Source organism: Convolutriloba macropyga, chromosome 11 (genome assembly GCF_964194025.1).
Source record: "Convolutriloba macropyga chromosome 11, txConMacr16.3, whole genome shotgun sequence".
NCBI lineage: Eukaryota > Metazoa > Xenacoelomorpha > Acoela > Convolutidae > Convolutriloba > Convolutriloba macropyga.
This window is the reverse complement of record NC_134478.1, coordinates 25,726,628-25,870,806: the sequence shown is the minus strand read 5'-3', so window position 1 is coordinate 25,870,806 and position 144,179 is coordinate 25,726,628. Positions and strand designations below refer to the sequence as shown.

Below are 144,179 nucleotides of genomic sequence, written 5' to 3'. Positions count from 1 at the left end.
CGAAAAGTTACAGTTGTTTGAGGATGAACCAGAAAACGAAGAATCAGGAGTCTCGAGAACAGAAGAATCAAAAGCTTTTGGCGACGATGAAGGAAGCTTTGAAGATGCAAAAGACGAAATCCAACCGTCTAGCTCGTGGACAAATTACTTCCTCTCACGTTAAACAGTTGAACAAATTATACACAAAAGGTACTGCAGCTTTTGGTAGCATTGCTAACTTGAAGAAAGCCAGTGGTTTACCAAGATCTAAAGTGGTTCAATACCTTCAGTCAAAAGCCCCATACACAAAATACAGACAATTCAGAAAAACTTTTCCTAGACTAAAAGCTGTTGCATACAGAATAAACGAAATCTGGTCTGTCGATGTGGCGTATATGGATAAAATTGCCCAACACAACAATGGAGTCAAATATTTACTGGTGGCTGTTGATGTTTTATCGCGATACCTACGAGTGCAACCAATGAAGGCTTTATATGCAAAAGACGCTGTTGAAGCGTTCAAAAAAATGATAAAGCAGAAAAAACCAGAAAGGGTTTGGACAGACAAGGGATCCGAGTTTAAAGGTGAATTCAAAAAATTGTGTGAGAAGGAGATTCATTTATATACAACCGAAAACGAAACCAAGTCGGCATTTGCTGAGAGGAATATTCGATCGCTCAAAAACATTATTCACAAATACCTGGAGGAAAATTGGACTTGGACTTATATTAAGCAATTGCCCCAGTTTGTAAATATTATAAACAGTCGTGTTAATCGTGTTACCCAACTTGCACCTAATAAAACTTTCAAAAAACATGAACCCTTTCTAATATCCCTAGCAATTAGCACAAAAAAGTACAAGCCGAAATACGAAGAAGGAGACCTGGTTCGGATTGCAAAGCCAGACGAAATATTTAGGAAAGGTTATAAACAAAATTACACAGACGAAGTCTTCACAGTATTCAAGGTTGCCACCCTCAGTCCACCAACATACAACCTTATAGACGCAAACAACGTTATAATTGAAGGTAAATTTTATGAACCAGAATTAGTCCACGTGAACGTTCTTCCTGTCGAAGACTAAACATGAGTATTAAAAAAGAATTTACTATTGATTTGATATCGAATGCGTCAATGGGAATTTTTACGAATAATACTATGGCCAAGTTTCGAAATCAACTTGCCCAACCATTACAGTTAGATGGAGATTGGCAAGTTGCCCTTGCTTCAATATCCTTTCCATCAAACATTAACAATATAAACTCAGCTGAAATAGTTGCGTATGTCAGTTCTGGCGCTGAACTTGATGCTTCACATAACCGCACCGGACAACTTCGAAGAATTCGCAAAGGTATATACAACAGTTCAGAAGAGCTTCTGGAAGAAATTTTTCGAATCGCTCAATTGAAACAGTTTGACTATGATTTTGACACTGTAACGCAAAAGTTAGTTTTGAAATTTGGGCCTAACGAAGGTTTGTCATTCGAAGATGAAGAAGTACCCAGTATTCTTGGTTTTAAAGGAATAAGAGATATTTCGAATCATGGTTTTATTCATATTGGTTACAAGTCAGAAAATTCAGGCAACTCTTTGAACCGACGTGTTGGAGATTTTCCAGTTGATATTACTTGTGGATCACAGCTAATATTTGTATACATTGATATAATTGAACATCAGAACGTTGGTGATGTGAGAGCTCCGGTAATAAAAATCATTGAGTCTGAAAGACGTTTGAGAAACGGTAGCATAAACACAGTGACACCCATACACCACAAGTCGTACACAAATTTGGATTACAAGCCAATATTATCAAACAACATTCAGAACATCCAGGTAGAGTTGAGAAACGAAACTGGAAAACTAATTCCTTTTACTGGAACCGGAAAAGTTATAGTCAGTTTAAAATTTCAAAAAATTATTTAATATGGAGGCATACTACAGCAATCAAGCATCTCAATCAATGCCGCATTTTTCCGGACACTACAGACAAAGAGGCAGCGGTTTTGGAGCCCTTGCTGCAGGTATTGGAAGAGTTGCTCTGCCATTAGCACGCAAATTTCTCTGGCCCGCAGCGAAAAAAATTGGGCGTGACTTATTGGTTCAAGGAGCACCGGAGTTAGTAGAAGTTGCAACCAAAAGAAAGTCAGCAAAACAAGCACTGAAAAGTACAGTAGCCAAAACAGATCGCAAACAAATAGGTGGATCTCTTCAATCACGTATTGCATCAGGTCGTAAAATAATTAGACGAAAAAGACGACAATACACGAGACCTCGCTCAAACCAAAAACAAAAAATCTCAACCAGAAGAATCATTTCTCGAAAACCCCGTCCGAAAAGGAGTCGTCTGGATTTTTTCTCGCGAGTGAAAAATGCGAACTAATACTGTGATACCATCAGAAGCCACTCACAGTTCTTTAGACTTATTTGAAAAACCACCTTTACTGGTAACATTTGATCAATCATTCGAGCAAAAAACAGGACCGCTTTATTCGCCTTCAGGATCCTCATTGGAATTTGAAGTTGTTGGTGATCGCAACAACTTTATTGACTTGCAAAAAATTTACCTGGAGATCAAGTGTCGAATACTTCAAACAGATGGAACGGATTTGCGCTACACAGCTGGTGACGCAAATGCCAGTGATCTTCCATATTTTGCTAATAATATCCTTCATTCGCTTTTCGCCGACTGTACTGTTTCTGCAAATGGTATCAAAATTTCAACAGCTAATGGACACTATGCACACAAAAGTTTCATAGAAACTGAATTCTCTCACGGTACAGACGCAAAGAAAACCTGGCTGAAATGTCAGGGTTACGAGTATGAAGAAAACCCCGGCACTATTCCAGCAGCAATATCAGATACAAGAAAAAGAACAGTGCGACAATCCGCACGCATAACATTATATGGAAAGTTGGCGGTTGATTTCTTTTCATGTGAGAAACATTTGGTTAGTGGAGTTACGTTACGCATTTCAATGAGAAGATCTCAAGATGACTTTGCCGTCATCAGCGAAGACGCAGCGAAACACTACAAGGTTAAAATAGATGAGGCTAATTTATTTATCAGGAAGATGACGGTGTCAGATAATGTTGTAGGTGCAATTGAGAAGACATTATTGAAAACTCCAGCAATTTACCGATACAATGAAGTAATTACCAAAACATTCTTGGCTACAACAGGCCAACAAAGCTGGAAACATGAGGACATTTTCACTAAAGAGCCAATCAGAAGAGTCATTGTTGCATTATGCGTTGGTACAGCATTCATCGGTACCAACACCGCTAATCCATTCCATTATCAAAAATTTGGTTTAAGAGAGATAACCATTTATCGAAATGGTTTTGCAACGGCTGGAACTCCAATGTCAACAACTGACAACAAGAGGTTGTACTACAATTCAATGAGTGCATTAGCTTATGTAGAAAATGGCCATGGAATACCTCTGAGTGAGTTGGCAAACCATTATATAATGGTATTTGATCTGACCAGCACTCAAGAAGCAACTCATGACTTTATTCATCCAGAGCTCACAAATTCATCATTGTCTGTTGAGCTCAAGTTCGATGCAGCGTTAGCTCATAACGTTGAAATATTTTTTCTTGGGGAAAAAGCATCTACGATCTACATTGACTCTGCAAGAAACGCATCCAAAAACGCTCTTCCCATGATCACATACTAATGGACGAAGACCAAATTCATCTTCAAGTGCAAAAGTGTAAACACCTCAAATTCAAATTCAGAGGGGTTTATGCCGCTGATAATTTTCCGCTGAACTTGCAAACCAACACATTTATTATTGTTAATGCATCACGATCCAACTCTATTGGAACCCACTGGGTAGTGCTAGCTAAACGATTTGCATACCCAATAATATATTTTGCGGATCCATTGGCTCTACCCTTGACTACCTACAAGGATATTTTCAACCGTTTACAACAGTGTGAAGACTTGGAGATAATGATGGATATCATGGAACATAGAAGAGACATTCAGTCTCCATTGCAATCCTCAGACTCCCAGCTTTGTGGTTTATTTTGCATATATATTGTTCATTATTTTTATAGTGAGAAATTTCCATTCATACCTGATGTAAATGAATTAGAGTTGCTAGCTTTTGTAAAACATATGAAGTAAAAGTTAATTTAATTTTGAAACAACAACAACATTTTTTGAATATCAATTTTTACAAAATTGAAAGGTTATGAAAGAGTTTGAGGTTTCTCGCACAAAAGTCCCGTGGCCACTAAGCAGAATATCCATTATCTGATAAAGAGTTGATGAGTGTTCACCTAGCATAAGCTGGCAAAATCGTTTCATAGTTACATCAGGGACTGTAGAAGAACGTTTGTTTGCCGTAAAAGTAATAATAGATTTTGGTGCTGCCTCACTCAAGGGTGCAGGAAGTTGTTTCTGGTTGTTCTTGGTAACTGCCGAAGTTGATTTTGAAAGGTACTCAACAGCAACATGTAGTCGTGAAATAATTGTACCACGTTTAACAAAGTCTTTTTGCGTAGGCTGAATAAGTAATTTGAAACAGTTAACGAGACACGGTATCACCGCAGGTACATAAAGAGAATCGAATACATTATCATCTTGTGAACCAAATTCATACATAACATGATAATGATTGGAGCCAAATGTGCAACCTTCGATAACTGTTGCGGATGAATGATAACCATATGCATAATTTTTAATTGTTGTATTTTCAAGTTTTGGTTCCGTCTCACAAATATTGTACTTGAAACGTTTTTGAAATTTCTTGAAATATTCAGGACTGTTTTCATACATTGCCTCAACCATAACGAACAAAAAAGAAAAAGCTAATGAACTAACTATGAAAGCATAAACAATGACAGGAAGCAAAAGGTATAATATAAATTATTCCGAATCCTCATCGACTTTTACAGACGTTTTTGGTATTTTCTTTTGGCGCTGAGTCGGTGTTTTGCCGGCCCGTTTTGCTGGACGTTTCGAGTCATCAGTTGAATCTGGTTTTAGAAGTGAGTCGATCAAGCCAACTGGTTGATCAAGCATTTGTTCTAGTTTTTCAATGTTCTGACATATCAACCGAAACTCTCGCGCCGAAAGTGTAATTTTTTGATTGAAATCCCAGTCGACCTGTTCACTATCACGTTTGAACAATTTCAAGGATAAATAGGTGCCAGTGGTATGATAAGTCTTAACAGCAGCCCTAACAAGCCGTTTTTCATTGAGCGAGAGATCCAAATGAAAGTCGTTGTACTCAGCATCCTTAGACAAAACATTACCCATAATGTTGCATATATTGAGACAAACTGTATCAAAGTAATCTGAAATGTTAAATGACTAATACATTACTGTTTGTTGGAATGTAAACAATTTCAAACCCCACGCCAACATGTCTAGACAAGATAACAGCTGAACAAACAAATCCCCCCTCCCTACGCGTGTAAACAAATTTATACTCCTCTATATCAGCTCTGATGTTTATACGAAATATGAAATTCAAAAGATCGGAAAAAATATACCCTGCTGAATCAAGACCCATCCAATGTCACAATTGTCCAAGGCAATTTAAAAATTTCCATTCACTAATGCAACATCGCCGGGCCAAGCATTATAAAGGCCATAGCAGAAAACAGTTTTACAAGTCCCGACCTTTAAATCTAAAAACTGATAAATTTTCATTAGCAATGGATAAATTAGCTCGCCTCCTCGAGTCTATTTATATTTCCCGAGGGAACCCCAATTCAACTTAGTTCAATATGACATAATTCTATTTATAGACTTGACGGCATAATGATGAAATGGCTAAGTCAAATAAACAAATCGGTGTGCAACAATTTTTCAATCTTCCCGCCATTGTTCTTTCTTGTTGTTCAATATAAGTTTTATGAAAATTCTTTAGTTCTTTGGCTCTTTATTACATTACTGCAAGTCTTTTGTTACATAACCTTCTTCTAGAATTTGCGTTTATCTTTGAACCTGCTTTTCTTTTCAGTTCCATATCATACAAAAACAAGTTTTTATTTCTCTTGTTACTAGAATTGGCTCTAGACTCTGCAGATAAGTCTTTATAAAATTTTCCTTCCAAAGAAAACTGCTTGTTTTGTTACCGTTTAAATCCGCAAAATCAGTAGAACACATTTCAACTGTTTATCCATCATCTGCAATATGGCTGCTGAATATTTAGAAATTGCAAAGACAAGTGAGCGAGGCACTCGAACCCTTGTGCGAATGTGTCACAACTTCAAAAATGTTGTCCTTGTGCAGGAAAGCTTTGATGACAAGACAGAATTATGGCACATAAAAAACAGCTTTATTGTTCCAGTTAATTACATTGAACCAATACTTGAATACACAAAACAGAACGATTTATTTCAACTAACAAAAACGCCAGAAAAATCACCAAGACAAGAAGAGTCTCCGTATGCTCATCGATATTATGGATGTATTACTCCCATTCAAACAAAAAAGCAGGATGTGAAAAAATTGGCAAAGCGAACAAGAAAACTTTTTGCAGACTATGATCATGACTGCATTGAAATCTGGGAGAATCAATTGGGGCAGCTAGAAGAAGTTGAGCAAATATCTGGTTTTTGGAATTTTGATCAGTCGCCATGTGATGAAACAAAAACCTCGGAAAGCCTCCCGTTGCTTGCCAACAATTTTTCTGATGATGTCAGTATCGATGAAACACCTCCTTTGAGCCAATGTTATGCCCCCGTCAAGAAGGTCATCAAGTTATCTCGACTCTAAAAGACAGCAAAACTCTTTAAACTCGTTGTACATATTGTATTTGTTGCTTTTCACAATGTTTGAGCATGATAACTTAACACCTTGAATCCAGTTCTTAATTCAACTTTAATTAAAGATTTATCTTAACATTAGACAAATAATGTGAGACAGAATTAAACGCTGCTGAAAAACTCAGACATTGAACAAACAAGTGTGCGAAACAATGTTTTAAACAAATAAGCGAAAAGAGACTAGGTTGAAATGAACCCAGCTGAAGCTTGGATTGTAGTGAAATCACAGTTAACAATCAATAAACATTTTTTATCAGATAGTTGTACACCGTACCAAAATTAGGGTAAACAAATAAGAAGTAAAACTGTGAACTCAGTATCAGCTGTTTTAAACAAACAAAAGGTAGAAAAACCGTTGACGATATGAATCTATGTGTTGTTTACACAACAGTCTGCGCGGTGTGTTCCCCTCTACTACTGTTTGCGGAGCAGTAGCTTTCTGTTGCAGAAGTAAACAAAAAAGACGCGCACTCTGATTGGATGAAACAAGTTTAAATTACAGTTTGTCCGACAATAAAATTCTTACATTTGCTTTTTGCCTCAACCTGAAATTCACTTGATTGAAAAACTTCAACTCTTTTCATTTCCTTTTCATAACTTTATAGTTTTTTCTTGCGTTCCTATCGCTTCTCTCTTTCTCCTGTTCATAATGAACGCTGAAACGTGTACAATTTGTCAGAGAAAACTCGTAGATAAGCGCAGCCTCAGACGACATATGCAAACAGTTCATAAACAATACGTCCAAACCAACCGATTCGAGTGCGATGAATGTGCGTTTGCTCATGAAAAAGTCATAGAACTCGAAACGCATATGATACAGCAACACGACTCAAAACATCCCCGCTATTGTCTCTACTGTAACAAGTTCTATGTAGACAACCTCAAGTACATGGAGCATATGAACAAAAATCATGGACTTCCAGTATGGAACGCTGATCTGGAAAATAACCCAAGTTCTGGAATTCTTCCGTCCGAGCAAGCTTTTGGTGGTGTTTTGAAAACCTACGACATACCAGTGGGGGAACATGAAATAGATCTGCTAAGTTTTATGCGGAGCAAACAGGACAAGATTGAAAATGTTGTTCAACTTAACACGCAAAATAGCGCACAAAAACTTCAATTCAGTGCATTGGTGCAATTAACAAAAGAAAATGCAGCGAGTGGATTTCACTGGATTGAGCAAGTCATGTTTTGCCGGAATGGTTGAACAAATGCTTCTTTCACTAAACAACTTTGCTTCGCATGGTAGCGGATGGACCGTGGATAGCATTGACAATGTCGAACTAAGGTTTGTCAAGACAAAACCAATTGCTGCTTCATCCTATTTAGCTCTCCCAGCCAAGCTAGCAAGATGTCAGTACTTGCTGAATATTCGCAATCAACAGGATGAGAAATGTTTTCTCTACTGCTATACCGCTCAGTACCATAAAATATTTGGACCAAAGCTAATTCCGGACATTGCATCATGGAGACAGAAGACAAATCCAATAATGTATGGAGCAGAAAACACCAGGGCAAAACAACCCGTTGGAACATTCATGATGCCAATGGCTTTCCATCAAATGGAAAAATTTGAGCAGCTAAACCAGGTTCGTGTCAATGTTTTCCGCCATTCAAACAACAAGTTGATACCATTCCGCATTTCGAGAAATCCAAATTTCAAATTTGACCTTGATCTTCTCTTGCTAAGTGATGGTGCAATGCATCACTATGTGCTCATAACCAACATCAAAGGACTAATTCACAAGTACAAGGAAATCCACCAACGCGCGGACAATCATTTATGCCGCAATTGCTTCCACATTAACACATCAGCAGATCGACATGAGAAGCACGAACAAATTTGTCATCAGAACACTCAAGCAATAATCAGAATGCCAAAAATTGAGCAGCAGAACTTTGAATTCAAAAATGTTCAGGCACGATGGTTTGCACCAATTGTCGGTTTTTTTGACCTCGAGTCAATTATTGAACCACTGAACAGCAATATCCCACAGAAATCGGTGACTAGGCCGCTGGAGGAGCACAAACCATGTAGCTATGCCTTGCTTTTTGTTGCCTTGCATGAAACAAAACCGTTTTTTTCGAGCTGAAAAGCGGACCGAATGTCATGGTTGATTTTGTCAAGTCAATTGAAGCAATCGCTAAGGATATTTACGATGTGAAACAACAACACAAAAACTTTTCCGGTGAACCAAAAACACCAAAGGAAGCCGCTACCTTGTGTTGGATATGTGAAACTGAATTGAACAAAAAGGCTCAAGATCCAACAGTGCTAGACCACTGTCACTTCACTGGGAAATTTCTCGGGTGGGCACACGCGCAGTGCAACTTAAAACGTAGAACTCTTAACTTCACTCCCCTGTTCGCTCACAATTTAGCAAACTATGACCTTCATCATGTAGTATTGGCACTACAAAACATAAATGAAAAGAACACTATTTCGGTTGTACCAAGCACGAGAGAGAAATTCATCTCTTTGCAGATAGGCGTTCACATAAAGACAACTCAAAACAAAAAAGGCGTGTGGACTAGTCAGTATGATTATATCAGACTGTTGGACTCATTCAAATTCATGAATGCATCACTCGACAAGCTAGTGCAAAACCTGCCAGCTGATCAATTCACTTTGCTCGAACAACACTTCGAAATGTGGCCCGACTCATCAGTCAATATGTTGAAACAAAAAGGCTCGTTCCCGTATTGCTATATAGACAATTTCGAAAAACTAGAAGAGACTCAACTCCCTCCCCGTGAAATGTGGACAAATAGTTTACAGCAGTACGAGGTAACAGTCACCGAAGAAGAATATGAAAGAGCCATTGAAGTGTTCAATTTGTTTGCATGCCAGAATATTGGAGAGTACTACAATTTGTATTTGAAAACAGATGTCTTTCTCCTCGCTGCTGTAGTACTATGCTTCCGAAAAGTTTGCTACGAGACATATGGACTGGATTGTTGTCAATACTACACTGCATCAAACTTATCAGGTGACGCCATGCTTAAAATTTGCAACCCAGAACTCCATCTTCTTACAGAGAGGGAACACCTTGACATGGTGGAAAGTTTGATTAGAGGAGGAGTGAGCTCCGTATACAGCAAGCGTCTTTGTCGAGCAAACAACAAATTCTTGCCGGACTATAAACCAAAAAATATTTCATCATTTATCATAATGATCGATGCTAATAACCTTTACGGTGGAATCATGGAAAAATTCCCGCTCCCCCTGCGCGAGTTCGAGTTGTTCGACAAGAGTGAGTGGACAGATGAAAACGCCCAGGAAATTTTGAATCGAATCCTGAATACACCGGATGACGATGAAGTAGGATATATCGTCGAAGTCGATTTCAGTTATCCCGATAGCTTGCATGATCTTCACTCTGATTTTCCCTTGGCACCGACAAAAGAAGCGATAGGTGAATGCTGGCTTAGCGACTATCAGTCTGATTTGTTGGCTGACATGCAAGTCAAAAAACCTCCACAGGTTAAAAAGCTCATCCAGACGCTTTTCGATAAACAAAATTATACACTGCACTACCAAACGTTGAAACTCTATGTTGAATTAGGATTGGTAGTAACCAAGCTTCATCGAGTGCTATCATTCAGACAAGAAAAGTGGCTGGCCCCATATGTGAAGCTGAATACGGAAAAAAGAAAGCAGGCCCAGAATAAATTTGAGGAAGACTTTTTCAAACTGATGGTCAACTCATCGTTTGGAAAAACCTGCGAGGGAAAGCGCAACCGTATGAAAGTCAAATTGACCCGCACAGAGGAGGAAACGCTGAAGTGGACAGACAAGCCTGAGTACCAGTCGTCAAAAATCATTAGTGAAGATCTGGTCACAGTATGCCTTCATCAATCGGAAATACTTTGGGACAAGCCAACAATAGTAGGTGCCTGTATACTGGATTTGGCTAAGAAGTTCATGTTCGAGTTTCACTACAAAGTCATGAAGAAGAATTTTGATTGCAACTTGCTTTATTCAGACACGGACTCTTTCGTGTATGAAGTGCGCTCGAGAGACTTCTTTGCGGAATTACAACGGAAAAAGTTGGTCGCTGAGCAGTTCGATTTCTCAAACTTTCCACCAGAACACCCCTTGTACAGCAGGGAGAATGCACGTGTCACCTTAAAATTCAAAGATGAAATGGGAAGCAAGCCCATTGCAGAGTTTTGTGGTCTGAAGCCGAAGCTGTACTCAATCAAGCTCGCTGAAGGCAAGTATAAGTCTTTTTTCAGTACCACTGTATCTCCATCCAAACGCAATCATTCAGTAAAAAAAAAAGCACGCATTAGGCATTCAGATAGTTCAAGTTTTTTCTGCGGGCAGGAAAGCTCGGAAGAATTGCAAGTGATCAAGTTTTTTTTTCAGGTCCTGCTAAGCACTCAGCAAAAGGAGTGACAAAAGATGCCCGCCGCAGTATGACCCACGAGCTGTACAAACGAACTCTTTTGGGCGGCGAGGTGGTGCGTTTGCTGAACACTCGAATAGCTTCAAGCAATCACAGGCTGCACACAATTGCTGTAAACAAGAAATCTTTGTCAGGCTACGATGACAAGCGGTTTATTATGAGTGACCAAGTTTCCATGCTGCCCTATGGTCATCGTTCGATACGAGAGGATATGTTCTTCAAGTCAATAATGAATGAGCCGGATTGGGGAGCGGATGACTCGAGCGAAAGCGAGCAGGATCGCGGGCAGCAGGCGCAGGAAAGCGGGCAGCGGGCGCCGGAAAGCGGGCAGCATGCGCAGGAAAGCGGGCAGCGGGCGCAGGAAAGCGGGCAGCGGGCGCAGGAAAGCGGGCAGCATGCGCAGGAAAGCGGGCAGCATGCGCAGGAAAGCGGGCAGCGGGCGCAGGAAAGCGAGCAGCGGGCGCAGGAAAGCGGGCAGCGAGCGCAGGAAAGCGGGCAGCAGGTAAAAAGCAAAAACCAGCAAAAACACAAACGCCAAACGCAACAGTCAGCAAACATTCCACAAACTAATAGCATTCTAAACACAAGTATCAACTCAATTCCCGACCCAGGTTTTCACCAACGCGAATACAGCGAGGATGAATTAAACGAAAACGTGGTAGATTTTGACAATTTGTCAGAGTTTTCGGACAGTGGTTCCTCTACAGACGCAGCTTGCGACGGATTTATTCTAAGTCAAGCGATAGAAGATTCAGATAGCAGCCCCCAACCTCCAATCACAATTGATGAACAACCGCCAGCCAACCTCCCAGTAACGATTGATCGACAAAATCTGCAAGATCAACCACCTACCAAAAAGAGAAGACGAGCAAGAATCATAGAAAGTAATAGCGAAGAGGACTGAAGAACCAAAAAAAACTAAAAAGTCTTGTCTCATCCTGTATTTGTACCTATATTGTCCGAAAAACACTTGCAGCCGGGCTTATATTGCCCAAGTGGCTTTTTTAAAAAGTTAAATTTGTACCGTCCCCCCTTTTGGGCTAGAAATTTTTTGTGTGTAGTGAGAGTTTGTGATGGTGCACGCGTGAAGTGTGAGAAATAGTGAAAGGTGTGGTCCAACGTACCAGGAGGGGTTGAACTGCCACAGCGTGTGACAGAGCACAGTTCTTCCTGCACATATCAGACTGTATCAAAATTCGTTTTTGCAACAAAATTTGTGTCGCAGAGAACCTACTAAGTCAGCTTTTCCGCTGCCATACATGCAGGGTTTCTCTTATATTGTTTTACACCCAATAAAAGTCAGATAAAAGGACCGGATTTTTTGAAAAAATAGTTCCTACCCAAAAATCCGGTCCCGTAAAAAAACTCACCCCAATAAAGTGTCGGTAGATCATTCCTGCACTTCTTGAATCCAAGTTTCATAATCTGTAGGGCTTTAGATTTATCACAAGACAAAAGCAAAACAAGTCAATAACGGAGCAACCGTTAACAAAAAATCGTTAAGTTAAGGATTGATACGGGTTCTATATAATTTGCTGGCATTTATTTCAGTTAATAGCGAGAACTCAATCAATTAAATTTTTAATTAAAAATGTAAGTGATTTCCACTAACATTTTGATTTCTGATCAGTTAATGGATTACAGTAATAATGAGCAGGTTTTCTCATACCATCAAATTAATGGATCAAAAATGGACTTTCAAAAAATACCATCAAATTAATGTACCTACATATGCAAACTTTCTATTAGGGTTGGTGTCTAGGATATTGTATTAGAGCTAAAGTCTGGAAATTGTATTAGAGCCATTGTCCTTCTAGCTAATATAAGTTTTTAAAATTCAGGGTGATATAGAAAGAGATTGTAAGCTATGCAAATAATAACTTTTAAAAATGTTGTCTCCCCAAAAACAAATCACTCATTTGGTTTAACAGGAAAATTCGACACATATTTGTTAGAACCATAATTCTATCTATAAATTTACCTCGATTTTTTTCGAGAAGGGGAGACAACAATGGTTTTCATTAGAGTAACCTGTTAATCAGAACGTTATCTTTAAAAAAAGTTAACTTACAGTTGCCTTCCGGTGGAGCCCGACGATTATCAAATTGAATAAGTTCCTTCACTGAACCTCCAGTCTGATTGAATATACTGTCAAAATCAGCATTGAACATCCGTGTAGTTTTAAATATCAATTGCAATGAAATTGGCATTTTTTTTGTACAATTTTGCTTAACAGAGTCATTTTATCTCTTAAATCAATTCTGAATTTTCAGTACTGGAAAGCTCTAACTCAGTTTTCAGTAAAAACGACAGCAAATGCAGCATTATTAATTTTCACTCAACTGTTTCATATACAATTCAAGAAATTTTGCTTTTCGAATTTTAATACGAAAAATGCCAATTTCTATGATATTTTTTCAAACGACAACCAAATATTTAATCCGAGAGAAGATAAAAGTTGCATTAAAAAGAAAGCAAGATCAAATTGTCGACTTGATTCTGAATCAGATAATAAATTAATAAATATTTCCGACCAGAGAATGAACCAGAAAAAGGATCCGACGACTTTTTTTTTAACGTCAGGGGAATCTTGTTTTCAGCTAAAATTGCTATAAAAACAAGCTTCCCCGGCTCCCCTGAAACCCTTTGTATTGTTCCCAGAATATTGAATTTTTGATCTGTCGGCAAATTTTTCTCTGATCTCGCCGCAAAAATCTAGTGGGGGACAAAAAACCGAAAAATCGGAACATTTTTGCCTGAAAATCCGCTTAGGTTTTGTTAAAATCGGATGAATGCACGCTTAAAATTTGCAAAAGTTAGCAGAGGCGAACAATAGAGCGTTGAAATGGCGAGATATACGGTATAAAGGTGGGACATAGTAACGCGCGTTTGTCTAGCTCTGCACAATATGGCGGGAAATTAGCACAAGTGTGCAAAGAAATATGAACCGAATTCAAATAGCCGAGGTATAACTTAAACGAAAAATTTAAATATAGCACCATAAAATTACTATAAAGCTGACAAAAACCTAAAAAAATAGGGGGACATTTTTTGTAATCGGTCAAAAAAATTAAGTGTCCCACCCCGTTGTAGTCGGGCACAGAAAATCGCGTTGCAAAAATTGTCCGTCCCCCCCCCCCCCCCCGTTGAGGTTCCTGTCAGCTTTTTATTTTACTAATATATTTTCTAGCATTTTGTTTGTTCAATTTTTTTCCGTTCTTTTGATTTTATCACATTTTCCCAATATTTGTTTTGGGAAGACCCACGAAACAGGTTTGTTGGAACTTAATTCTTTTTGTGTTGATACCGTTGCAAAACTGTTGCTAGTAATAAGTTTTTTATGTATGAATAGTGATCAGTTTTTTGAATAGGGAATCTAGCATTATAAGCGTTGCATTTTAAGTGTAAGACTTCGTCAATGGAATGTGCAACAACTGGCAGAAGTGACTTAAATACCGATTTTGAATCTGCTTATATAAAATATGATGCTCATATTGGATTGGGATATTTCTACTGAAAGAAACATGGAAATAAATCAATTTTGGACAATATTTATAAATCCTGCTTACATATTTGGATATTCAAGTTTGCTAGACTACGTAATAAAGTTGGTCTAGCATTATGTGCACATCTTTTTATGGTGATCTGACGTCATTTTTCATGATGACTTGTGACTTTCAGACCACGTTTGCCTAGCTCGCCTTCATAATGCTAGCTGAGAAGAAATTCAAAAGAAAGTACTGCTCCACTAATGCGCAGAACAAGAACTGGTATAAGACGCCAGATCATTTTGGAGCCAAGATGCTATCAAAGATGGGCTGGAGCGAGGGCAAAGGATTGGGGGCTAATGAACAGGGAGATAGTGAATATATTAGAGTGAAACAGAGGACAGAGACCTATGCCGGGATGGGATTTGATCCCGCTTCCTTCAACAAAGTTTCCTATCACATGGTTCGTTTGTGCTTGTTTTCTACCAAAAATGAATAATAGTTTGATGTAATTGGGGAACTAGTAAGTGAATCCATGTTGCTAAAAGAGTCGAAATTTGCTGGAGTCCGAGCAGTTTTAATTTAGGACTATTGAATACCTTTGACTGTCAGCTTTTGTTTCAGGATAACTTCAACTCAATTCTATCCAATCTTTCCGTAATCAAAAGATCAGAAAGCAAATCTCCAAAAACATTGCACACAGCTACCTCTGAATCTTCGCAATCCTCAAAAGACGGAAAAGGCTTACAGAGTTTTGACAAAGTTCGAAGAGTCAAATCATGCAAACGCCGGTTAGAAAATAAAATTCTAGCTAACAAGAAGAAGAAAGATTTGGATATTATTTTGGGCCGAGCAAACGATGTTATGCATACGATCAAATCGTCGGAAAAGGGAGGTAGTAATTCACAATCCAATCAAATTGAAAATAGTTCAGAAGATGAATTAGAACTGGTTGCAAAGAGAGCAAGGTTTAAACAGAATCCTGATGTCGATTGTGAGAAATCTACGACCAAAAGTGCTGAATCTGTTGAACGAAAGCCTAATTGTTCCCAAGAATATATTTATCAGTCCGTTTCTGTCAATGATTATTTCAAAGACAAAATGAATCAAAGAAAGAAGAAATTAGCAGAAACTACGAAGATGAAGGTCGACAGCCCTGTACATGAAGTGATAAAAGAAGATTAAATCTTTCGCTTGAATTTATTTTACTTAATAGCCGCCCTGATCTCGGCTGGCTATAGCGGGCGTATTTTTTTTAGAATTTTAAAGATTTGAAGTGTATTGGGGAGCTGTCTTTTTTAGTACACGAAGAGGAGTATTTGCAGAGTGTCTTTCGTTTTTTGTTGAGTGTATTTAAAACAGGAACTGAAAGGCGTGAAAAAGTGTTTAAGCCAAATTGCCAAAGAAACGTGATGAGCGGAGAGTTGTTTTCTCTTTCTGTCGCACTTTGGAGCGAGCGAGAAACGTAGGCTTGTTAGCCACTGATTTTAAGAATGTTATTATAGGTAGGAAATAATTTTAGACACAATTGAGGCCATTAGCTCGTAGCTCTTTAGATGTTTGTGCGGTTTTCACCAGATTGTATTAACATTTGGTTTGTTTAGTGCGTTTTTTGTTGCGCGCTATCCACTTTATAGCTATTATTTTGCCCCGATGTTTTTATGTTTTAACTTTACTACTTTTCTTTACAATGAAAATTTCAAGGAAAAAGGTTTCAAGTTAGAGAAGTTTAATTATTTTCTATTCTTGATGGCTCTCTGGTGTTCTGCTGCTCAGTAGTTCCATAGATCTGTACCTCGAGCTATGTTAGTCCTTCGTAAATTTTTACTGATCTCTTAATCGGGTCCTCATCCAATTTGCACGTTTCTGGTGTTCTTTGAGTGCATATTAAAACGAATATTGACCTCTGCATTAGCAGTATATTTACTTCTACCTCTTTACAGTACTTATACTTGTATAAGTACTGTAAAGAGGTAGAAGTAAATATACTGCTAATGCAGAGGTCAATATTCGTTTTAATATGCACTCAAAGAACACCAGAAACGTGCAAATTGGATGAGGACCCGATTAAGAGATCTTCAAGAAACTTAGAAGGGAAGTCTTCAAACAATTTAGGTACACAAAACAAGTTCCAATGTGTACAATAATGGTGCTGTCATCCGGTAAACATGAACAAAATAGGCGATATGGTCCTAGGTGGAAATATTCCATGGAACAAAAAATCGCCTTGAAACTGATTAAGTAGTAACCAAAGGAAGAATTTAAGGAAAAATAAAGTGTTAAGGTAATAAGGATATATTATGCGGGAGACTAGCAAGCACGTGGGAAGGAGTGAAATTTTTTTCTCTGCGTTGACAATTGGATTTTTTTTTACAAGTTTGCCATTTTTAAGGCAGTTTAAACTCCCATTTTTTTCACTTTATTCTGTTTGTCCCAGTTTTCTAAATCAGTAAGACTGATTCTCGAAGCTTTTTTGACCATCTGAGTTTTTGCATTGGTGAGTTTTTTGCAAGTTCGGTATGATTTTTTTTCTCTTGTCTGTTTTTCCCATTTTTTCTGATTTTGTGCTTCTCGCTGTAGTTTTCCTTGTACAGTCTTGAATTTAGAGCTCTGTTTAGATTTGCCTTTTTATCATTGTTTAATTATTTATGCGTTGTTGCGTATGCAGATGATTGAGCCAACAATTGATAGTCCTTTGATGAATGGAAACTCACCATATCACAAGGTTTCCTGCTAATAGTTGTTTTGGGAGTCGCAGCTTAATATACTCAATATTTATCAGGTGCTTCGTCAGTTCATACAAGCTTCTACTTTGTTAATCGTTCTGTTGTTGTTTGGAGTGATTAATATAATTAAGTTTGTGGTTCATTATGTGAGTTATGGCTTTTATTTTGCGGCCTCGAGTATTTTCGGGAATTTTCGTCTTTGTCTTTAAATTCATTTTTATTGGAAATAATTCTGAAGAAGAAAATGAAACGCGTAGAGTTGTTTGAGTGTTGAACAAATTAGGAGGGTAGAGAGACAAGAGAAAGTTTCTGGTTTATACTGCGGTTTTCGAGAGAGTGGTAAGTTGATTTTTATGCGAGCGATTTTTTTGTTCACTCGCGGCCATGTTAATCAGTTTTTCTTGTTTTTAGAGTTTTCAGTAGGCTATAATTTTCATTTGTAATTTGTATTGATAATATTTCCAGTTATTTTGCTTATTAATTTGTATTTTACGCTACTTTGAATAAATTTCAACCATTTTGCAGTTTTTACTGTTACCTTTTGAGTAAATTTTGTGCCCATTTTGTTTAACTGCTTTTGATGGGGATCGAATAGACGCCTGTTGATCAACTGAGTTTTTAGGCTTCAAGTTATTGCAGTTTTGATGGTATGAAATAGTACAAAATAAAGAAATTTTAATTTTTTTAACCTTCTGTCCGATTTTTCAAATTTACTAGTTCGTGAGCCTACTATGGTTTTTCAATTTTTGTTTGAGAGACTTTTTTTAATAACCTGGAGTTGATTAACAAGTTTTTTTCTGCACTTCTTTTATGTATGGTATTAATTAAATTTTTCTTATCAAGTTCAGTCGGTTTTAGGGGTTAATTATTCCATCAGTTGATGTTTGAATTGATATTTTTTTCAGTTTTCGTTAGCTGTTCGAGTTTTTAATAGATTTTTAAGCAGTTTTTGTTTTGATAATGACGACTCGTCATGTTGTTTCTGGAAATCGTCTGAGAAACTTTTTGTTAAGGTCTTAGCACACTTTCGTAATTTTTGAAGTCAGTGACGTGATGATTTTTAATGGTCGGATTTTTTTCTGATTGGTTCCCAGTCCATTCATAATCCGTTGTAGGTCTAGTTTTTGGTTTAATCAATGAAAATTCTTTGACTTGTTGGTGAGGACTTGTCCTGCTGTTTTTTTACGTAGTCGAACAAAAATTTGTTTCCCTTTACCTTAGTTCAACATTTAGCAGTTAGTCTTTTTGACTTCTCGATGCTGGCTTTGCTCTTCTCTTATTACGCTCCGTGTGTTTCTAAACAGCAGTTGCTCAGCAAAACAACCTAGAATCAGCAGATTCAGTATCGTAGGATTCAGTAAAAATAGATTCGGGATTAATCCATAAAACTCGATTTCAGATGCCTGCTGCTTGAACCTTATTTTAAGTCTAAGTTGCCATCTCCAATGATTTTAGCCCCTGTATCCTCTCTTTAAGAAACAGGAGTATGTGTAACTACAAAGTGTTATCAAAATAGTATGGAGTTTAAAAAAATTGTTGTACAAACTTCACTTGTTTCATTTTTCCTTTGCTTTTAATCCCAATTGGGGTCATGGTAATCAGTGGCGGCTATTTTCCGGCAATCTGCCAGGTATGTCTTCATTTTGTTGAGATTTAAAACCATCTGAATAAATGTGTAAGCGAACTGTTTTAATACTGAAAATCTCCGAGCAATCAGTAGCTCGCACTGAGTGTTTTAATTTCTGTCTGCTCAAAGTATTCTTTTTGCTGAAGTTCTTGGAGAAAGAGTTTCTTTGCGTAAAAAAGACATTTCACAGACCAATTAAAATTGGTTAAATTCCAATTAAATTCCAATCAATTTCTTCGCAGACCGCTGGGATGTGACAATTAACTGAAACAGGAGTTGGAACAAATTTTTTGTGATGAACTAAACGATTGTTTGACACAATATCAAGTCCCATAGAGATGTGAAGCTTGTAAGTGGCACGTGATGCATGTCCAAGTAATGTGATTGCTCAAATGCTGTGTTAACTTCAGGTTAGTTGGTTGTTTAACAATAAATGCCTTTGTTCTTTAAATAAGTTGTAACTGCTCGATTGCTCTCGAATGAAGTTAACAATGCTCTCGAATGAAGTTAACAATGCTCTCGAATGAATGAATGCTCGATTGCTCTCGAAAGTAGTATATAATACCTACGTAAAGAAAGGGGGGGTTATCATTCGACTCTGAACCATAGGATAATAGGTAGTGGCGGTTAAGTGGGAATAGGCTAGGCGGGATAAAATCTTTCCGCCTGCTGTTTATTGCCGTTTGGATTGTTCTATTCCGCCGTTCTTGCTAGTTCTTTCTGGTCGTTTGAATTTAACGCTACATGTAAAAAGTAGTCTTATTACCCTAATAGTGGGGAGGGGCTTATTATGTGATATTTAGACGTGTGATTAAGTGGTTTTGGTCAGTTGTTAGCAAAAATTGATCATTATTGGGAGAATGTGTGCATAGATCAAATGGCAACTATAGCAACGCTTGATTTGAAAAGTATTCACGAAACTTACAAGGAAATCGAAAAAGAATATTCACAATACGGTAAACGATTTTTATACTTTTTAGCCACTTGTTTGCATTTGGATCCGGATCTTGATTTGGATATTGCGTTGAAGTTGCGGCCGTACGGAGGTTTGATTGGTATTGATAATTCTTCGTTAGACAAATATTTCAAAAATTTAAAAATTTTGAGATTACATGCCATACTCCACGACGCTTCCGGTTTTGTTTATGAATATAGTGAAAAGGGTCCAGGCTATTCTTACATATTACCTTGTTCAGTGACAAATGAGTACCTTGGTCATGTGACTGGAATTGCTTTTTGTTTATACGTAAAATCTTTCAAAAATAGTTTATTCAATTTGCTGGAATGTTGAAATCCGGAGCGGTTGTTCTTGATTTTGAAGGCTTTCGAAGTAAAAAATCTGGATTTATAATAAAGGAACTTGCGGTATCTACCGAAAATTACAACGATATAATTTCGTTTTTACCTCCAAAATCATTTAACATACTTTGTTCGAGTGAGCAAAGATCTTTCCTGTGGGTATCTAAATTCCTTCATGGTCTCTCGTGGGAGACAGGAGAGTACCCTTATCATTATTTGCAACAGATTTTTCAAAGTATAGTTCTTCGATTTCCCTTTTCTGATTTTTACGCAAAAGGATTAGAGAAAACGGAAACTTTACGACAGCTGTTACAGAGGAACGTTATCAACTTGGAAACTTTGTTCTGCCCAAAAATTGAACACTTGAAGTTCTATCGGGAGACACCGGTTTGTAAATTACATGCATTGAGTTGCCCAAAACGACAGAGGACCAAGCATTGTGCCAATAAGAAGGCAAAACTCTTTTACCAGTGGCTGACGAATGAATCGTCGGTTAGAGAAACCAGCTCCGTCTCTACTACAAGTGAATTTGTCTCCAAATTTGACAGTTTACAGTTGCATAACGCCTGAAAATCAGTTAACGGTTACTCTTATCAAGGAAGAAAAAATTGACACAAGAGGCCACACAGTTTTGAGAAAACAGTAGATTGTGTGTGCTGGTGCTGAAATAGAAGCTTTCAAGAAGTATCTTTCTCTACTGGAGTACTTTCAATTGTACCATGTCTTTACAAGAGAAAATGAAAAGGTTGAAACTAACCCCTTTACCTACGCCCAAGCGTGCAGTACCAGTTCTGATGTCTCTGGACGATGAGACTCTTCCCAATGACATCAAGCAGCTGATTAAAGAGAACAATGTAGAGTCAATTGTTTTTAGAGATAAACAAGATTCGATGAATGCAAACTATACAATCACTTACAAACAAGGAGACGAAGACTCTGGATATGTTTCTTATGAATTTTTTATAGTTAAATAATTATGTAAAAATTCCTGGAAAGCAATTCATTTTTTTGAACAATTTTATTTCACAATGAGTCAAACCGAAGATCAATTAGATTCGGGTGGAGGCATAACTGACTTGGTTTTTGACGCCGAGCACCAAGAAATACAATCTTGGAGGTTTTGCAATTCGAGATTGCCTCGATCAGAGGTATACTTTACACAAATCATTATAATAATTTTTCTTATAACTGTATCTCTCACCAAGTTGGTTTTTTTCAGTCTTGACTGTGAAGAATCCACATTTTGGTTTTCACTTCTTTCTTGTACAGTTGGATACGCTCTTCCAAATCCAAAGTTATGAATAAAGTTATTTCTACCAATGACCGGTTGTTCATGGCTGTTTGCGGGCCGTCTTGCTGCGGAAAAACTGAGCTCATTTTCAAAATGTTATTAGTTGGCACATTTTTCCCAGAGTTTCAAACAATTTATTATTTTTATCAGCATGATCAGCCAAAATTCCAATCGTTAGAGAAGAAACTGAACATACATTTTAAAAAATTCTCCAATTTGAGCTCATTTCAGAGTTAGAGAACTGCCTTCTTGTGTTCGATGATTCATGTGAAGAAATTTTTAATGACAAAGAATTTTCCAAATTAGCAACCGCAGGGCGACATAGAAACATCAGTGTAATTTATGTTAAACACAATTTGTTCCAGCAAAGCAGATGGTCCAGAACAATTGATCTAAACACAACACATATCATATTGTTCAAATCACCCCGTGACACACAACAGATTAGTTTTATTGGTCGACAGTTGAATAATGCACAATTTTTAAAAGAAAGCTATGAGCTCGCAACCAAAGAACCGTTTGGTCATTTATTAATTGATTTGGATCCAAAAACATCAGACGTCTTGCGCTACTGTTCAAATATTGTTCCTCCAGGACCATCAACTTTTTATCTGCCATCAGCTAAAGCCGTTATCACAAATTTGAGCGATGAGAGAGAAAGAAACTTGTATGCTGGGGCGGCTGCTAGACATATCGGATACAAAACTAAAAGAGAAGATCGAGAGAGCTCCAAATAAGTTCATTAAATTCCTTTGCGAATGTTTGCTCAACATTGACAATGGTAATGTTCCAATAAGAAAAAGTGTTGTAGAAGGTTATGAAAAATCATTCATAAAGCTATTGTCTAGACAAACAAGTTTGAAAGAAAAGAGGCAACTTTTTGCTAGAGAAACAGATTTGGTCAAAATTGTTGGTTTCGCTTGTTATCGATATTTGACAAAATCATAATGCGTACCGAAGAATTCATTTTAATTCCAAAACGAATGTTTGCTTCACATCAACCGGTAAAAAAAGTTTTGGACAATCCCCTTTATAAACAGAAAGCTGCACAGCTGTCTCTTTTGCAAAGAAACCAGTCCAACTCAATGGAAAAACCAGAGAAAGCATTTGAACCAGTTGAGACTGCAAACAAACTGATGATTGAAACAGCAGAAGAGGAGAAAACAGAACCCATGAGCGAAGACAGCGAGATTGAACCGGTAGTGAAAAAACAAAGAAAAAGCGACGATTTCACCTATAATGATTGAGCTAGAAGTTATGAATAAAAACCAAATCAAAAGATCAAAAATCATACTTGACTTGATTAACCAATCTGAAACAGTCACCATAGAGTCGAACGACGTTCTTCACGTTAATAAAGAAACACTGGGCATCAAAGCTTCAACATTTCTGTACAATCTACAGCAACCAACTAAAAAAATTGACATTGAAAAATACTCAAAAATTTTATTTGCTCTTAATATCTCACCTCATCTTGTTGCAAATACACATGCCAAGCAAATCTTGGAAGCCTCGTCTGAAAGTGAACAAGAATTTTTCCCAAGTAGAGAACAACCCAGTCAACAAGAGTTCTCCTCTACTGGAGAACGACTCAGTGGCTCAAAACCAACCCGAAAAAAATATAAAGAAGAAACGGACCAAACGCCAGACAAAGAAGAGACCAGTCAGAAGATGTGGTCTTTCTTTTCCTGAAGTAAAAAAATTGGATCAGTTGTATTTAAAAGGACCAGCTTCATATGGAAGCATAAAACGACTACAGACTCAAAGCAAGCTACCTATAGGCAAAGTCCTGTCCTATTTGGAGTCAAAGCCGTCTTTCACAAAGTACCGTTCAATTCGATTAAAATTTCCTAGGCTTAAAGTTTTTGTAAAAGACATTAACGAAATTTGGTCTCTAGATTTGGCACACGTTGATAAATTAGCAAAGTATAACTGCAACATCAAGTATCTCCTAGTAGCGGTTGATTGTTTGTCAAGATATTTACGAGTGGAACCATTAAAAACAAAGTACGCAACAGAAGCAGCTGAAGCATTCAAAAAGATGATCAAAAACAAACAGCCCGAAAAAGTATGGGTTGACGATGGCACAGAATTTCTGGGAGAATTCAAACAATTGTGCAACAAACGCGGAATTCAGTTATATAGTACTTTCAGTGAAAAAAAGTCAGCTTTTGCAGAGAGGAACATTAGATCTCTCAAAAAGATAATTCATCGGTATCTCGAAGAAAAGTGGACCTATAGCTACATTGACCAATTAGACCAATTTGTGAAAACAATCAATTCAAGAGTCAATCGAGTAACTAAAATTGCTCCCAACAAAGTTACAAAAAAAGATGTGCCACGACTAGTTTCATTGACAGTCCAAACAAGCTCAAATCAGAAGCCCAAGTTTTACATTGGAGACTTTGTGAGAATAGTTAAAAAAGATAAAGCATTCAGGAAAAGTTACAAGCAATCGTTCACAGACGAAGTCTTTGAAATAACGGGAATACCGACATTAAGCCCACCAACATACTCCTTAGTTGACACAGACAAAGAACCAATTCAAGGAAAATTTTATCAACCAGAATTACAACTTGTCAGGCTCCCTCTCGTTGAAAATGTCCAACAACCGGTTTGAAGACGAGTTTACAGTTCACGTTGTTTCATCCGCTTCAATGGAAATATTTGATTCAAACACACTTGCATCATTTCGAAATTTTTTTAATGACGAAATTCAACTTGCAGGTGATTGGAGAGTGGCGTTAAGTGAAATCATATTACCAACAAAATTAGAAAACATAGTAAACGGAAATCTAATTGTGTACAACTTAAAAGACTATGAAGATTTCCAAAAGATGTCTTCGGGAGCTAATGTTATTTCTAGACTTTATAATGGACAACAATTTAGTTTTATGCCAGGAACCTTTGATACAGTGGCACAACTTCTTGCTACAATTAAGCGAACAATTGGACTGCCCAATTTTTCTTTCAGAGAGTTGAAGAGCTCTGGAAAATATGAAATTTTATTTGGCAAATATGAGGGAATTACATTTCCCAGCGAGGAAATTCCGAGCATTATTGGATTTAAGGGTATTCCTGACGGTAATGGAATACATATTGGGTACAAAATGATTCCCAATGCAAACAGGTTTATGAAAAGTGATGATGCGAAAGCTTATTATGGGGAGTTCCCAGCTGATCTTTGTGCTGGAAAGCATCTAATTTTCATCTACACTAACATAATTGAATATCAATACGTTGGTGACACTAAGGCTCCTCTTTTGCGAGTCATTGATTCATAACAACGTCTGAAAAACGGTAGTGTTTGTGAGCTTGAGCCAACTCATCGGATAGTTTTTACAAATTTAGACTATAAGAAGCTCCTAACCAACACAATTCAATCGATTTCAATTGAACTGAGAACGGAAACAGGACAATTAGTTCCCTTTTCGGGAACTGGAAAAGTTATTCTAACACTACAATTCAAAAAATTTTCCTCCTAAAATGGATTCTTATTATGCGAATCAAGCAACGTCTTTGCCTCACTTCTCTGGACATTATCGTCAAAGAGGAAGTGGTTTTGGAGCCCTAGCTGCAGGCATTGGACGTGTTGCGCTGCCTTTAGCACGTCGTTTCATTTTGCCTACAGCGAAGCGTATCGGGAAAGAGCTTTTGAAACAAAGTGTTCCAGAGATTTTGGATGTAGTCGGAAGCAAAAAATCTCCTAAACAGGCGTTTAAAAATACAATCGGAAAAACTGTTAAAAAAACAGACTGGGGGATCTCGACGAAATACTTCACGTCGGAGGAAGTCAAGTCGAGTCAAGCCACAGAAAGCAATCAACAAACGCAAAAAAACCATTTCAATGCACAGAGCTCCAAAAAGAAGTCGGTCAGATTTTTTTGCCAGAGTGAACGATGATCGCTAATTTGTTACCATCAGAAGCAACTCACAGTTCTTTGGATTTATTCGAAAAACCTTCTCTTTTAGTAACTTTCGATGGTAGTTTTTGTCAAAAGTTGGGCCCAGTCTACAGTCCAAATGGACCCATGTTAGAATTTGAAGTCGCCGGTGACCGAAATAATTTTATTGACTTACAGAAAATTTTCTTGGAAGTAAAATGTAAAATTGTCCAGTCATCAGAAGCTGATTTGAGATATGACGCAGGAGCAGCAACAGATGTTACGAAGACAGATGCTCCCTATTTTTGCAATAATGTGTTACATTCACTCTTCTCTGACTGTACAGTGTCTGCTAATGGACTAAAAATTTCAAACGCTAACGGAAACTATGCTCAAAAGTTTTATTGAAACAGAATTTTCACATAACAAAGATGCAAAAAACACCTGGTTGGCATGTCAGGGTTACTCCTACGAAGAAAATCCAGGAGCGCTGTCAACTGCGGAAGTGAACAGAAGGAAAGCCTTAGTGAGGCAATCAGCTGAGTGCACATTCTACGGTAAAGTTGCAGTCGACTTTTTCACCTGTGACAGACATTTGCTAAGTGGTGCGACACTTCGCATTGCATTTAGACGGTCAATAGATGATTTTGTTATAATGTCTGACGATGCTGCCAAGCACTACAAAGTAAAAATTGTCGAAGCTAATTTGTATGTGCGCAAGATGACATTGAACGATGATGTTGTATCGGCTATTGAAAAAACTTTATTAACAAGTCCAGCTTCGTATCCCTACCTGGAGACTCTAACAAAAACGTTTCTGGCGTCAACGGGTCTCCACAGTTGGAAACAAGAAGATATTTTTGCCAGAGAACCGATTCGTAGACTAGCAATTTGTCTGAACACTAACGAAGCGTTTCTTGGTAACAACAGACAAAATCCATTTAATTTCCGCAAATTCGACCTTGAGCAGATTTATATTTATCGAAACGGTTTACCTGTGGCAGACAGTCCGATATCAACAAGTGATGACAAACGTCTTTACTTTAACACAATATCCGATTTAGCTTACATCGACAATGGTCATGGAATAAGTTTGACAGATTACCCAAACCATTTCATAATGGTTTTTGATTTGACCAGCACCCAACAAGCATCCCACGATTTTATTCATCCTGAGCTTACAAATTCGTCAATTTCTATTGAGTTGAAATTTTCTGCGGCCTTACCGAACAATATAGAAATATTCATTATTGGCGAAAAAGCTAGCACAATATTTGTTGATAGTGCAAGAAGAGTATCAAAGAATCACATTCTGACAAATTAATGATGGATGAAGATAATATTAATGGTTTAATCCAAGGTTGCAAAACTCTTAAGTATAAATTCCATGGTGTGTTTGCGGCCAACAACTTTCCGGAAAAAATGAACAGAAACAGCTTCCTTATTGTTAATGCAGCAACTGCTGAAAATATTGGCAGCCACTGGTTACTATTATGCAGAAAAAACAATCAACTTTTGTTTGCCGATCCCCTTGGTCAGCCCATTTCATCGTACAAACACCTATATCAAAGAATCGTTTCCGTTGGCAGCAATCACAACATCTATCAACTCTTGGAGAATCAACCAATTCAAAGAGCAAACTCTAAACTTTGTGGACTTTTTTGTATTTATATTGCTCATTTTGTTTTCAATGCTCAAAAACTTGTAAATATTAGCGATAATGAATTGATTCGTTTCGCTTTTCATATGATGTTCTAACCTTACTAACTTGAGAAATTTATTTTTTTTTCAAAACTTTACTTTTTCTTCATACACAAAGCGAACACTCAATAAATCAGAATCAATATTCAATTTTCCATATCCACTCATAAAAATATCCATAATTTGACAAAAAGCGCCAGAATGAGGACCATACAAAATTGTTTCAACTCTTCGTAAAGTTTCACTATTAACAAAATCAGTTTGAACTTGTTTCGATGGAGGCCGGGCATTGTAGATAGTTTTTTGAGCAACTACTGGCATCTTGGCACTCGGTTTGAGATTGACATTTGTTTGTTTTGCAGAGCTGCTTTCGATAAATTGTTGTGGTTAGCAAAAGCTGGCAGTCGTTTGCGCACTGACTGTGAATCGGTTTTTTCTCCCGAACCGTTGAATTCGATTGCCAATTTGAGCTTTGTAAAAACGTCTCCATTAGTCTCCAAGTTTGGTGCAGTCCAAAACAAGAATTTGAAAGCTGTATAAACACAAGGCACAGGAAAGCTCTGATATCGTTTCACTGTTTCGTTTTCAAAAGTAGTTGTATCAATCAGAACGTGATAATGACTGTTTACTAAATTGCAAAATTCGGAATCAAAATGTGCACACACTGCATAAAAATTTCCAATAGAAAAGCTAGGTTTTTCTTCAAGAATGAGAAATTTGAACTGTTTCTGAAATTGTTTAAAGTAATTTGGAGAACGCTCAAACATCGCCTCAACCATCGTTGTTGGCAACTTCTTTTTGAATTTTTGGTTTCTTCGCTAGTGGTGGTTTTGTTGTTGACAGCTGGTCAGCCACTGAGTTCTGTATTTTGCTAGCTGAGCTGACCAAATTTTCAAACTCTCCAAAAGTTAGAGAAATTCTCTGTTCAAACTCGTAATCGTCTGTTGCTTTTTTGAACAATTTCAGAAATACATATGTCCCTGTCCTTTCATAGGTTTTCAGCGTTGCTCTGATTAAGCGCTTATCAGTTTTGGAAATATCGAAATAACAATCTCCAAACTCTGTGTCTTTAGTGGACGTGAAGGGCATAGTGTGCAACTTGTTTTATTACTTTCGAGTGTTATAATGTGTAAAACTCAAACTCAATGGGGCGGCAAGTTGGGTTTAAACAAGTGTCGTCAAACTGCCTAATTAAATCCAAATGATTTGTGAATACAGGCTCAAGTACGCCTATGGCGTACTTGAGTCTGTCTGTTGTTCACATATTGCATAATTAATTTCAGCTGTGACCCTAGATAAGACAAAAAACATATGTGAACCTAGGTGTGTAGTTGGACCAGCAGTGCACTGTACACTTTTTATTGGAATTATATGCGTACCATATGTTTTGAGAACACAAATGTGACCCTCCCTGGGTGGGTATTTGAACAAGCAGTGCAGTGTACACTGTTTATTGATATTATATGCGGACCACATGTTTTGGTTCTATAGAGAAAACAGATGTGACCCTAGGTGTGTATTTGGACCAGCAGTGCAGTGTACACTGTTTATTGGAATTATATGCGGACCATATGTTTAACTTGGAACAGATGTGACCCTGGGTGTGTGATATAATTAGAAGCACAAGTGAACCTACAGCAGTAGGGAAATTCTGATAAGAATAAACATGCACCAGCGTACAATGAAATGCTAATAATAAAATACGCTCTGGATAAGAACTGAGTTAGTACACACTATAAATTGTATCGACCCATGTATAATAACAAAATTTAGAGCATATATCAGAGCACATACACTACCAAAATTAAAACCATATTTGACCTCAGATATAATTTGTTGAATTACACGTTGTGCAATATTACTTTAAAAATAGTTATTCATTTTCTTTAAACCTTGCGTTCAGTGCACTTTGCTTTCTTTCAACAGTTCGTTACCAGAGAAACACCTACCAACAGTCTTCTATCAAATTGGTTTTAGTTTCTTTCTCAAAAATTGTACAAAAATTATGTCCGTTCAAATACTTGCTGAATCTGTAATTTCCTTGGAGCGAACATTGGTTTATCAGACAGTGTTCGAAAACTTTGTTGTGCTTATTCAACAGAAGAGACAAGGCGATGTTTGGCAAACTTACCAGCACTGCTTGATACCCAAGCTTTTCATTAACGCAATTGCTTCTTTACCAGAGAAGACAGAACCAGCAGATTGCAGTCTTATTACATCAGGAGGACATTTACCTCCAAAAACTTTGCCAACATTTCAACATCTTGGCATGGAGTCATTACCTGACGACGTTAAACGAATTTTGTTTCGTTACGATTGCGACTGTGTGCCTCTGTTTGAAAACCAGCTAGGGGCTTATCAGGCTTGCGAAAACTTAGCTGACATGTGGGGCATAAAGTCATCACCTTGCTCCCCAGAAAATCAATCGCAATTGGATTCAGCCAGCTTGCCAGTAACACCAGCAGTTGATCCGAGTTCCAGTTTGACACCGGCATCTAGTCCATCTCTCTTTGCGGGAATTCAAAAGAACAATTCTACGGCTCTGTTCAGTGACAACCAGTTTGATACAACGTTACTGTCAGCTACACAATTTCAAACACCAGAACCAGCACGTGTTTTTCGTGTCACAGACACGCCAAAGATTTGCAATGCACCAAAGAAACGGCTACCTGAGAATACTTTAATGGACTTATTTGATTAACTTGAAAACTAAACTTAATGGATCATCACAAAACTCTTTTATATAGTGAGATGCTAACTTGATTTTGTTTCAAGAATGTGTGATTTCAACTTTTTAAAAGCTGAATTTAACTTTTTAAATCTGTTTTATAGCTTTAAATCTGCTGAGTCAAAGAAATTAAAACATTGCTACTGATCAAGTTCGAACATGTTCAGAAAAGATTTTCATTTTGACGTAAACATTTGTTTCCTAACAAACACTCAATTATTACAACTACTATGACGTGGTGAGATTTTTCAATATAATATCCAGAAATACTTTTCCCAATCTGCAAAATTTTTGTTATTATTATATATATTAAACATAAAGTTTAGAGATATAGCCATATGTGAGAGTATGCGGTATTGACGCTAATGACATGTTAACTCCATGCCACAGCTGTAGCATGGATTGAATTCCAAATTCAATTCATAAGTCGAAGAACTGTTCAAAAAATAAAAAATAATCAAAGAAAATATTTCGAAAATATGCATTTCAATCGTCAAATTTTGACACTTAATTCAGTAGATGCCCTCTTCAGCTTACACTAGAATCAACTCTCATTTGTTACTTGGGGATCAATTGAAGAAAAAAAGAGCTTGTTAGTTTAAAGAAAAAGGAAAAAAACTCAAAAAAAAAATTTTTTTAACACATGACCTCTGACCTTTGACCCCAAAAAAGAGGGTTCCAAAAAATACTTGGGATGAAACTGATTGTTCAGTAAGACTCAGCATACTCTAAAGTACAAAACATCTCATCACACTCATCAAATTTTACTCATCCGTTATGGAGATAATTAGCCTCTAATTAGCGACTAATTAAGGGTTAATTAACCTAATTACTAATTACTGAAAAAAAATTCAAATTTTTGCAACGGTTTTGTACTCACTGCTTGATGCCCGACATTATTGCTCATAAGCATCATCATCAAAAAACGGCTCCACCGATTTTCGAAACATCTGGCAATTAATGTCACATTAACATCTGGCATTAATTAGCATATGAAGTACCCTAAGGAAAGATGTTAGATTGGTTTTCTTTAAATTTTTGGACTTATTGGGCCCTCAGTGTAAATTTATCTCATAACAGCTGTCATCAAAAAAGGCCTCAGAAAAAAGACACATGTTTATGTCATGTAATTGTCATGTAATTGTTAATTAATGACTTGATTGACAGAAAAACAAACTTTTTTTCTGTTTATTTTTGAGCAATTTTTTTATATGGGTCCTATGTTTTTCGGCACGGGGAGCATTTTTGCTCATCACACTTAAGAACGTAGGACAACTCTAACCATCCGTAATTGAAAATGAATAAAATAGCGCTTTTTATTACAATTTTGAATATTAGCATGTTTTTCCAGGTTCTCAAAAAAAAAGTTTTTTGACACAAACGATGATCAGCAATACTCGGTAGGGTTCCCTGTGGTGGTATATTTTGGCATACGATTGCAATGGAGAGTTGAAAACACATCTTTTTTCTCTCAAAAGTAACAAAATTTCGAAATAAAGGTTTGCGCCAAAACCGACCAATCAGAAAACAGCATTTCAAAACTTCGAATTTGGCGCCTATGCAGTACTGTAGTCTCTAATACTGTAAACCCGAGAAGCCATTTCTTGTTCATTCGTTTCTACTGTTCGTACTCGAGTTTAACAATTCGTTCTTACTAAAGTTAGACAATTCAAAAATGGGTTTCCAGTGTCGTTATTGTGATTCTATTCTGAGTACAAAAAGAAATCGCTCCAGGCATGAGCATAAATTCCATCCTGATGAGATTGGTTTACCCGTATATCAATGCTCATTATGTGAGTTTACTTGTCGGAAGATTTCTTTGCTCGAAGAACACATGAAAACTGCACACCAACGATTCACCAATTGCTGTCAAAGCTGCCTACTCGGATTCAACGATTGCCATCTTTACGTACAGCATATGACTTCCGTTCATCACTTACCCGTCCTAGGTGAACAATTTCAGCCTCGAGACACTCCGTTGGAAAGTGCATTCCATGGAGTACTGAGATCGTTCGAGTCAACAGCGGCCGAAGAGTCCAATGATCTCGAAAACTTTATGCGGATACAAAAACCCAAAATAGACACTCTAATAAGTGAGCAGTTGACCCAGGGTCCTCAAAAAGTTCAACTGTGTGCAAAATTGCGGCTTGTCAAAGTTATGTATGATGAGCCAGATATGCCAGAAGATGACCGTATTGAAATATACGAAAACTCTCTGATGACTCCTGTCTATGCAAACGGACTGTCGGATGAAGCGTATTGGCAAATGGTGGAGAAGATGATGAGCGTATTGACAACATTCAAGTCTTTGGGGAGTGGTTGGACACTCGAAAAAGTTCTCAAAGTTGACGTCAAATTCGCGCGTTTCAGACCAATTCTTGGTTCATCATACATCGCGTTGCCGTCAAAAATTGCCAACTGCAGAGGATTGCTCAACGTTAGGAACCATGAAGATCGAGATTGCTTCAGGTATTGTTTTGTGGCCGCTTATCACATGTATCATCAGATAAGTTTAGATAGAATTGATCGAAACTATCAAACCGACAAAACTTCACCAACTACATACAATCAACCAGGACTGCATCAACCTGTGGGCGATTTTACTATGCCCATGGGCTTTGCAGACATTCCTCAATTTGAAACACTCAACAACGTTCAGGTAAACGTGTTTGGATACGATAACGGCCAGTTTTTCCCTCTAAAAATTTCGTCATACAGCTCAGATTTTGTAATGGATTTACTTTTGCTGTACAACTGTGACCGTCATCACTACGTCCTCATTACAAACCTGGTGAAGGTTGTTTGCTACGTGCGAGGACTTGATTACAGATTCTCCTACAAAATTTGTCGAAACTGTTTTTTGATTTGCCGAGAAGGACTTGAAAGTTACAACCTACATCTGAATAACTGTTGCAAAAATGCACCTGCTGTTATTCATATGCTTTCAAGTGAGAACAACTCATACAAATTCACGAACTTGGCTGCTACATGGTTTGTCCCTCTTGTTATCTATTTTGACTTCGAGTCTTTCTTACGACCCGTGTCTTCTTGCAAGGGACCAAGTGATAAAGCCTTTACACAGGTCAAGGAGATACATGAACCGTGTGGCTTTGCGCTAACAGTGATAGATCACCATTCATCAAAGCCAATCTTTCATTTCTGTTCTCCTGCTTGCATGACAAATTTTGTCAAAATGCTTCACAAACTAGCCAGAGATATTCATCAGCAGAAAAGGAAGCACCCTTTCTTCAAAGGCGATAGACGAAACTTGGGAAAGTCTAATGCTACGCACTGTTGGATTTGTGAAAAATCGTTTTCAGAAACGGAAGATCCAGAGAACACAATTGACCTGGACCATTGCCACTACAGTGGTAAATTCTTGGGATGGGCACATGAGAAATGCAATCGCTTGAGACGAAATATCAATTTCACCCCTGTTGTGGGTCATAATATTCAAAATTATGACTTACATCACATTTGCTTGGCACTGAACAACTGCGAGCCAACCACAACCATCAGCGTCATACCAGCCACCGACGAAAAATACATATCAATGACATTTGGTGTGCTTATTGACACTTTCGTAACGGAAAAGGGAAAAACAGTGAAAGCTTACGAATATCTTCGATTCATAGACTCCTTCAAGATGATGAACAGTTCTTTAGAGAAACTTGTTGAAATTTTACCCGATGACCGTTTCGAAATAATGAGGGCAATGTTTTCTACATTATCTGATGCTAACCTTCAGCTACTTAAACAGAAAGGCTACTACCCTTACTCTTATGTGACTAGTCGGTCCAAGTTCAGTGACACCAGTCTCCCGCCACTGAGCAAGTGGGGTAACACGGAGACTAATTTACAACATGCACGCAGGATGTGGGAAATTCTGGAATGTGGAACACTGCAGGATTATCATGACTCATACTTGAAGCTCGACTGTGCACTACTCGCATGTGTTTGCGAATTCCATCGACAGTTGAGTTTCGATACGTATAAACTGGACTGTATGCATTTCTTCACCCTACCCAATATGGCTAAGGAAGCATCACTTAGAATCTGCAAAGCCAATGTCGAGTTACTGACTGAGCGCGAACACTTGGACATGATTGAACCCGCAATTCGCGGTGGAGTCACATCTGTCTTTGAAAGTCGGCGCTTCACTGCAAATAACTCCTATATTCCCAACCACGATAGCACGGAGGAATCCTGTTTTGGTTTCTGTGTCGACGCTAATAACCTTTATGGTGGCGTAATGCAATTAGAGAAACTACCGCTCGCCGACTTTGCGTTCAACACAGATATTCAACTTCAAGAGATTTTGGACACCGCCGATGACGCTAGCATTGGATACTTTGTAGAGGTCGATATCTCTTACCCGCCGAGCCTTCATGATGAGCATCGCGATTTTCCGTTGGCGCCCACAAAAGACGTGGTTGAAGATGAGTGGTTGAGCGATTACCAGATCGAATTAAAAGAACAACACAATCTCCCATCTTCCAAAGTAAAGAAACTCCTGCAAACGTTCTTTGATAAAGAGAGATATGTGGTCCACTAAAAACTGCTGAAACTTTATGTCCAACTCGGCTTGGTAATCAGGAAAGTTCACAGAGTGCTTCAATTTCGACAAGAAAACTGGCTGTCGCCATACATTACACTAAATAGTGAAAAGCGGCAAGTTGCGTCAAACAAGTTTGAAGAGAACTTTTATAAACTGATGAATAATGCAGTTTATGGTAAAAACTGCGAATCGAAAAGACGCAGAAATAAAATAACAATCTCACGAGATGCCGAGCATGCGCTGAAGATAATATCCAGATTTGAGTTTGATCGCTATATGATCTTTGGGGAGAATTTAGCAGCTTTGACCACACGACCAAAGTCCATTTATTGGAACACTCCCACTATTGTGGGAGCGACTATATTAGATCTTGCAAAATTCCACATGTACTCATTCCATTACAATGTGATGCGCCCCCACTTTAATTGTCGCCTTCTTTACAGCGATACAGATAGTCTCCTTTATGCGATAAAAAGCGACGATTTTTATACCGAGTTATCGCAGAAGCCTCAGTCAGTATTAAGTCAGTTTGATTTCTCAAATTACCCACCCAATCACTTTCTTTACGATACCACTAACAAAAGAATCGTCCTCAAATACAAGGACGAATTCGCCGGCGACTATATTACTGACTTTATCTGTTTGAAGCCGAAGCTGTACTCCATCCTGTCAAAAAGTAAGTTTATTCTCTCATAAAACAAAATTGTTAGTCGTTGTATAAAAATTCGTAATGGGTTAATAGGCATCTGGAAGGTGTTAAATCGTATTATATTTACATAGGGGGTTAGTAATTATAATAGCACCTAATTTTTCTCATTTCTTTCTTTCTTTTAGGTTGTCGAAAACTTTCAGCAAAAGGGGTGACGAGGGCCGCACAACAACATCTTCGCCACGTCGACTTCCTAAACACTCTCAGCACTGGAAACCACCTGCGCTCAGAGAACACCAGGATTGTGTCCGACCACCACAGGCTGCAGACAGTTACTACAAACAAAATTTGTCTGTCAGCTTTTGACAACAAGCGCTATATACTACCCGATGGCATAAAAACCCTCCCGTTTGGCCATTATGGAATTGTCGAATATGCTATCGATGAAATTGATTGGAATAACGACGATGTGGAATGGGATTATGACGATTTTAGCGACTTACTTTTGAGCTCTAGCCCAGAGTGGGATAACAGTTTTGTTGTACCACATTCCTCTCCAGATACCACCCAAAGCTCCAACACATGGCAACCACCAGACCCCGGTTTTGTCGCTGCTCAGAATATAAATGATTCGGATATTGAAAGTAGCGATATCGTTGATTTCGATGCCAGTTTTGAAGAAAACTCTACGCCCGATAATCCGTTCATTAATTTTGAGGCAGAAGAAGCAAGTGAAAGCGAGTCAGAGGGCCCAGTGTGCAAAACTGCAAGGCGATATTAGTGTGCATAATTAAATTTAATTGCCCAGAGAGAGAGACGCAAAACTGAACCAGTATTGATTTTGCATGCAGTGTGAAATTTGGTTTTAATTTGTTTGAGTGTTTTGAAATCAAAAGCAAGCGGCGAGACAGAAAGCAAAGTTAAAGGGAAACAAAAGCGGCAAGACTCAAAAGGGAAAGATTGAATAGGAGAGGGATATAAACAGCGGCGGAAAGATTTTATCCCGCCTATCCTATTCCCACTTAACCGCCACTACCTATTATCCTATGGTTAAGAGTCGAATGATATCCCCCCTTTCTTTACGTAGGTATTATATACTACTCGTGATGCATGTCCAAGTAATGTGATTGCTCAAATGCTATGTTAACTTCAGGTTAGTTGGTTGTTTAACAATAAATGCCTTTGTTCTTTAAATAAGTTGTAACTGCTCGATTGCTCTCGAATGAAGTTTGAAGTATTCTAGTACTATGGGTCTTTTACGATCCGAAGCGAAGTATTGGATTTCATCGATTTTTATCCTAATAGAACTACTGGTATTCTGCAGGTTTTTATGAGCCGAAGACGATTGGTGGGTATCGATTTTTTACGACTCGAATGGGAGTATTGGTAATGACAGTTTTTTATTTCTCTGAAGAATAAATATTCATGAACTTTGACTTTATTCTTTTCAAGCAATTAAATCTGTTTTATTGCCTTTGAAGGATTTTTGAAGCGACTATTGTAAACGTGCGTGTATTTTGCTCGCAAAATTTTTGCTTATTTTTGCCTAACCGTTTTGCGATTTTGTTCTAGAACATTCATTGACTTCTCAAATGACTTTTTCATGATTGCCCTCTTCTTTCTCGAGTGATAACAATTGCTGTCATCCGATGTAAAAGTTATTGCTAAATTAAACGCGATTTTTGCATAGGAAATCAATAGGGCCGGATAGCCGAGTGGTGAATGGCTATGTTGAGGACTCCGGGTGTCGGTGGTTGGTATACCTCCCATGGAAGATGTTTTTCTACCCATAAAATTTTTTATCTTGGCTACAGCCCCTGAATTAAATTACCCCGCCTGTCGTTCGAGAGCAATTTGTCCAGTGTTTGTCGATTATGCTTGAAAGTTGAGTATTAATATTTAGAGTACTGCAGCTTGAAACCACCACCTCCCCTCGTAGCGAACACCACCCTATTCCATCCCTCACACTACCTTGTCGATCGCTCATGCACCGCACCCCTTTTAGGCTTACTTGACTGAAGACATGATATCTGATTTTGAAGCTCTGCGAAGTACTATAATGTCTGATTGATTGCTCTAGAACAAAGTTTTAGTAATTATATTAGTCCTGTGGTCTTTTTATGCCATTTTTCGCTTGACTGATTTTACGTCTGACCGATTTGACTTTTCGTCCTCAGAAACGGGATAAAGAGGTAGCGCCCAGTGGGCATTAAGTTCTCTTAGAACCTTTCGGCTCGCTATTCTCCAAGTATGCGACTCACAGAAACTGTTTAGGAGGCATACTTATGGTGTGAAGGGCGTTTCTTAGAAATTGATCCCCACCCCGCCGTTCCCCCCACTGTTACCCCCCGTCCCCGCTGCTCTCACCTCACGCCCCTTCAATTAAGCTGAAGCTGACCTCACTAAACTGTGGCTAGCTACTGACAAAGCCAACCGCTCGCTGGTCGTTTGAGAGCAAAACAGATCAGCTGGAGCCGACCAAAGGAGAAATTTTGAAATTGCTCTACAATCCAGAAAATTCCAACACACCAGTTAACATCCTCAGGAGTTCCCGACCGACTTATGACTATCATAACTCGCTGTGTTAGATGATTTAGATACGGGTCAAAGCCGCACTGATGAACGAGATCGTTTGATTAATGAACTGACTGTTCCAAAATAGTCTTAATTGAGGTAACTAATCGATAAGACTTAGCTTTATGGTTTCCCTCTCATTAGATCTTTCTTTTCATTCTTGCATTAGATAATTTCTTTTTTCTCGAGAAGTGTGCAACAGAAACTAGCATGCTAAGTGCAATTAAGCTCTCAAAAAACTATCAATCTCTTTAATCTCAGAATCGTCCGATGTCTTTTTATTTAAATTTGTGGAGTTTAACAACTCAAAAATGACAAATACTTTTTCATTTCGGTCCTACTTAAAATACGTTTTTTACACCTGCAAAGAGCATATTTTTCTATTACCCTATTCAATTTTTCCACTTAATTGAGAAAGAGTTACTAATCGAACACACTATTACTTTAAGTCCGCCTTATCTATATGCGAATAATTACTAAGATAAGATTGGTAACTTTCCATGAAATATGAGCACTATCCTTTATAAAGGCCTTCAAAAAATTACCTGTTTTGATTTTAATTGAGATCTCTGACAATTAGTCAGAATGGTAATTTTTATTGTATTTTAAGATCACAATGAAGACGAAAGCAAAAGCAACAATCATCGGTTATTTTATGGTAACTTAACCCTACCAGTTTTTTGGGCCACGGTGGAGACGTCGGTAAAATGGCGATCACTGCTAACTCCGCTGGTTACCTCATACTTCTTGTTGTGACCTCAGCTTTGTTAAGCGTTGAAGTGACCACCGGAGCTAAAAAAGAGGAGAAGGGTTTCCACGTGAACAAACCCATTTCATTAGCGGAAGATGATGAACTAATGAAGTACATTCAGATGGATCTTTACATGCCTGACCACAACTGCTATCAACTGTTTGGTGAGATATCTCTTCGTAATATTACGTTTTATTTAGACTCAATGAAGCATTTTGATCAAGTTCGGTTCATAATATGAGATATTGACGCTTATGAGGTCTTCGTCTAATTAGACAGTGACGGTAGCACGAAAAAAGATGTAATCTAAATCAGCATAACTATGTTCTCTTGAAACAGTTTTGCGTGAAATCAGAGCAACGGTAGCTATCAGGTCATCAACTACATATTTAACTATGCTCCAAGTTGTTAATCATTGTTGCATCCCCTTATTCAAGGAGGTTTCGCTATAGAGTTATTATCCTTCTAGTACGGTTTTTATTCAGTATTTTGCTAAGTTTTTCCAAGTGCGGGGTACGAGGTAGAAAACGTTCTGGTTTCAGCTGAGTTAATTTCTAAGTTAATAGGGGTGTACAATTTACTGCGTGTATTATTGTTCCATTTTCTATTTTTATCAACCAATCAACAGCTAAAGCGTGATACTACGGCTCTCTAAAAAAAGGCGGAAGCCGGGGAGCAAACCCGGGACCTCCTGATACAAAACAAAAAGGTTTAGTGTACTGCTCTACGGGTGCTCTATAGGTTAAGATTTTGGGTAAGAACATGCTGGGAGCAATTCATCATACAAATGCCATTTAAAGTTTTGTTTTGCATGGTTTCTGTTTTTTGTTTTCATCTGTTTTCTTAGAGTCCAATTTCTCTGTTCTGTCTCATTGGCTTCAGTGGAGGTTCTTTAGTTTGTACTATGCGTCTAGTTGGTGCCTTTCATCTCTTCTTCGGAGGGCTTTTGAAAATCATTTTTTTTCGCTTGAATGGAAAAATGACCTAGTTGAATTATCGTATTTTGGTGGATTGGTAAAATAAACAGAGGGAGGGATTGTGGAAAATGGTGCTGTGGTATTGGCGCGGTGCCGTTCTCTTTCTTATTGAAAATGATTGTTGTACTGCAGCTTAAATGAGCTTTGATGCAGCTTTGAAAAGGCTTTCTTTGTTTATAAAAGGTGATTATTAAATTTAAAGATTACTTCATTGGAACAATTATAGCAAACTTTTAAGCAACAACATATTGGAGGGGGGTTACTGAAACAAGTTAATTGGTATTAAAAGGAAAACGGAGGTTTTGGTAACAAAGTTAATATATAGATTATTAGAGGAGAGTTGATTTTGGTGCAAACAGATTTACGATCATTCATTGTTCATCGGCGCTAAGAAAACAAATTTTCATTATGGTTGCGTCATGCAATAAATAAAATGAATACAAAAACTGCATTTGAGTGGTGTTTATGAACTGCTCTACTTACAAAGTCTACAGCATTGGTTATTTTATTATGATAGAAGCATCTATTAAGAAAAATTTTGTTGAGGTGGAATGCAAGCGATACAAACTAAACGGAAGCAAACGTAGAAAAAGTAAGTTTTTTTGATACAAGTCAATGACAATAAATACAGGGGGATATGATTTTGGCATACGAACTTCCTACCTGTTGGCTTAAGAATTGATTAATTCGTAGGTTCCCTCCAAGGTGTCTTCTAGTGGGTTCATGACGTACGTCAACAGGTAGATATAGTTGATGAATTCGCTTTCAAACGTGACTGTTTTTGCTGGGAGGCTGCCTTCTTCCACCTATTCAACAGATATTGAGATTGCGACGTCTTCTCGGACTATGAGGTCGCTGTAGACGGCCAATTTGACATCGTTTCCAGTTGGGCTTCCATGGTACACATATAAGTACTTCGGTTTTTCCAAAATTGTTGGCATGTAGCCATCATCTGGGTTCGGATATCGCCAGCTGTGACTCATGAGCCGTTTATTTATTTTTCGTAAACGACGCAGTTTCCTTAGGTGTAACACTATTTTGTTCTTTCTGAGTTTTTTTTAGTGGTCGCGCAGGAGCGTGATTGTAAAAATTAAGATTTATTCGTTCAGTGAATTTTTCCAAGGTGGCGTAGGGAATCAACAAATTTCGATGGTAAGTTTTTTTCAGCCAATCAGCGTGAGGCTCTTGTTTTTCAAATTGAAGGAATAACGCTCCCGGAAAATGTAATTAATTCTGTGGAGCAATAGCTATATGCAAAATTTCAATTTTATTTTAGTTTAAGTAATGCCCCTTGTCCATTTTTGAAATTTTCGTTTTTTGTGTGGTTGTAATCGATAAATGCAACTATAAGCTGCAATAGTTTGTGGTTGTCTTAGTAGTGCTCAAACTATTAGTGGTTTATTTTAAGATTAATTTCGGTATAAAAGAAATGCGATTTCAAACTTTTGCTTGTTCTTCAAAATTTGCTCTTTCTAAGTAATATCCCTTGAAGAGTTTTTGGGTTTTCGTGATTTTGCTGGTTGTAGCTGATAAGGGACGGGATGGGCTACAATAGTTTGCCTTTTTCGTGTTGCTGGTGTGCTTGCAAGTAATTAAATATCAGAATCGATTGTTGACGAAGAAGTTTTTCTGTTCTTGTTTACAGAAATCAAGATTCATTTGTTGTAAGTAATGCCCCTTGTTGAAAAATGGTTTTTTGTGTGGTAACATGTGTCAAAACCTCAATTAGGTATGTGAAAACAATAGTTTGATGTAGATGCACTGTTAACATTCCTCATCCGAGCTGTTTTCTAATAAAAATTCACCATCGATAAACTCGGTTTCCCCATTTTTGATAAATCGTCGTATATGAGTATATTCAGGATGACCTGGTTTGAAGTAGGTCATTAGTGGAGTAGAATTATTAAAAAATGTTAAGCAGAACTTAGTTGAGTTGCAGGGTAATATTTGATATTCTCGGAAAACTCCCGAGTTTCACGTCGAAGGCCACATTGAAATACATGAAAAGGGGATATTTAGTTTGGGCAGGGGGATAATAGGGTTCGGTCTGATTAGAGGCTTCGTATGAGGTGTCCATCTTATGCACCTCGAACTACTTCTAGGTATTCGGGATCAAGTGGGTCGTAGTTGATATAATCCCAATGATCATGAGATAATAACGGGCCTGCAGTGGCTGTTGAAGTGTCGGATGTAATTGTAGTACCCCCATTATGGTTGCGTCATATGCAATGAAAAAAATGAATACAAAAACTGCTTTCGAGTGGTGTTTATGAACTGCTCTACTTACAAAGTTTACAGCATTGGTTATTTCATTATGATAGAAGCATCTATTAAGAAAAATTTTGAAGTGGAATGCAAGCGATACAAACTAAACGGAAGCAAACGTAGAAAAAGTAAGTTTTTTTGATACAAGTCAATGACAATAAATACAGGGGGATATGATTTTGGCATACGAACTTCCTACCTGTTGGCTTAAGAATTGATTAATTCGTAGGTTCCCTCCAACGTGTCTTCTAGTGGGTTCATGACGAACGTCAACAGGTAGATATAGTTGATGAATTCGCTTTCAAACGCGACTGTTTTTGCAGGGAGGCTGCCTTCTTCCGCGTATTCAACAAATATTGAGATTGTGACGTCTTCTCGGACTACAAAGTAGTCGAAGACGGCCAATTTGACATCGTTTCCAGTGGGGATTCCATGGTACACATATAAGTACTTCGGTTTTTCTAAAATTGTTGGCATGTAGCCATCATCTGGGTTCGGCAATCGCCAGCTGTGACTCACGTTTTTTTTGTGTAGGTGACTTTTGTAGGTAAAAGATAAAGGCTGATTGATTGGCAGTTTAACGAAAAAGAAAGATAAAGCAAGATGAAGTGAGTATGACAAAGGTAAAGTAAGATTTCTGGAGCGGAGTAAGACCCGTTATTTAATTTTCGTAAACGACGCAGTATCCTTAGGCGTAACACTATTTCGTTCTTCTTTCTGAGTTTTTTTATGGTCGCGCAGGAGCGTGATTGTAAAAATTAAGATTTATTCGTTTTGTGAATTTTTCCAAGGTGGCGTAGGGAATCAAAAAATTTTGATGGTAAATGTTTTTTTCAGCCAATCGGCGTGAGGCTCTTGTTTTTCAAATAGACGGAATAAAATTAGGTTGACGCTGCCGGAAAATGTAATTAATTCTGTGGAGCAATAACTATATGTAAAAGTTCAAATTTATTTTAGGTTAAGTAATGCCTCTTGTCCATTTTTCAAATTTTCGATTTTTGTGTGGTGATAATCGATAAGTGCAACTATAAGCTGCAATAGTTTGGGGTTGTCTCAGTGGTGCTCAAACTGGTCTAAGTGGTAAATTTTAAGGATATTTTCGGTATAAAAGAAACGCGATTTCAAACCTTTGCTTGTTCTTCAAAATTTACTCTTTCTAAGTAATTTTTGAAGAGTTTTTGGGTTTTCGTGATTTTGCTGGTTGTAGCTGATAAGGGACTGGATGGGCTACAATAGTTTGACTTTTTCGTGTTGCTGGTGTGCCTGCAAGTAATTAAATATCAGAATCGATTGTTGACGAAGAAGTTTTTCGGTTCTTGTTTACAGAAATCAAGATGAATTTGTACGTAATGCCCTCTTGTTGAAAAATGGTTTTTTTGTGGTGTAACATGTGTCAAAACCTCAAGCAGGTATGTGGTGACAATAGTTTGGTGTAGATGCACTCTTAACATTCCTCATCCGATCTGTTTTCTAATTAAAATTCACCATCGATAAACTCGGTTTCCCCATTTTTGATAAATCGTCGTATATGAGTATATTCGGGATGACCTGGTTTGAAGTAGGTCATTAGTGGAGTAGAATTATCAAAAAATGTTAAGCAGAACGTAGTTAAGTTGCAGGGTAATATTTGATATTCTCGGAAAACTCCGAGTTTCACGTCGGAGGCCACATTGAAATACATGAAAAGGGGATATCTAGTTTGGGTAGGGGGATAGTAGGGGTCGGTCTGATTAGAGGCTTCGGATGAGGTGTCCATCTTATTCACCTCGAACTACTTCTAGGTATTCGGGATCAAGTGGGTCTTCGTTGATATAATCCCAATGATCATGAGATAATAACGGGCCTGCAGAGGTTGTTGAAGTGTCGGATGTAATTGTAGTACTCGCATTATGGTTGCGTTATATGCAATGAAAAAAATGAATTCAAAAACTGTATTCGAGTGGTGTTTATGATTTGCTCTACTTACAAAGTTTACAGCATTGGTTTTTTAATGATAGAAGCATCTAATAAAAATTTTTTGTTGAATTGGAATGCAAGCGATACCGGGGAATAGCCCAGATAACAATTGTGGCATGGGTTAGGGTAACAAATCTTCTGAAAAAACAATTTATCCGTCCTTCCTACTCTTAGGCCAACTGCGATGTTAAATTGCGTAAATGGTGCTATTTGGTCGGCAGGATCAGCGGAATTACACACCCTTGTCCAAATGTTAGTTTCATCGGTCATTGTTACGTTTTCCCTTCCCAAATTGGAAAATATGATTGGATTCTTTTTTGTTTGTTGGGAGTTTGAATCAGCGGAGATTAGCTGTTGTCGTCTGGGGACGAAGGGGAAAGCTGTTTTCAGAAGCGCTTTGGACTTGAGAAATGTAACCAAGGGTACGGGGAGAAAAAACTTCGATATCACTTTCGTTTTGCGTAAGTTCAACAGCGGGATTGTTCTCTGGCAAAGATATTGAGAGTTTTTCAATGTTTTGTTGAAAGAACCTCACTGGTGTAAAGTCATCCTTAGCGATAATAGTTTGCTTCAAACTCATCCATGCTGGTGAGGATTCAGTCAAAGTGATTGGTATTATTGTGGTAGATGGAATATTATTTTGTAAGGTAGGGTGAGGTAATTGTAGTTGTATGAAAGTTTCTTGTTCAACATAGAAAGTTACTTGGTAGCTGTTGATATAAACCGGTATGTTATCAAAAGTTGTATGTATCTTTGGCTCTAAGTTAATGAAATGAGAACTGACGGGGTTCATATTTTCTCATAATTGCATTGTTGAAATTTAAAGACGAGTTATATAATTCGTCTGCAATAGTAATTATTTGCTTTTTTTTACAAAAGTTTGCTATTTGGACAAACCATTTTTATTGGCTCAGGTGTCACGTGATGAAAGTCGCGCAGAGCGGATAAAAATGGTCACGGGATAAATGTATTTGCTATAGCACGACATTATAAATGTTTATGCTGGCGTTTTGACCGAAAGGAATGATGGAGAATATAATCCGCTGGTATCTATGATTGTAACATTGAATAGTGATAAATCAATATTAGTCGGGATGGGATTCGTGAGTAGTTATAGCAAAAGAGGTAGAGATTGTGTTTTCGGTTTGGGAACAGTTTGAGAGGTTATTGGTGCTAATGTAATCACGTGGTTGTACAGGTCCCCGGCAGTTTCGTTTGGTTAGGTTTTGGTTTGTTCCTGTGCTGATGTCAATGGAAGGCCTTCGTAAAAGTGCAAGTAACGTGCTGTTACTGTTTTTTCGATTGTTAATCTTTAAGCTGGCTTTTATTATTTATTACATCAGCGTTGTTCATTATTCAGCAATTAAAATTTGTGATTCCGAGCAAAGAAGGTAGGGTGCAAGCCCCTGCCTAAGCTTGAGAGGTTCAAAGTGGGGTTGCTCATACGTTTCCGATCGCTTCATTACATGTAGCAGTAAGATTTTCTCGCAAAATCATTTCTCAGCTACGTAGCTTCGTACTTTTTGTTCTGTTGGCTGTATATGTGTTTTTTTGTTTTGTTCGTTGTTTGTAGGGACGTTCCACAAAGTCGTCCAGGCCTCATCTTTCTCTGTTTTCCTGTTTGTGTTGTGCTGATTGAAATGTTCTTTTTTATTTTGTTTTTCCTTTTGGTTAATTTTCTGATCTTTTTGGAGTTTTCATGGTAGTGTTCGCTGGGTGTGGAGGTACTCGAATTTTGGGAAAAGGCCCGGGGGGCATCTGGGCTTTATTCTTGGAGCTAAAATATGAAGGCCGTATCTCTTCTAGTTTTCGAGAAATCGACACTTAGAGTTAACCATTTTCAAACACTTTCTTCTTGCCGTTTTTTTGTCGTTTTTCGTTTTCTCGATGACTTTTCTTTTTTTGTTTTTCTTTTTTTGTTTTTCTTGTTTTTTTTATTATTTTGCTGATCAAGCACAGCCGAGTTTCATTGTTCGTAGAAGGTATGTTCCATAATGTGATGCCTTGTTGTTCTGGGATGTGAGTGTAAAGGGGTTGCGATGGAGTAGCTGGGGGTGCGGGTCGATTAATATGTTCGATTGTTACTTTTTTCTTCGTTTTGTTGCGGTCGTGGAATGTAGTTACAGAGGAAAGTGTACGGCGTCCACAGTTCTTTGTTTGAGTCTTGCTCGGTTTGGTTTTCAAAGTCCTTTTCAATCTCGAGGAAGCACTAATGAGCCTTTATGTAGCGGATGTTCTTGTAAGTATTTGTAATCGTTGATTGCGACTACCTGGACTGGTTTTGTCTTGATCTTACGTCCTTCGTGTGTTATTCTGAATGGGAATCTCCGATGTAGATTTGACCATTTGTGAAGTAGGAGAGTATGTTAGGTGGAGAAGAACGTTTGTTATGAACAACGTAAATCCAAAAAGAATCGATAATCGCCAGTGAATGTACTTCTCGAATCTGTTCTCCGAGTCGCGTTTGATTGCTTGTATTTGCTCTAGTATTGGTTTCGCAATTTCTTCGATAGATAGTGTGTCCGTTCTTCGGTTTTCAATTAATTTGAATTCTGGTTTGAATCAGAGACCGCCATACACTTGGCTTCCAAACGCCAAGCTAGTGCTTTTCCTGTGTCTCCATTTGGCATTGGGATTTGACATTGGTAGTAGTTGGTTCATAAGTGGAGTCAAATCATCGAGGATAATAATCCAAAGCGTATATAAGGCTGCCCGGTATGTTTTTGTTTGCCAAAATTGTTTGAAAAATTTTACTAATGACTAAGCTGTGTTGGTTGGCTTGCTCCCAAACATACAGATATTGTACAGTTGCGCATGTGATGTACATTCTGTCGCAGAGCCTTAAATTGGCTCTCTGCAAGTTCCCAATTACGGTTTTGTGTTCTATTCGTGTTGCGCTTCCTTAATCGCTTTTGGTTAACCTGACACATAAAATTTGTCAGTGTGTTATACAGTGATTTCCTGCACGTGGTCGGTCAAGTATTGAAGGTAGTTCATTGCTCGTTTTATATTTTCTTGATTACATGCAACTCTCATCACGTCCGCCAAAAACAGATTTTTTGAAGCAAAGCAGTTTATCACCAGCGCCAATTCGAATTCTTAGGAGTGGCTGCTGCTGCTGCGGCTCCTCGTGGTTGTTGTAAGTGTGAACTCGTTTGACTGTTTGCCCTTAGTAAGGTGTTCATTTCCAGACGGAGATTTTCAATGTCTTCTTCGGCTCGTTTGTTTTTCATCATTGTCTGCTGGGTTATCGAGTACAGTCCAGTTGTTGAATCAGTCATGTTGGTAAAGTTCAAGAGGCATCCATAATTTTCTGAGTTCTACATTTCAATTTGTTTTGTATTTGGGGCAAGGGACGAGAATTTCTGTTTTGACCAACTTTTCCGTTAGAATTTTTTGATGAAGGTTGAAGAGAACTCCATCTTTTGTAGCCACTGTGGGTTGATTTGGAGTAGCTTTGTGGTAACTGGAGTATTGCAAGAATTATGCAAAGCTCCATTTTTTTGTCTGGATAGCTGGTTTGAATTGTAGGCTGTCAAATAAATTGTGTGGGCAAATAAGAAGGGTTAAAATTATTCTGTTGATTTGCGGAAACTGATTTTGAATAGCATTAACTGTAAAAATGAATATGTTGGTTTAGATTTCCGTTGATCTCTCGACGGTGAAGAGTTAGTAGTACTACTTATCTTCGTTGATTTATAATTGGTCCGAAATCATGGAGTTCTCTTTCAGAAGCTTTTTGTGGAATGGGTGATGAGGTGATCAGGAAATGGATGTTTTCTGGTACAATGAATTCAAGCTCGTCGGTCGAAGAGCTGTTATTTGGGTTCTGTGTCTGATTTTGGTTAGAACAGTGACTGTAGCTTTGTTCGTCAAGTTTAAAATTTTCTGGTGGATTTGTTCGGCATTTGTGAAGTCTGATGTGTAATCTCCGTATTCGTAACGAGAGTAGTTTGTGTTGTTGACTAGAGGTGTGTAGTTGGGGTCAAATGAGACGTCCCAGTCCTGCCACAAATCATGGTTATTTATGTTGTTTTTATAATGGAGGCTGTCTGTGTCCGTGTTTGGTTGATTTTCTGTTTCATCCGAGTCGTCGTTATCCGCTTCAATTTGGAGCTCAGGTTCTATGTAATGGTCTAGTGGAAAATAGGTGATCACCGTAACCGCTGGCTCTTCCTGCTGTTTTGGTTGTAGTGTGTTATAGACTGAGTTCTCGGGTGCTAACGCTAGGTGGTCTCTGTGTAGGTTGTACGGACGGTTTGCTCCAAATCGTGCGTCCGTTTGAGGAAAATTGCTTTGTCCTGAGAAAATGTAGTTTTCGGTGTCAATTTGTTCTGGGCTCTCAGCTTGTGCGAGTGGAACGGACCCTTCAACGAAAATTGCTTCCTGGTTATAGATTGGTTCGTGGTTCTTATGTTCAAACGTTTTTTTGTGGAACAATGCCATTCTGATTTATTTGCATATGAACTTGGTTGTCAATTAGTTGCGGTTCTCGTTCTTTCTCGGGAATTGTGGGGTCGGCTCCAAACTCACTTGGCTCAATCTTTTTTAAGTCTTCAAATTCGTAGTGTGGCTCAATCGCTCTGAGTGCAATTTGATGCACGCATTGAGTGCAATTTGTGTTGACTTTTCGGACAATGTAATTGGCGGTTGTGAGAACTTTTTCTACTCTGCATACAGGTATCCATCTCGTCTGTTATTTGTTCATTATGGCAATTTGAGTTGTGCACTTGGGGTCTAGTATTAGACTGTGCTGATGAAATTTAAGTGAAGTCGCGTTTGCTTTTATGTCGTAGTACTTCTTATATTTGAGATATGAGGCTATGAGGTTCTCTTTAACGCTAGCAAAGAGTTCTGTAGTTTTGTCTTGTAAGTCTTTGACACTGTCGTGCTAGGGGTTGTTCTCCCATAGTTTAATGTTCTGGAATCTTAGATCACGGGGGTTCACTGGGGCTCTTCGGTGAAACACATCAGAAGGTATGCATCCTAGCGCCGGGGCAAACGTTGTGTTGTGTAAAAAAATTGCTATGTCGAGGTAGCGATGCCAGTCTGTTGACTTCTGGTTTTCGTTTATTCGTAGTATTTGTTTCAAAGACGCATGATTCCTTTCTTGTAGTCCTATTGTTTACTTGTTTGAGTGTACTGTGTTTTAGTTGTATTTCCAGTAGTGTTGCCAATTCACTCATTAATTCAGATGTGAATGCGATACCCAGGTCACAAATCATTGTTGAGTGTATATATGAGTGTCGTAGGAATATTGAAGACAGTGCTCTTGCTACCAAGTCGGCGTCGCCTTTTTTTTAGGGGAACAGCCAGCAAATAGATCTTTCGAGAACACGTCAATGCCAGATAAAATTGGGTTATGGGTGCATTTTGCCTTCAAGGTCTATCATCATTACGTCTGCTGGGAAGTTTTACTCTGACGACAATGGTTGGAGAGGTGGTCTGGGCGATGCTGTTGTCGATGGTTTGCTCTGCATACAGGTTAAGCAGTTTTGAATGTACTCTGTAAGTTTCTGTAAAATTTGGAAAGTAGAAGCGCTTCCGGAACTCGAAAATTCTAAGTGTTATTCCTTTGTGACCGCCCCATGGGCTGTTATGAATTCGGTATAGTACCTCTTTTCCTAGCTACTTGAGGACAAAGTATTGTTGGGTGAAGTTATTCCCCGTGGTCAAAAAAATTACTGTATATTAAGCCGTCAAACATGCTTAGTCTCGGGTATTGCTTTCGGTACTTTTTAAGGTCTGTTGAGAGATATTGGCTGGAAGTTGGTCGTCCGCGTTCAAACCAGTTCATTACCCCTTTTGATATCCTGGTCCTTCTGTTGCTCTGAGCGTAGATTCAGTGGGCCGTGGCCGTGCGTTGTGAAATGGTCTAGTGGGTTATGCATTTGCAATGATGCAATATGATTTGGAAGGAGTTGCATTTGTACATCAGCTTCAATGGTTTGCTTTTCTGCGTTGTTTGGTTGTGTTGTTAGTAAGTAGTCTTTTGTTATTTTAGGAAGCTTAATTTTTTCCTCAAGAATTGTATTTAGAGAATTATCTGGGGTGTGTGATGCAATGTCAACCTGAATCTCTTGCATTTGTATTTTTGATTTTATTCGTAGCTTAAGTTTCCGTTTGTGTTTATGTGTATTCGTGAGAGATAGTCGGCTGCAAGGTTTGATTTTCCGGGTATGTGTCCCAGAATTATGTCAAAACTGAGAACGTGGTCCAAGGCGTTACAGAGGGTGGGTGGTATTATTTTCGTTTGATAAAATCTGGTGACATCTGTTGTCGATTTGAATGAGAACAGGGTTTTTGCATCCCCAAATTATGTTTCCAAATGTGTCAAGGGCCAAATGAACGGCTAAGAATTCTTTTGCATAGATGGAAAGCTTAAATTGATTTGGTTGGAATATTTTGATCCAAACGTAACTGGAGCGTAAATTTTGGTTCCGTCATTCTTCTCATTCACTGTATAGTCTTCTATCATTTTGACATACCCAGCGGCGTAGAAGGATGCATCCGCCATAATAACATATTTTTTGTCCGTTTTTGGCAATCGAAGTGACATGTTACTTGCATTTTTAAGGTCATTTGTTAATTTGTGTAGCGTTAATTTGTGTTCTTCCTCGATTTCAAAATTGGCTTACTTCTTTAGCAACTTTTCAGATAGCTCGGGTATGAAGGCTTTGTAGAAGTGAAAGAACCCAATCATTCGTTTCACTTGATTAGTTGTTTTTGGCAACTTGAAGGTTTTCAGGGAAATTTTCGACTTTTTGTGATATGGGTGTTAAGCCTTCTGAAGTTATTGTGTTCCCTAGAAACTTATTTTGTGCATTGCGAACTGACATTTGTCGGTCGCGAGTTTCATTCCTGATTCACGAATGCATGAGAAAACGGCTATCACTTTTCTATCAATTGTCTGTGTCATATGCACCAATGCCAATATCATCTACATATTGGAAGCATTTGTCAGCGGTAAATACTTGGTCTAAATTTCGGCGCATGAAGGAGCTGAAGGCGCTTACACTTCTGCTTAGCCCCTGGGTGAGTTGTTGAAATGCGTATATTCTTGAGGCAAAGTTGAATGCGAGGAGTTGGACTGATTTTTCGTCTGCCATTGGGACCCAAAAGTATCCGTGGCTTCCGTCCATTTTACAGAAGAGTTTCTTTCCTGCGAGATAAGAGACAGCATCTGCTAGTGTTGCTTTTACGAAATTTGTTATTTTAGTCATTTCGTATCAAATGGTTTATTTTCCTGAGGTCGACAAGTGTCCGTAGCTTCCCGTTTGGCTTTCGCTTTGCAAAAATAGGCGATGAGTAGCGACTGAATGGTGAAGTGGTGATCACTCCGTAGTATTGTAGCAGTGCTAGTTCTACGATCAAGTCGTCTTTCAAGTGTATGGAAATTCTTTGTGTTTTCGAGTATACGAGTCTGTCAGTTTCACTAGAAAACTTGTGCGTATACCCAATGTGTAGTTGGTGTCAGGTGAAGATATCATTGAATTCCACGAGAAGTGGTTCGATACATTTCTTATCGGCTGCAGTGAGTACGCTGTCCTTCTAGTCGAACGAATTTGAGAAGGTTTTCTGGTCCTTTTGTTTTTCCGAGGGCCGTATTGCCTCGAGTTGTTATTAGTTCGTCGAAAAATTAATTATTAGTTCGCCTTGAATTTTATTAGTTCGTCGTAAATACGTTTCGACTCCCACTAGTTGTTGAGCTGCTGTGGGTTTTTGGAGTGGGAAACCACCTTTGATTCTCGTGCGTTATTGCTATGTGATTGATCGTTTCTCTGGCAGCTGCATTGATCAACTTGGCTATTTGTTTTGATCTCTTGTTCTCGTTTTCAGTTTGAAATAGTTTTGATTCTAGCAGTACTAGATATCGTGCCTGCTCCGGTGTAGTAATCTCAAATGTTGCAACAGTTGAACCGTCTCTGACTTTTTTGGAACTTCTGTTGTGTTTATAGCAAGCTGGGTGGCTAGTGAGAGCGATATCAAGTTTTTTGATTGGCTCAACGATTCCGATTTGTTCTGCTGTATTAATTTGCTCTTCTGGTTGCAATTGTAATTGCTGCTGTTGTCCTGGATGAAGGATGTATTCTTTTGTTGTCCTCAGGGCTAGTTTTTTCCTAGCATTCAGTCGTTTTTGTTTTCTTTTTCTCTTCATTTTCAAATTATTCAATTGAAATGTGAATTCCGGGAAATGCAGTAGTCGGTTGTGGGGGTCAAGGATAATTTTGTGTCTCTGGAAAAACGGTAGACCGAGTGGTGTGGAAGATAGATTTCCAAAAATCAAAAATTCTTCATCCAGTGTTATGTCAATTTTGAATTCGAGTTTAACAGTGAAGAGTATCGGCGATTGGAGTGAGACTGCTGTAATATCTAGTGGAGCTTTTTTGTTTATTTCCATGTTGGTTATACTTCTTATTTTGCTAAATTGTTTGTGACATCGCACTTCTGAACGCTCCTGTATCGGCGATGGCTTTGATAAACATGGATTCGAATTGTAAAGGTACAAGAAAAACGTTCTCTCTAAAAGTTGTTGAGATTATCTAGGTTTTGTAGAAAAGCATGCAGGTTATTTAGTTTTTTGGCTGTTGGTTGAAAGGCATGTTTTAATCTCGGTTTCCTCTTTGTCGCTAAGGACAATCTTGGGCAGTCTGCTGATTGCTGGCACATGTCCGAAAGAATGTTCGGAGTGGCGTTGGGGATCTTTCTCTGTTATTGTTAAACATTCTTTTTTGGTTCCTATTATAAAAGCTGTTTCTTGAGAAGCTTCCTCGGTTTTGTCCCCTATACGCTCCTCGTCCTCGGCCTCTTTGGTATGGGTACTGCTGACGTTCAGTGTTTTGTCAGTTTTAAAAGTTGAGTTATCGTGGCCTGTTTTGCGTACTGAAAGTTCTTTCTCTACCTTAGTTGTTGAAGTTTGGCTGGCTTGAGAATGCCGGAATTTTTTGGTTATGTGATTGTGATACTCGCATTGATGCGATTCCTGGGGCTATAATGTTTTCTAGAGCTTGGACAACTGCTGGTTTGCTTAATGCATTAAGTGCGTTGAATGGTGTGGTGTGCGACGGTTCTGGGTGCATTTGGTCGATTCGAACTCTTCTTTTGTTTATTGCGCACAGCTCGTTGACGGCAATATTGTCATTTTCTTTCAGAAGAACTTTTTTGTACTCGAATGCATTGCCTTGTTTAAACTGCACCCTGATTCATCGTTGTCTTTCGTCTGTGCGATCTCTGCCTGCGTCGTTGTCGTCTACTATTGCAAGATTTGCGAGCCCTTGTAGGTCGGTGAGAAAGTCGTCTGGCTGTTCTTTTATGGGGTCAAACTTTCGTGACTGTAGGTCAAGCTCGAAATTATTTCTTTGGTCTGTACCTGCATAGCGGTTGCGTAGTTCTTGTAGTGAGTTGTCCAGGTCGTTTCGCGTAGCTTCTGGCAGCCGGAGATAAAAAGCTAAGTGCATTTCCATCAAGATGTAGGTGAGGGTATCGTGCTCGTTGGTGATGGGCTTCAGGTATTCTTGATACGGCAATGCTGGCTCGAAGCAGGCCTTCAAATTGGTCCCAATTTTCTTTTGGTAATGCAGAGAAACGTCGCAGGTGGACATGCGGAGGGCTGGGTTCTGCCTTTGGTTTTGGTCTGATTTCTTGTTGTTTGTGTGTGAGAAAAGTTAAATCAAGAAAATGTAGTAAGAAATTGTTCTGTTTAGGCTGTTTTCAGAAAGCATTGGGTGGTTTGATTGGATACTTAAAGGAACTTACTGTTGTTTGGTTTAGGTTTTGAGGCATGATGTTGTAGAATCCAGTTGAATTCCATGTAAAGATTGCTAAGTTGTACAGTGGTTGTATTCCGGAGTAAATGAATTAAAGTTGTTCTGAGTTGTCGTCGAATGTGACGGTAACTTGCATGCCGGCGGGTGATGGCCATATAGTTTCAACTCTTGCAATGTGGCTATTTATAATTAGTAGCATTTTGATATGAGCGTCAGAATTTTAATTAAATCAAAGGGAGGGCCTTTGTTGTGTAGAAGTATGTTGAGAGTTTTTCTATGCATAAAAAACTTTCCAAATCTCTGTCGCCATGTGGCATCCCTTTATTCAAGGAGGTTTCGCTATAGAGTTATTATCCTTCTAGTACGGTTTTTATTCAGTATTTTTCTAAGTTTTTTCCAAGTGCGGGGTACGAGGTAAAAACGTTCTGTTTTCTGCTAAGTTAATGGGGGTGCTTAATACAAGCGACTGAACGGAGGTGTCGTAGTGGTAAGAACTGAAATTATACAATTTTACTGCGTGTAATATTTCCATTTCTATTTTTATCAACCAATCAAAAGCTAAATCGTGATAATCATCAATTCATTTACTCTTGGTAGCAATCTCTTGGTCTTAAGTATTTTGCACGTTCTCTTTTTATGTGTTTTCAAATATTGCTCTGACTGCTCAGACGCCAAGTTCATTACATCTACTATCGCAAAGGAAATGTCCTTACTCGATAATTATATCAAATGAAAGGCATAATTAATTTTTTTAGGTTTTGACGGTGAGATGTACTATGTACGCAGTGGTCTAGCCATGAGAGGAGCTTTGAAACGTGTCATCACAGTAGAGCCAGATGTCAATCAGATCCAACTGTGGTTCACATCTAGAATAAAGACCATTCTCTTTGAAGCAGATGTGTCAGTTTTAAATGACACTCTAGGCATGTTGTCCTATGAGCTGATTGGTCCAGATGGGTGTGATAAGTCGGCCTGTGCGAGTAAAAATCACATCTCATACAACTTGCCAGAGTCTAACTTAGGAAGTAAGTACTTCAAACTGATAGCAGAAAGTGAAAAATATTGATATTAATCTATCAGCACGGCAATAATCTCTCAAGTTTTCTCATTGACTCAAAGTTATCTGATTTTGTGCCTGAATTTACAGTTCGTCAGTTCATATCCGAGGTGGTCACTTCTTATTGGTTGAAAAATGCTACGAATACTGACGCGATGATAGATATGGCACTTTTCTTCCTACGCTGCTGTTGTTTCTACTCATGCTTCTTTCTCTGCCAATGGAAAATATCTGATTAATAGCCGCAAAGCGATATCTGGGGCTCTTATTGGCCTTTTCTTGGTGTTTACGGCTCGAAGAGGAGTATTCGTTTTTCGTATTGTTTAACGGAAGTACTGTTTGTTTATTTCTATAATCTATTATCAATGCCATTATAATATGTTGCTCACCGAAATTGATAGCACAAAGTTTTTGAGAGCCTATTAATGCGTTTTAAGTACAAAATAGGCACATTTTCTCTATTTTTAAATTCTATAATTTTCATTTTTTCGTTTTGTTCTTTGAAAGCACATTTTTCAAGAAACGTTTATTTGCCTACGTCCTCTCGATAATTCATACATTAGGCACTTCTCTTCAACTTAGTCATTTTTGTTTTGTAGAATTGTACATGTGCTGATCCGAGTATTGCCATTTTTTGTCTAATTTTTCTGTTTTTTGTTAGTCGTTTTTTTAAGTTTTAATTACAAGAAAGTCTTTCTGTGCTCTAGCACGGATTGCCATTTTGTGAAGTGAATAATCGCTTTAGTTTTTGGCTTCGTCTTTGAACTTCAGTAAAAATTAGTTCCCCTGTTTTAGCAATATTTTGACGACATTTTTTTGCAATTTATTTTAGTCTTTAAACTAACTTCAAAACTTACAAAGTAGTCTTTTTGTTTCTTTGTTCTTGTTTCCGCAATGATCTTGTTTTACCCTTAATCATTCCAGCATTCTCCTCAGACCTTGTATTCCATTGTCACTGATTTTGAAAGAAAATGTTAGTTGCATCCTTTTTTGATAGATTTTTTCAAAATTTGTTGCTTTGCAATTGATTTCATACAATATAGCGTTTAGACTTTGTCAGAATTAGCTTTAGAAATTTTGAACATTACTTAGTTTTTGTGAACTTTAAGTTAGGTTAGGTTCCTACCAAATGATTTTTTGTTTTTGAGTGTTATTTTTTTCCTTCTGTTTTCTTTCATGGTAACATAACTTGTGCAATATTTTTGAATTAACTTTGTCTGCTATTTCGAGCAATAGAAAAATACATTTGTAAGTGCAGTGACCCAAAAGAAACTGTTGTTTTCTAGAGTCCTAATTTCTCTTTTTTAATGCAATTTGGTTTCGGAGATTGTTACCGGCCTTATCCTTTCCGATTCTGTCTTTTGGGTCGGATAGTTAATTGCTGAGCTCTGAGTTTCTTAGAAGAATTATCATTAGTTATTTCTCGACAATTTTCAGCCTCTCAGTTTTTTTAGTCTGAATATTTTTCCATCCTCAGAATTTCGGCCGGATTTCAGTGTTACCAGATATGATCTTAGTAATCTGAAAGTTTGCGAGTATTTCTGTAAATATAAGTTATTGAATCCTTGATGAGGATCCCTAATTGATATACTTGTTTTTATGTTGGCTGGCTTCAATGATGTCAATACCTTGAATTTTTCTCCTTATGGGGTATAGGTTTTTTGCCAAATATTTTATTCCAATCTGGTGTTGTAAAGGAAAACTGTTTTAAGACTGAGACCAATGGTTCCGGCTGTAATTGTGGTTTTGCTGGTGAAGTTTTGGTAATTGGAGTTGCTTCTGGAATCCTTCCCGCCATGTTATTTTTCACAGGAAGGATGTTATTTTTGCTATTTTGTTCTTTAATTTGGCTCAATTTGTAATTTTGTTTTTTTTTGTAGAAATAATTTGCAATCGGTCCTGCATTAATATATCACTTTTGGAAATTGATACCGCAAAGATCTGCGGTTCTTATTAATTCCTTTTAAGTGTAAAAAGGGCTCATGTTTCTCAACTTTTAGTTAATTTTGAGATTTTTTTCTTTGATTTCATTGTTGGATCTGAGCTGATTTTCTCTAAAAATCAATACATATATATATATATATATATATAAATATATATATATATATATATATATATATATATATGTTGATTGCCAAACAACGTTTGTTTGGCAATTCGTGTATTGAACAACTTTTTAGGACGTGACGTCTTGTTTTACAAAATTGTACACATCCGTTTTTTGCGATATTTTTCCAATTTTTCTCTATTTTTTGTTGTTTTGTGGTTTAGTAGAAAGATTTTCTGTTAACAGCCGGTGGTTTAATTTTTGTTATTGGAAATTTATTTTTTTGTCGTTTAATCTTTGAAATTCAATGAAATTTTGTTTCTTAGTTACATTTTTATTATTAGAATATTATTTTGACAATTGTTTTGCAAAGTATTTTAATTTCGCGAATCTCTTTAAGCTGTTTTTATTTTTAATTGGGACAGAAGGATGATATGTAGCGTTTTTGTATCATTTTTGCTAAATTAACTTTTTTTGTTGGCTATATTTTTGGAGTGTATTTAAAACAAGATGTAAAAGTCCTTGCCGACTGTGCAAATTAAATATCTAGTTCAAACAGCTGAATGAATCGAAAAGTAGGGGAAAGAGAGATTGGTGTTTTGTTCTTATCATTTCTGAAATGGAGCGAGAAAATGGTATGAAAACTTTCTGCTACGACAGCAACTTTTTTGATCGTGTGCGGCCCTTTTTCTTAGTTTTGACTTCAGTTTTTATTCAAAAATTTCCACAGTTATCCAAACTAGTAGTTGAGTGTTTGGAAGTTTTTTTAACCATCTGAACCAGAAATTACACTCCGCTATGTTGCCATTTTTCCAGCTATTTTACCATTTTCTTTTTGTAAGCTTTGCTAGTATATTTTTGTTTTCTTTTTTATAGCATTTGCTTTGTTACGTGGTTGAGATTAGTTTTTCTAGCAGTATTGTTAATCTTTCTCTTTGGTTGATAATTATTCTCATTTGTTTTTTTAAGAATATTCGTGGCTAAATTCGAGAAAATTTTATCTAAATTTTGTATGTTTTTGCTCATTTACTCTAATTGTACGCTTCTACGTTTCTTTAATTTTTCGACTTGTTAATTTTTCTACGTGTTATGAAATGTAGATACAAAAAGAGACTTCGTCAGAGCCTGTCACAAGCCGCCGCCAGACTTATGTCACAACTTTTTCTCTATAAAGACAAATTCTAAAATGCTTCGAACTAACTCTCACGATCATATTGTAGTGGGCCCAACGAAAAAGCGGCTGACGGCTCAATCATTTTCTTGCGGGTACGATTTTATGTGAATGGTTTCAGCGACACTGGTAACTTCAACATCTTGAGGCCGCCAGCCAACTACAAAATTTTAATGCAGACTTTTTCTCCACACTACGTGACTCAAAGTTAAAGCCGGATGTGACCTGTAGTTGGTCCAATTAATGTCGTCGTGCGTGTTGCCGTTCTTAATTTTGTAATTATTTTCTTAGATGTAATAGCTATAGAATAGTTTTCTTTGTTTGTACCATATGCATAGATCCTTCTGATACTTTTGAATTGAAATCCATAGTTTGGTCAATTGAAGTCTTTCTATTACTATTACTACTACTATTACTACTTTTACTACCATTTACTACTATTACTACTACTTTTACTACTAATTTTACTACTACTAATTTAGGTGTGGCTATTATGAAGTTACACTTAAAATTTAGACATGCCACTTTTCACTGAAGTAACTTACATCACCTTTTTTCAGTTTTTTGTTGCTAACAGTTTCCAGTAGTTGTTTGATATTTTTCCTGCGTTTTGGATGAGTAACTGATCTTGAAGAAGAACTATGAAAAATTGAAAGCCTTTTCAGCCTTTTGTTCAAGTTTTTGGAACAAGTTCTTTTAATTTAAGGGGCATCAAAAGTTTTTTACAGCTTAAAACTATGGCAATGGATAGATATTAGCATTCCAGAGCTCTTTTAGAGAGTTTTCCAAGAGTTGTTGCACCTTTTTGTAATTTTTGTAGTTTTTTCGATTTGCACTTTTTTTGAGTTGCTGTCGATATTGAACACAAAATTGATTTTATTGTACGTATCATGTTTGGGTTTTTGTGGTTTTTTCAAGAAACTACAGTTATGGAAGAAATTTTTGTCTTTGAACTTAAGTGTTGATTAGTTTTAAAATTTAATGTTTTTTTCAACCTGTTTTTCAACGTGTTTTTAGTGAAAGCTGTGATTCAAACAGTAGCCTATCTTGCTGCTTGGTTCTCAAATCATTTTTAACAACACAAAAATGTTTCTGATGACGATAGAATATTGAGAGTTTTTTAAAAATCTTGTTTTTACAAAAAATCACTGGTTTTTTGCTTGTGCTTGTTGTTTATGTGCGGAAGGAATTCAATGAGGTGCCAATTTGTTTAGTTTTTTTCGGAATTTTTTTATTAGTTCTCCTTGCCTTAGCAACCGGCGTTTCTACAATTCAATTTTTTTGACATTTCCTAATTTATGTAAAAAAAATGTTTGGCTCGTGTAATCCAATAAAATTCTTATTTTAGTCAATTGAAGAGTTTCCCATTCATTTATTTAGATTGTAACTCAGGACCTGTTCTGCTATGTTTTTAAATTCGTTTTATCTTTTAATCACATTTTTCGTTTTACATAAGTCACAAATTTCACGTTTGACCTTGGACTCACGTAACTCACGGTTCAAACTAAATGGTAGCTTTTTTGCGGCAATTTGCCGGCTATATTTTGAATGGCCTATTTAAAATTTTTCTACGTGTTATGAAGTGTAAATTTAAAGAGGTCATTTATTCAATAGCCGCCGTCAGCCTGTCAACAAAAAAATCACTGTGGTTTTTTGCTTGTGCTTGTTGTTTATGTGCGGAAGGATGTCAATGAGGTATGAAATTACGTTTGGTTTTTTCGAAGTTTTATATATAAGTTCTCCTTGCCTTAGCAACCGGAGTATCTACAATTCAATTTTTTTTGACATTTCCCATTTTATGTAAAAAAATGTTTGGCTCGTGTATTCCAATAAAATTTTTATATTACTGAATTGAAGAGTTTCCCATTCAATTATATGGATTCTATTTCAGGACTTGTTCTGCTATGTTTTTAATTTCGTTTTATCTTTTGATCACATTTTTCGTTTTACATAAGTCACAACTTTCACGTTTGAGCTTGGACTCACGTAACTCACTGTTCAAACTAATTGGTGGCTTTTATTGGCATTTTGCTGGCTTTTTTTGAATGAGGCAAATAAATTTTTTCTAGGTGTTTTGAAGTGTAAATTCGAAGAGATAATGTATTTTAGGGCCGCCGTCAGCCTCTCAACGGCTGTTTTTTATGCGCTGTCCTTTTTTCAAACAAATTTTTCTTTTACATCAGTCACAAAGTTCACGTTTGATCTCGGACTCACGTCACTCATTGTTTCAAATAAATGGTAGCTTTTTCGGCAATCTGCCGGCTATATTTTGAATGGCCTTTTTGAAATTTTTGTACGTGTTATGAAGTGTGAATTTAAAAAGGTCATTTATTCAATAGCCGCCGTCAGTCTCTCAACAAAAAATCACTGTGGTTTTTTGCTTGTGCTTGTTGTTTATGTGCGGAAGGATGTCAATGAGGTGTCAATTTATGTTTGGTTTTTTCGAAGTTTTATATATTAGTTCTTGTCTTAGCAACCGGAGTATCTACAATTCAATTTTTTTGACATTTCCCATTTTATGTAAAAATGTTTGGCTCGTGTAATCCAATAAAATTTTTATATTAGTCAATTGAAGAGTTTCACATTCAGTTATATGGATTCTAATTCAGGACTTGTTCTGCTATCTTTTTAATTTCGTTTTATCTTTTGATCACATTTTTCGTTTTAAAAAGTCACAACTTTCACGTTTGAGCTTGGACTCACGTAACTCACTGTTCAAACTAAATGGTGGCTTTTTTTTGGCAATTTGCTGGCTTTATTTGAATGGGGCAAATAAATTTTTTCTAGGTGTTTTGAAGTGTAAATTCGAAGAGATAATGTATTTAATGGCCGCCGTCAGCCTCTCAACGGCTGTTTTTTATGCGCTGTCCTTTTTTAATTTGTTTGTAACTTTCAAACATAGTTTTCTTTTACATAAGTCACAACTTTCACGTTTTACTTTTGACTCGCCTAACTCACTGTTTCAATTAAATGGTGGCTTTTTTCCGGCAATTTGTCGACTATATTTTGAATGGCCTATTTATAATTTTTCTACGTGTTATGAAGTGTGAATTTTAAAAGGTCATTTATTCAATAGCCGCCGTCAGCGTCTCAACAAAAAGTCACTGTGGTTTTTTGCTTGTGCTTGTTGTTTATGTGCGGAAGGATTTCAACGAGGTGCCAATTTATGTTTGGTTTTTTTTCGAATTTTTATTATTATTTCTTGCCGTAGCGACCGGCGTTTCTAGCATTCAATTTTTTTTACATTTCACAATTTATGTAAAAAAGATGTTTGGCTCGTGTATTTCAATAAAATTCTTATATTAGTCAAGCGAAGAGTTTCCCATTCAATTATTTGGATTGTAATTCAGGACTTGTTCTGCTATGTTTTTATAATCGTTTCATCTTTTGATCACATTTTTCGTTTTCATAAGTCAACTTTCACGTTTGACCTTGGACTCACGTCACTCACTGTTCAAAATAAATGGTAGTTTTTTCCCGGCAATTTGCCGGCTATATTTTGAATGGGGAAATTAAATTTTTTCTAGGTGTTATGAATTGCAACTACGAAGAGATAATTTATTTAATAGCTGCCGTCAGCCTCCCCCTTTTTTTAGGCGCTGTCAAATTTTTAGTTCTTTTTAGCTTGCGATCACATTTTTCGTTTTACATAGGCCACAACTTTCACGTTTTACTTCCGACTCGCCTAACTCACTGTTTCAACTGAATGGTGGCTTTTTGCAGTCTATGTTCTGAATGGGGGCAAATAAAATTTGCTACGTGTTATGAAGGGTAAACACAAAGAGATCGTATATTTAATAGCCGCCGTCAGCCTCTCAACAAAAAATCACTGTGGTTTTTTGCTTGTGCTTGTTGTTTATATGCGGAAGGATGTCAACGAGGCGCCAATTTATGTTTGGCTTTTTTTGAAGTTTCACATATTATTAGTTCTCCTTGCCTTAGCAACCGGAGTATCTATAATTCAAATTTTTTTGACATTTCCCAATTTATGTAAAAAAATGTTTGGCTCGTGTAATCCAATAAAATTCTTATTTTGGTCAATTGAAGAGTTTCCCATTCATTTATTTGGATTGTAATTCAGGACTTGTTCTGCTATGTTTTTAAATTCGTTTTATCTTTTGATCACATTTTTCGTTTTAAAAAGTCACAACTTTCACGTTTGAGCTTGGACTCACCGTTTCAAATAAATGGTAGCTTTTTTCCGGCAATTTGTCTACTATATTTTGAATGGCGAATTTAAAATTTTTCTACGTGTTATGAAGTGTAAATTTTAAAGAGGTCATTTTTTTAATAGCCACCGTTAGCCTCTCAACGAAAAATCACTATGGTTTTTTGCTTGTGCTTGTTGTTTATGTGCGGAAGGAGGATTTCAACGAGGTGCCAATTTATGTTTGGTTTTCGAATTTTTATTTTTAGTTCTCCTTGCCGTAGCAACCGGCGTTTCTACAATTCAATTTTTTTTTACATCTAACAATTTATGTACAAAAATGTTTGGCTCGTGTATTCCAATAAAATTCTTATATTAGTCAATTGAAGAGTTTCCCATTCAATTATTTGGATTGTAATTCAGGACATTCAGGAAATTCTGCTATGTTTTTAAATTCGTTTCCTCTTTTGATCACATTTTTCGTTTTACATAAGTCAATTGTCACGTTTGACCTTGGACTCACGTCACTCACTTTTTCAAATAAATGGTAGTTTTTTTCCGGCAATTTGCCGGCTATATTTTGATTGGGGAAATTAAATTTTTTCTAGGTGTTATGAAGTGCAAATACGAAGAGATAATTTATTTAATAGCTGCCGTCAGCCTCCCTCATTTTTTGGCGCTGTCAGTTTTTTTGTTTTTTTTTTAGCTTTCGATCACATTTTTTGTTTTACATAGGCCAGAACTTTCACGTTTCACTTCTGACTCGCCTAACTCACTGTTTCAACTAAATGGTGGCTTTTTGCCGTCTATGTTTTCAATGGGGGCAATTGAAATTTTTCTACGTGTTATGAAGTGTAAATACGAAAAGATAATAGATTTAATATTCACCGTCAGCCTTAACGGCTAATATTTAGGCGCTGTCCTTTTTAATTCGGTTTAGCTTTTGATCACATTTTTCATTTTACATAAGTCACAGCTTTCACGTTTGACTTTTGACTCACGCCGCTCTGTTCCAACTAAATAGTGGCTTTTTTCGGCAATTTGCCGGCTAGGTATTGAATGCAGACAAGTAAATTTTTTCTAGGTGTTATGAAGTGTGAATACAAAGACATGATATATTTAATAGCAACCGTCAGCCTCTCAACGGCTACTGTTTAGGGGCTGTCCTTTTTTTAGGTTTTTTACTTTTCGATCACATTTTTCGTTTTACATAAGTCACATCTTTCACTTTTATCTTCGCTCTCACGTAACTCACTGTTTCAACTAAGTTTGGGGTATTTTCCGGCAATTTGCCGGCTATATTTTGAATGGGTGCAAGTAAAATTTTCTACGTGTTATGAAGTGTAAATACAAATACTCATCAAAAAATCACTGGTTTTTTGCTTGTGCTTGTTTTTATATGCGGAAGAATGTCAACGAGGTGCCAATTTATGTTTGGTTTTTTTTTTGAAGTTTTACATATTATTAGTTCTCCTTGCCTTAGCAACCGGAGTGTCTACAATTCAATTTTTTTTGACATTTCCCAATTTATGTAAAATGTGTTTGGCTCGTGTAATCCAATAAAATTCTTATATTAGTCAATTGAAGAGTTTCCCATTCATTTATTTTGATTGTAATTCAGGACTTGTTCTGCTATGTTTTTAAATTCGTTTTATCTTTTAATCACATTTTTCGTTTTACGTAAGTCACAGATTTCACGTTTGACCTTGGACTCACGTAACTCACTGTTCAAACTAAATGGTGGCTGTTTTTGGCAATTTGCCGGCTCTAATCGAATGGGGCAAATATACTTTTTCTAGGTGTTATGAATGCAAATACGATGAGAATGTATTTAATGGCCGCTGTCAGCCTCTCAACGGCTGTTTTTTATGCGCTGTCCTTTTTTTATTTTGTTTGTAACTTTCAAACATAGTTTTCTTTTACATAAATCACAACTTTCACGTTTTACTTTTGACTCGCCTAACTCACTGTTTCAACTAAATGGTGTCTTTTTGCCGTCTATGTTTTGAATGGGGGCAAGTAAAATTTTTCTACGTGTTATGAAGGGTAAATACAAAGAGATCATATATTTAATAGCCGCCGTCAGCCTCTCAACAAGAAATCACTGTGGTTTTTTGCTTGTGCTTGTTGTTTATATGCGGAAGGATGTCAACGAGGCGCCAATTTATGTTTGGCTTTTTTTGAAGTTTCACATATTATTAGTTCTCCTTGCCTTAGCAACCGGAGTATCTATAATTCAAATTTTTTTGACATTTCCCAATTTATGTAAAAAAATGTTTGGCTCGTGTAATCCAATAAAATTCTTATTTTGGTCAATTGAAGAGTTTCCCCATTCATTTATTTGGATTGTAATTCAGGACTTGTTCTGCTATGTTTTTAAATTCGCTTTATCTTTTAATCACATTTTTCGTTTTACATAAGTCACAAATTTCACCTTTGACCTTGGACTCAGGTAACTCACTGTTCAAACTAAATGGTGGCTATTTTGGCAATTTGCCGGCTCTATTTGAATGGCGCAAATAAATTTTTTCTAGGTGTTATGACAGACAAACACGAAAACATAATGTATTTAATAGCCACCGTCAGCCTATCAAGGGCTACTATTTAGGGGATGTCCTTTTTTTGGTTTTTACTTTTCGATCACATTTTTCGTTTTACATAAGTCACATCTTTCACGTTTGACTTCGGTCTCACGTAACTCACTGTTTCAACGAAATTTTGGGTATTTTCCGGCATTTTGCCGGCTATATTTTGAATGGGTGCAAGTAAAATTTTTCTACGTGTTATGAAGGGTAAATACAAAGAGATATATTTAATAGCCGCCGTCAGCCTCTACAAAAAATCACTGTGGTTTTTTGCTTGTGCTTGTTGTTTATGTGCGGAAGGATTTCAACGAGGTGCCAATTTGTTTAGTTTTTTTCGGAATTTTTTTATTAGTTCTCCTTGCCTTAGCAACCGGCGTTTCTACAATTCAATTTTTTTGACATTTCCCAATTTATGTAAAAAAAATGTTTGGCTCGTGTAATCCACTAAAATTCTTATTTTAGTCAATTGAAGAGTTTCCCATTCATTTGTTTGGATTGTAATTCAGGACTTGTTCTGCTATGTTTTTAAATTCGTTTTATCTTTTAATCACATTTTTCGTTTTACATAAGTCACAAATTTCACGTTTGACCTTGGACTCACGTAACTCACTGGTCGAACTAAATGGTGGCTGTTTTTGGCAATTTACCGGCTATATTTGAATGGGGCAAATATACTTTTTCTAGGTGTTAGGAATGCAAATACGAAGAGATAATGTTTTTAATGGCCGCTGTCAGCCTCTCAACGGCTGGTTTTTATGCGCTGTCCTTTTTTAATTTGTTTGTAACTTTCAAACATAGTTTTCTTTTACATAAGTCACAACTTTCACGTTTTACTTTTGACTCGCCTAACTCACTGTTTCAACTAAATGGTGGCTTTTTGCCGTCTATGTTTTGAATGGGGGCAAGTAAAATTTTTCTGCTTGTTATGAAGGGTAAATACAGAGATCATATATTTAATAGCCGCCGTGAGCCTCTCAACAAAAAATCACTGTGGTTTTTTTCTTGTGCTTGTTCTTTATATGCGGAAGGATGTCAACGAGACGCCAATTTATGTTTGGTTTTTTTTTTGAAGTTTTACATATTATTAGTTCTCCTTGCCTTAGCAACCGGCGTTTCTACAATTCAATTTTTTTGACATTTCCCAATTTATGTAAAAAAATGTTTGGCTCGTGTAATCCAATAAAATTCTGATTTTGGTCAATTGAAGAGTTTCCCATTCATTTATTTGGATTGTAATTCTGGACTTGTTCTGCTATGTTTTTAAATTCGTTTTATCTTTTAATCACATTTTTCGTTTTACATAAGTCACAAATTTCACGTTTGACCTTGGACTCACGTAACTCACTGTTCGAACTAAATGGTGGCTGTTTTTGGCAATTTGCCGGCTATATTTGAATGGGGCAAATATTCTTTTTCTAGGTGTTATGAATGCAAATACGAAGATATTATGTATTTAATGGCCGCTGTCAGCCTCTCAACGGCTGTTTTTTATGCGCTGTCCTTTTTTTAATTTGTTTGTAACTTTCAAACATAGTTTTCTTTTACATAAATCACAACTTTCACGTTTTACTTTTGACTCGCCTAACTCACTGTTTCAACTAAATGGTGTCTTTTTGCCGTCTATGTTTTGAATGGGGGCAAGTAAAATTTTTCTACGTGTTATGAAGGGTAAATACAAAGAGATCATATATTTAATAGCCGCCGTCAGCCTCTCAACAAAAAATCACTGTGGTTTTTTGCTTGTGCTTGTTGTTTATATGCGGAAGGATGTCAACGAGGCGCCAATTTATGTTTGGCTTTTTTTGAAGTTTCACATATTATTAGTTCTCCTTGCCTTAGCAACCGGAGTATCTATAATTCAAATTTTTTTGACATTTCCCAATTTATGTAAAAAAATGTTTGGCTCGTGTAATCCAATAAAATTCTTATTTTGGTCAATTGAAGAGTTTCCCCATTCATTTATTTGGATTGTAATTCAGGACTTGTTCTGCTATGTTTTTAAATTCGCTTTATCTTTTAATCACATTTTTCGTTTTACATAAGTCACAAAATTCACCTTTGACCTTGGACTCAGGTAACTCACTGTTCAAACTAAGTGGTGGCTATTTTGGCAATTTGCCGGCTCTATTTGAATGGCGCAAATAAATTTTTTCTAGGTGTTATGACAGGCAAACACGAAAACATAATGTATTTAATAGCCACCGTCAGCCTATCAAGGGCTACTATTTAGGGGATGTCCTTTTTTTGGTTTTTACTTTTCGATCATATTTTTCGTTTTACATAAGTCACATCTTTCACGTTTGACTTCGGTCTCACGTAACTCACTGTTTCAACGAAATTTTGGGTATTTTCCGGCATTTTGCCGGCTATATTTTGAATGGGTGCAAGTAAAATTTTTCTACGTGTTATGAAGGGTAAATACAAAGAGGTGATATATTTAATAGCCGCCGTCAGCCTCTACAAAAAATCACTGTGGTTTTTTGCTTGTGCTTGTTGTTTATGTGCGGAAGGATTTCAACGAGGTGCCAATTTGTTTAGTTTTTTTCGGAATTTTTTTATTAGTTCTCCTTGCCTTAGCAACCGGCGTTTCTACAATTCAATTTTTTTGACATTTCCCAATTTATGTAAAAAAAATGTTTGGCTCGTGTAATCCACTAAAATTCTTATTTTAGTCAATTGAAGAGTTTCCCATTCATTTGTTTGGATTGTAATTCAGGACTTGTTCTGCTATGTTTTTAAATTCGTTTTATCTTTTAATCACATTTTTCGTTTTACATAAGTCACAAATTTCACGTTTGACCTTGGACTCACGTAACTCACTGGTCGAACTAAATGGTGGCTGTTTTTGGCAATTTACCGGCTATATTTGAATGGGGCAAATATACTTTTTCTAGGTGTTAGGAATGCAAATACGAAGAGATAATGTTTTTAATGGCCGCTGTCAGCCTCTCAACGGCTGGTTTTTATGCGCTGTCCTTTTTTAATTTGTTTGTAACTTTCAAACATAGTTTTCTTTTACATAAGTCACAACTTTCACGTTTTACTTTTGACTCGCCTAACTCACTGTTTCAACTAAATGGTGGCTTTTTGCCGTCTATGTTTTGAATGGGGGCAAGTAAAATTTTTCTGTTTGTTATGAAGGGTAAATACAGAGATCATATATTTAATCGCCGCCGTCAGCCTCTCAACAAAAAATCACTGTGGTTTTTTTCTTGTGCTTGTTCTTTATATGCGGAAGGATGTCAACGAGACGCCAATTTATGTTTGGTTTTTTTTTGAAGTTTTACATATTATTAGTTCTCCTTGCCTTAGCAACCGGCGTTTCTACAATTCAATTTTTTTGACATTTCCCAATTTTTGTAAAAAAATGTTTGGCTCGTGTAATCCAATAAAATTCTGATTTTGGTCAATTGAAGAGTTTCCCATTCATTTATTTGGATTGTAATTCTGGACTTGTTCTGCTATGTTTTTAAATTCGTTTTATCTTTTAATCACATTTTTCGTTTTACATAAGTCACAAATTTCACGTTTGACCTTGGACTCACGTAACTCACTGTTCGAACTAAAGGGTGGCTGTTTTTGGCAATTTGCCGGCTATATTTGAATGGGGCAAATATTCTTTTTCTAGGTGTTATGAATGCAAATACGAAGATATTATGTATTTAATCGCCGCTGTCAGCCTCTCAACGGCTGTTTTTCATGCGCTGTCCTTTTTTAATTTGTTTGTAACTTTCAAACATAGTTTTCTTTTACATAAGTCACAACTTTCACGTTTTACTTTTGACTCGCCTAACTCACTGTTTCAACTAAATGGTGGCTTTTTGCCGTCTATGTTTTGAATGGGGGCAAGTAAAATTTTTCTACATGTTATGAAGGGTAAATACAGAGAGATCATATATTTAATAGCCGCCGTCAGCCTCTCTACAAAAAATCACTGTGGTTTTTTGCTTGTGCTTGTTGTTTATGTGCGGAAGGATTTCAACGAGGTGCCAATTTGTTTAGTTTTTTTTCGGAATTTTTTTATTAGTTCTCCTTGCCTTAGCAACCGGCGTTTCTACAATTCAATTTTTTGACATTTCCCAATTTATGTAAAAAAATGTTTGGCTTGTCTAATCCAATAAAATTCTTATTTTGGTCAACTGAAGAGTTTCCCCATTCATTTTTTTGGATTGTAATTCAGGACTTGTTCTGCTATGTTTTTAAATTCGCTTTATCTTTTAATCACATTTTTTGTTTTACATAAGTCACAAATTTCACTTTTGAGCTTGGACTCAGGTAACTCACTGTTCAAACTAAATGGTGGCTATTTTTGGCAATTTGCCGGCTATATTTGAATGGCGAAAATAAATTTTTTCTAGGTGTTATGACAGGCAAACACGAAGACATAATGTATTTAATAGCCACCGTCAGCCTCTCAAGGGCTAATATTTAGGGGATGTCCTTTTTTTAGTTTTTACTTTTCGATCACATTTTTCGTTTTACATAAGTCATCTTTCACGTTTGACATCGGTCTCAAGTAACTCACTGTTTAAACTAAATTTTGGGTATTTTCCGGCATTTTGCCGGCTATATTTTGAATGGGTGCAAGTAAAATTTTTCTACGTGTTATGAAGGGTAAATACAAAGAGATGATATATTTAATAGCCGCCGTCAGCCTCTCTACAAAAAATCACTGTGGTTTTTTGCTTGTGCTTGTTGTTTATGTGCGGAAGGATTTCAACGAGGTGCCAATTTGTTTAGTTTTTTTTCGGAATTTTTTTATTAGTTCTCCTTGCCTTAGCAACCGGCGTTTCTACAATTCAATTTTTTGACATTTCCCAATTTATGTAAAAAAATGTTTGGCTCGTGTAATCCGATAAAATTCTTGTTTTAGTCAATTGAAGAGTTTCATATTCATTTATTTGGATTGTAATTCAGGACTTGTTCTGCTATGTTTTTAAATTCGTTTTATCTTTTAATCACATTTTTCGTTTTACATAAGTCACAAATTTCACGTTTGACCTTGGACTCACGTAACTCACTGTTCGAACTAAATGGTGGCTGTTTTTGGCACTTTGCCGGCTATATTTGAATGGGGCAAATATACTTTTTCTAGGGGTTATGAACGCAAATACGAAGAGATAATGTATTTAATGGCCGCTGTCAACCTCTCGACGGCTGTTTTTTATGCGCTGTCCTTTTTTAATTTGTTTAACTTTCAAACATAGTTTTCTTTTACATAAGTCACAACTTTCACGTTTTACTTTTGACTCGCCTAACTCACTGTTTCAACTAAATGGTGGCTTTTTGCCGTCTATGTTTTGAATGGGGGCAAGTAAAATTGTTCTACTTGTTATGAAGGGTAAATACAAAGAGATCATATTTTTAATAGCCGCCGTCAGCCTCTCAACAAAAAATCACTGGTTTTTTGCTTGTGCTTGTTCTTTATATGCGGAAGGATGTCAACGAGGCGCCAATTTATGTTTGGTTTTTTTTGAAGTTTTACATATTATTAGTTCTCCTTGCCTTAGAAACCGGCGTTTCTACAATTCAATTTTTTTGACATTTCCCAATTTATGTAAAAAAAATGTTTGGCTCGTGTAATCCAATAAAATTCTTATTTTAGTCAATTGAAGAGTTTCCCATTCATTTATTTGGATTGTAATTCAGGACTTGTTCTGCTATGTTTTTAAATTCGTTTTATCTTTTAATCACATTTTTCGTTTTACATAAGTCACAAATTTCACGTTTGACCTTGGACTCACGTAACTCACTGTTCGAACTAAATGGGGGCTGTTTTTGGCAATTTGCCGGCTATATTTGAATGGGGCAAATATACTTTTTCTAGGTGTTATGAATGCAAATACGAAGAGATAATGTATTTAATGGCCGCTGTCAGCCTCTCAACGGCTGTTTTTTATGCGCTGTCCTTTTTTAATTTGTTTGTAACTTTCAGACATAGTTTTTTTTACATAAGTCACAACTTTCACGTTGTACTTTTGACTCGCCTAACTCACTGTTTCAACTAAATGGTGGCTTTTTGCCGTCTATGTTTTGAATGGGGGCAAGTAAATTTTTTCTACATGTTTTGAAGGGTAAATACAAAGAGATCATATATTTAATAGCCGCCGTCAGCCTCTCAACAAAAAATCACTGTGGTTTTTTGCTTGTGCTTGTTGTTTATATGCGGAAGGATGTCAACGAGGCGCCAATTTTTGTTTGGTTTTTTTTGAAGTTTTACATATTATTAGTTCTCCTTGCCTTAGCAACCGGAGTGTCTACAATTCAAATTTTTTTGACATTTCCCAATTTATGTAAAAAAATGTTTGGCTCGTGTAATCCAATAAAATTCTTACTTTAGTCAATTGAAGAGTTTCCCATTCATTTATTTGGATTGTAATTGAGGACTTGTTCTGCTATGTTTTTAAATTGGTTTTATCTTTTAATCACATTTTTCGTTTTACATAAGTCACAAATTTCACGTTTGACCTTGGACTAACGGAACTCACTGTTCAAACTAAATGGTGGCTGTTTTTGGCAATTTGCCAGCTATATTTGAATGGGGCAAATATACTTTTTCTAGGTGTTATGAATGCAACTACGAAGAGATAATGTATTTAATGGCCGCTGTCAGCCTCTCAACGGCTGTTTTTTATGCGCTGTCTTTTTTTTAATTTGTTTGTAACTTTCAGACATAGTTTTCTTTTACATAAGTCACAACTTTCACGTTTTACTTTTGACTCGCCTAACTCACTGTTTCAACTAAATGGTGGCTTTTTGCCGTCTATGTTTTGAATGGGGGCAAGTAAAATTTTTCTACATGTTATGAAGGGTAAATACAAAGAGATCATATATTTAATAGCCGCCGTCAGCCTCTCAACAAAAAATCACTGTGGTTTTTTGCTTGTGCTTGTTGTTTATATGCGGAAGGATGTCAACGAGGCGGCAATTTATGTTTGGTTTTTTTTGAAGTTCTACATATTATTAGTTCTCCTTGCCCTAGCAACCGGAGTGCCTACAATTCAAATTTTTTTTGACATTTCCCAATTTATGTAAAAAAATGTTTGGCTCGTGTAATCCAATAAAATTCTTACTTTAGTCAATTGAAGAGTTTCCCAGTCATTTATTTGGATTGTAATTCAGGACTTGTTCTGCTTTGTTTTTAAATTCGTTTTATCTTTTAATCACATTTTTCGTTTTACATAAGTCACAAATTTCACGTTTGACATTGGACTCACGTAACTCACTGTTCAAACTAAATGGTGGCTATTTTTGGCAATTTGCCAGCTATATTTGAATGGGGCAAAAAAACTTTTTCTAGGTGTTATGAAGTGAAAATACGAAGAGATAATGTATTTAATGGTTGCCGTCAGCCTCTCAACGGCTGTTTTTTATGCGCTGTCCTTTTTTTAATTTGTTTGTAACTTTCAAACATAGTTTTCTTGTACATAAGTCACAACTTTCACGTTTTACTTTTGACTCGCCTAACTCACTGTTTCAACTAAATGGTGTCTTTTTGCCGTCTATGTTTTGAATGGGGGCAAGTAAAATTTTTCTACGTGTTATGAAGGGTAAATACAAAGAGATCATATATTTAATAGCCGCCGTCAGCCTTTCAACAAAAAATCACTGTGGTTTTTTGCTTGTGCTTGTTGTTTATATGCGGAAGGATGTCAACGAGGCGGCAATTTATGTTTGGTTTTTTTTGAAGTTCTACATATTATTAGTTCTCCTTGCCTTAGAAACCGGAGTGTCTACAATTCAAATTTTTTTGACATTTCCCAATTTATGTAAAACAATGTTTGGCTTGTGTAATCCAATAAAATTCTTACTTTAGTCAATTGAAGAGTTTCCCATTCAATTATTTGGATTGTAATTCAGGACTTGTTCTGCTATGTTTTTAAAATTCGTTTTATCTTTTAATCACATTTTTCGTTTTACATAAGTAACAAATTTCACGTTTGACCTTGGACTCACGTAACTCACTGTTCAAACTAAATGGTGGCTATTTTTGGCAATTTGCCAGCTATATTTGAATGGGGCAAAAAAACTTTTTCTAGGTGTTATGAAGTGCAAATACAAAGAGATAATGTAATTAATGGTTGCCGTCAGCCTCTCAACGGCTGTTTTTTATGCGCTGTCCTTTTTTTAATTTGTTTGTAACTTTCAAACATAGTTTTCTTTTACATAAGTCACAACTTTCACGTTTTACTTTTGACTCACGTCGCTCTGTTCCAACTAAATAGTGGCTATTTTCGGCAATTTGCTTGCTAGGTTTTGAACGGGGACAAGTAAAATTTTTCTAGGTGTAATGAAGTGTAAATACAAAGAGATGATATATTTAATTCCCACCGTCAGCCTCTCAACGGCTACTATTTAGGGCTGTCCTTTTTTCAGTTTCTTTACCTTTTGATCTAATTTTTGATTTTACATGAGTCATAACTTTCACGTTTGACTTTTGACTCACGTCGCTCTGTTCCAATTAAATAGTAGCTATTTTCGGCAATTTGCCGGCTATGTTTTGAATGGGGCAAAAAAATTTTTCTAGGTGCTATGAAGTGCAAATACGCAAATACGAAGAGATAATGTATTTAATGGTTGCCGTCAGCCTCTCAACGGCTGTTTTTTATGCGCTGTCCTTTTTTAATTTGTTTGTAACTTTCAAACATAGTTTTCTTTTACATAAGTCACAACTTTCACGTTTTACTTTTGACTCGCCTAACTCACTGTTTCAACTAAATGGTGGCTTTTTGCCGTCTATGTTTTGAATGGGGGCAAGTAAATTTTTTCTACATGTAATGAAGGGTAAATACAAAGAGATCATATATTTAATAGCCGCCGTCAGCCTCTCAACAAAAAATCACTGTGGTTTTTTGCTTGTTCTTGTTGTTTATATGCGGAAGGATGTCAACGAGGCGCCAATTTATGTTTGGTTTTTTTTGAAGTTTTACATATTATTAGTTCTCCTTGCCTTAGCAACCGGAGTGTCTACAATTCAAATTTTTTTGACATTTCCCAATTTATGTAAAAAAATGTTTGGCTCGTGTAATCCAATAAAATTCTTACTTTAGTCAATTGAAGAGTTTCCCATTCATTTATTTGGATTGTAATTCAGGACTTGTTCTGCTATGTTTTTAAATTGGTTTTATCTTTTAATCACATTTTTCGTTTTACATAAGTCACAAATTTCACGTTTGACCTTGGACTAACGTAACTCACTGTTCAAACTAAATGTTGGCTGTTTTTGGCAATTTGCCAGCTATATTTGAATGGGGCAAATATACTTTTTCTAGGTGTTATAAATGCAAATACGAAGAGATAATGTATTTAATGGCCGCTGTCAGCCTCTCAACGGCTGTTTTTTATGCGCAGTCCTTTTTTAATTTGTTTGTAACTTTCAAACATAGTTTTCTTTTACATAAGTCACAACTTTCACGTTTTACTTTTGACTCGCCTAACTCACTGTTTCAACTAAATGGTGGCTTTTTGCCGTCTATGTTTTGAATGGGGGCAAGTAAATTTTTTCTAGATGTTATGAAGGGTAAATACAAAGAGATCATATATTTAATAGCCGCCGTCAGCCTCTCAACAAAAAGTCACTGTGGTTTTTTGCTTGTGCTTGTTGTTTATATGCGGAAGGATGTCAACGAGGCGCCAATTTATGTTTGTTTTTTTTGAAGTTTTACATATTATTAGTTCTCCTTGCCTTAGCTTAGCAACCGAAGTGTCTACAATTCAAATTTTTTTGACATTTCCCAATTTATGTAAAAAAATGTTTGGCTCGTGTAATCCAAAAAAATTCTTACTTTAGTCAATTGAAGAGTTTCCCATTCATTTATTTGGATTGTAATTCAGGACTTGTTCTGCTATGTTTTTAAATTCGTTTTATCTTTTAATCACATTTTTCGTTTTACATAAGTCACAAATTTCACGTTTGACATTGGACTCACGTAACTCACTGTTCAAACTAAATGGTGGCTGTTTTTGGCAATTTGCCAGCTATATTTGAATGGGGCAAAAAAACTTTTTCTAGGTGTTATGAAGTGCAAATACGAAGAGATAATGTATTTAATGGTTGCCGTCAGCCTCTCAACGGCTGTTTTTTATGCGCTGTCCTTTTTTTAATTTATTTGTAACTTTCAAACATAGTTTTCTTTTACATAGGTCACAACTTTCACGTTTTACTTTTGACTCGCCTAACTCACTGTTTCAACTAAATGGTGGCTTTTTGCCGTCTATGTTTTGAATGGGGGCAAGTAAATTTTTTCTACATGTTATGAAGGGTAAAAACAAAGAGATCATATATTTAATAGCCGCCGTCAGCCTCTCAACAAAAAGTCACTGTGGTTTTTTGCTTGTGCTTGTTGTTTATATGCGGAAGGATGTCAACGAGGCGCCAATTTATGTTTGTTTTTTTTTTTGAAGTTTTACATATTATTAGTTCTCCTTGCCTTAGCAACCGGCGTTTCGACAATTCAATTTTTTTTGACATTTCCCAATTTATGTAAAAATGTTTGGCTCGTGTAATCCAATAAAATTCTTATTTTAGTCAATTGAAGAGTTTCCCATTCATTTATTTGGATTGTAATTCAGGACTTGTTCTGCTATGTTTTTAAATTGGTTTTATCTGTTAATCACATTTTTCGTTTTACATAAGTCACAAATTTCACGTTTGACCTTGGACTAACGTAACTCACTGCTCAAACTAAATGGTGGCTGTTTTTGACAATTTGCCAGCTATATTTGAATGGGGCAAGTATACTTTTTCTAGGTGTTATGAATGCAAATACGAAGAGATAATGTATTTAATGGCCGCTGTCAGCCTCTCAACGGCTGTTTTTTATGCGCAGTCCTTTTTTAATTTGTTTGTAACTTTCAAACATAATTTTCTTTTACATAAGTCACAACTTTCACGTTTTTTCACGTTTTACTTTTGACTCGCCTAACTCACTGTTTCAACTAAATGGTGGCTTTTTGCCGTCTATGTTTTGAATGGGGCAAGTAAATTTTTTCTACATGTTATGAAGGGTAAATACAAAGAGATCATATATTTAATAGCCGCCGTCAGCCTCTCAACAAAAAATCACTGTGGTTTTTTGCTTGTGCTTGTTGTTTATATGCGGAAGGATGTCAACGAGGCGCCAATTTATGTTTGTTTTTTTTTGAAGTTTTACATATTATTAGTTCTCCTTGCCTTAGCAACCGGCGTTTCTACAATTCAATTTTTTTGACATTTCCCAATTTATGTAAAAATGTTTGGCTCGTGTAATCCAATAAAATTCTTATTTTAGTCAATTGAAGAGTTTCCCATTCATTTATTTGGATTGTAATTCAGGACTTGTTCTGCTATGTTTTTAAATTTGTTTGTAACTTTCAAACATAGTTTGCTTTTACATAAGTCACAGCTTTCACGTTTTACTTTTGACTCGCCTAACTCACTGTTTCAACTAAATGGTGGCTTTTTGCCGTCTATGTTTTGAATGGGGGCAAGTAAAATTTTTCTACATGTTATGAAGGGTAAATACAAAGAGATCATATATTTAATAGCCGCCGTCAGCCTCGCAACAAAAAATCACTGTGGTTTTTTGCTTGTGCTTGTTGTTTATATGCGGAAGGATGTCAACGAGGCGCCAATTTATGTTTGGATTTTTTTTTGAAGTTTTACATATTATTAGTTCTCCTTGCCTTAGCAACCGGAGTGTCTACAATTCAAATAATTTTTTTGACATTTCCCAATTTATGTAAAAAAATGTTTGGCTCGTGTAATCCAATAAAATTCTTACTTTAGTCAATTGAAGAGTTTCCCATTCCTTTATTTGGATTGTAATTCAGGACTTGTTCTGCTATGTTTTTAAATTCGTTTTATCTTTTAATCACATTTTTTGTTTTACATAAGTCACAAATTTCACGTTTGACCTTGGACTCACGTAACTCACTGTTCGAACTAAATGGTGGCTGTTTTTGGCAATTTGCCGGCTATATTTGAATGGGGCAAATATACTTTTTCTAGGTGTTATGAATGCAAATACGAAGAGATAATGTATTTAATGGCCGCTGTCAGCCTCTCAACGGCTGTTTTTTATGCGCTGTCCTTTTTTAATTTGTTTGTAACTTTCAAACATAGTTTTCTTTTACATAAGTCACAACTTTCACGTTTTACTTTTGACTCGCCTAACTCACTGTTTCAACTAAATGGTGGCTTTTTGCCGTCTATGTTTTGAATGGGGGCAAGTAAAATATTTCTACATGTTATGAAGGGTAAATACAAAGAGATCATATATTTAAAAGCCGCCGTCAGCCTCTCAACAAAAAATCACTGTGGTTTTTTGCTTGTGCTTGTTGTTTATATGCGGAAGGATGTCAACGAGGCGCCAATTTATGTTTGGTTTTTTTGAAGTTTTACATATTATTGGTTCTCCTTGCCTTAGCAACCGGAGTGTCTACAATTCAAATTTTTTTGACATTTCACAATTTATGTAAAAAAAATGTTTGGCTCGTGTAATCCAATAAAATTCTTACTTTAGTCAATTGAAGAGTTTCCCATTCATTTATTTGGATTGTAATTCAGGACTTGTTCTGCTATGTTTTTAAATTCGTTTTATCTTTTAATCACATTTTTCGTTTTACATAAGTCACAAATTTCACGTTTGACCTTGGACTCACGTAACTCACTGTTCAAACTAAATGGTGGCTGTTTTTGGCAATTTGCCAGCTATATTTGAATGGGGCAAAAAAACTTTTTCTAGGTGTTATGAAGTGCAAATACGAAGAGATAATGTATTTAATGGTTGCCGTCAGCCTCTCAACGGCTGTTTTTTATGCGCTGTCCTTTTTTTAATTTATTTGTAACTTTCAAACATAGTTTTCTTTTACATAAGTCACAACTTTCACGTTTTACTTTTGACCCGCCTAACTAACTGTTTCAACTAAATGGTGGCTTTTTGCCGTCTATGTTCTGAATGGGGGCAAGTAAAATTTTTCTACGTGTTATGAAGGGTAAATAGGGAAAGATAATGTTTTTACTATCCACCGTCAGCCTTAACGGCTGTTATTTAGGCGGGCGCTGTCCTTTTTTTTAATTCGCTTTAGCTTTTGATCACATTTTTCATTTTACATAAGTCACAACTTTCACGTTTGACTTTTGACTCACGTCAGTCTGTTCCAACTAAATAGTGGCTATTTTCGGCAATTTGCTTGTTAGGTTTTGAATGGGGACAAGTAAAATTTTTCTAGGTGTTATGAAGTGTAATTACAAAGACATGATATTTTTAATAGCCACCGTCAGCCTCTCAACGGCTACTATTTAGGGCTGTTCTTTTTTTAGTTTCTTTACCTTTGATCTGATTTTTGATTTTACATGAGTCATAACTTTCACGTTTGACTTTTGACTCACGTCGCTCTGTTCCAATTAAATAGTGGCTGTTTTCGGCAATTTGCCGGCTATGTTTCGAATGGGGCAAAAAAACTTTTTCTAGGTGTTATGAAGTGCAAATACGAAGAGATAATGTATTTAATGGTTGCCGTCAGCCTCTCAACGGCTGTTTTTTATGCGCTGTCCTTTTTTAAATTTGTTTGTAACTTTCAAACATAGTTTTCTTTTACATAAGTCACAACTTTCACGTTTTACTTTTGACTCGCCTAACTCACTGTTTCAACTAAATGGTGGCTTTTTGCCGTCTATGTTTTGAATGGGGGCAAGTAAAATTTTTCTACATGTTATGAAGGGTAGATACAAAGAGATTATGTATTTAATTGCCGCCGTCAGCCTCTCAACAAAAAATCACTGTGGTTTTTTCCTTGTGCTTGTTGTTTATATGCGGAAGGATGTCTACGAGGCGCCAGTTTATGTTTGGTTTTTTTTTTGAAGTTTTACATATTATTAGTTCTCCTTGCCTTAGCAACCGGCGTTTGTACAATTCAATTTTTTTGACATTTCCCAATTTATGTAAAAAAATGTTTGGCTCGTGTAATCCAATAAAATTCTTATTTTAGTCAATTGAAGAGTTTCCCATTCATTTATTTGGATTGTAATTCAGGACTTGTTCTGCTATGTTTTTAAATTCGTTTTATCTTTTAATCACATTTTTCGTTTTACATAAGTCACAAATTTCACGTTTGACCTTGGACTCACGTAATTCACTGTTCGAACTAAATGGTGGCTGTTTTTAGCAATTTGCCGGCTATTTTTGAATGGGGCAAATATACTTTTTCTAGGTGTTATGAATGCAAATACGAAGAGATAATGTATTTAATGGCCGCTGTCAGCCTCTCAACGGCTGTTTTTTATGCGCAGTCCTTTTTTAATTTGTTTGTAACTTTCAAACATAGTTTTCTTTTACATAGGTCACAACTTTCACGTTTTACTTTTGACTCGCCTAACTCACTGTTTCAACTAAATGGTGGCTTTTTGCCGTCTATGTTCTGAATGGGGGCAAGTAAAATTTTTCTACGTGTTATGAAGGGTAAATAGGGAAAGATAATGTATTTAATATCCACCGTCAGCCTTAACGACTGTTATTTAGGCGGGCGGTGTCCTTTTTTTTAATTCGCTTTAGCTTTTGATCACATTTTTCATTTTACATAAGGCGCAACTTTCACGTTTGACTTTTGACTCACGTCGCTCTGTTCCAACTAAATAGTGGCTATTTTCGGCAATTTGCCGGCTAGGTTTTGAACGGGGACAAGTAAAATTTTTCTAGGTGTAATGAAGTGTAAATACAAAGAGATGATATATTTAATAGCCACCGTCAGCCTCTCAACGGCTACTATTTAGAGGCTGTCCTTTTTTAGATTTTTTACCTTTTGATCACATTTTTTATTTTACATGAGTCACAACTTTCACGTTTTACTTTTGACTCGCCTAACTCACTGTTTCAACTGTATGGTGGCTTTTTGCCGTCTATGTTCTGAATGGGGGCAAGTAAAATTTTTCTACGTGTCATGAAGGGTAAATAGGGAAAGATAATGTATTTAATATCCACCGTCAGCCTTAACGACTGTTATTTAGGCAGGCGGTGTCCTTTTTTTTTAATTCGCTTTAGCTTTTGATCACATTTGTTTTTACATAAGTCACAACTTTCACGTTTGACTTTTGACTCACGTCGCTCTGTTCCAATTAAATAGTGGCTATTTTCGGCAATTTGCCGGCTATGTTTTGAATGGGGACAAGTAAAGTTTTTCTAGGTAATATGAAGTGTAAATACGAAGAGATAATGTTTCTAATGGCCGCCGTCAGCCTCTCAACGGCTGTTTTTTATGTGCTGTCCTTTTTTTTAATTTGTTTGTAACTTTTTTAGGCGCTGTCAATTTTTTAGTTCTTTTTGGCTTTCGATCACATTTTTCGTTCTACATAAGTCACAACTTTCATGTTTTACTTTTGACTCGCCTAACTCACCGTTTCAACTAAATGGTGGCTTTTTGCCGTCTATGTTTTGAATGGGGGCAAATAAAATTTTCTACGTGTTATGAAGTGTAAATACAAAGAAATCATATTTAATAGCCGCCGTCAGCCTCTAAACGGCTCTTATTTAGGCGCTGTCCTTTTTCTCGCTTTACCTTTTGATCATATTTTTCGTTTTATACAAGTCACCTATTTCACGTTTGACTTCTGACTTACCTCACACACCGTTTCAACTGAATGGATTTTAGTTTCACATTGAATTACGTGTGTAGTGAATACGGTCAAAGTCAAAAGTGCAAAATCAAAAGATCAAAAGAAAGAGGATAACCATATAAAGCGCGGTCATTAAGTCATAGTGCATTAGATTATTAAAGTTCATAAAAGCGATTAAATTTGCTTAAATTATCATTAAATTTTGCTTTATAGCGCTCAGTTTTGAAGCTGAAGTATGTTTTATTTTAGAATCGAACCGAATCTGCAGAATTTGCACACCAAATAAAAACCATTGACACTGAGAAAAATTCTGTCTATGTATCTCTTATTTTTTCTTTTTCTGTTTCCATCCCAATGCGGGTCAACGGCGGCTCTTTTAGGCAATTTGCCGACTATGTTTGAAATATTGAATCTATTGTTTCAGAGATCACTCTTAATATTTCGTGTAATGACTCGCCGGGTGGGACTGTGTACCTTGCCGATAACACTTATCAGGGCTCAACCGAATCTTTGTCCTCCACTGGAAGTGGCCAGCCCTCTCCAGCCCCATCTTACCCCTCCTCCTCTTCACATTCTGCCTCGTCATCAGTGTCAGAGTCCTCCACTACTTACTCAGTTGTGGTCAAGCTCAATTTCACTTTCGGAGCATTCTCTCCTGCTAACTCTGTCAAATTTGAGTCCAGAACAATCATGTTCACTGCTCTGAAGCTCTGCCAACTGAAACCAGGTTGGACTCAAAAGTAACCCCCCCCCCAAAAAAAAACCCCGCGTTGCCCCGCGCTGACACCACAGTTGCTGATTTACGTCACGTGACTATGTTTAAATAAAAGTTATATGCCCACTAAGAGAGAGAAACAAAATTGATACCATTGGGGATTTGATTGGTACCCGGTATATGGGTAGTCAGAAGGTTGCTGTTTCAGTTACTGTTCTAGCTGTATATATTCGTTACGCAACAGTCAGAAGAAAGGTAAGTTGCCAATGATCATTATTGGCTTGGTTGTACAGTTTTCTGTTGGTTTGACATAGAAACCATCGGTGCGTAGTAGTTAGTCCCCGCCAACATATTTACAACTGTTGCCCCATATTTTTGGCTTTAAAAGTTTTTCCGACCGCGAGAGATATTCGATAAAATGAGATTCTGAAGATTGTGAACGTGTTATCAGGGCTCAAGTGAATCTTATCAGCCGGCTATTACTGTGGCCCTATTTTCTTACGACTTGAAAAGTAGTATTGGTCTTCTTGAGTTTTTTTTACTGGAAGTACTATTTCTTCATACGGGATTAGTATACAAATGCACGTATTATTACGTGGGGGGGGGGGGGGGTGACTCCCCACCTCCGTGACGAATCGCGCATAACGTTTTGTCACGGTTGGTGGCGTCCTCGCCCATTCCGAATCGTTCGGTACATTTCGGTGGTAAGGAAAAAACCTTTCAATTTTGGTGGTGCCGAAGACTTGTAAAATTTTTGTCAATTTTATGCTGCGGCAAAAAAATTGTTGCCAAATTGGTGCGGTGGGAAAAACTTATAATATTTTGGCCTAATTTGTACGGGGGACAAAAACTTGTTAAATTTTCACGGTTTTGTGAAGGTGGAGAAAACTTTTCCAATTTTTAGGGTCGATAAAATTGCGTTTTAAAATTGAAAAGACCTTTTTCAGTCGCAATACTAATCTCGGGTATTTAGTTCAAAATTTAAAAACAAGCCTGTGCATGTGATAGGGAGATTGGCAAGACAATGGTGAATTTTGACAGTAAGAACCGTTTCACTCAATTTTTGGTGGGTTTTTGTGCACATAAATTTCATAGTTTTATTGACCATATGTTACGCAGATTAATGTCTGTGCGCAGATTGGAAATCTAATGAAATGTAAGTACCAGGGCTGCACATTAAGATTTGTTTTTTGTTTGCTAGTCAAAGGAATTCTATTGACGTCAAAATCAGCCTCAAAGGAAAAAAGAACAGCATGTTGGCACAAAATTGGCAAAAGTAATGCGTAAAATTATAAGGAATTTTGCGCCAATTACTTAAAAAGGATTTTGAAGTGCGGTAATGCAATTCATTTTCATGTAAGATTGGACAGATAATCTTGAGAAACAAATGAGGTCGCTTTGGGATCAAATACGGTCAATTTTTGATAATTTTGCAGAAAAACTTCAAAAGGCTTGGCTACTCAAAAACTGTTATGCAATGTTAATAAAAAACAAAGAAGGAAGGCTTTCAATCTGTGAAAGCAAAGGTTTTGGCGTAATTATACAAGTTTAAACATTCCTTTCAGAGTAAAATTTGTGCAAGATTTTAAAATATTGAAAGTTTTAACGATAATTGGTGTGAGACTGAACTCTACTCCGTATTTTGATCAAAATGAAAAATTCAACACAGTCTCTGATTGTTCGTCAAAATATTGGAAGGATTAGTATGTGTTATTACGTGTATGGTTTTTGTTTGCGTTACCTGAGGCGGCCTTTCCACAATTGTTTGTCAAATTTTGGAAAAGTTTTGTCTGTCTTCATGTTCCAACATGTGTTTTTAGACTAGACAAAGGTTTGGGAAAATTACCTGAGTCAGCTCTTCCTTTGTTTTATTAGGTAATATCCAGATTAGGCTTTTTGGAGAAAAGCAAAGGCCGTGTCAAGACTGCTGCTTTCAAGTAGTCTAAACTGTGAATGTTCAGGGGTTGGCGGAGTGAGTTGTATCTGGTAACGAAAAATTTGGTTGTTGTGATATCAGGACTTGCCGGAATCCGCCAGAAGCTCTCGACAATTTCCTTATCGCTACAGTAGCCCTCCTGTTTTTTATAGAGGAATTGTTCTTGTAGCTTAGTCGCAAAGATTTTTCCTCACTCTTCAATTTTATCTCGAGATCAAATACAAATTCATTTACAGGTCCTGTAACTTGATCAAGGGTGTACTGCGCTCCTTACCTCAGCGCCTTTTCAAATCTGATGGATTTAATATAATCAAAGATAACGATTGCTAGCGCCATGCGATTGGTGGTTATCCACAAATTGTCTTATAACTCTTGTTTAGCAATGACGACATTCTGTTTTTTGTAGGTTGCGTATGCTATTGCTCTTAAATCAGGACTAGTCTCTTCTTTCAAGATAATTGCCTCCGGAGATTTGTCCAAAGGAAGAGCAGAAATAAGAGGTGGTTGTTGTGAGAAACAAAAGAACTCTTAAGGTATCGCTAATTCCTCAAATTAAAAAGACAATTTTTCTCAAGTAGAATTGTACAAATTGGGTATCGAATTGTTCTAGAATGATAATTTCTGTTTTTTCTTTACTTTGCGGCTGCGTTTTGAAGGCACAAAAACTCTTCTAAAAAGTTGCCACGAGAAAATTAACTTGACGAATAAAACGTTAAGAAATGGAGTATAAGACTGGTTGAAGAATTCTATAGTGCCAAGATTTTTCAATTTTAGTTGCGGAAAAGTATAAAGTGGGATTTAACAAACATTTTGCGAGAATTGAAATCAGGAGTATTATTGGATTGTTGTCCATACATCTTTGGGTGTGTTCATTCTGAAAATAGTTCAAACTAAACCCGTTAACCTTATGCCGGTAAAATTGGAAACTATTTGGCCTACAGACTTTGTAAGAAATTGGAATTCTGTGTTCATAGCCAATCGGAGAAGTATTGGACAGATAAAACAGAATGCAATTTACAAAATAAGTTCATTTTGTTCCTGGTTGATGAGAATTTCTGTTTTATGAGCTAGTGTGTCAGCTTTTTAGAATGCCAAAATCTTACTTCTTTTATTGATTGAAGGTTCCTAATAAGAGCGAGTTCAATTGTTTCCAGAATTAAATCCATTAGTTAGTTTGTTTGATTACAGCTAATTTAGCTGGTTAAAATTTGCTATGCGTTTTGGTCAACCACTTGTTTTTAGGAATTGTTTGAAAAATATTCACAAAAATTTGTAGCCATTTCCGAAACTTACTAGAGAGATTAATTTTTTTCCTCTCCGCAAGTTAATATTTTCGCGAGTTGGAAAATTTTGATAATGACTTTGCTCTCAGACTGCGTCCCGATGGGGGTCTGATTGGGATTGATAATTCGTCTCCAGACAAGTATCTGAAGGTATCAAAAATTTTCTGTCTTCATTCAATATTTCACGATGCTGGCGGCGTCATCCAAGAACCATATAACATAGGACCTGGTTTTGCTTACATGCTCACATTTGTTGCTTTCTTAAATCAATGACAGATCCGCTGTCTCGGGTATTTTGAAAGCAATTTTGTCTAGGCTAATGAAAAACACATGTTGGAACATATTCTGGACAGACTAAGCTTTTCCAAACTTTGGCAGCCAGTCAGTTAAGAGCTGACTAAGGTAAAAAAAAACAAAAACATTTGTTTACAAGCGTAGTAACGGACAGACTAATCCTGTCAATATTTCGACAACGATTCACATGTGAAAAGTACACACGCAAATAGCTATTGCTTACAAACGATTTTATTAATCTAGTTTGTTAGTCGCGGTGAGCAAGTGTGTAGCAAGCACGAGCATGTTCAGATTATTACGTACTGAATTATCAACGGTATTAAACTGGTTTTTTCTTCTAAGCGACGAACAAAGTGGAACATTTGATTGGATGATGTGCAGTGAAATACCACTTAGTAGTTTCTACCGAATATTTTAAGACGATGATGTGTTCTATAACAGCGTTCTCAGTATAAACATTCTCAGTATTCTATAATCATACCGCAACTTTACTCCGAAAGGCACGTTTTTAGCTCTATAAATACGCAGAAATTTTTCTTTTCACAGTCTAACAGCCTTTCTTTGTTTTTAATAACAATGAATAAGTTTTTTAATTTTTAGTGAAATAGCTATTGGTTAGTTTTTTTGCATAAAATTGTCGAAAACTAACCATTTTTGATAGCAAAGATACCCATTTTTCCCCAAGTTGAACTGTCCTATCTTATAACATATGAATATGGGTTCAGTTACCGCAATATTTCAAAACACTTAACGATGCATTTCTAATCTGCGCGCACACATTAATCTGGGTCAATAAAACTATCAAATTTAAATTAAGTGGACAAAAACTACCAAAAATTACCGTGAAAGGCTTCTTACTGTCAAAATTTAGCAATGTCTTGCTAATCTCCCTATCGCTTGCGCAGGTTATGTTTTAAATGTCGAATTACAAACCCGAGATTAGTCTATTCTGACTTAAAACGGGTTAAAGATTTTTCAATTTTGAAACGCAGTTTCTTCGACCCCAAAAACTGTCAAGCTTTTCTCCACCTTCACAAAATCGTGAAAATTGAACAAGTTTTCGTCCGCTGTACGAATTAGGCCAAATTATAAGTTTTTCCCCATGCACCAATTTGTCGAAAATTTTATCACCTCCAATATTGAGAAAGTTTTACCCTTCTACAAGTTTTTTCGTTACCATCGAATTGTACCGCACGATTCGTAACGGGTGAGGATGATGCACCCGTGACAAAACGTTACGCACGATTCGTCATTGGGGGCACGTTTCCCCACGTGATAATAAATGCATTTTGTATACTACTGACGGAGTTTCCACCTAAAAGCGAAAGATAGTAAAATTGACATGCGCTGCACAAGAGAAGATTATTTTATTTGATGCGCTGCCTGAATGTTGCTTTGACTGTGAAAATGATTTTTGAGATAATAGCAGGTATAGACAACCGTTTTTAAACGTTATTCGTCGATTTGGCCATATTTTCTTTGGTTTTTGCATAATTTTTTTTGTGGATGCTGTATCAAAATAACTCTGAAATTAAAATTTCGGTGTTTATGAGACACTAATAATGCGTTGCAAACGCAAGTTTGCCTCATGTCTTCTCAACTTTGTAGTGAATTTTTGCCTTTTTTCAATAGTTGCTTTGCTTTTGGCCCTTCAACCAAACTTTTTTGTAATAACTTTTTATGGAAACGTCCCTTTGATAATTCATGCCTTGAATGCCTCTTTGTTACGTGAGGTGTTTTTTTTGTTTGTCAATGTACACATACAGTTCCAGTACTGGCGGTATTTTCTCCAATTTTTGTAACTTTTTTGTATTTTGCTTAAGTTTTTAGAGTACGGCTGTTTGTGCTTTTCCTGGGATTTTAGTGCGGCCATATTGATAACTAATTGCCCTTAAACGCAGTTTTCACTGATTATATTAGTGTTGTGAACTTTTTTAACGCAATTTTTTGCTTGACCGATTTTTCATCTGAGTATTTTAACTTTTCGTCCTCAAATGGGATAAACAAGTCAAGCCCGGAGGTCATCAAGTGGCTGAACAGATCTCTTGGAGCCTTAAGCCTAACTGGTCTCTAAGTTTACGATTGCTTTTCAAAGACAATTTCATGATGTGAAGGGCGGTTTTAAATCCTAAAAGTTTGACCCTCTCCTCCCCCAGTCAGACCTTCTTCACTCACCCCGCCCAACATTCCACATTGTACCCTCCTCCAACTGGCGATTTTGGGGTCCTGTGGTCTTTTTGTTTGCAATTTTCTTCTGGACTAATTTTTCCTCCGACCTTCTTATTTTTCGTGAAAAATCTTTTTGTCCCCAAAACTGGGATAAACAGGTAAAGCACGGAGGGCCTTAAGTGGCTGGAATCTCACGCTTTACTGGTCTCTAAGCATGCGATTCATCACAGGGTTTGAAAAGACAATCCCCCCACTCACCCCGCCCCAACACATCCACCGTATACCCTCTCCAACTGGCGATTTGGACCCCCTCTGGTGCAGCCCTCCCATCCTCTCCACCCCTTGAGTTCTGGTTTTGATGTTTTGTTTTGACATGAATAAAATCTTGTGATTTAACTGACATTCAGTTCTAAGCAGTTAATTAAACTTTTTCCTCTTCTATCGATTTTGATTTTAACTTCCAAAATTATGAAGATGCCATTTTTGTTAACATTTTTTACAATGCGTCCCTAACGTTCACGTTCTAGAATTGGACACCCATATGTTTGTTGCAATTTTCTTTTTTCTTTTGCCATAACCTTAATTTTTTTGCTCTGCCTTTATGAGTTGTTTGAAAAGTTTTAAAGATTTTAAAAATTTTTCCTCGTTTTTCTGGTTAACATAATGCAGCTCGGAGAATTTTTTGGATATACTGTCACTTCCATCGATTTTTATGACTCAAGTAGCTGTGAATCCTTTGTGATTTTTGGTGGGGCTAGATTTGGATTATAGATGATTTTTGCCTTTTGAGTTCTAATCCTTTTACTTTTTCGAATTTAATTTTAAGAATATCCAGCAAGAGGCTGTTATCTGTCAAGTTTTCTGCACTTTTCTGACTTCACCACAACAAATGTCTGGTATTCTTCAGACTTAACTTTATCTATCTTAACTTAATGCTATCTGACTTATGCTTCACAGCGTATCTCTTGAGTTGAAGTTAATTGAACATTTCTGATCTTTTGTGACCAGCTATTTGTTTAAAGCCCTTGGCCCAGTCAGTGTTTTGAGCCGATTAGTTTTTCTCCATATTAAAGATTTTGGTTATCTTTCAACGTTATTAATTGTATTTAAGAATTCGCTTTCAACATTTTAATGTTTTCTATCAAAATTTTTTCTGTGCAAGATTTAAATCCCTGACGATTTTTATATGGTTTCTGAATGAGGATTAAATTGTGTTTGTTTACCTACTTCGAGGATGTCGATGCTGAATTAAATTATAAAAATTTGTTATGAATTTTGTTTTTCACCAGATTTTACTACCCTTGCGTGGCAAAAAATAAATGCTTTCGGAAAAAAGCTAATGGATTCGTTGAAATTGCGCTTTTCCGGGAAAGTACGAAGGCTCGAGTCGCCTTAAGATTTCTTCCGGCTATGTTTTTACTTCGTTGAAAAATTTGTTTTACTGTGCCTTGGTTCACAGCTTGTTCAACATGTTCTGTAAAATCTTTTTGACTTCTCTAGGCTAGTTGCTTTCTTCCTTCTTTCTGTTTGAAGTGCTTTTAAACAGCACCTGCTTAGTAATCTAAAATGAGCAGCATCAGTATCGAAAAACTGAAGCAAAAGAGGAAGCTGGAAAACCCATAAAACCCAATTTTAGATGCTTTTTTAAAGTTTTAGTTACCATCTCTGATGCTTATTGATATTGATACTAGCCCGTATCCTGATTTCGTTTTTTCATTCTATCCGTTCTTTCAACCCCAATCGGGGTTTTGGGAATCAATGGCGGTTGTTTTCCCGCAGTATACCGGGTATGTTATTTTAAGTTCCACAACTTCCAAAGTAAAGCGATAAAATTCATCTTCAATTATTTTTTTGAAGAAATCTATGAATTAAAGGTTGACTTGCTTGCATGAATATGTTGTTTGCAGGTCGTGCAGTTGTGTCTGGGTGGTCAAACAGTAACGTGAAATTGAAAACAACATCTGTGCAAGTGTTGTTGGGCACTATTGCAATCACACTTGTCCTTGTTCTCATCACATCTGTCGCAGTCTCATTCTACCACCTTAGAGCCAGCAAGCCATCCATCCAGTTAGTGTGCTACTAGTCAAAGCTCATTCATGTCAAAGTTTGTCCATTGACGACAGCCTGTTTTGTGCGTTTTAGAGTTTGAAAAATAGCGTCTGACGGCTATGTTTTTCAAACTGTGAAACTGAAATAATGGCATAGCAGAATACTGGAGATGTATTGGTCATAAGTTTTATAACTAATGAATGGATGCAGCTGTTGAAGGAACGATAAGCATTGTCTCATTTTATCCAAGTTTAGAAAGTAGTCTTTTCCTGATCCAATATCAGGGTTATATTTTCAAATGTTTTCAAATAGCTTGGAATGTATAAGTAGTCGTTCTATTGAAGGTCCTTTAAAATGAACAAGAACGGAGGAGGAGGTGGTGGGTTGCGGTCGCATCAGCAGCAAAGAGCAGCACTGCTCATGAGTGGACAGTTCAGCGAGTCAGTTCTGGCTAACAACAGCCAACAACTCAACTACAGATCCAATTCATCCTCCACTGCTGGAGGAGGGGGAGGAGATCGAAGTGGTAACAGCCACACGGGGTCAGTTAAATTAACTAAGTCACTTAGACTCATCTATAGGATGATAGCTGAGACAATATAATCGCAATTTTAAACTTCTTTTTCCTCATTTCGCTTGGGGGTATCTCGCATGGGGGTTCTTTGGTCCAAGTTTTTTTTCCGATCAAGAGAAGATTATTAATGTGGCGATTCAGTTTTGTCAGATACAGTAGAGTTATGCAAACTCAATTGCCATGACCCAATGATCTATCTTGGAAAAGTAATCACTTCCAATAGGAAATCGATTTTTGAACTGGATCGTAAGCAAATGCTACTTTAAGTTTCTTCTACCTTCCTTTTTCTTCTTCACTCAACACTTTCTCTTTTATTTTTTTTATTTTCTCTTTCCTTAATATATAAAAAGGACCGTGTACACCATCCGGCAACGATGGATGTAGGTCGGAACATAAGGGATGATGCTACTTTAAGACGCTAAAATGCTGTTGTTTGTTTATGTCACTTGATTTTTAATAGCCGCACAGCGATAGCTGAGGCTATTATTGGCCTTCTCTTGGTTTTTTTACGACTCGAAGAGGAGTATTGGTTTTCTTAAGGTTTTTTTTTTTTACCGGAAGTACTATTCGTTCAGACGCTGCTTTGACCTAAAAGCGAAAAAAAAGTAAAATTGCCGTGTGAACTAATTTTTTCTGAGCGAGAGAAGTTTTTTGATCATGTGCTGCGTTTAGTGAATGACTTTTTGACTTTGAAAAGTACATTTTGACTGAATGGTACAAAGATAACCGTTTTCAGCCGTTTTTTCGTCTAAGTGGCCCAATTTTTTTTGCTTGTAATTTGGTTTTTTGTAGAAATTTTTTTTATTTGGATGCTATATTGAAATGTGATCTTCGGCAATTGATACCACAGTGTTTTGCGAAGCCTGAAAATGCGTTTCCACTTCAAAATTGGCACATATTTCTTGATTTTTTAAGTAATTTTTGGCTTTTTTCTTATTATTTTTTTCATTTTTGGATATTTTAACCGTCTTTGTGTCAAAAATCAGTTAATATGACAGATTTTTTTTACTATTCATATACTCAACGCCTCTTTCTACCTCGGTGTAATTTTGTTTTATAAAATTGTACATATGCTAACCCGATTTTGGTAGTTTTTTTACCGATTTTTGTCAGTTTTTTTGTTCGTATTTTGGTTTTAATTACTAGAAACTCTTTTTGTGCAACATCGGGGTCTTTAATTTAGTTTCAATATAAATTTGATAATTTTTGGCGTTAAGTTTTTGAAAAACCGTTAAAACTGTTTCATGAATGCAGTTTTTTTGACCTTTTTTTTTGCAAAATATTTCAATGTTTCGTATGTTTGAATTCTGCTTTTTCCTATTTTTTGTTCTCTTCAGGAGGATAGATCTTTTTATCGGATGACTAGGTAGCTTTTCTATGTCTCGAATGCTGAACAATGAAATGGATTCGTTTTTCTTGATTTTTGTAATTTGATTTTTAACTTTCAAAAATCAAGAATGTATTTTTGTTACGGTGTTCCTCACATTGTGTCCATATTCTTCACATTCTAGTTAGTATCATTCTAGCTTTGTCCTGGCACCTATTTATGGCAATTTTATTTTTGGTTGATTGGTTTTTTCAGTTGTTAAAAAATTGAATGATTTTAGCTTTTTCTTAGATTTTCGTTATTTTGGTTTGCAATTGATTTCATTCAACATGAGGCAGTACTGAGAGTTTGCTAGCCAGCATTTTCAACTCAATACTATCTACTGCAACTTTTTTACGGTCTTGGTGTTAATAAACAATTTTTTGCCTTTGAATATTCTTCTGCTGCTTATGTCTTTTCTATTATCAATTTAATTTTTGATTTAGTTTGAAATCATGCTGTCTAGCATATGTAGAATAAGGGAGAAGTGTGTGCTGTTTTGTGTCTTTATTGCAGTGATTTAAAATGTATTTATAGTGGTTTTCTGATTCTTAAATTTGAGCATTCTTTTTTTAAAGATTTAACTTAGTTTCTAAGATTTATCTGCCGTTTGCTTTCCCGATGTTATTGAGATTAGAATCATGAATTATTGGAGGGCAATTGATAGCCCTGTGAGCTGTTTCAGTCCATCAGTATTTTCAACTTCTTATCTATTTCGGATTTTTTAACGTTACCAAACATTTTCAATAAAATAAGATTTTGCTGCATTTTGTTTCTCTTGATGACAGTGGTTTAAGTTTCTACTATTTTTAGATCAGACATGGGAAGGTAATGAGTTAATGGTTTAATACAAAAGGAAATGAATGCCTTCCGCTGCAATTACGGTTTTGTTTGTGAAGTTTTGACGCTTCGAGTCGCTTCCGGAATTCTTCCGGCTATGTTTTTTTATTTCGTCGTCATGATTTTTGTTACGACCATATGACGTCACAGCCACGTTTTGTTCATTCGTTCATGCAATTTCAACTGAATTGCATGTGTGACGTCATTTTTCGCTCTTAGTGGAGCGAGTTTTTTTGTTCATGCGCGTTATTAAATTTTTGGTCACACTTGACTTACCTCACTCTCAAAAATGACTTCCTCAATTTGAAATTGACTTTTATTTACTTTAATTCAAAGAGATAAGGTCAGATGGGTGTGTGTCACTCTAAATGAAGGTTATTCGAGATCAGCTAATAGAGGCAGCAGTAACTTATACAGATTTTTAATCAAAATATAACAGATCAGCCTTCAATGAAAAGACGAAATTTTTTGGTCTATCTTTTTTACTGTTTTTTTTTGGACTGCCGATCTACGAATCAATTGCGGCTGTTTTCTGGCAATCTGCCAGCTATGTTTTATTTTGGTATTCTTCTGAGACTGAATTTGTGCATAAGACAAACTTTTTTACCGAGAGTAGGGGGCCATTTGGGTAATAAGTTTTTTAAAAAAAATCATACATGTCTTACTCGGCAACAAAATTTAATGTTCTAGTAGTACCTTTAGCTTAAGTTGAAAGCCTATTTTTGCAAAGGGGCAGTGAATTGTTCAGTTGCTGTCTGTACTGAGAGTATTTCGGGAACTTGCTTGTGATCTATTTTCTACAGGCACAGCAGTCAAATGCTGAACCGAGTTGGTCCGGGAGTCTGCGGAGGAGATCTAAATGGAAACAATGTTGTTGCTCCCAATGTCAACTGTCATTTGCAGCAGCAGCAACAACAACTCAACCTCCACCACCAGTCACAGCCACAGCTTCCGGCTGAGTACTCGAACGTGGCTCTCGGTCCAGTCACTTCTGGACATCATAGCAACATGCACCTCAAATTGGCTGGGAGGTGAGCACTTCCCAAAGTGTCGCGAATACAAAGATGAAGAAATCACTTACTTATCCTCTAAGGTCTTATTTTCATCAGTGAACGCTGAACCGACCGGAAACCTACTATCCTTCGACTAATTTTCCTAGAGCTATTTTCATTTGTTAATAACTGCTTCAGCCATTTCCTCAGCTACTGTGTTGCTTCACAATCTTCTGCAATCAATTGCGTGAAATTTTTGGTAAAATGTTTTGAGCATGCGTGAAGTTTTAGCATCTTGATTTTGGTTTAATTCTTTTAAGTTGACAGATAGGCAGGGTAATGTGAGTTTGCGCATATTATTCTGACCCTTCTCGTCCACGAAGATCCGCTCCACTTTTCAGCTCAAGTAGGGAAGAGATGAGATAATAATCGGTAGCAGAACAACAAATGATTCAGCTGTGCATTTAATTCTCCTGATTCTTTCACAAAACCGGGGAGATTAACAGTAAAAACTCCTTCATTTTTGGTGCATGAGAGTAGAATGAAAATCGTCATAGAACGATACTCAAATTGTTAATGTGACATTGAGAATATTTGACTGGTCAATTTCCAGTCAGAAACAGTCCTTGACAAGCAAACTCCGCTTTTGTTAAATTACTATGTATTTAAAGTAAATTTCAACGTCATTTTGCCGTGTAACCGGTACAACAAGCACATTGTGAATATTCAATAACTTTCCTCTATCTGGAAAATGAATTAGCAAAAAGGATGCCAAAGATTTAGCCTCAATTGTAAAAACCGGTAAGATTTCAACCTATGTCTAAATTTTTGCGAAAAAAAGATAAGATCAACAAAAATTTTTGCTACCTAAATCATTTTAATTGTTGATACTTTGGTATCCGGGTCATACTATATATTGAACGCGTGAGCTGTAAATTGGGACAATATTTTTGCATGTTTAAGGGGCCTCTCAAAGCGCATGTTTAAGAGCCGCATTGAGCACCATGGTTAAGCGAACATATCGAGAGAGGTTAATGACCTAAAAGGCTCAAACTAGTTGGGTGAGAACCGAAGCGGGACAAAAAACTGCAGTAACCACGAGTCTAAGAGGGCTTGAAAGTATGCTGGCCCAGAGGGAGCATTTACTGTCCTGCGTAGTATGTGTTTTTTTATCGCTCTCTAGCGAAGTTTGAAGCATGTATTGTAAAAGTGTTTTTTGCAAAATTTAAGCCTTACAGATTTTGCGCTTTTCTAGAACAATCCTCGCTTCCAATTTGGTTTTTCAAGCTGTACTTTTTGATGTTTGCGTGATCTCAATTGCTCTCAATCTGAAAAATGTTTATTAATGGCGATTGTGAGAAACGGTGGTTCGTAGCGGTTATAGTGCAGTTGACAAGATGGTGGGCTGCTAATCTGAGGGTGATGGGTTCAAACCCATGTCGGTTACCTTCCCACGAGAATTTTTAATCTTCACCATGTCGCCTGGAGTTCGAGAGCAATTCTTGCGAAGTTAGTTTGTGTATGCCCCTCTGTGTGTGTGTTTGGGGGATTATAAAATGGCGATTATTTTCTCATTGTAGCAATCCTTCTTTCCTGTCTCGTGGTCTTTTCTTTATTTTTAATTTCAATTCGTTGAGCGGGATTTTTTCGTAAAAACCGATGAATTTTTTTCTCTCTTCTATCCTTTTCTCTATTTTTTCTTCCCCCTATCTCTCTTCTCTCTTTTTAATTGTTTTTGAACGAAGCTCATAGCGATTATTGTAAACGTGATGGATTTTCATGCAAATTTTTTGCTTGACCATTTTTGCGCTTTTCTACAACATTCTTTGACTTCTTTAAGTAACTTTTTCACGCTTTCGTTCTTCAATTTTGAGTGATCTTTTTTCTGCTCTCACTCCGAAGTAAGGCTTGTTTCTAAACTCTAATCATAGCCAAGATAAGGTCCCGATGGCCAAGTTTTCAGTGCTTCTGGGCAGGGAGCGGGAGGTCAATGTTTCGAATCCCGGCGTGGTAAACTATTTTTGCACTCTTAAAGAAAAATTTATCTAGCCTGAAGCCCCTGAATTAAATACCCTCGTCTGTCGTTCATGAGCAATTCTTCCGTCATTAGTAGGTTTGTTTTTCGTTTGTCTTTCTTTCGCTGTCGTTCTTTCTTTGTTTTTTTTCTCTTTCTGTCTATCTTTCTTTCTCGCTCACTCTTTCTCTCTCTCTCTCTCTCTCTCTCTCTCTCTCTCTCTGTGTGTGTGTGTGTGTGTGTGTGTGTGTGTGTGTGTGTGTGCGTATGTGTGTGTTTCTTTCACTCTCCCTCACTTCCCTTTCCTTCTTTCCGTTTCTCTCCTCTTTCCTTCTTTCCGACTCTCTCTCTCTTCTCTTTCCTTCTCCCTGACTCTCTCTCTCTCTCTCTCTCTCTCTCTCTGTGTGTGTGTGTGTGTGTGTGTGTGTGGGTTTGGGGGATTATGAAATGGCGATTGTTTTCTCATTGTAGCAATTCTTCTTTCCTGTCTCGTGGTCTTTTCTTTATTTTTTTTGCTTTCAATTCGTTCAGCGGGGTTTTTCACGTAAAAACCGATTATTTTTTCCTCTCTTCTATCCTTTTCTCTATTTTTTCTTTCCCGCTCTCTCTCTCTCTCTCTATCTCTCCTTTTAATTGTTTTTGAACAAAGGTCATAGCGATTATTGTAAACGTGATGGATTTTCATGCAAATTTTTTGCTTGACCATTTTTGCGCTTTTCTACAACATTCTCTGACTTCTTCAAGTAACTTTTTCACGCTTTCGTTCTTCATTTTTGAGTGATCTTTTTTCTGCTCTCACTCCGAAGTACGTACGGCTTGTTGCTAAACTATAATCGATTGTAGCATAGCCAAGATAAGGTCCCGATAGCCAAGTTGGCAGTGCTTCTGGGTAGGGAATGAGAGGTCAATGTTTTGAATCGCGGCGTGGTAAAGTTTTTTGCACTCTTGAAGAAAAATTTATCTAGCCTGCAGCCCCTGAATTAAATACCCTCGTCTGTCGTTCATGAGCAATTCCTCCGACAATAGTAGGTTTGTTTTTTCGTTTGTCTTTCTTTCGCTGTCGTTCTTTCTTTTTTTGTTTTCTCTTTCTGTCACTCTTTCTTTCTCTCTCGCTCACTCTTTCTCTCGCTCTCTCTCTCTCTGTGTGCGTGCGTGCGTGTGTGTGTGTGTTTCTTTCACTCTCCCTAACTTCCCTTTCCTTCTTTCCGTTTCTCTCCTCGTTCCTTCTTTTCGACTCTCTCTTCTCTTTCCTTCTCCCTGACTCTCTCTCTCTCTCTCTCTCTCTCTCTCTCTGTGTGTGTGTGTGTGTGTGTGTGTGTGTGTGTGTGTGTGTGGGTTTGGGGGATTATGAAATGGCGATTGTTTTCTCATTGTAGCAATTCTTCTTTCCTGTCTCGTGGTCTTTTCTTTATTTTTTTTGCTTTCAATTCGTTCAGCGGGGTTTTTCACGTAAAAACCGATTATTTTTTCCTCTCTTCTATCCTTTTCTCTATTTTTTCTTTCCCGCTCTCTCTCTCTATCTCTCCTTTTAATTGTTTTTGAACAAAGGTCATAGCGATTATTGTAAACGTGATGGATTTTCATGCAAATTTTTTGCTTGACCATTTTTGCGCTTTTCTACAACATTCTTTGACTTCTTTAAGTAACTTTTTCACGCTTTCGTTCTTCAATTTTGAGTGATCTTTTTTCTGCTCTCACTCCGAAGTAAGGCTTGTTTCTAAACTCTAATCATAGCCAAGATAAGGTCCCGATGGCCAAGTTTTCAGTGCTTCTGGGCAGGGAGCGGGAGGTCAATGTTTCGAATCCCGGCGTGGTAAACTATTTTTGCACTCTTAAAGAAAAATTTATCTAGCCTGAAGCCCCTGAATTAAATACCCTCGTCTGTCGTTCATGAGCAATTCTTCCGTCATTAGTAGGTTTGTTTTTCGTTTGTCTTTCTTTCGCTGTCGTTCTTTCTTTGTTTCTTTTCTCTTTCTGTCTATCTTTCTTTCTCGCTCACTCTTTCTCTCTCTCTCTCTCTCTCTCTCTCTGTGTGTGTGTGTGTGTGTGTGTGTGTGTGTGTGTGTGTGCGTATGTGTGTGTTTCTTTCACTCTCCCTCACTTCCCTTTCCTTCTTTCCGTTTCTCTCCTCTTTCCGACTATCTCTCTCTCTCTCTCTCTCTCTCTCTCTCTCTCTTCTCTTTCCTTTTCCCTGACTCTCTCTCTCTCTCTTTCTGTGTGTGTATGTGTTTTGGGGATTATGAAATGGCGATTATTTTCTCATTGTAGCAATTCTTCTTTCCTGTCTCGTGGTCTTTTCTTTATTTTTTTTTGCTTTCAATTCGTTCAGCGGGGTTTTTCACGTAAAAACCGATGATTTTTTCCTCTTCTATCGTTTTCTCTATTTTTTCTTCCCCCCTCTCTCTATCTCTCTTCTCTCCTTTTAATTGTTTTTGAACGAAGCTCATATCGATTATTGTAAACGTGTTGGATTTTCATGCAAATTTTTTGCTTGACCATTTTTGCGCTTTTCTTCAACATTCTTTGACTTCTCAAGTAACTTTGTCACGCTTTCGTTCTTCATTTTTGAGTGATCTCTTTTTGCTCTCACTCCGAAGTAAAGCTTGTTGCTAAACTACAATCGAGTGTAGCATAGCCAAGATAAGGTCCCGATAGCCAAGTTGGCAGTGCTTCTGGGTAGGGAGCGAGAGGTCAATGTTTTGAATCGCGGCGTGGTAAACTTTTTTTGCACTCTTGAAGAAAAATTTATCTAGCCTGCAGCCCCTGAATTAAATACCCTCGTCTGTCGTTCATGAGCAATTCCTCCGACAATAGTAGGTTTGTTTTTTCGTTTGTCTTTCTTTCGCTGTCGTTCTTTCTTTTTTTGTTTCCTCTTTCTGTCACTCTTTCTTTCTCTCTCGCTCACTCTTTCTCTCGCTCTCTCTCTCTCTCTGTGCGTGCGTGCGTGTGTGTGTGTGTGTTTCTTTCACTCTCTCTAACTTCCCTTTCCTTCTTTCCGTTTCTCTCCTCTTTCCTTCTTTCCGACTCTCTCTCTCTTCTCTTTCCTTCTCCCTGACTCTCTCTCTCTCTCTCTCTCTCTCTGTGTGTGTGTGTGTGTGTGTGTGTGTGTGTGTGTGTGTGTGTGTGTGTGGGTTTGGGGGATTATGAAATGGCGATTATTTTCTCATTGTAGCAATTCTTCTTTCCTGTCTCGTGGTCTTTTCTTTATTTTTTTTGCTTTCAATTCGTTCAGCGGGGTTTTTCACGTAAAAACCGATTATTTTTTCCTCTCTTCTATCCTTTTCTCTATTTTTTCTTTCCCGCTCTCTCTCTCTATCTCTCTTTTCTCCTTTTAATTGTTTTTGAACAAAGGTCATAGCGATTATTGTAAACGTGATGGATTTTCATGCAAATTTTTTGCTTGACCATTTTTGCGCTTTTCTACAACATTCTTTGACTTCTTTAAGTAACTTTTTCACGCTTTCGTTCTTCAATTTTGAGTGATCTTTTTTCTGCTCTCACTCCGAAGTAAGGCTTGTTTCTAAACTCTAATCACAGCCAAGATAAGGTCCCGATGGCCAAGTTGTCAGTGCTTCTGGGCAGGGAGCGGGAGGTCAATGTTTCGAATCCCGGCGTGGTAAACTATTTTTGCACTCTTGAAGAAAAATTTATCTAGCCTGAAGCCCCTGAATTAAATACCCTCGTCTGTCGTTCATGAGCAATTCTTCCGTCATTAGTAGGTTTGTTTTTCGTTTGTCTTTCTTTCGCTTTCGTTCTTTCTTTGTTTTTTTTCTCTTTCTGTCTATCTTTCTTTCTCTCTCGCTCACTCTTTCTCTCTCTCTGTGTGTGTGTGTGTGTGTGTGTGTGTGTGTGTTTGTATGTGTGTGTTTCTTTCACTCTCCCTCACTTCCCTTTCCTTCTTTCCGTTTCTCTCCTCTTTCCTTCTTTCCGACTATCTCTCTCTCTCTCTCTCTCTTCTCTTTCCTTTTCCCTGACTCTCTCTCTCTCTCTCTCTCTCTCTGTGTGTGTGTGTGTATGTGTTTTGGGGATTACGAAATGGCAATTATTTTCTCATTGTAGCAATTCTTCTTTCCTGTCTCGTGGTCTTTTCTTTATTTTTTTTGCTTTCAATTCGTTCAGCGGGGTTTTTCACGTAAAAACCGATTATTTTTTCCTCTCTTCTATCCTTTTCTCTATTTTTTCTTTCCCGCTCTCTCTCTCTCTCTCTATCTCTTTTCTCCTTTTAATTGTTTTTGAACAAAGGTCATAGCGATTATTGTAAACGTGATGGATTTTCATGCAAATTTTTTGGTTGACCATTTTTGCGCTTTTCTACAACATTCTTTGACTTCTTTAAGTAACTTTTTCACGCTTTCGTTCTTCAATTTTGAGTGATCTTTTTTCTGCTCTCACTCCGAAGTAAGGCTTGTTTCTAAACTCTAATCATAGCCAAGATAAGGTCCCGATGGCCAAGTTGTCAGTGCTTCTGGGCAGGGAGCGGGAGGTCAATGTTTCGAATCCCGGCGTGGTAAACTATTTTTGCACTCTTAAAGAAAAATTTATCTAGCCTGAAGCCCCTGAATTAATTACCCTCGTCTGTCGTTCATGAGCAATTCTTCCGTCATTAGTAGGTTTGTTTTTCGTTTGTCTTTCTTTCGCTTTCGTTCTTTCTTTGTTTTTTTCTCTTTCTGTCTATCTTTCTTTCTCTCTCGCTCACTCTTTCTCTCTCTCTCTCTCTCTCTGTGTGTGTGTGTGTTCGTATGTGTGTGTTTCTTTCACTCTCCCTCACTTCCCTTTCCTTCTTTCCGTTTCTCTCCTCTTTCCTTCTTTCCGACTATCTCTCTCTCTCTCTCTCTTCTCTTTCCTTTTCCCTGACTCTCTCTCTCTCTCTCTCTCTCTGTGTGTGTGTGTATGTGTTTTGGGGATTATGAAATGGCGATTATTTTCTCATTGTAGCAATTCTTCTTTCCTGTCTCGTGGTCTTTTCTTTATTTTTAATTTCAATTCGTTGAGCGGGATTTTTTCGTAAAAACCGATGAATTTTTTTCCTCTCTTCTATCGTTTTCTCTATTTTTTCTTCCCCCCCCTCTCTCTATCTCTCTTTTCTCCTTTTAATTGTTTTTGAACGAAGCTCATATCGATTATTGTAAACGTGTTGGATTTTCATGCAAATTTTTTGGTTGACCATTTTTGCGCTTTTCTTCAACATTCTTTGACTTCTCAAGTAACTTTTTCACGCTTTCGTTCTTCATTTTTGAGTGATCTCTTTTTGCTCTCACTCCGAAGTAAAGCTTGTTGCTAAACTACAATCGAGTGTAGCATAGCCAAGATAAGGTCCCGATAGCCAAGTTGGCAGTGCTTCTGGGTAGGGAGCGAGAGGTCAATGTTTTGAATCGCGGCGTGGTAAACTTTTTTTGCACTCTTGAAGAAAAATTTATCTAGCCTGCAGCCCCTGAATTGAATTGCCTCGTCTGTCGTTCATGAGAAATTTTTCCGACATTAGTAGGTTTATGTTTTTTTCGTTTGTCTTTCGCTGTCGTTCTTTCTTTGTTTTTTTCTCTCTTTCTGTCTATCTTTCTTTCTCTCTCGCTCACTCTCTTTCTCTCTCTCTCTCTCTGTGTGTGTGTGTGTGTGTGTGTGTGTGTGCGTGCGTGTGTGTGTGCGTGTGTTTCTTTCACTCTCCCTCACTTCCCTTTCCTTCTTTCGGATTCTCTCCTGTTTCCTTTCCGACTCTCTCTATCTCTTCTCTTTCCTTCTCCCTGACTCTCTCTCTCTCTCTCTCTCTCTCTCTCTCTCTGTATGGGTGTGTGTTTGTGTGTGTATGTACGTGTTTCTTTTGCTCTCTCTATATATCTTCTTCAAGACTTTTCAAGACTCGTCTTAAATGCACTGGTATTAAGGCATTTGCACTACTCAGCAGTTGTTATTCAGGCAATTGAGTAGAATCTAATAGTATCTTTGGAAAAACAGCTAAACTGGGCATTATGGGCTACATATTTTAGAAAAAAATTAATCTGTTCAGATATTAAGCGCAGTCGGAATATATTCCCTGTTAATCTCTTTTTGCGAACAAAAGGATAACAAATTTTTTTTGCAAGTGGAAAAAACAGTTACGACATGCTTTTACTCCACCAACTGAACACGTCCATTAGTCACTTGGAGTCTTCATGAGTCTAACAAGACAAAAAATGTTCTGAAACCTAAAACTTGTTTCTGCAAAATGCAGAACTGATTTGTGAGATTGGCCATACTAGATTGGATTGAACTATACAGTGAAATTTAAATTAGACTTTAAATGTGGAAATATGAACTAGACTACTTTTGTTGGGTTAACGTATAAACTTAACCCGTTTTTTGGTTTCTTTTGCGACGAAAATTGAATTCACTTAACTTGTGTAAATATTCACACAGCCGGACTAACATCAGCTGTATACTCCTTGATATGGTTCGGAATTCAGTGTTCTTTTTTTAGTTCTCAGTAACTACAACACAGTCACTCAACCTATGCCTTATATTATCATCATAGCTTTGTATGTTTCTTTTTACTATTATAGTTTTTCCGCTGATTTTCCTACTTCGCGATATCATGTATTGATAGTTAATGAATTCTGGTATTTGACCTGGCCTGAGTGGTGAGCAGTTGATGTATGACGAAACCTTTGCAATATGAAATTTAATCTCGTTAACTTTCGGTTGTCAATGTTCTCTACACAACTGGACTTAAAGATAGTTTCTGCTAAGCAACAAGTGAGAAAAACTCGGTGAATGAGTATATTAACAATTCAGATAAGCAAAGATTACCTTTAAAGACTTTTTCGCATAAATAATATGGGAGCCATTTTTCTGTGCTCCTGAAAGCTGTTATAGCTAAGTTTAAAGCTTGTTCTCCAAAATCCATTTTTCTTCCTTTAGTAGTTAGATTTTTTTGTTGCTTTTTCAGCAACAGGAGTATTCTGATGCCAAATCAGGGTCTTGCTGGTAGTCCAGTTGGGGGACCAGGAGCTGGCACCCTCCCGGCTCACTTAATAATGGGTGGGGGCATGATGAACTCCTCTCCCGCTACTTCAGGCTTCCTTGCCCCAATGCACACTGCCGCTAATTCTATTGGAGGAGGATCAGGTTTGTTCATTTTGAGTCAACACATTTATTGTTTTTTGTTAGTTTTCTGTCGGCCTTTTCAATTGCTCTCGAAGGAAATTTGCCTATTATTTGGGTCCTCATGGTCCTTTTATGCAATTGTTCAATGAAGTTGGGTCCCGATTGTCCTGTTATTGAATTTGTCACTGAAACTGGATAGGTTATGGAGAATTAAGGTCATTAAGTCAAGATGCAGTGCTGTGAGATCTTCTTTATTATCCGAAATGCACGGTTCATTGAAACTGCTATCTAATCTGCTAAAAGTGCATTTATTCATGCATTTATCAAACTAATTCCATTCTTTTTGATATCAGCCAGTCAGACATAACCTGGAGACTCAATCTTTGCAATTGGATTATTTTTAAATGATTCTGTACAGTCTTTCAGGAAATCGTTTTTGTCAGACGTGTATTACTAATGGATTACTTGGGTGGGATATTAGGTGAAAGCTCGATTATGTGAAGACAATTTTCGTAGCCATTAGGTGAAAATTTCCATCCAACTTTGTAGAAATTAGCTGAAAACAAATTAAATTAAGTGCCCCTTACAATTGTATTTGCATGATAATGGCTTACAAAAAAACTCGCATGTTTTAGTAATACTGAGCATATTTAATTGCTCTTGAACGAAGTTCATAGCAATTATTGTAAACGTGTGTGTCTTTTTACGACTCGAAGAGGAGTATTGAGATTCTACAGGTTTTTACGACTCGAAGAGGAGTATTGAGATTCTATAGGTTTTTACGACTCGAAGAGGAGTATTGAGATTCTACAGGTTTTAACGACTCGAGGAGGAGTATTGAGATTCTACAGGTTTTTTTTTAGCAGAAAGCAAGTTTGTTCATGACTTCAATTTTGACTTCTTTCTGTTCGAGCATTTACCTCCGATTTTGATTGTTGACTTCTGTTTTCGAACATTGGGCTTTAACAGTAGTTTCGTTTGTAATGTATAGTAATTAGGGACTGCTGGCAATGTTCAAGGTGAAGAGGTCATTTTGAGATTTTTGTTCCTATATAAGTCACCCCTAATTATCTAAACCAAACCGCACAACCCCCCCCACCCACCCACCACCTATCTACCCCCCTCACTTATCCTTACCTACCCCTACCCCCTCCCTTCACAGAGATTATAATGCACGAGGATTCGAATCATTTCCGGTATTCTACCGGCTAGGTTTTTTTTTAGCAGAAAACAAGTTTGTTCTTCTTTCTGTTCGAACATTTACCTCCGTTTTTGATCGTTGACTTGTTTTCGAACATTGGACTTTAACAGTAGCTTCGTTTGTAATGTATAGTAATTAGAAACTGCTGGTAATGTTCAAGGTGAAGAGGTCATTTTGAGATTTTTCTATGTAACTCACCTCTAATTATTAATTATCTAAACTACACCGCGCAAACCCCCCACCACCACCTATCTACCCCCCCCCAAAACCTACCTACTTACCCCCCCCCCCCCACCTACCCCTAACCCTCCCTTCACCTAGCTACCCCCACCTATCCCTAACCTTCCCTTCACCTAGCTACCCCCACCTACCCCCCCCCCCCCAACTACCCCAGCACTACCCACCTCCCCAACCTATCTACCTACCCCCCTCCCCACCTAACCCTACCCCCCAAACTACCCCTCCCTTAACCTAACTACGCTCCACCTACCCCCCAACTAACCCAGCACTACCCACCTCCCCAAACTCTACCCACCCACCCCACCTAGCTCCCCCGCACCTAAAAATTTTCGGCATTTTAAACACTTTATTGTGGTTTTTTGGACTTTTTTTGTTTTTTCTCTTGTCTATTTTGATGTTCTGACTTTAGTAAGGTTAGATAAGAGGTTATAATGCACGACGATACACGATTCGAGACTAGCAAAAAGCAAGTTTGTTCATGTCTTGAATTTTGACTTCTTTCTGCTCGAGCATTTACCTCCGTTTTTGATTGTTGAATTCTGTTTTCGAACATTGGACTTTAACAGTAGCTTCGTTTGTATTGTATAGTGATTAGGAAGGGCTGGTAATGTTGAAGGTGAAGAGGTCATTTTGAGATTTTTTCCTATATAACTCACCTCTAATTATTAATTATCTACACCGCGCAAACGCCCCCCCCCCCCGCCACGCATCTACCCCCCCCAAACGACCAGCCAAATTAAATGAGGTTCGTAAAATTTAAAATTAAAAAATACCGAAAATTGCGCTCGAAATCGAACAGATGTTCGAGAATTACTCCCGATTCTTGTCTGATCACACATTAAGAAATTGTTAAGTGACTCTGCTTGAAGTCACTGAGAACTTCTGGCGTTTATCTGGAACCGCGAATCGGTTCGAGATATTAAGTCGGAATTTCGAAGTGACTTCTGCAGAGTGACTTAGCCATGCTTGAAACGCGAACGCTTTAAAATGACGAAAGTCAACGAAATTCAACTTCTGGCTAAGTAGCAACTTCTGCATTTTTAACTTCTGGCACTGCAGACTGTCGGCATTTTAAAATGTGCACGTGAGTGTTTTAATTGGTCTGAAAGAAAGGTAAACAAATGCGTCCTTATTGGATACATACAACTATGCTGAAAAGCAAATGAAGAAATGATAAACCGAACAAATTATAATAGATTTCTAAAACAGTGTAAACAAACAAATTATCAGAACTTTTAATTGCTCTCAAACGAAGGCCGTATCAATTGTTTGGGTCACGTTGGTGTGATTGTTCGCTTGATTAATTGCTCTTGAACGAAGTTCATAGCAATTATTGTAAACATGTGTCTTTTTTATGCAAAATTTTCGCTTGACCGTTTTGACTTTTCGAGTGACTTTTACGCCTTTGACTTTTTGCGTTTCGCGTGATCTAAAACTCTCTCTCAATCACAAGTTCAAGCAGCTGAACATTTGGTTATATTAATACCTTTTATCCTGAGCTCAGTGCAGTCTTCATGGTCAAGAGTAAAATGTACAAATATATTATTCGCTAACCCTGATGCAAGCTTGATTTTAATTGAGCAAACATTAAGGGTTTCTCTACACGGTGTTTAAGTTTGCACAGATAGCATGAAACAAATCCACCAATATTGCACGCATGGTAAAAATATATATTGCGAAAAACTGACCAGATATTTCGTTAGCTCTGAGTCTGCTCTGCTGAGGAGCGCTTGATGAGTCAGACATTGTTTGAGGGCGATTTTGGGAAACCTTCACCCCTTTTTACCACCTCGCCCAATTTTAATCATTCCCCGAGCTTATTAATTGCTCTTGAATGAAGTTCTTAGCAATTTTTGTAAACGTGTGTCTTTTTTATGCAAAATTTGTGCTTGACAATTTTGACTTTTCGAGTGACTTTTACGTCCTTGACTTTTTGCGTTTCGCATGAGCTAAAATTCTCTCTCAATCACAATTTCAAGCAGCTGAACTCAATTGGCGGCAATTTAATACTAAAAGTCAAATGAAAAGTGCAACGAAACTGGTGCCATTTTTTACTCTAAATCTTAATAGTGGTATATGTTAACCTCTAATGTAATTATTTGAAGCCCACTAGATTTTAGTCCAATTTCTTAGTCCCATTTAGGCTCTCCCCCCCCCCCACCCCCGACTGAAGCAGGCTGCAATTGGTTAGAGCTCCCACTAGTCGTTCGAGAGCACTTCTTGCGACGTTGAGTCGGTTATGTTCAATTTAACCATGCGGTGTTGAATTAACGGTATGCTTTTATTAACTGCTCTCAAACGGAGTTTGTAGCAATTATATTAGTCCTGTCGGTCTTTTTTAATGCGATTTTTCGCTTGACAGATTTTTCGTCTGATGCATTTGACTTTTCGTCCTCAAAAGCGGGATAAAGAGGTAGTGCCCAGCGGGCATTAAGTGCTCTTAGAGCCTTTCAGCTCACTAGTCTTCAAGAATGCGATTCACAGAATCTGTTTTGGAGACTTACACTTATTGTGCGAAGGGCGGTTCTTAGAGATTGACTCCCCGGTCCCACTGTTGCCCCCCCCCCTCACTGTTGCCACCCCATCATCCCCCCGGTACACCACCCCCCCCCCCCCCCCAGCTCTGCGCTTACTTACGCTCAAGTAAGCTAAAACTAGCCTCACTAAACCGTGCCTAGCTACTAACGAAGCCAACTGCTCGCCGGTCGTTAGTCCGACGTTAGTCGGTTATGTTTAAACCTTTCTTTCGTCTGTTGTAGTATATTGAAAAACCTATGCAACAATTCCTTGTTAGTGGCAGATCTCCAGGAAGGATTTATGTTTCAAGACGAAAATCCCTGACAGTATCGTATTTGTGGAAACAAACTTTCTGTCCCTGTTTTTGTGTTTGTCAATTATAGTCAAACTAAAAGGGCCAAGAGTCAAAATAAGAGGTTGAATTTTGGGGAAAAAAGATGAGACTGACATCTGAATGGGACGGGAGCAGACAAGTGATGCGTTATATTTAGTCTTGTTTTTAGAGGTATTTGATAACGAACAAGTATGGGGGTCTGATGACTGATGCCCCACTGCTACATTCATTCGGCTTGTTTACGGTTAACATGTTTCATCTACAAACGAATCGTTTTTTTACGAGACTTTGTTTTCTGTCTCAAGACTTTGTCTACAACGAGACTTTGTTTTCTGTATTAATGACAAGTGTTTAATAAAATTGTTGGCGTCTCCTTTAAACAATGATGTTTTATTTTGTACATAAAAATATCCAAATGATTTGAAGTAAACGTTTTTGCAAAGTCTAAGAAAGGTATAAGAACTTTCATTTTCGTCAACGCAATGGTTTATTTTTCAAGCTGAATAAATGATTACAAGGTGACAACACTTTGGCTTTTGTTTCCAAAACAATTTGATTTTGTTCAGGGTGCTATTATCATCTAAGTAATGTGTTTATTGCTCTAGTAGCAGTTGTTCAAAACTTCTTGATAAAGTTGGATTGTTGAGGTTTTTTTGGTTCTTATATGCCTCCTTCCAGATAAGCGGGTGTATGTTTTTTCAAATGTTTAGGAAGCATTTTTAATAGCCCCATTCTAAACGGCTATTATTTAGGCGCTCTCCTTTTTTACAATTCAAAGTTTTTGAATTGTATTGGGGTGCTGTCTTTTTTCAAGATCAATCAGTTCACACATTTCTGAAGTGTATATGATTTTGGAGTAAAATTGAAGTGATGATTTTGGTCACGCCGAAACAGGAAGTGGAGCGAAAAGGCGAGCCGTTTTGCGGTGTAATTTTTTGCTCTAAGTTCCAACTAGAGGGAAACTTTGACTTTCTGGTATCCATGACAAGTCAACTCTTCGTCAACTTAGAGCCCAGATTTGAGTTACGCTGAAGTTGGAAAGGGAGCAAAAAGCGGGTAGGTTTGAAGCGTGATTTATTTCCAAGTACCTTAAAAGTGGTGTGAGAAGTTGGCATTTTTTGAACAATTATAGGTTTTAGAAAGCAATTTTTTCACATGAGGAAATTTGACGGCTGTTCTTAGTTTTTCTGCTGTTGAGTGCGATTAATATGATACATGTTTCCTAATAACGCCTATGAATTGATTGAGCTCATCGACGGGCAGCTAATACTTCTTATGTTTAGGAAGCATTTTTAACAGCCCCATTCTAAACGGCTATTATTTAGGCGCTCTCCTTTTTTACAATTCAAAAATTTTGAATTGTATTTGGGTGCTGTCTTTTTTCAAGATCAATCAGTTCACACATTTCTGAAGTGTAAATGATTTTGAAGTAAAATTGAAGTGATGATTTTGGTCACGCCGAAACAGGAAGTGGAGCGAAAAGGCGAGCCGTTTTGCGGTGTAATTTTTTGCTCTAAGTTCCAAGTAGAGGGAAACTTTGACTTTCTGGTATCCATGACAAGTCAACTCTTCGTCAACTTAGAGCCGAGATTTGAGTTACGCTGAAGTTGGAAAGGGAGCAAAAAGCGGGTAGGTTTGAAGCGTGATTTATTTCCAAGTACCTTAAAAGTGGTGTGAGAAGTTGGTATTTTTTGAACAATTATAGGTTTTAGAAAGCAATTTTTTCCCATGAGGAAATTTGACGGCTGTTCTTAGTTTTTCTTCTGTTGAGTGCGATTAATATGATACATGTTTCCTAATAACGCCTATGAATTGAATGAGCTCATCGACGGGCAGCTAATGCTTCTTCTCACACTGACACGTCATAAAATCTTATTTTATTTTTGCCCTTTTTATCATTATTTATCTTGTATCACCTATTATCATTAGTGACTGTATCACTGTTTGTTAGTGAGGCATTAATGATCCTAATGAGGTGTTTGAATGTATGGCTAGTGGTTTTTTGATACTTTGACTCTGTTTCTTCTCAATATTTTAATGTTTGCCTTTTTGTTGTCTTTTCATTTAATCTCATTGAAGACAGGTCTCATAGGTTGCTAATTTGAATTATCTCAAGCCATTTAATTTCATTTTAAAGATAATTCTCTTTGACTTTTACTTTCATTCTTTTCAAGAAATTTCGAATTTTTGAGGTTGACTTTTTGTTGCCCAATTTGTTGTCTTATCTCTGTCTCCTTAATGACAAGTCTCATTGGTTGCTATGGCTGTCTCAATAGTCGAATTTATTGTTTCAGCTTTTAGTTAATTTTTATTGACTTAGAAGCTTTTCCTTTTTCTAAAAATTTACTTGGGTTTTGTTAGTCTTTGCTGCACTTATTGCTCTTTAACAATTTAATCTCATTGATTGCAGGTTTCATCGGTTGTTATAGAGTCATAGGTGAATTTATTTGGTCGCTTGAATTAGTAGCAATAGTTTTTAAGATTCTTATACCTGCTTTTGAAAAAAAAGTTTATTCGTCCTAATTGTTTTTTGTTTTTCTCGTGGTCTTATCGCTCAGTCTCAAAACAACATTAATTTTTGTTGGCCTTTCTGTATGGCGTAATTTTAGCCAACTTATTGCCCCATTCTTTTTGCTAACATTTTCAATGATATACCATTTATTTTTAAAGGTTTACTTGATTTTGTGAATCTTGCCTTCATCTGTAGTTCGATTATCCGTTTTTCAGCCATTACAACCCTAATAAATTTTAGTCTTTTAAAGTCTTATGACATACTGTGATTAAAAGATTTGGCCTGTAGTTGTGGGGTTTTCTATGTTTGGTCCACGCGTTCTTAGAGTTTCTGATTTTTGCCTATTTTCTTTTCCCCTATTTTTTGCTTTATCTGTCATTGCTACCTACAAGGCTGTTGTATTATGTACGCAATCTAGGGACGCATAGTGTCAATATTGTCACAAATTGCCTTTTTGAGATTTTTAAAACACTGAATTTTGGAAAAAAAATTCTAATTGTTTTTAGATTTTTTAATTCTTTGCGGTTATAGTGTCTGATCTTTTCTAACTTTGACGCCACTGTTTTAGTTTGTCTTTTATCAATTCGCACAAGGTTGCTGTTTTACGTGCTAATTCTAAGGATGGGTATTGTTAATATGGCGTAGTGTTGCCGTTATTGGCGATTCTTAAAATATTGGAAGAAGAGAAATTTTAGCTGATCTGAATTTTTTTAATTCATTTTTGTGCAAACTTTGTTGACTGTCTTAGTTTGATGTTGCTGTAAAAATTTTAAATGTTGGTTCATATTTTAATTTAATTATTTCTGTAAAGTGATTGGGTCATTAGTTAATTCAGTTTTTTGGACTGCATTTCTGGACTTGTCCTGCTATGTTTGTTAATTCGCTTTAGGTTTTGTTCACGTTTATTGGTTTACATAAGTCACGATTTTCACGTTTGACTCGTGACCCATTTTTTAAATTCTTTCACGCATTGGTTTACGCAATGTAGTGAATACGGTCAATGTAAAAAGAGGGAAATCAAAAGAAACGGGAAAGTATTAAGCGTTGTAGCTTTCAGTTTAGAGACGCTAAATTAATTATAGTTTTAGAATCTAACTGAAACTGCACACCGAATTAGAATAATTTTTGAAACCTAGGAAAATTTCCAGCTTTTTCTGTTTCAATCCCGATTTGCGTAAACGGCGGCTATTTTCCGGCAATTTGCCGGCGATGTTTGTCTTTTTACAGTGGTGGATGGTAAATTGCAAATAAAATCCAATAGGCAGTTAATTATTTTCTGGTTTCAGTTTGGATGTCGATCTCTGTTTCTTCAACGTTAAAAGAATTTGAATTAGGAGTAACTTCTTCCTTTATACAAACGAAATCTGGCATTGCTTTCCCTTAACTTTTTTTTCTCGTTGACTGTTGGAGTTATTTGATAAATTGGAGTAAGTTGATAAATTTCGATTGTTCCTTTGATGTTGGGAGATGCATTTATTGGGCAGCGTAATCTTTTTGTCTACTATTTTTTGTTGTTCTTTTTCGTTGCTTCAAATGTGCATGCAAAATTTGTTCGAGTATTTCGATGAACGTAAAAAACATTTCGTTTGGCTCATTTTCTGATACAAGGGTAGTAAATATAATATTCCTTTTTTAATTGCTCTCAAATGAAGTTTGTAGCAATTATATTAGTCCTGTCGGTCTTTTTTATGCGATTTTTCGCTTGACCGATTTTTTGTCTGACGCTTTTGATTTTTCGTCCTCAAAAACGGGATAAACAGGTAGCGCCCAGCGGGCATTAAGTGCTCATAGAGCCTTTCATTTCTCTTTCAGCTCAAACTGTTTCGGAGACTTATACTTATACTTATGGTGTGAAGGGCGGTTTTTAGAGGTTGAAGACACCCCCACTGTTGACCCCCCTCCTATTGCCCCACCCACCCCCCCCCCACCGCGCTAATGCCCCCCCCCAAAAAAATCAACCCCCAGTGGCCCTAGGTGTCAAAGAACCTCCTCTAGGGTTCGATAATAGGTTACTGCATAGTTTTTTGTTGTAATGGAATGATTTCAACTTTTTGATATCACGAATTTTCGCAATTTTTTGACAAAACGTGCAATTTTTCAAATTTTTTGACATTTTTTTCCTTTTTCAGGTCTTTCCAGTCCCAGGTGCCAGGAAACATCCTAAGGGGTTCGAAAATAAGTTACTGACAAATTTTAAATGGCAATGGGATAGTTTTTCAACTTTTTAACATTACAAATTTTAGCAATTTTTTAGATTTTATTCAAGTTTTTTTGAAATTTTTTGTTTTTAGAATTTATCAGCCTCAAGAGCCAAGGAACCTCCTATAGGGTTTGAAAATAGGTTACTTAATAATTTCTAGATTAAATTGAATGTCTAGCAAGATTTTAACGTCACGAATTTTGGCATATTTTTGATATTTTTTGCCATTTTTTTTCAATTTATAGTCATTTATTGACATTTATAGTCATTATTCAGATTTTTTGAGCCTCAAGGGTCAGAAAACCTCCGTAAGGGTTTGATAATGAGTTACTGGGGAATTTTTGTTGGCCATGGATTAATTTTCAACCTTTTTATTATCACAATTTTTGGCAATTTTTTTAAACTAAGCTTGCAATTTTTTTGTATTTTTTAGGTTTATCTGGCCTCAAGAGACACCGAATTTCCTCTAGGTTTTGGTAATATTTTATTGCATAGTTTATAGATGTAATGGAATGTTCTTCAAGATTTTAATATCAGTAATTTATAGTTTAATTTTTATTGTAATATATTAATCCTGTTTGTCTTTTATGCAATTTTTCGCTTGGCCGATTTTTTGTCTGACCCATTTGACTTTCGTCTTCAGAAACGGGATAAAGAGGTAGTGCCCTGAGGTCACTAAACCGTGGCTAGCTGTTGACGAAGCCAACCGGTCGTTTGAGAGCAATTCGCCCGACGTTAGTCGGTTATGTTTCTTTTAATCGGTCGAAACAGTTTGTAAAAGTTATTGCCGCCCGGTGTCCTCATTGGTGATATTTTTGAATGGCCTGATTGATGTTTCATATACGAAGTTGAGCAATGAGTATGGTTCCAGGTTATCAGATCATTTAGAAAAACAAATTGAGGGTAGTTCTGTTGTTTTAAGGGCATACGTGTATGACTCCGACAACCAGTGAACCGGGGCACCCAATGACAGGAAGTCTTGCTGGAGGTGGCTCCTCTGCTTTGCACCATCCTCTCTTGTTGCCAGAAGTGGCACTCAACAACATCTTCAGGAATCAGATCTCTATAAATGAGCTGGTACTACAAGGTAGTCGAATTGTGATTGCGAATCCAAGATCGTTTAGTAATAGGTTTTCCATTACTCTTTGATCGGTCGTTTTGTCCCACGTTATTGTGTAAAAAAATTGATTAGGCTCAGCCAAGTATAGGGTAGCATTTGTTTAGAAAATAGTTGATAAAAAAACAGATCTGAGCTCGATTTTCAAAATAACCTTTCGATTTTTAGAATTTTTTTGCATCTTTTTTTATTCCTTAACCTTGTAATCTGAATTTGAGAGGTAATATTGCCTCAATTTTCATTCTCCATTGGGTGACATCAAAGTCTATTTGTCCAAATCGTATGTTGCTTGCCCCCTCTCATTGGTGACAAGAAATAGTTTCTATGCTTTGAGTGGGGGTGCCTATGAAAAAACAAATTTTTTAAATTAATTAGGAGTACGTAAAGGTGTAGAGTGAAGGTATGGGAGAAGTAGATCAACCTGTGCTTCGAAGTGGCTCAACGATACCTAAAGAAGTGTTGCCGTCTCTTGCACTAACGTATCCATTTCTCTCACTTCTAAGAATTTCTTCCGGATTCAATCCTTTTTAATCTTTTCTGAGTAGGTTATTAGGTTGGGTAGATTAAACTGATTGTAATGGCTTTAATTTTCTTTTGAGCTCTGATTAGTTACCTTACGAACTAACTAACTAGCTCCGAGTCGTAACTGAGGCACCAAAAGTTGCTTGAAACTTAGCTTTTGTTTGACAAATTCTAAGTCCTGAAAGTGTAGTAGGAAGGGAAGACTGTAGCCCCGAATCATCATTTAAAACAGTTCCTATTAATTTTCACGCTCTAGGATATCAAACAGCAAATGTTTCCAAAGTGGCTGTTGTTCAATCAAACGCAAATTTGCATTGCAAAACGAATTTTTAGCTTTCAATTTCTTTAACAGTCGCTGTCCATAATTGAAACTGCGAAGAATCTGAGTAGTTTTTGGGCATATTGATGACAGGAGTAAAATCTCAATGGATTTCTAATGTTCAGCTTAGCATGTTGTCAGAGTGATATATGTTGTAGGTACGTTTGGATTGTTGCACAATGCTTCCGTAGCTCACAAAGAGACTTCTGGTGACATGTCTCAACACCCAGTCCTTGTCAAAACTGTCAAAGGTAACAAGATGCACAGAAGTTGACACATTTTGGCTGCTTTTAAGCTTTTAATTTCTCAAGCTACGTGAACTTCCTTAGCATCCATTTCCACAAGAAGAAGCATCGCGTCAAGAAAGGTTTCCCTTAAATTAAGGAAGTAGAAACTCGATCAGTCTTTGTTTTGCAGATTAGATCGAGTATGTAGTATTTATGAGTAATAGCCAGAAAGTTATCCTGTACATCTGTTCAAAATTCTGATTATTCGAAGTGTCCTTTTCTCTTCTGCAGATCAGTCCTCGATGGACCAAATTGACACTATGCTACACGAGTGCAATGTATTCGCCACAGTTAGTGCAGCCGACTGTGCACACATCCTCCCGTGCTTGACTGTCGTATTCGGATGCGGAAGCAACCAGTCAACTGGCCAAACGGGAGCCAATCAAGACGAAGATGCCGAGGGTGGCTCAGGTGGGAGTAAATACTGTCCTCCACCCTTGGTTGTGTACCCCCAGACAGCGTTTGGGATACTGAAACTGCATTTGCGACATCTGAGGTCTACGCGTCAGGTTAGATTGTTCGTACATTTTATTTTGAGCTGTCTGTAAAATTATGGATGAGATATCTGAGTTTAGAGCAGCTCATTAAACGTAACTGGAAACACTTCGCTCAAGTCTTTTTTTAAATAGCCGCCCTCATCTTCTCAGCCGGCTATTATAGCGCTCCTATTTTTTTACAATCAAAGAATTGGATTGTATTGGTGCTCTGTCTTTTTATAGCTGCGAAGCTGTAAGCTGAGCGTAGCTATATTGCGGTGCTCTTGGTTTTTTTTTGTTTCGTCGTCTGACGCTCTTTTTTCGTTTTACATTTGTTCACACAGCAAAGCTGAAAAAGTCAAATTTTCTGAATGACTTCTTCCTCTCACTAACGGCATTTGCGCGCGTGACGTCATTTCTCACTCGCTTTAGCGAAAGTTTTTAGGTTATTTGCGTGATTAGATAGATTTTGATCATACGTGACTTACCTCACTCAATAAAATGACTTTTGCACTTTAAAACTTAGGTTTAATTTGAATTTGTTTAAGGTCAAAAGAACTCATTTGTGTAGTAAAGGTCCCTAATAAGAGGCTTCTGTGGAATGAATTTTAACAACCTTTATTGATTTATCGCTGAATGTTTTTTAGCCTAGTTTTTTGAGTGGCGTCGATTTTTTTTTCAATTTAGATCTGTATCTGTTTCTATCTATTATATGGCACGCAAGTCTATTCTTTCGCAGCTATTCCGGCAATCTGCCGGCTATGTTTTTTATTTTTGTAAGATTTTTTCACACTTTTCATGACTTTGAGCTTTCAGAACGGGATAAACAGGTAAAGCTCAGCGGGCATCAACTTTCATTAGAGGCCCTTAGACGCGTTTAATAGTCTTTCAATTGCTTAGAGTGGCGAAGCTACTGGGAATGCCGTAATTCAAGGTTAAAATGTCATTTTTAGAAGTTTTCGAGCCCAAAATGTTCCAATTTTTTAAATGTTTTTTCGCCATTTTTCGAAATTTTTGTAGGACCAGTCTGAAATTGAGGTTTGTAAACGTTGATAAGTCTTTTCCAAGGCATAATTATTTTCTATGACCGTTTTAAGAGCTATATGTTCTGGTGTTCCAAATATAAACAGGCAATTTTATACTAATTTTTACAATTTAAAGTTTTAATAAGTTTTTTAAAAATTTGTTTGTCATTTTTTGAGCTTTTTCAGCCCTAGGTTTCAAAAAACCTGCTTCAGGGATTGATAATAGATTACTGCATAGTTTCTAGTTTAAATGGAATGGTTTTTGAACAATTTAACATCACGAGTTTTTGCAATTTTTTGATAAAACTTGCAAGTTTTTTTGAAAGCTTTTGTCATTTTTTAGGTTGCTCGATCATCAAAGGCCACAGAATTTTCTCTACGGTTTAATACTAGGTTACTGCATAGTTTCTAGTGGCAATGAATAAGTAACTGCACATTTTTATGGAGGTAATGGCTTTTTTAATAACATGAGTTTTTGTAATATTTTGATAAACTTTAATTGTTTTTTTCAATATTTCTGAAAATTGTTATGTTCCAAATTTATTGACGTTTATGAGTCAGTGAAACTATTTAAGGTTTGAAATAAAAACGTTTTATAGTTTCTGGAGAAGATGAACAGTTCTGAAGATGTTAATATCACGAATTTTAGCATTTTTTTTGTTTAAAATTTTTAATTGTTTTTTTAAATCTATTTGCCAGTTCTGAGTTTAACTATCTTTACTGTCCAACAAAACTTTTCAGGTCTTGCAGGTGGGTTATATGGCAGAACACCACAGACCAAAAAATGGCTTTGATCATCTTATTGCCGCAAAATTTAGTAAATTTCTTTAAATTTTGCACTTGTCAGTTTTTTTGAAGCGTTCGTCAAATTTCTCGAGTTTATCTACCTTTAGTGGAGTCTCTTTCATGTCTTGTGCGTGAGTAAATGAGTATTTGGAATTGTATTATATTTGGCCTTCATGATAAAAGCTTCAAGAGTTTTATCCATGATTATTTTCTTATTTAATTTGTTTGATTATTTTAGTTTCTCAACTTTGTGATTGTCTTTTTGCTGGAATTGTTCAGTTGATCTGCTGGTCAGGTTCTCATTAGTTCCCAGTATTTCAATCAATTCTTTGGATTGTATTTCAGGACTTGTCCTGCTATGTTTTTTTACTTCGTCGAATAAAAAAATGTTTCGCTTTACCTCATTTTGCCGCTTTTTCAACATTTTGCGTGTTATCTTTTTGACTTCTCTATGCTAGTTTCTCTCTTCTCTCATTCTGCTAAAAGTGATTTTGAACATCAGTTGCTAAGCAAAGCAATTCAAAATGAACAGAGTCAGTATAAAAAATTGAAGTCAGAAGTAGAAACGGGATAAACCCATAAAGCACAATTTTAGATGCCCGCTATTTGAACGTCGTTCCTATAAGTCTGAGTTACCATCTCTAATGATTATTGGTATTGATAGTAGTCCCTGTAGCCTCTCTCTATGAAACAGAAGTACGTTATGTTCAACTACGAAATGCCATCAAAATAAATCGGACTTAAAAAATGTTTTTGTACAAAAAATTTTTTTTTTCAATATCTTCTATTTTTTCAATCCCAATCATGCTTATTGGAATCAACGGCGGCTATTTTCACGCAATCTGCCGGGTATGTTTTCTTTAGAAATTTTGTATTAAACACCTTAATACATGGACTTGAGGCTTGGACTTCAGTTCATCCTAATTTATTTTATCGCTCTTAATTTGCCAAGATCTTTTTACACATTAATAATACAATTTTAAACCTTCTCCATACGTGCTAATAATTCTCTTAGAATTCTTAACACTACATTGTTTTTAAACTATGTTCTGTATTTTATAGTTCATACTCAAAGGAATTAACAGTGTTTTTTTCTTAATATTCGAGTGAGTTCCAAATGTAAAACCTATATGTCGACCAAGTTATTATAGTTTCTGATGAACAGAAATAGAATGTCCTGTGCTCAGGTTTAAGGGTATCGTGTCTTATCGGGCATGTTTTAGTACAGCTGCTAATTATTTCAGTCTTTGACTACTCGCGACATTGTTGGAATGGGAATTCAGATTCTGCATGGACTTCAGTTCATAGTGAAGAGCAAGCTGGAGTTCAATGACTTAGCCACTAGAAATTGCTTGTAAGTATTCGTCCAATTATGATCTTATGGCTGCTCACAATTGAACCAAAGTATTTTTTGGCTGCCTTGACACAAAACGATTTTTTTTGCTCAAGTAGTTACAGCGTTATTTATTTCGAATGTTTTGCGGAAACTGCTTCAGTTAAACGAAAGAAAGAAAAAATTTTCTATCAAGTCTTTTGGTTCATGAGTGCTTCAATTGAATAGAGTAACGCCTGAATAGCAAATCATGTTATTCAGCAATGTCCGACAACATTGTTGACGAAAGTGCAGCAGCTCAAAAGAGATCGCAGAAAAATGAACAACTGCTGGAGTTCTGTTTTAGTCTTGACGAGGGTTGGGTAGTGAAGATAGGAGACGCAGCTCTTGCCCGGGATCTGTTCCCAGAGGACTATCAATGTTTGGGCGACAACGTCAACCGACCAATAAAGTGGCTGGCTATTGAGGCTATCTCAAAGTACATTTACTCTCCTGCCAATGATGTGTGGAGTTTTGGCATCACTCTGTGGGAGCTGTGGACCTTGGCAGAGAACCCCTACGAGGACATTGACCCCTTTGAAATGGTCTCTTTCCTGAAAGAGGGTGGAAGATTGTACCAGCCTCAGAACTGTCCCGATGCACTGTAAGATTTACATCGAAACAACTTTTATTACAGTGCCATTAATTTGGCTTCTTATACAATCATATTAATTGAGAAATTATTATAGCGGCGAAGTTGTAAACAGAGGGCGGGGGGGGGGGGTAAATTTCGGCACCCTTTCTTTAATAGCCGCGAAGCGATAGCGAGGCTGCTAATCTCGTTGTAGTTTTTTGACAATCCAACGGATTTGGATTTTATTGGGGCGCTCTTTTTTAGAGATCCGTCCACGCTTCGACTTTCTTATGTTCATGACAAGTCAAACTAGAGTCGTGATTGTAGTTACGCTGAAGTTGGAAAGCGAGCAGAAATTTGGTAGGTTTGAAGCGTGATTTTTTCAACCTACCTTCAAAGTGGAGTGAGAAATTGGTGTTTGAACGAGTTATCAGTTATTGAGAGTGAATTTTTTGTCATTTTCCCAGTTTATCGATCTTCAAGGGCCAATTTAAATTTTTTAAGTCTTGCAAATGATTTCTTAGACATATTCTTTAGGCAGGCAAAAATGGTTTTGAACATACTGATATTCCGAATTAATATACCGAAGTATGTGGTATATTTCAGTTTTGCCATCTTTAGTGGCCAATGAACCCCGTTAAGGTCTTCTGCATGGTTTAATGGGTTGTGAAAGTGGATGAAAGTTGGCCTTCAGCGTAAAAGCTTCGAAAGTTATAACAATGATTATTTTTTTGTTTAGTTTGTTTAATTGTTTTTTGTTTCTCCCCTGTTTTGCCTTTGACTGTTTGCCTTTTCCGCTGCCGTTGCTCAATTGATCTGCTGGTCAGATGCATTTGTTATAAGTTTTTAATAGCCGCCTCATCTTCTCAGCCGGCTATTATAGCGCTCCTATTTTTTTTTTTTTACTTCGTCGAATAAAAAAATTTTTCGCTTTACCTCATTTTGCCGCTTTTTCAACATTTTGCGTGATATCTTTTTGACTTCTCTAGACTAGTTTCTCTCTTCTCTCATTCTGCTAAAAGTGATTTTGAACATCAGTTGCTAAGCAAAGCAATTCAAAATGAACAGAGTCAGTATAAAAAATTGAAGTCAGAAGTAGAAACGGGATAAACCCATAAAGCCCAATTTTAGATGCCCGCTATTTGAACGTCGTTCCTATAAGTCTTAGTTACCATCTCTAATGCTTATTGGTATTGATAGTAGCCCCTGTAGCCTCTCTCTAAGAAACAGAAGTACGTTATCTTCAACTACGAAATGCCATCAAAATAAATCGGACTTAAAAAATGTTTTTGTACAAAAATCTTTTTTTTTCAATATCTTCTGTTCTTTCAATCCCAACCATGCTTATTGGAATCAACGGCGGCTATTTTCCGGCAATCTGCCGGGTATGTTTCAATTATTTGGATTGTATTTCAGGACATGACCTGTTAAGTTTTTGTAAGATGTTCTGACACTTTTTTTTCATTACTACGGGCTAAACAGGTCATACGGGCTAAACAGGTAAATGCTCAGCGGGAATCAGGTTTCATTAGAGACCCCTAGCCGGTTTCAGTAGTCCGTCAAGTGCTTAGAGTGGATGAGGCCAGTGTGAAGGCCTTATTTCGAGGTTAAATTGTCATTTTCAGGAGTTTTCTAACCCAGTAATGGTGCAATTTTCCCCTCTTGTCATTTTTTTGTTTGACCAGTCTTAAATTGACGTATATAAAGGGTGATGAAGCTCTTTCAAGACACAATTATTTTCTTTCTCCCTTTTTGAGATATGTTTTGCAAACGTAAACATGCAAATTTAAACTAATGTTTCCTATTCCAAGAATTTTTTTGAATATGTTTTCCGAAATAATTTACCAAAGTATGTGGTATATTTCTTTAGAGTTTTGCCATATTTGGCTTGTGTGTGTGTGTTTGCGCGCGCGTGCGTGTGTGTGTGTGTTTGTTTGTTTGTGCGAGAATGTGTGTGTGTGTGTGTGTGTGTGTGGTGTGTGCATGTGAATGGGGTTTGGCGTCATTTGTTACACCCGGTGCGTGATACGTTTTTGATGACTTTCCTCACTCTCTAAATGACTTAAAATTAATATTAAGGTAACTTAGGAAAAGGTAAAAAATTTTTGGCCAAAAGAGGACTCCTGTACAGTATATTTATTTTCAATAGGCTCTACTTTTTTAAACAGGTTTGAACCGTCCGGCATGCCTCTTTTTAAATTTGTTTCGAGTTGTTTTTCTCGGTGCTTTTCACACACACAGTTCAATTGCAGTTCATGGTCTAATTTTTTGTTCTCTCAATCGAAATTCTTTGACGCTAATTTTGGTGACATGTTTTTGACTCCCCAAACCTCATAAAAGCAATTTTTTTGATCTTTTCAAACGCTTTTCGAAGTTCTTTACGTGCGTGTCATTTTTTGCCATTATTAGCAAGGAGTTTTTAGCTGCATTGCGTGATCATTTTAAAATCATAAAATCCCGTACCTCACTCTCTAGATGATATCGAACGCTAACACATTTTTTAATAGCCGCCCTCATCTTCTCAGCCGGCTATTATAGCGCTCCTATTTTTTTACAATTCAAAGAATTTGAATTGTATTGGGGCGCTGTCTTTTTTTTACGACTCGAAGAGGAGTATTGGTTTTCCTAAGGTTTTTTTTTACCGGAAGTACTATTCGTTCAGACGCTGTTTTGACCTAAAAGTGAAAGTGAGTGTGTGTGTGTGTGTTTGTTTGTGCGAGAATGTGTGTGTGTGTGTGTGGTGTGTGCATGTGAATGGGGGTTTGGTGTCATTTGTTACACCCGGTGCGTGATACGTTTTTGATGACTTTCCTCACTCTCTAAATGACCTAAAATTAATATCAAGGTAACTTTAGAAAAGGTAAAAAATTTTTGGCCAAAAGAGGACTCCTGTACAGTATATTTGTTTTCAATAGGCTCTATTTTTTAAAACAGGTTTGAACCGTCCTGCATGCCTCTTTTTAAATTTGTTTCGAGTAGTTTTTGTCGGTGCTTTTCACACACACAGTTCAATTGCAGTTCATGGTCTAATTTTTTGTTCTCTCAATCGAAATTCTTTGACGCTAATTTTGGTGACATATTTTTGACTCCCCAAACCCCATAAAAGTAATTTTTTTGATCTTTTTGAACGCTTTTCGAAGTTCTTTACGTGTGTGTCATTTTTTGCCATTATTAGCAAGGAGTTTTTAGCTGCATTGCGTGATCATTTTAAAATCATAAAATCCCGTACCTCACTCTCTAGATGATATCGAACGCTAACACATTTTTTAATAGCCGCCCTCATCTTCTCAGCCGGCTATTATAGCGCTCCTATTTTTTTACAATTCAAAGAATTTGAATTGTATTGGGGCGCTGTCTTTTTTACGACTCGAAGAGGAGTATTGGTTTTCTTAAGGTTTTTTTTTTTACCGGAAGTACTATTCGTTCAGACGCTGTTTTGACCTAAAAGTGAAAGTGAGTAAAATTGCCGTGTGAACTCCTTTTTTTCTGAGTGAGAGAAGTTTTTTGATCATGCGCCGCGTTTAGTGAATGAATTGTTGACTTTGAAAAGTAGTTTTTGACTGAATGGCACATATAGATAACCGTTTTTAGCCGTTTTTTCGTCCAAGTGGCCCAGTTTTTTTAGCTTGTAATTTGGTTTTTTTGTGGAAATAATTTTTATTCGATGCTATATTGAAATGTCAACCTCGGAAATTGATACCACAGTGTTTTGCAGAGCCTGAAGATGCGTTTCAAGTTCAAAACTGGCACATAATTCTTGATTTTTTAGTTTTTGGTTTGTTTTTTTTTTGCTTTTTTTCTATTAATTTCCTCATTTTGGATCTTTTAACCGTCTTAAAAGATCCAAAAATGCGTTAATGTGGCAACATCCTCTTGATATTTCATATACTCAACGCCTGCCTCTTTCTACCTCGGTGTAATTTTCTTTTATAAAATTTTACATCTGAGAATCCGATTTTGGTAGATTTTTTCAGTTTTTTTGTTTGTATTTTGGTTTTAATTAGTAGACTTAGTCTTTTTGTGCAACATGATGGACTTTAATCTCGTTTCAGAAAAAATTCAATCATTTTTTGGCGTTAAGTTTTTGAAAATAGTTAAAACTTTTTCACAAATGCAGTCTTAAAAGTTTTTTTGATGATTTTTTTGCAAAATGTTCCGATGTTTCGTATTTTCTCTATTTTCCATTTTTTGAGTTCACTTCAAGAGGATAAATTTTTGTATCGGATGGCTCGTTATCTTTTCTATGTCTCGAATGCTTAATAATGAAATGTATTCGTTTTTCTTGATTTTTTTAAATTTGATTTTTAACTTTCAAAAATCAAGAATGTGTTTTTGTTACGGTGTTCCTTACATTGTGTCCATATTCTTCACTTTCTAGTTAGTATCATTCTAGCTTCAGGCTGGCACCCACATTTATTTTCTGTATATTGATTTTTTCAGTTAAAAAATTGAATGATTTCAGCTTTTTCTTATATTTTCGTCGTTTCTCTGGTTTGCAATTGATTTCATTCAACATAAGGCAGTACTGGGAGTCTGCTAGCAGGATTTTTCCGAAACATCCACTTATTAATGGTTACTGCAACTATCTTCCGGCCTTGGTTTTAATTTAAACGATTATTTGCCTTTGAATATTCCTCTGCTGCTTATGTCTTTTCTATGATCAAATTAGTTTTTGAATTAGTATGAATTATGTTGTCTAGCTTATGTACAAGCTTATTTGCAGTGATTAGAAGTGGAATTTGTAGTGGTTTTCTGATTCTTAACTTTGAGCATTCTTTTGAAAAGATTTAACTTAGTTTCTAAGATTATCTGCCGTTTGCTTTCGCGATCTTTGAGATTAGCATCATGAAATAATTATTTGAGGGCAATTGCTGGCCCTATTAGCTTTCTCAGCCTATCAGTATTTTGACCATTTTAACTATTTCGGACGTTTTTAACGTTACCAAACGTTTTCAATAATATAAGAATTTGCTGTGTTTTGTTTCTCTTGGTGACAGTGGTTTAAGTCCACTTAACCAAATTTTAGATCAGACCTGGGGAGATAATGAGTTAATGGTTTACTACAACGGGTAATGGCTTCCGCTGCATTTACGGTTTTGTTGGTGAAGTTTTGGCGCTTCGAGTCGCTTCCGGAATTCTTCTGGCTATGTTTTTAAGATCTGTTCACACATTTTCAAGATTTTTGAAAACAAATTGGAGTAGTGATTTTGGTCACGCCGAAACAGGAAGTGGAGCGAAAAAGCGAGTGGTTTTGCGGCGTGAAATTTTTGCGCTCTAATTTTAAAGTAGAGTGAGAAAACAGTGTTTGAACAAAAATTCGCTTTCTCGCTAGTGGTTTTTTGTTCACATGCGGCAATTTCACTTTGATTTTTACTGTTTTCGATTTTTTGTATCGGATTTTTTCTAAGTAGTTTTCCCAATCCATTCATAGTCCGTTCTTTGTCTAGTTTTCTGTTTAGTCAATGAAAATTCTTTGAATTGCACGTCAGGACTTGTCCTGCTATGTTTTTTTTTCTTCGTCGAATAAAAAAATGTTTCGCTTTACCTCATTTTGCCGCTTTTTCAACATTTTGCGTGAAATCTTTTTGACTTCTCTAGGCTAGTTTCTCTCTTCTCTCATTCTGCTTAAAAGTGATTTTGAACATCAGTTGCTCTGCAAATCAATTCAAAGTGAAAATAGTCAGTATAAAAAATTGAAGTCAGAAGTAGAAACGTGATAAACCCATAAAGCCCAATTTTAGATGCCCGCTATTTGAACGTCGTTCCTATAAGTCTTAGTTACCATCTCTAATGCTTATTGGTATTGATAGTAGCCCCTGTAGCCTCTCTCCAAGAAACAGAAGTACGTTATGTTCAACTACGAAATGCCATCAAAATAAATCGGACTTAAAAAATGTTTTTGTACAAAAAATCTTTTTTTTCAATCCCAATCATGCTTATTGGAATCAACGGCGGCTATTTTCCGGCAATCTGCCGGGTATGTTTCAACATTCGCTTTAAAATGGTGCTTTAGATCGCATCGGCGACTACATTAATGCAATTATTTGTCTATTGCTGTTTCTAATCTACAGCAAAAGAAGTCAGTTTTGGCAATCTGTCCTCTATTTTACTGAATTCTAGACAATAAAACTAGCACCTATAAAAGTCAAATTGTCGTAGTATTAACTCCAAAGTTACTTGAAAACGTGGAGATTTAATATCAGATTTTTTTTCTTTTGATCAATCTCTTCGCTTTAGATACCGTTGCATGTGCAGCTGCTGGGCTTACGATGCAGTAGATCGACCCAACATCTCCAAACTGATCAAGTACCTGCAAGAGTTCTATACTGCTCTGGGCGCATTCCTATAGCTGCTTGGCTTCCGATTGTGAGAAGTGATGAGAAAATTGAGTATTCGTGTGTACACTGGAGACGTCATCCTTGCATCAAATAAATTGTAAAAGGGAACTGTAATGAATGACCAGGACAATCACGTTATATGCCAAAATAGAATACGAGCAATAATCTTAAACTAAATTACATCAATTACACAATCAGTCTTTACCATATAGCTACATTTTCCTCTAAATTTGCAATTTATTATTTTGTCGCCCAATTCCACGCTTTTTGTAATTTTCCAGGGTTGTAAATGCAGTATGTTTAACCAGTAAAATTTTCATAATTAATCTTACTTGTGAAACGTTCTGACCCCAGATATTCGATGCTGCAATACTTAGTGTGTATAATTAAACACTTTAGATTTTAGCTATTTCTATCTTTTTGTCTTTCTATCGTTTGATGCTTGTCTGTTAAGGTAGCTTTATGCAATTACATCTACTGTACAACGTTTTAACTTATGTCAATCAGAAATCTGAGCATTTAATGTCGCTTTATGTGCTTACCAGTCAAGTTACTATTCTATTCTGTACAACTAACTAATACTACTATTTGCAATTGTAGAATGTTTAGATGTTTGAACAATTCAGTGTTTCGAAGAAAGCAGGTTTTAAAAAGAATACACGAGCTTATCAATTTCTTGCGTAAGATTTTAGAATACTGATTTTTCAGTTGGCGATTTCTGGATAAAAATTGAACACTCTATTTTCTAAGATGCTACAGAAATATACACGATGGGCAGCGTAAACTCTCTTGGTTCTTCAATAATAGCTTGCAATTACTTTTTAATAGAAACTATAAACACATTGCTGAATCTGAATGCTCTCGACTCATTGAGCCCAGGCTCTTTCTTGAATTGTTCCATAAAAATTCTTATTAATAGCCGCCGTTAGCTTCTCATCGGCTATTATTTAGGCTCTCTTTTTATAGCTGCGAAGCTGTAAGCTGAGCGTAGCTATATTGCGGTGCTCTTGGTTTTTTTTGTTTCGTCGTCTGACGCTTTATTTTCGTTTTACATTTGTTCTAGAACATTCTGTCTCGTCACTGCTTAAATGGCTTTTTCGCGCTTGATTTCACGCTTTCTGCGAGACCTAAATTGCGGTTATTCAGAAACAGAATCTGTTCCTAAAACAAAGTTGATTGTAAGAAAACAGATTGTTTGGTCCGACAGCCGAGTGGATAAGGCGACTGGCTGTTAATCCGGAGATCGCCGGTTCGAGCCGCGACAGGGAAACTTTTTTTGCATCCAAAAACAACCTCCTTTGAAATAAACTTGTAAGTTTATCAACTCACTTCTGTATCTTTTTCCATCTGTATTTTACGGCACGCAAGTCTATTTCGCAGCTATTCCGGCAATCTGCCGGCTATGTTTTATAATTCAAAGAATCTGAATTGAACTGGGCGCTGTCATTCTTTAAAGATCTGTTCACACATTTTCATGAATTTTGAAGTCAAATTGGAGTAGTGATTATGGTCACGCCGAAACAAGAGGAGCGAAAAAACCAGTGGTGATTATTTTTACTTGAAGTTTTCACACAGATCAAGTCAACGGTGTTAGAACAAAAATTCACTTTAGCGATTGTGATTTTTCTGTTCACATGCGGCAATTTGACTCTGATTTTTACTGTTATTCAGTTTTTCTAATTGAATTCTTTCTAATTGGTTTTCCCAATCCATTGATTGTCGATTCTAGGCCTCGATTTTTTTAGTCAATGAAAATTCCTTGAATTGAATATCAGGACTTGTGCTGCTACTTTTTTTTAATTCGCTCTACCTATTGATCAGGTTTTTCCTTTTACGTAAGTACGGATTTTCACGTTTGACTTCTGAGTTACCTCACTCACTCTGTAAACCAAATGGACTTCAAATTCTTTCACTCACTGAATGAAGTAATATAGTGAATACGGCCAAAGTCAAAAGAGAAAATCAAGTGAAACGGGATAAATGTATAAAGACCGCCAATTAAGTGCATTAGGTTATAAAAGTTCATTAAAGCGATTGCTAGTTGACATTAGTATTATGCTTGATAGCGTTAAGTTTAGAAGCTGAATTGGGAGAAATTTTACGAATTTGCAGAAATAGGAACACTTTGACACTTAGAAAAACTGTCAATTTCTATCTGTTAATTTTTTCCCAATTAATCAATCCCAATAAGCTTCCAGCAGGTCAACGGCTCCTAATTTCCCACAATGTGACGGCTATGTAATTGGAATTTTGGCGTTCAACATTTTTGATCTTGATAACGTTTCAGCAAATTAATTTTTGCATTTAAATTTCTTTGCCTTACAACACTATTATCGATTTGATTTCTAATTAATGTGTATTTTTCTTCTTTTCATGTAGTAATTAATTGATGGTATGTATAATCCAGTTCCAGATTAAAATGCGCTTTTCTCGTTCTGAATTAAGAGTCTCACATATGCCGATAATCTCGTAGGACCTTAATTGGAAAAACCTGGTTTTCCTCTTTTAATTGTGCTGAGGATTTATACTTGGCACAGTGGAAGCTGGCCTTCACTGCGCCGCTTGGTTGTTTTTCTAACGTTCTGTAAAGATTTTCGTTGAGAGCAAAGCTATAAAATACTCTAGATGACTTCGTACTACCGCATTCAGGATTAATATCCTTAGATTCGAAGGGAAAGGTTCCTCAATGTGTATATTGCTTTAATTTTTTGGGCAATTTCTGATATCTTGCTTTACATTTGAGTCATAACTAAACTTCTTGTCTTCTTTTACACCAAGTTAATTCACCTACTTGACTTTCTTGAAAATTTGGTCATTCACAATGAGTTGTTTTTGCACACCATGGTGGCCGAAAACCATGCATTCTGTTTGCTCGGGATTCATTTTTAATTATGACAATTGAAGTAGTTAATCATTTCAATAATGCAAATTTTCTAGTACATTCATACTTTCATCTATATTATGAATACTGCTAATAACACAGTGTTATCGGCAAATTGGACATTTAAACAGTCTGCTTGAGTACATATCGTTTACTTTACAGGTTGAGCAGAAGCTGACCGAGGACATACTTTCTAAATTATTCAACACCGCTCTTTGTGACCTCTGATCTAATTAGCTGATAATTGCTTTAACTGCATTCATGGCAAATCTTTGCAAAGTGAGTCTTCTTAACAAAATATGATAATCTTTTGAATCAACAGTTTTTGATAATTGCAGACCAGAAGCACCAAAAAACTTTTTGAGTTCGAACGTACCCCAACAATTTCATTCAAATAAACAAAAGCAACAAAAGTTGACAATTTTGGAAACCGAATTGTCTTTGAGATAGTAGTCGCTCCACGTTTAAAAAATCAAAAGTTTGGTGTTTTAAGAGTTTTTAGAAAACATTTCTTAATTCAAGTATCAGTGAATTTGGTCTATAATTGAATGGTGTCATCATTTTTAAAAATGAAGTTCAGCATTCTTCAGGCTGCTGCATCTTTGGTCGCCAGTTGAAAAGAAAAATAATTGAATTGGTTCCGCTAAATAAACTGCACCATCTCTAAGTACCCGAGAGGGGATTTGTGGACAACCCTAGGTTTTGTTGGGATTTTATCTCAGTAGAACTTCCAAGTAATCCTGACTAGTGATGTATGTAAACTCGAAAACGGTTTTTTACTGAGGTTTCCGGAATCACATTTTTTTCATTATAGAAGTCGTCAGGTTAATTGAATCTGTAATTCAATAAGTTCACAATTTTTTCTTAAATCTGACTAATTTTAGCTCTAACTAAATCGATTTCTATTTCTAAGTATAGTATTTCCGAGTTCGCGGATTGTCATTCCAGTCACATCGGAGGAGAAATTAAAGTTTTCTAAGCCATGATATTTGCACTTGCATGTCCTTTTGCTACTTTTTTGCTCAGGCATATTTCTGACAGGTCTCTAGTGCCATCTAAGGATGTATGTTTTGTGATTTTTAAAACCTTTTGTCATTTTTAATAAATGTTCTAGGACCATTTGGTTTCAATACAGTGCTTTTTGAGTTTTGACCATATTTGTTCTCTTTAATTACCGCAAAATGATAGCTGGGGCTCGTATGGGTCATCTCTAGTTTTTTACGACTCAAAGAGGAGTATTGATTTTCTTGAGGTTTTTTTATATCTGAAGTACTATTTGTTCCGACGGCGTTTTATCCTAAAATCGAAAATCAGTGGAATTGGCGTGTGAACCATTTTTATTTGAGCACCCAATTTTTGATCAAGCGTTGCGTTCGCTAAATGACTTTTTGTTTTTGAAAGAAGTTTTTGACAGAATGCCGCTTATAGATATATATTTAGTAGTTTTTTGTTCAATGTGTAGAGTTTTTTCGTGCACTTTTTTCGAAGAAATAATTTCTGTTTGACAATGTATCGATATGTAACTTTAAGAAATTATTACAATAACTTTTCTGAGTGTGTACTCATGGTCCTCAATTTCAAAATGGGTACATATTTTTCATTTTTTTAAGTTTTTTTCTTGCTTTTTTCATTAATTTCTCTTTTTTTGTATCTTTAAACAGAATTTTTTCAAAACCCAGTGTATTTGGCAACTTTCCACTAATAATTCCTGCTTTGAAAGCTTTTTTAATATGAAGTTTTTTCTTTAAATTGTACACATGCTAATCCAATTTGGCTTGTTTTTGTTCAAATTTTAATAGTTTTGTTTGTATTTTGGTTTTATATGCTAATTTTTGTTTCGTTTTTCTGCTTTTATTAGTTTTAAAAATTCAGTGACATTAGTAGATTTTCTCAGTATTGTGGTCTACAATTGCTGCATTTTTATATTGCAGCACTAAGTGGAGAAACCTGGTTTTCCCTTTTAAATTGTGCTGAGGAATAATGCTTAGCACACTGGAAGCTGGCCTTCACTGCCCAGCTTACTTGTTTTTCTAATGCTGTGATAAGATTTTTGTTGAGAGCAAAGCTACAAAATACTGTAGGTGACTTAGTACTAGTGCATTCATGATTAATATTCTTAGATTCAAAGGGAAAAATTCCTCAATGTGTTTATTGCTTTAATTTCTTGGGCAATTTCTGATATCTTGCTTTACATGTGAATCATAACTAAACTTCTTGTCCTCTTTTACACCAAGTTAATTCACCTATCTGACGCCCTTGAAAAATTGATCATTCACAATGAGCTGTTTCTGCTCACCATGGTTGCCCTAAATCATGCATCCTGTTTGCTCGAGATTCTTTTTTAATTAGTGACAATTGATGTAGTTAATCATTTCAATAATGCAAATGTTCTAGTACATTCATTCTTTCATCTATATTATGAACACTGCCCATAACACTGTGTTATCGGCAAATTGGACATTTAAACAGTCTGCTTGAGCACATATCGTTTACTTAACAGGTTGAGCAGAAGCTGACCGAGGACATTCCCCTGCGGTACTCCTTCTTCAGAGTTTAACCACTTACTTTCTACATAATTCAACGCCACTCTTTGTGACTTGTGATCTAAAAATATACATTTGTTTTAACTTCATTAATGGCAAAGTGAGTCTTCTTAATAAAATATGATAACCTTTTGAATCAAAGGCTTTTGATAATTGGAGAAGAGAAGCAGCAAAAAAACTTTGTTCAGTTCATATGTGACTGAATAGTTCATCTCAAATAAACAAAAGCAACACTAGTTGACAGTTTTGGAAACCGAAATGTGTTTCAGATAGTAGCCGCTCCATGTTTACAAAGTCAATAGTTTGGTGTTTTAATAGTTTTTAGAAAACCTTTCTTAATTCAAGAATCAGTGAATTTGGTCTATAATTGAATGGTGTCATCATTCTGTTTTGCATTCTTTAGGCTACTGCATCTTTGAACGCTCGTTAAAAAGAAAAAAAAAGAAATGGTTCCGCTAAATGAACTGCACCATCTCTAAGCGCCCCAGGGGGACTTTTGAAGGACCCTGGGTTTTGTTGGGACTTTATCTTAGTAGAACTTTCAAGTACTCCTGACTAGTGATGTAAACTCGAAAACGGTTTTTTACTGAGGTTTCCGGAATCACATTTTTTTCATTATAGAAGTCGTCAGGTTAATTGAATCTGTAATTCAATAAGTTCACAATTTTTTCTTAAATCTGACTAATTTTAGCTCTAACTAAATCGATTTTTATTTCTAAGTAAATCCCCGAGTTCGCGGATTGTCATTCCAGTCACATCGGAGGAGAAATTAAAGTTTTCTAAGCCATGATATTTGCACTTGCATGTCCTTTTGCTACTTTTTTGCTCAGGCATATTTCTGACAGGTCTCTAGTGCCATCTAAGGATGCATGTTTTGTGATTTTTAAAACCTTTTGTCATTTTTAATACTAGTTTTAGCACCGCTTGGTTCTAGCACTATTTGTTCAGACGGCGTTTTGTCCTAAAAGCGAAAATCAGTGGAATTGGCGTGTGGACCATTTTTATCTGAGCGCCCAATTTTTTGATCAAGCGTTGCGTTCACTGAATGACTTTTCAACTTTGAAAGGTGTTTTTGACAGAATTCAGCTTATAGATACGTTTTTAGTCGTTTTTTCTCCAATGGGCACTGTTTTTTCTTGCAATTTTTTGTAGAAATAATCTCTGTTTGACGCTGTATCGATATGTAACCCAAACCAATTAATAACATAATTTTTCTGAGGGTGTACTCTTGGGCGTCAATTTCAAAAAGGGTACACACTTCTCATTTTTTTAAGTTTTTTTCTTTTTCCATTAATTTCTTCTGTTTTATATCTTTAATCAGAATTTTTTCAAAAACGAGCGCATTTGCCAACTTGCCATAAATAATTCATGCTTTGAAGGTTTTTTAAAGAGCTATTTTTTGCTTTAAATTGTACACATGCTAATCCGATTCGGCTTGATTTTGTTCAAATTTTCATAGGTTTCTTGTATTTTGGTTTTATATGCTAAGTTTTGTCTAGTTTTTCTGCTTTTATTAGTTTTTATAAATTCAGTGACATCGGTACATTTTTTCAGTATTGTGGTCTACAATTGCTGCATTTGTATATTGCAGCACTGACATTTTGTTAAATTTACTTTTAAAAACGTTGACTGAATTATATCCTCTGTGAAGACTTTTTGGGCTTTGTTTTGTTCTTGACTATTTTTTGAACTTTGTTTTGTTTCTGATGTCATTTTGTTGATTAATTAAATGTTTGCAATAGTTTGAACTCATTTTATCTAAGATATCTCCAACAAGGGAGAAGTATATATTATTTTTGTCTGAATTTCAGTTACTCCAAAAATTTAGTGTTTTATGAGTCCTAAATTTTGCTATTGTTTTTTCTTCAGAAAATTTCAGTTGAGTTTGAAAAAATTATATCTGCCTAATGATTGCACAATGCCTTTTTGGAAGCCCATTTGATTGCTGAACTCATTAGATGCTTTTTTTGGAAGCCAATTGCTGAACGCAATTTAGTCCTGTCAGTATTTGAGCATACTAAGATTTGTGGTCATAATTAGACTTTATCATGTTTTTTAAGATTTTAAGATAAACTTTTGCGGTATCATGATATCAGGGAAATATTTCTGTCAAAATTATGTCATAAGTTTTAAATTTGTACGGTTTACGTCAAACTTTACTCTTTGTGACAGCGGTTCGAATTTTACCTAATAACTCAATTTGAACTACCTGTGAGGTAAAGAGTTTTTATTTTTGGGATTTGAGTTTTCAGTTTTGTTATGTAAGAAAGGATATACAATTTTTTATTACTGTTTTGGAAATTACTCGTTTGTAAACAATTTGGTTTTAGATCAAGAGGTCGCATAGTTATGCTCTATTAGAAAAGTGGAAATAATAATTCTCGTAGAGGATAAATTCTAATACAATCGATCATGAAAGACTTGTATTAAATTTTGATCTATTTTCTTGCTGATGATATTAACATTTTATAAAAACATACACCAATAAGTTCTGTATTGATCAAGGAATTATCAAAAGTAGCCAATTGGACGATGTCGTGCAACAATCAAGTCAGAAGCAAAACTTGAAAAAACATTGACTTTTGTCCTTATCGCAACCAAAACGAGTTGGTTGTTCCCGCAACTTAAAACTGATATAAAAAACTTAACAAACTGTCTAGAACAATGTAATTGAATCCTTATCTACATTCTCTTACATTTTATGGTTTACCCCTCGTTCAAAGAACAAAACCTTCTTTCCCCAAAACAATTCTCCCCTGTTACCGGCAAATAGTTTCTTTGTTCCACAACTTGTGCGACGCACTGAAGAGAGCATCAGCGGTCAGTGCAACCATCAAGTGCCGAGCACAGTAAACGGAACCCGAAAGCTGGCAGCCGGTCTAGACAAAGAAAAGACACAGAAAAGACACAGAAAAGACACAGAAAAGACACAAAAAAAAAGACAAGCAATTTTTTCAGCGACGAAGCCAAGTTTGGGTTACAAACGTCACCCCGACGAGAGGATCAAGTTTTTTTACTGGTTTCAGACGTCACCAGCAGATGTCCGCCCGAGGTCTCAGACGTTACCTCTGATGTCCTGTTCCCCGGTTAGAGCCATCCAAAATTCTTACTTTTTTTTCGACAAAAAGCCTCCAAAAAATTGATATTTGTCCCCCAAAAAAGCTTATTTGTTACTATAACAACTCGATTCAAAAACCTTGACTAGTTTCATTATTTTCAAAGCGGGTTAAGGCAATTTTCTCATTTTTAAAGAAAAATCTGCGAAAAAAAACACAAAAATCAGAGAAATGTTCCTTAAATCAGAAAATTCAAAAAACACAATTTAGTTTTCTGACTACATATCCGTTTCAATTGCGGAAAAAACTATTAAACCACTCTTTTGAATTGGTTTGTAATCAAACAGAAAGCTATTTGCATCGATATATCCAATCAGTATCATATAAATCAGAAATGTCGGAAAAAATTTTTTGAAATCAGAAAATTCAAAAAACACAATTTAGTTTTCTGACTACCTATCCGTTTCAATTGCGGAAAAAACTATAAAACCACTCTTCTGAAGTGGTTGTCGATTAAATAAAAAGCCACTTTGATCGATATATCACATTGGTATCATATCAATGAGAAATGTCAGAAAAAATTTTTTGAATTCAGAAAATTCAAAAAACACAATTTAGTTTTCTGACTACCTATCCGTTTCAATTGCGGAAAAAACTATTAAACCACTCTTCTGAAGTAATTTTCGATCAAACAGAAAGCTATTTGCATCGATATATCCAATCAGTATCATTTAAATAAGAAATGTCGGAGAATATTTTTTGAATTCAGAAAATTCAAAAAACACAATTTAGTTTTCTGACTACATATCCGTTTCAATTGCGGAAAAAACTATTAAACCACTCTTCTGGAGTGGTTTTCGATCAAACAAAAAGCCACTTTGATCGATATATCACATCGGTATCATATCAATGAGAAATGTCAGAAAAAATTTTTTGAAGTCAGAAAATTCAAAAAACACAATTTAGTTTTCTGACTACATATCCGTTTGAATTGCGGAAAAAACTATTCAACCACTCTTCTGAATTGGTTTTCGATCAAACAAAAGCCACTTTGATCGATATATCACACCAGCATCATATAAATGAGAAATGTCAGAGAAAAAAAATTTTTTTTGAATTCAGAAAATTCAAAAACATAAAAGTTTTCTGACGACATATTCTTTTGAATTCCCAAATAAAACACTAAACAAACCCCTAAGACAAGTCAATGTCAGTCGCCTTCATAGTTTCAACCGTATAGGGAAGTGAATAGAAAGTCATTAGCCTCCACACAAAATATCAAAGCTTTCAATTGACCAAAATAACTACCATTTTAATTCTTTTTTGGAAAAAACATCCAAAACTTGATTTTTGCAGAAGTCCTCGGTCTCAGACGTTGCCGTCTGCGAAGTCCCTTTATCCCTATTGGTTTCAGACGTTACCATCAGCAGAAGAGGAGTTTTCGAAGAAAATTGGTTCCAGTAGTCACCAGAAAATTTGATGTCTTTTTTTCTACTTTCAATTTTTTTTTGAAAGGCAGATCTCAGACGTTATCTGTGGGAGAGAGCTTTGAAAGTTTAGTAGAGTCAATGCATATTAAAGATAACGAAGAAAGAGTGAAAAACAACAGATAGTGTCACACAGTTTTAAAGAAAACGAAAAAGTTTTTGCAAAACCCGAAAAAAGTCAATACACCAAAGAGTTCCAAAGATTTCCACAAAATGACTCGTCTCTGCAATTTTCTAGCATTCAGTAGCCCCTCTGTAACTCTTGTTGCCTAAACGTATCGTATTTTTACAAATTTCTTATCTTTAGCCGTCACAGCAACAATAAACTCCTAGAAAAAGAACAGGTTTCAAAGTTATAAATTCGCAAAAAACTGTGAGAGGTATTTTTTAATCATAGTGCTCAGTTAGGGTTAGGGAGCTAAGAAAAATTTCTTGGGTAGCTTTATAAGCTTGGTAATTTATTCGTATTGAGAGAAAAGGTCGAGTTTATTGAAGTTTTCAAGAAAAAGGAGTTTAATGTAACAATTATTTGAGTTCTGGTCTAATATTGGTTCAACTGCATAATTGTGGCAAGGCACAGTTTTCCTGTAAACCCCAGTAGCCACACACACTAGTTCAAACAGTTAACGCCAGCTATTTTAGCGAAACTTGTGTTAATTCAACAAAAAACAAGCATTTATTTAGGTCTGTTGAACGAAAAACGGTTAAAACGCGCTAACGTTCGGAAAGCTTTTAGGTTTTTTTTAGTGCAAAAAGCTAGATTTAGCACACAAAACACATCCTAGGACATCATTTTTGAGAAAAGTTGCGTCGCTGGTCTTTTGAACAAGAAAAAACTAGGATCATTAGCATTCAAACCTTAGACAACCTTTTTTCAAATCAAAAATTTGCGTCGCTCCGGTTCTCAAAGCCGTTTTTCACCTTCAGTAACGAGCTGCATCACCAACAGCATCAACAGTCAGCCTCAACAAAGCAACAGCCACCAAGATGTCGAAGCAGAACAGCGCTGAATGTCAGTTTGCCATCAATATGTTCAAAGCGACAGAAATGTCAATGAAGAAACTGCTCGATCTCCTTGAGAAAACTGTGGAGCAGAAAAGGAGTTTCCGATCATTGTCTTTGATGATCAACAAGATCAAAGGCCAGGAAGCGGAGCTCAAGAGACTCTCAGAGGAAGTGATGAGACAGCAGCCACATCAAAGCACTGCATCATCAATATTGAATAGGCAAACGACATTAATAACTCGACTCAATGAATTGGAACTGCAAGTCGATCTCTTGGACGATAATGGCCAGCTCAGTCAGTCTTCCAGTCGCATTAGGGATGATGTCAGCATGATCTCCAGCAGAAGAAACTTGTCTCAGCAATCAACACCTGCGCCCAGTGACGACAAGGAACGAATCCAGCATCAGCGCGATATAGAAGAAAAGCAGACCAGCAGTAACATCATCAATCAGCCGCCCCCAATACCACCACGGCCAAGACAACCATCGTTGTTTCTACAAACATCTAATGAACCAGGACTTCAAATTCAACATGTGCTTGAAGCCCACCAAAGAAATCCAAAAAAGGAAGTTCATGAAAGTCTTCTAAAATCGAAAAATAACTTTGAAAACCAAATAAATGTTCCCAATCCTTTTCCCTACTTTGACAAAGATACCAGCCAGGAATTCACATCTCCAACAAGATTAGGGAAACGCGAAATTGCCTCCACTCTGGTAAATAGACAGGTCAACGAAATTGAAACAGCTCAGATCAACTTGAGTGACAACTTTAACACGTCGCAGAACCTTTTGCCTCCAATCCAAAATTTGAACATTTCAAGCAATCACTCACTTTCAAACCCATTCAATTTGGCAGATCCAACTATTCAATTACAGGCAGATGGTCTATTCGCCCAAAACTCGGTATTGGAGAAAACCTTTAATTTAAACTTGCCAAATCAAAGCAATAATCAGGATTCAACTGCCAACAGAAATCCTCTATACCATAATTTTCCCAATCTGCAACAGGATTTTGAACCTTCTCAAATTCAAATAGGAACAAGTGGATACCTCGATAGTCAACTTTTGAACTGTGATCGGCAAAAGCTCCCCTGCTTACCCACAGTGGCAAACAGAACCTCACATCTTCCAAGTAAAACTGATAAAAAAGTCTTAGAAAACGATTGCCTACAATCCAATCAATGTATTACTCCTATAACTGGGGTACACTCCACAAGTGTCCCACCAATTTCCATGCAACTCATGGAACAACCCCATCAAAATACCGTCTTAAATCCTGCAGCTCCTAATTTTCAGCCAAACCATGTAGCTTCAGAATCAAACGTAATTGCAGCTCCTCTGCAATTTCCACAACCTGTGAACAGTCAACACGGCCTTGTCAGCACAAGCTTCTCAATTAATCAAAATATGGCGCAACCCAGTCAGTTGTGTAACAACCAGTTTATTCATGGCTCACAAGCTCCATCGAACTTTCAAGCTCCAGTAACTTCCACGATCCATGCCCCAATGTGCATTAATCAACCCCTAAATCCTGTCGGACAAAATCAGTTAAGCCAGCCTTTAATTACCCAGAGTTTACTTCCCACTGTCAATCAACACATAAGCTCAGTATACTCGAACCCAAATGTAACACAGGAAAAAGGAAATGTTGATTTCAAACATTCAATCAAATTGCCACCTCTGAAACTTCAGAATTTCAATGGTAACCCTATCCACTTCCACGAGTGGATTAATAACTTCAACACAATGATTCACAACAACACTTCCATTACAGACACGCATCGTATAACCTACTTGCAGAATTCTGTAAGTGGGAAAGCAAAGGACTTGATTCATGCTTACTCCTGCGATCCATCTTATTATCAGACAGCACTGAATGAACTAATCCGACATTTCGGTGATTGTATGATAATTGTGAATGCGTTCATAAACCAGCTCGAAAAGTGGCAAATGAACTTCCAAAACAAGCAAAGCTTCATTGCCTTTTCCTCATTTTTGAAAAGACTTGTGCAAGCCTTCCAATACCTTGGCTTTACAGCAGACCTCCAGTCTACAACACTCATTAAGAAAGCCAAAGAGAAAACACCACATCATTTGGTGCTGAAATGGACTGAACAATGTCTTACCGCGCTCAGCTCAGACCCGACTCTCGTCGATTTTCAACAATGGTTAGAGCTCCAAGCTCAAATCAACGACAAAGTGAATCGAGAAAGCAGTCAAAGAACCATCAGTTCTCAAGCCTCAAAGTTTGACAACTCGAACAACCTACAAACCAAGCCATACAAAAGCAACCTCCCATTGTCAGTCAACAACGCATCAGCGGAAAACAGTAGAAAACATTGGAACTTTGCGCCTCAGCAGAAACAACCGTCCACTTTACAAAACGTTCCGAATAAAGCTTTTAACACAAAACGATCTTGTGAGAAGTGCAAACAAGAACACAGCATTGCCACATGCCCTGAGTACCAATTGTGCTCACCAAGTAATCGATACAACCTTGTTAGCCAAAACAATTTGTGTACAAATTGCTTGAGCAACAAACACCACAAACAATCGTGCCCATCGCAAAAACGATGTCAGGTTTGCAGTGGATTCCACCACACAACTCATCATGATCCTGCCAAGCAAATCAAACGCCCTACAACAGCCTTTTCTACTGAAGTTGTTTCTGGTAGCAATCCAGCAGCTTCTTCTAGTAGTAACGATTCAAGTCCAAATCCAAAAACATCTTCTCAACAGAAAAGTCGAACAAACAAAGCCCCCAACAGCCGTTATGGCCAAACTTTCAACAACCAAAGCCATCAAAACGTGCAACGACGTAATTTAAATGGCAATGTAATTAACCAATCGTTCAGCATTAACCAGTGCTCAGAAACACCGAAAAATTGGTATGAGCAATTGCAGCTTATTCCGGTTTCGTTCCTCAAGGGGGATAAAGCATTCGATACCTACGCCCTCATAGATCCCGGTAGCCAATTCAGCTTTGTATTGGATGCCATAGCTGAATTTATTGAGCTTCCCCGTGAAACTCAACAGTCAGTACCACTACAATTTCTCAATACAGAGAACAGCATGTCCCTCTCAAAAATTGTTGAGCCAGTCACAATAACTCCATACTATTCAACTGAAATATCGTTTGAACTCTCTCAAACGTTCAGCACCCCGTCCCTGAACGTCGCAGCTGCAAAAGTTTTTGAACTTAATCAAATTTGTGATGCCTTCAACAGTTTGCGCCATATTCATTTCCCAAATATTGCCGATGGCAAAATCGGCGCCCTCCTCGGTGTTAATGCATTCGCATTCACCTACCCTACACATGTTATACCTGGCAATCAAAATCAACCGTTTGGTGTGAAAACTAAACTTGGTTGGACCCTCGCCGGTGAATATGAGAACCGTATCTCAGCAACCACTCAGCAGCCCGCAAGTCAGCAGAAGAAGAAATGTATTTTCCATGTGTCAAGAAACAGAACAGATGAACCCGGACTTGACGAACTTGTTCAACAGTTCTGGAGTATTGAAGCAGATGGCATTCAGAAGGCCCGTAAAAAAGTTTACACAAAACAAGAAGAACAGTTTCTTGATATTTTGAAGAACTCTATCAATCACAATGGTGAGAGATATGAAATCAAATTGCCCTGGAAATCAGAAATAAAGTTGGAAAACAACTTCTATTCTGCACTGAACCAAGTCAAAAGCCTCAACACACGCCTTCAGCGTAAACCTTTGTTGCAAGAAACATACAATAAGACTCTCTTGACAGACCTTGAGAAAAACTATGTCAAACCGGTGGAAATGCAAGATCCTCAACCAGACAGAATTTGGTACCTGCCACACCATCCTGTGGAAAATATCAACAAGCCAGGAAAAGTCCGCCGAGTTGCAAATGCCGCTTCAAAATTCCGCGGCCAATCGCTTAATTCAAACCTTCTTACAGGACCCGATCTCCTCAATAACCTTTTAGGGGTCCTGATGAGATTTCGGGAACATCCCGTTGCAGTCCTTGCGGACATCGAAGGCATGTTTATGCAAATCGCCATCCATCAGTTTGATCAATCTGCTCTTCGATTTCTCTGGTTAGCAGACAATCAGATACAACAGTACCAATTTACCAGACTCATCTTTGGAGCAAATTGCTCGCCTTCGTGCGCATTATACGTTCTTAACCATTGTGCCAAAGAGAAAAGTCAACAGTTCCCAGAAGCCATCAAAGCCGTCAGAAAGCACTTTTACATGGATGACTACATCCAATCACATGCAACAGAAAAAGACGCTTGTAAGGCAGTTCTTGAAACAAAACATTGTCTAAAAACAGGTGGGTTTCGACTCACAAAATTTGTTTCAAACACCTCTATAGTCCTAAACCAAATCCCTCCAGATGACAAAGACAACCAGACAGATATTGTTCGAGTTCTTGGTGTTAAATGGAATCTTGAGAAAGACTGTTTTCTTATGAAACCTCTCGCTGATTTCCCAAAACATGCCTTAGCGTACACTCAACGTAAGATCTTTAGTCTTGTCTCCTCGATCTTCGACCCAATTGGGATAATGTCGCCATCAACGATCCGTTTCAAAATAGTTCTTCAAGAACTGTCGAAACTTGGGAAAAAATGGGATGAACAAATTGCCCCTGAAGTAGTTAAACCACTTCAAAAGAATTTGGACTTATACTTTTCTTCACCAGAAGTGACATTGAACAGAACTCTCAATAAGAGTTGCCATTCACCAGAAAGTGAAAATGAAATCCATGTATTTGTCGACGCCTCAGCTGTAGCAGTTGCAGCCGTTGCATACTTGACAACAGTTCCTAACTTAGCCACTGATGTTGAAACTTGTTACTTAATAGGCAAATGCAAAGTTGCTCCAATTAAACAAATCAGCATACCCAAATTAGAGTTGGAAGCCGCAGTCATCGGAGTGCGCATCCTTTCAACCATCATGAAAGAGTCATCGTTTCACATTACTCGTTCCACACTCTGGACAGATAGTCAAGTAGTACTTGACTGGTTATCCACAACCAAGAAACAACCTGTTTTTGTTGCGAATCGCCTCAAAGAAATCCTTGCATCAACTGATGCTTACCAATGGAAACAAGTTACCACCAAAGAAAATCCAGCTGACCACGGGACCCGTGGTCTCAATCCAGACGAAATACCAGCCAAGTGGCTAACAGCGCCAGCATTTCTTTGCACAAGACAGCTCAGTGCTCCTGAAAACTCTCCAAAGCATGTGTTAGCAACGCATGAAATTTAACGCAATTTGTCGGAGCAAATAATCGACCAGACACGATTCTCAACTTGGAACAAGTTGCTCCTGACATTAGCAACAGTCTTCAATTTGGTCTTTCGGATTAGAAAACAAAGGCCTAAAGATCAGCAGTATATAACAGAAGACGTCATTCTTGCAAGAAACCGGCTGATCAAAATGTCGCAGCAAAATTTCTTCTTCTCAACAATCCAAGCCCTGAAACGTGGTTCCAGGATAGATTCAAAGTGCAAAATCCGTTTGCTCAACCCAATGTTGGACAGCAATGGAATCCTTCGGTCATGCGGAAGATTGCAGTTTGCGCCAGATAACCTCGAAGTCGAGAAATTTCCGATTATACTGCACGCAAAAGACAAGATAGCGAGACTCTATATAGAGCATGCACAAAACATTTGCGTTCACCAAGGAACAGAGCCAGTGAAATCCTTTGTGCAGCAAAGATACCACATCATTGGACTCACAAAAACACTTTTAAGTGTAAAGTACAGATGTTTTCTCTGCAGACGATTTGCCGCTCAAAACATTCAACCCGTCATGGCTCCCCTGCCTGCCTGCCGTTTCCCGACAGACTCTACCCAGTATCCTATCGCGAACAGCGGAGTCGACTTTTTTGGACCCTTTTATATAGAAGATGCCAAAGGACAGATCGAAAAACACTACGGCCTCATCTTCACTTGCCTGGTTACTAGGTGTGTCCATCTAGAAGCTTGTCCCGATCTCAACACTGACACTTTTTTAAACGCCTATCGACGTTTTGTAAGCCGCAGATGCCAGCCAATAACAATGCTCAGCGACAATGGCAAGACATTTATTGGTGCATCTGAGGAACTAAAAAGATCTGTGAAACGTCTCGACAACGACAAAATCTACAAAGCAATGGCAGCAACGAACACAACCTGGAAGTTCCATCCTCCCTATGGACCTCATTTTGGCGGTATTTGGGAGCGCTTGATCCAGACCGCGAAACGCACTCTATTGATCATTCTAGGCTCCAGAAGACTGTCGCTTGATGTATTCAGGACAATTTTGGTCGAGACCGAAGCTATATTGAACTCCAGACCACTAACGATTGTCGCTGACATTCCAGAAAATGAAATGCCTCTCACGCCAAACCATTTTCTGATCAACAGACCATTCAACTCTCTCCCACCTGGAAAGTTTGACAGCCAAGAACCCGCCAGTTTCAAGTCTTGGAAGAATGTGCAGCAAATGGTCAACCATTTCTGGAAACGACTCGTCAAGGAGTATCTTCCGACACTGTTAAAGAGGTCTAAATGGAGCGATAGTGGCCAAACACCACTGAGAGTCAACGACATTGTTTGGATTCTGAAAGATATGACTCCACGTGGAATTTGGCCCCTTGGACGTGTTCTCGAGGTCTACCCTGGACGAGATGGACAACACCGTGTGGTGAAGGTGAAAACGGCTTACGGCACGTACGTTCGCCCGGTCTCCGCGCTCGCACGCGTTTTGGCTGATTAGCCCATTTTTTCTTGACCTTTTTTCGAAACGGTTTTCTAGGCAACTTGGGTTACACCCTCTTCGACGATCTGGTCAAACGTCTGTGATGTGTTAGTTGGCCTCCTCTTTCCCCTGGAGCATGTCGTGCAACAATCAAGTCAGAAGCAAAACTTGAAAAAATATTGACTTTGTCCTTATCGCAACCAAAACGAGTTGGTTGTTCCCGCAACTTAAAACTGATATAAAAAACTTAACAAACTGTCTAGAACAATGTAATTGAATCCTTATCTACATTCTCTTACAGACGAAACTGAATTTATCTCTGAACGTAATGAGAACACAATTCAGTTTTCCAAAATATCAAGCCCTGTACAGTTGGACAGAGAAAAATTGATGAGAATGAGTCAAAAAATATTTGAGTTATTCATCACATGTCGATCAAAAAGTTTTTAAAAAATTGGCGAAACACATGTCCTTTAAGATTTCAAAAAATTGTCTCGCAACCAGTATTAATGAGATATCACATTTCTTACAAAAAAGCAAATATACGTTAAGGGCTTTTAGTCTTCGGGTTTACTACTCATAACCGTTTAAAACCATTTTTTTGTCCAAAAGAAAATCAAGCGCATGATATTTATCAAAAGTTGGTAATTGCAAATTAGGTATCGTTTTAAAAGTTTTAAAATTGTTAGTGTGAGGAATATTTTTGATCTCTATATCCTTGAACTTCTTAAAGTTAGTATTAAGTTGTGGTACACATTCTTTGGAATCTATGAAAAAAATTAGTTCTACGAAAAGCGTCCAACACGGTTACTAGAAGTACGACATCAGGTTGTTTTCAGCTACCGGAACGTAGGTCTATGGAATCCAAAAATTCAATTACTACCGAGGAGTTGGAATATTAAATTTTGTCATCTATAAAGGAAAAGATTTATCTCCAGCCAGGAGTGTTGAAGGCCAGTACTTAAAAATATTTTTAAGAGAATCGAGGAAAATGATGAATGAAAGTAATTTCTCTAAGATACTTTTATAATCAGAATGTATAGATTCTAGTTGCAGCGAGAAAGAAATTGTCAACTTAAAAATATTGATTTACAAAAAGGAGCGTTTTGGAACATTGAGTTTATCGTCAGGTTCCTTTAAAACTGATTCCCAATTGAATAAAATTTATTAACAAGTACATATACTTGTCACTTACTATATTTATTGAATTCTACAAAATGAGTTAAAGTAAAACAAAGACTGTTTGAAGTTTTTTGCTGTTAAAAGTACATTTACAACATTTTATGTACCTTCTATACACCAAAAACTGAAAATTTTGCTGCGGAGATAGCGAAATTTCCAATTTATGTCTTATTATTACCTGAAAAGTAATTTTAGTCTACTACCTATCTGTTGTTAGTGACAAAAAAATTTGATTTAACATGTACCAGAAAAACTTTTGAATTTCTTTTCAGACCAGAATAGATTTTGAGCTAATGTTTCATTGTAAACCCTCTCCCTCGGGGCTCGTCGCTGGTATTCAGTTGCTTGCGGTGCTAATTTTTTGATAAATCTCGCTTCATTTGTCATCAGTTTTTCAACCCCGCAACATGCATCGAGAATGTCTAACCCGTTCCATTTTATGCGCTGTACCACAACATTAAACCAGGTGTTCTCCGCAACATTAAACCAGGTGTTCTCTTTTTTTCGATGTTCCGCAATTCTAGTGGTAACACATTGGCTGGTTTGGTCAGCATAGATAGAAATGCATCCATTACTTGTAACGCTATATAACACAAGCCATTTCAAATTTCTATCAAACGATGATTTCAAAGTGGGCAAGCGAGATCTTATTTGGCTTGTGGTGAAAATGATAAAAATACTACAAAAATTTTTCAGACCGCAGAATTTCGCGTGATATTCTCTCTGTAGAACGTTTTTGTTGAGAATTTTAAAGTTTTTGAGTTGTTTTTCATTCTCGGAGGGTTTGGCTATTTGTGACTATTTTATCCAACAGCTGATTAACATTACTGGAAGACCAATCAGTTGGATACTGGTTTTCATTCCATATCTCTGGAGCTACATCAAAAGGTTGTCAATCAATGTTCCCATTTAAAATTCTATGTACTGTTGCTTGAAAAGCATTTTCTGGTGTTGCATCGGTGCGCAGCTATGGAAATTTAACATTTTGTCGGTATCAGTAGATATTTTACGCCAATAGCAGTTTTTTGTTCTGTCATCGTCTAAATTTGTGCTCTAATCTAGGAATGCCATGGTTCTACTGTCGTTGGGTGTCCCCAGAGTGAAATGTAAGTTTTTGTGACGAGATATTGCATACTCAAGATATTCTAGGGGATTCCCTTAACATGCACACTATGTCATCCACATACCTCATGAAGTATTTTAATTGATGTGTGTCTACTGTTGTACGTTTTTTGCGCAAAACGAAGAGATCCATATAATTTCCTACATGTCTTTATACTCCGTGTCATTAAAACATTCGCATTTTACACGGAACCAGTTTTTACTTGATTCGCAATCGACTTCTTTCCCTCGGGTCGTCTGGAAATCATGTAGAGCCCGCGCCCATTACAGTCAATGCACATTCCCTTTATGACAAGAATATTGTTCTCCGTTCCATCATTTGGTTTTTGCAAGGGTTTTTCTTTCACAAATTTGCCAAAAATACGGCCAACGAAACAGACTTGACTAAAACAACCTATTTTGTTTACCACATATTATTAAAATTAAAATGAACATTCGGTATGGGTAGCCTGAGAAAGCTCTTCATTGCTAATCTCGGAATCAGAGGAACCTTGTCACTGGAGTACAGTTCCCTAAAAGCAATTTCAATCGGCTTATCAACCGGTACATTGGTGTGCAACCTTTCATGATTGAGAGATACTACTAGCTCATTTTCATCCAATTTGGTAACCTCTAAAGCGGTTCTGGCATCTTTCGAGTTAATCTCAATACTTCCACCGGGTAACTTCTGGAAAAAAGGAGACATAAATTTGTTCAGTTTTGTCGTAACTGGTACCGGGCATTGAAAGAACGGGCCGGAGCGTGGTACCATTTTTATCTACTTTTACAAGTCCATAAAGCCTGGCCTTGTGTATAATACTAGGTCCCCAATACGAAAACTCTGAGAAAACTAAAAATGTTGAATTTTTCAATTTTTCGCTTTGTCATGTTTTTTGAAAATAAAAACCTAAATTTTTTTTATTTTTTCAATTCATTTACGAAATTAATTTTAAATTTAATTCATAACGAACATTCTTAATCCCTAATATTTTTATCATCGAATGGGTCAATGGCCTATTTTAAAATAAAACTCTAGTAAAGATAG

The 144,179-nt window shown here is 36.9% G+C and overlaps 4 protein-coding genes across 4 annotated transcripts; all 4 read left to right on the top strand.

Moving 5' to 3' along the window:
• The first annotated feature begins 8,879 nt into the window (after positions 1-8,879).
• LOC142349085 (uncharacterized) lies at positions 8,880-12,085 on the top strand. Its single transcript, XM_075400498.1, has 3 exons — positions 8,880-10,986; positions 11,142-11,483; positions 11,793-12,085. Exons 1-3 carry the CDS (start codon positions 8,880-8,882, stop codon positions 12,083-12,085), a joined length of 2,742 nt encoding a protein of 913 aa, XP_075256613.1.
• Positions 12,086-14,837: 2,752 nt separating this feature from the next.
• Positions 14,838-15,998, top strand: LOC142349994 (PIN2/TERF1-interacting telomerase inhibitor 1-like). The gene is made up of 2 exons (XM_075401875.1): positions 14,838-15,132; positions 15,294-15,998. The coding sequence occupies exons 1-2, from the start codon at positions 14,890-14,892 to the stop codon at positions 15,852-15,854; spliced, it is 804 nt and encodes a 267-aa protein (XP_075257990.1). The 5' UTR covers positions 14,838-14,889; the 3' UTR covers positions 15,855-15,998.
• Positions 15,999-31,843: 15,845 nt separating this feature from the next.
• Positions 31,844-34,480, top strand: LOC142349084 (uncharacterized). Its single transcript, XM_075400497.1, has one exon. The coding sequence runs from the start codon at positions 31,844-31,846 to the stop codon at positions 34,478-34,480; it is 2,637 nt and encodes an 878-aa protein (XP_075256612.1).
• Positions 34,481-37,986: 3,506 nt separating this feature from the next.
• On the top strand, positions 37,987-123,789 carry LOC142349972 (uncharacterized). Its single transcript, XM_075401844.1, has 13 exons — positions 37,987-38,621; positions 54,178-54,447; positions 80,446-80,748; positions 88,326-88,485; positions 88,812-89,009; positions 92,051-92,278; positions 101,173-101,351; positions 111,257-111,421; positions 112,451-112,543; positions 112,811-113,088; positions 116,111-116,220; positions 116,546-116,842; positions 123,050-123,789. The coding sequence occupies exons 1-13, from the start codon at positions 38,414-38,416 to the stop codon at positions 123,159-123,161; spliced, it is 2,601 nt and encodes an 866-aa protein (XP_075257959.1). The 5' UTR covers positions 37,987-38,413; the 3' UTR covers positions 123,162-123,789.
• The last annotated feature ends 20,390 nt before the right edge of the window (positions 123,790-144,179 follow it).

What these genes read in the sequence shown, in the direction of transcription:
- LOC142349972 (XM_075401844.1), top strand. Translation starts at nt 38,414, where the DNA reads ATGGCGATCACTGCTAACTCCGCTGGTTACCTCATACTTCTTGTTGTG. An exon ending in CCTTGTCAAAACTGTCAAAG is followed by an intron (nt 112,544 to 112,810) that starts GTAACAAGATGC and finishes TCTCTTCTGCAG; the next exon opens with ATCAGTCCTCGATGGACCAA. An exon ending in ATCTGAGGTCTACGCGTCAG is followed by an intron (nt 113,089 to 116,110) that starts GTTAGATTGTTC and finishes TAATTATTTCAG; the next exon opens with TCTTTGACTACTCGCGACAT.
- LOC142349994 (XM_075401875.1), top strand. Translation starts at nt 14,890, where the DNA reads ATGCTAGCTGAGAAGAAATTCAAAAGAAAGTACTGCTCCACTAATGCG. An exon ending in ACAAAGTTTCCTATCACATG is followed by an intron (nt 15,133 to 15,293) that starts GTTCGTTTGTGC and finishes CTTTTGTTTCAG; the next exon opens with GATAACTTCAACTCAATTCT.
- LOC142349084 (XM_075400497.1), top strand. Translation starts at nt 31,844, where the DNA reads ATGACTTCCGTTCATCACTTACCCGTCCTAGGTGAACAATTTCAGCCT.
- LOC142349085 (XM_075400498.1), top strand. Translation starts at nt 8,880, where the DNA reads ATGGTTGATTTTGTCAAGTCAATTGAAGCAATCGCTAAGGATATTTAC. An exon ending in CTCAATCAAGCTCGCTGAAG is followed by an intron (nt 10,987 to 11,141) that starts GCAAGTATAAGT and finishes TTTTTTTTTCAG; the next exon opens with GTCCTGCTAAGCACTCAGCA. An exon ending in CGGGCAGCAGGCGCAGGAAA is followed by an intron (nt 11,484 to 11,792) that starts GCGGGCAGCGGG and finishes TTCCCGACCCAG; the next exon opens with GTTTTCACCAACGCGAATAC.